The sequence below is a fragment of the Amblyomma mixtum genome, chromosome 6 (assembly GCF_055824585.1).
Source record: "Amblyomma mixtum isolate Tamu chromosome 6, ASM5582458v1, whole genome shotgun sequence".
Lineage (NCBI taxonomy): Eukaryota > Metazoa > Arthropoda > Arachnida > Ixodida > Ixodidae > Amblyomma > Amblyomma mixtum.
The window spans coordinates 93,619,477-93,744,840 of NC_143017.1; the positions used below are offsets into that span (position 1 = coordinate 93,619,477).

The following is a 125,364-nucleotide window of genomic DNA, read 5'->3' on the forward strand; positions in this document are numbered from 1 at the left end:
GCGCCGATGCGCTCATTGACCTCTTTATGTAAGAATCACAGTAAGAACCTATTTTTTCTGTAGTCGTTTTTTGGATACAAATGATTGGCATGAATTGAGTTAATGCACGCAAAAAAGCAAATACTTCACTGTGCAATGCAATGAAAGAGATCTTGCGTTTTTCTGGGCAATATTTATTGCGTATGCTATTACTTGTCTTAAATGTCTTAAACAACATAAACAACAAACACCGTGCGCCTTAAGATGAAAAAATATGTAATTGGCAAGGTGAATAAGTTTGAGTTCAGGACATTAAAACGTGAAATCAACACTATGGCCACTAAATCACGCCTGAATGGACTGGTCCGGATTAATTTATACTAACCAGGAAGTTGTAAAACAGTATCCTCCCACTTGTATTTCTGCATTTCGTCTTCATTGAACTGCGGCTGCTGCGGTCGGGATCGAACACACGAAAGTGTGCTAGGGTTCCCACGGTGACTGCTGATTCGTGAAAAGCTAGAACTGATCTTAGCGTTCAAAAGATTAGTGAAACATACCGCTTCATTATTGGACGAAGATGCTCCGCAAGTGACGGCGAGGCACAGGGCCATGATGCCCAGCACAACTGCCAAAGTTGCGGTTGCTGCTTCACGTGCCATGGTTTCCTAGAGTCACGAAGCTTCCCGCTCTGGTGCTGGTGGCCATGTGAAGCAAGAAGCACGCCTAATCACTTTCATGTTGCATTCTTTATTAATTTCCGTTCGCAGTAAAAGCACAATGAACTTTTATTTTTGTGGTGAAATAAACAGAGGTAGTATGTAGGTGGGCAAACACAATTGTCACCCGGTTTAAAGTCATCGCACTCACTCAAATGCATGCAGCTTAATTTCTATCCGAAGCAAATAAATCGTCGTTGCGAGTGCAAACCAAAGCAGAAAGAGTAGAGATAGCAGGGCTGGGCTTTTCACAAAACGAAGTAACGTTCTAGAAGTACACATTCCATGGCTACACCAATGCAAAAAGAGAACTAACATTATGGTAATCAGTAATACACTCTAAACTAGCTGATACGTGTATAGTGCACTCCGCCTGGAACATCGAGAATGAAAATTTCTGCGAAGACAAATTGAATCTCCCTCCCACATAATGTAGACGTTCATTTAGATGGGCAGCACGCAAGCACAGGTCTTCAGGATCCATGCTGTAATTTTTGAAATGGCTGAGTGATGACATAAATCGTACAACGTAGAGTACTTGCACGAATTACTACACTTTGCTTTGCAGCTTGGAAAGCCGCGGATACGAGGGAAAGAACTAAAGCGGCTCACTTGCTGCGTCCAGCTGTTCTGAATCCTGGCTGCTTCGTTCGCCTCTTCTTTGCTCGCCGTCCTCAATTCTGCCCGCCAATATAAGGCCTCGACTTCTTCCTGGTGTCGCCAATCCTCCTCGTGAGTTATTGTTGGCTTCATAAAATGGCACAACAACAAGTACTGCTCGAGGCATTTTTCGCACAAAATTCTCGCACCATGCCACAACAGACGCCTGGGAAACAAGCGATTTGAGAACGTTGTAATTAAATTGGTTGATATTGACCATTCAACGCCCATTTAGAAACTTTGACGAATTATTTGCTTCTCGAGATTCAAATTTATGAATCGAGCGATTCTAAGATTCTGCATGCAACGGCTGCCGGGAATTCTTTGATATCGTTCCAGCGGCATACATGCCACTTCCGTTCACGCTCAGTGTTTCGCTTCTAGCACTCATTATAACAGCCTTCTTATGCAGCGATGGGGCGTCTTTCAGTGAGTTCACTAGTCCATTTTATTCATCGGTGTGCTATAGGCCAACGCCGTGGTTACAACCATAGGTGGGGCCCGCAGACGTTGGTGATCACTAAGGGTATCGGCGCTGCAGTCTCCTGCTAAAATTTGGGACTTTCGTGCCATGTTTAGGAGATTAGTACTGTTCACGCATCATAATATACTCCAGGAAAGGGCAGCCTACTTCAGTTTCGAAATCTGAATGTTTCCAACTTGTCTGGGTGTTTGGGCTCCTGCTGCTACGGAATTTAATGAGGACAAAACAAAAAAAGCAGCTATGCGGACACAGCCGCTCTCGCCAGACAAGCTCGAACCCTTCTGATAAAGCTCAATCTTGGCTGCTGACAGTACAGAGAAATTACTACTGAGTCGTACTCGACAACTCTGGACAAAAGTAATATGGACGGGAAAGAGTTCAAGAGCGCAATGTTTTCATATATCGTAAGATTCCACTATAACAATCAATATATCAGCGGAACTCTCGCCGGCTTTCTTACAGATTTTTTTTTTCCATTAATGTTTTTGCTATCGTCAAATACGTTCCCCATTTGTTTTCTATGGAAGTTTAACTGCTCGAGGCGGGCGAACGAAACACTATGAAAGAAAGATTTCGCTGCATATCACAACAATGTACCACTGTCTTGAATACTCCTACGAGTATCTTACACTATTCCAATGCTGAAAATGTTGGTCCAGGATTGTTGGACATAGTGAGCGTCTACTTTTTGCAGTAGGACAAGCGCTCACAGCACCAGCAATTCTAGAGTAATTCAGAGTAATTACTCATTGGCATCCACCCAAGCGCAGCTACACGACTACAATGGAAAGCTGTGCAGTTTCTATAGAAACCTCGCGCTTAATCAAAAACTACAGAGAATGTTTACTACATTCGAATCGGAGCGAAAGCACGGATTTTTGTGCTACGTATGAAGGCGACGGTGAGCAGGCAGTGCCGCGGGACGGAGCAGACGGAAGTTGATGAAGACGACGCTCTCCAGTGCACAGCGCGAGAGTGTGGTGCGGTTTAACACAAGGCGCGTTAAGGCGCCAAAAACCACACACACACACACACACACAAGACAAGACAGCGGGACAAAGCGCCACCCAGTGTTCGCCCATTGTTACCTTCATGGGGACACGTGAAACGAATTAGCAAGATTCTGAGGTCTCAGTTATCGCGCCAAATTCGCCTGCTTAATGATCTTCTACGCACTGCTTCTCTCGCGCAATATCCGGCTTGGCTTGCGGAAAAGAACATCCGGTCTGTCAAATTGGCCTCCCAGAGGCGCTTTGTCCCGTATTCGTGTCGTGTCGTGTCGCGCGCGCGCGCGCGTGTGTGTGTGTGCGTGTGTGTGCGTGTGTGGGCGTATGCGTGCGTGCGTGTGTGTGTGTGTGTGTGTGTGTGTGTGTGTGTGTGTGTGTGTGTGCGTGCGTGCGTGCGTGCGTGCGTGCGTGTTTGTGTGCGTGTGTGTGTGCGCGTGCGTGCGTGCGTGCGTGCGTGCGTGCGCGCGCGGTTTTTTCGCGCCTTCACTTTACAATCTTTGTGTAGTTCATTTTTTCCATCTTTAAGCCCCACCCTGATCTATTTGGCGCAACCCGTGAATTTCTTTGTTCTTGCTTAATTTCATATTTAAATAACCTCATTTCCTGCCCTAAAGCTCATATATTTCTGTTTCAACTTCTGTGAATTTATTCCATTCAATGCCCTGCCCTGACCTGTTTTCATTTTTTTTTTCTCGCAGCTGGATACTATCAACCGCGCATGCTGTTGTCTAGTTTTTTGATGTTGTGAGGCTGAACGTTCCAAAACGACTCACCCTATGAGGGCCGCTGTTGTGGAGGACTCCGGATAATTTCGACCAGCTGGGCTTCTTTATCGCACTGTACACGGGCCTCTAGAATTTCACCTCCATCAAAATGCGGCTGCCGCGGTCGGGATCGAAGCCGCGTCTTTCGGTTCAGCAGCCGAATTTCGCTGCATTTTATTCTTTCTTAGCAGAACTATCTTCTGCCGAATGTGCTTCGCGCGCCTCCCGAATCTTAGCTGATGCCAAACAATTGGCATCTGTCGCTGGACAAATGGAAGAGCCGAGGGGCGCATAAGACCAATGAATTTCGCACCTTTCAGCAATTTCGGCCCATTTCATGTGCGTTTGTGTTCTTTGAATGCAGAACGCTTCTCCTTTTTTTTTAATTATCCCTGTTACGTAACGACGCTGGCCATGTTTGGCTTAATTTCACTGCTGTTCGCTGTGTTGTGCACACTCATGAGTGCGCCGTTGCGTAAAAGAGGAGCAGATAGCTATTTAACTGCACACCTAAAATGTGGTGTTTAATGTCCCAAAGTGAAATGTGGGGTTTAATGACCCAAAGTGACACATGGGCTATGACTGATGCCGTAGTGTAGGGCTCCAGATAATTTTATACAAATAAGGAGATTTTTAACGCATGGACAGCACATGAACGGTCCATCATTTCACTGCCATCCAAATGCTGCCGCCACAGCCGGAATCAAACCCGCGCTCTTGAGATCAGCAACCGAATGTCAAGGCGAATGAGCCACCTTGACTCGTGAGGTAAAGTTTATTTAGAAATGTCCCGAGAGAACCCTGTAAAATTATCATCCATACCTAAGCATAGAAAGCTTATATATTTGTCCGGAACAAAGCTGCGTTAGGCTTAAAATCATAAACAGAGATTACAGAAGTGAATAAAATGCTTTGGCGAAATAAACAATCTGGAAGAACGAATTTGCAGTCAGTTTGGTCTCTATTCAAGGCAAGCATTTATTGCATCATCAGGCATTATGGCAGAGCAGACGACTGGTTACATTAGAATTTCAGGCCCATAGAGCATATTCAGACCCCGAACCAGCGCAAAATCGTAAGTTCCCAACGCGATAAATGCCTGAAATAATTACCGTCATAGGAAACTCTAGTATGCAAATAAATAGATAAATTTTGTCACCTATTGCTTCAACTAATGACCGTGCTTGACAAGTGTAGTAATGTTGGGATTTTTGATATCTGCTGCCGATTGATGGATGTTTTTGTGACAATATTTTTGGTTTTACAATTTTCTCAGCTTGAGTGGGAAACATATACCTCCATGAAGCTTACGGCTCGTTGCCCCGAGTGTCCTCGCAACACCTAGTTGCGGAAATAAACCTTCAAACCTTCAAACCTTATTTGCGCTTTTTCGGAGCTACCAGGTAAAAAAAAAAAACACAAAAAAAACAAGCGCTACAATTTGCACGGGTACTACGACGTGCTTCGTGGCTCTTAGCTGTTTGGAAAGTTCGAATATTTCGAATTTCGAATGATCAGTTCATTCCAATGTTTTCCTAGGCCGCTGAGGTTGACTCATATAGACTTTCAGGACATTCAGGTTTTCTCAAAATTGCAAGTTGAAAATATCCTCATTGAGTAGCGCGGTGTTGGCTATGCTCGCAGTCTACAGAGACAGATATATAAATTAATGAATACAGGAGAGATAAGCCTGCAGGCTCAATGGTGTGCCCCACCACACGGCAATCTTTAGTAAAAGGCGAAAGATTGGTACTAAAGGGGGGAGAGATTGCTCTGGTTGCTGAATGTTCCGTGAAGCGGGTCGTGTAGCATTCGAGGTTCGGAGGATAAAAATACAACAGCTTTAACGAACATGAGCAAGCAAGGTGTTTGAAATAACCGCGTGACAGAAGCCTGTGAGTATTCGAAATTTTCAGATAGCGAACATCCATTTATTCAATGAGTTGAACGAATGGATAGTGATTGTTAAAATTATTCAGAACGAATCGAATATATACTTAAGTTTTCGGACACTTTTTAAATAATCGGCACGAAGTTCGTATAAGGCTCGCCGCAGTTTTCTTCGGCAAATGCCAGAAGAACAGGGCAACGCGGCACAGCTTGCTGCCCGATCGGTCTACACGGGATGGAGGGTCCAGCGCCTCTGCGTTGGGCCATTGAAGCCTTGACGTTTATTGTGATCATACATGGAGGACACGGCAGTGCTTTGACAGCCTCAACAAACCCAGCTTTATGCCTAATCTTTCTTCTCTACTGAGATGTGGCGCAACAAATTTGGCTATCGATAGCCGTAGCAAAACGTACTTTTACCACACATATAACATAACGGGCATGAAGTTAATATGCTGACTTCGCGTAGTGTACCTCTGACGAAGATGAGTGTTAAGCTGTACCCAAATGTCTAGAAGTCTTAGCGACGCAGCTAGCGCTTCTCCGTTTCGTACGATTTCTCGAATGGATGGATGGTTTTGTTATGCGACTATTTGTGATTTGGTTTAGTTTGGTTTATTGAGTTTTAACGTCCCAAAGCGACTCAGACTATGAGGGATGCCGTAGTGAAGGGGTCCGGAAATTTCGACCACCTGGGGTTCTTTAACGTGCACTGATTTGTGGGAAATTCACAATCCGGCATTACTTGCGACGTCTTCAGGCGAAATGAGTTCGAACGTTTGCACACAGCTAGCGGCTTTGGCGGTGACTTGTGTTTTTATGCCCCGCACTGTGTTCATTTAAGTCTTAATCGCACTGACATCACATTGCTAGGTATTCCTCTCGACAAAAAATATTGCTTGCGATAAAGTTCATCTCGGAGTTTTCATACATCTGTTCAATCAGAATGCTTTTTTACATCTAATACTTTCCGGGAGAAAGACTCAATTGATGCCGTGAGTTTCTTGAAACTTTTCGCGCTCAGAGAATGCACTCGAGAGTACGTTTGACGGTTATCTTCAATTACTCTGCTCTGTATTCGTCTCTCAAATAGCCCTAACACTTTTTATGTTTTTTTTTTGTTGGAAGCCTATGTAGTGTAATTATTGTTTCTACTCTTTTCCAGAATTTAATATGTACGTGGTATTTACAGACTTATGCATAATATTCTTGCACTTTTTAATTCGACCACTGAGCTCATTTTGACTTAATTTGTTTTGCTGCACCAATTGTTTTTGTACTATTTACGCACTTACCAACCGGACGTCTCCTTGACGGTTGATATCTTGCGCCCTCTTCCTGTAAAAAATAATTCGCACGCTCTATATGTGTTAAATCTAGAAAATGAAAAAAAAAAACAAATCAAGGCTTTGCCCTCGACATACAGTTAATATATTCGTTATTTCTGCTTGCTGGCATTAGTACAGCTGAGACCGAAAATTCGTCAGGAGAATTCTTGAAAAGGCCTTATAATTTTGCCGAGAAGACTTTGAAATCGTGTTGTGTTTGGGAGCAAAGGTGTGAAAAGTTATGAGCTAAATCAGTACTATGTTCTGTGCTGCTCAGTGCAATGCCCTCATTTTTGGTAAAAAAATCGAAATATGGATCACAATGATATATTCTGTACACGAATTCAAATTTGCATTTATTATACAACGTTGTCAGTCCGTACTCTATAGTGTTTTCACTTTTTCGCGGAAATCGACCCAAGTGAGTTTCTGCGAAGTGCCACTGGTTTAAAAATTCGCTTCAGAAATGCGAGGCACATGTAGTATTAACGGCTCTAATTCAAAGTTTTTCTTTTCGTGCTTAATACAATTATGTAAATGGCGTGAGCTTAACTTTTTCTCTAGAATATTTTGCACGCGTTATAAGGTGAAAACTTGTTCCGAACGCATATGTTATCCTCACTTTGTTAGGAAATTAGCGCGTCAGAAGCAAATGCATGCCGGATTGAAGACATCATTTCCCGTTCATTCCAGTCTTCTCGTGATCTGATGCAAGTCGGCAGCGACAGCGTGACAAGTATAAGCGTAGTGGGCATATTTCTTTTGATGAAAGCTAATATTTCTTCAAGCTGTATTTGCGTTCTCGAAAGGTTACCATTCTGGTATTAGTTGTTTCCGCACAGTGACAAAACACTACATGCGACAGTGGTGTGTCTTGAAAAGAGCGAAATCTTCGCTCACTGCATTCTCGTCGTTACGTGATGACGGCGTTGTCGAAGTATAAGGTGGCTAGTGTCCTTTATGTTTGCGCTAACGCCAAGCTATGCTTAACGATCTGACTATTCTGCTACTGTCGCTTATAAATATGAAGAGAGAGGGCGCCTGGTCGACAAAGTGAATAAGTCGTCCTGGCAATGCTCCGTACAGGCCGCATTTCTAGAGAGGCAAAGTGCAAGAACTCCTGTGCACTTTCTTTCTTGTTGCGTTTCGTTGTGTTTCTTTGTTTCTTTGTGCTTTTTTTGACAGCTGCTTTCTTCGCGTGAAAAAAACACTAAGGCTCCTGGTGTTCGAGGGTAATGTCACTCTATTAGCGGGATGCCTTCTCTTACTACGCTGCCGTAGACGTTCCTTATCTCACTGATTGCACTAAAGTGTCGGTTATACGCCATGGAGGAGCTGGTAGAACAATATCACTTCCTTGCCATTCGATTCTAATTAGCATTTCCTATTCTGTGTTCCCACTACCTGCTTTTCCTGCCGAGAAAGCTAGCCCTTACTATGCACATTGTACAAGCCCGAAACAGTTATCAATCATTATTTTAAGCAGGAACTAGGAACGCACTTTACCGTCTGCACACAGTGCACAAGTACTTAGGTTATTCGTGCCCAATTGTGTTGAAGAATTTATGCATTAAATACATTGATGTGCATATTCTTGAAAGTTACAATTTTCCCTACATGAGCCGTCGACTCTTACCAAGCGCCGTCAGGCCCCTGTTTTTTGTACTCACAAAACGCCGCGTCAAAATCAGATTTAGTGAATCGGCCTGGCACACCACTGCTACTCACCTATGACTTCGTACTCTAGACAAACTGACGAACGATATCTGGCATGGTTAACCTTTTCCCTGTCTTTCCTTCTCTCTCATAATCAACACCGCAATCATAAATGGCCGCTTTATTCTCACTCAAATGAGCTTTCAGTTTATCATACCTTTGGTTGGTTGGTTGGTTTATGGGGTTTAACGTCCCAAAGCGGCTAAGGCTATGAGAGACGCCGTAGTGGAGGGCTCCGGAAATTTCGACCACCTGGGGTTCTTTAACGTGCACTGACATCGCACAGTACACGGGCCTCGAATTTCTCCTCCAAAGAAATTCAGCCGCCGCGACCGGGATCGAACCCGCGTCTTTCGGGCCAGCAGCCGAGCACCATAGCCACTGAGCCACCGCGGCGGCTTCATACCTTACCGTTTGTGAAGCAAGTACAACAAAATGATAAACGAATTCTGAAGAAGGCTTGAAAATGGGTTTATTTTTTTCTGCGTAGGAATTCCATAGAATTCTGTAGGAACTAAATAGAACATTGGTTAAAGATAACTAGGATCACCTCTGCTTCCGTGCCCAACGAAAGGCCAACAGCCTGGTCTTAAAGATATTACAACAGGGGACATAAAACAGAGTCGGTAAGAGAGCCACCAACTGAAAATCAACAAGTGCCTCCATCAAAGGAAGCCAGCAAAGCCTTTCATTCCTTCATATTTATATATCCCGGACGCATCTAGTAGCCTTCTCGTTTCTCTTACAGTGGAGGCTGAACATTTCTATTAGCTAGATGCATTGTTCCTTTAAATGAACGGCTTTTATCCCACCTTCTATTTACAGCATGGATACACCCCAGGAGTTCGCGGAATACCTGTTGCTCTCACGGCTCTCTACAAACCACGCTCATTGCCAGAAGTGCGCTTCCCCGAAGCAGCCATCTTCTGCGAGTCCCGAGTATGGTCAAGACTAGGCGTCTGGGTCCCGCGGGGCGGTGGGTCTTTCCCTATCTCGCGCCAGCGCAGGAGATTATCCGCCGGAGCTGCCACTAATTCTGCTCCTGTATGCGTGAACACAGCGGTTGCGGGCCGCCATTAGTAAGATGAACGAGCCCGATTCGTGCGGTGGGCAGCTTGCGCGGCTTCATCGACCTCGTAGACGTGGCAGGCACGCGTATTCTGGGAAGATGTACTTACCCCAGGCGGGGTTCGCGGGCATTGCACGGGCATGACGGAGGCGGAAACAGGCCTGCCGGTGGTTCATGCGGACGTATACTAAGCAGCCTCTGGAACGCTAATCCAGCGGGAAAACACGCGGGCCCCGATTCTAAATTGAAGTACGCGCGAAAGCAGAAAATGAGTTCCGGCAAGCGAGCGCTTCCATTTCCGGCACTGTCGTATAGCCTGCGCTCACGTTGAGTGCATGGAGTCAGCGGTTGGTTCTAATACACTGTTTCAGCAATACTGTTCCTCATGTGCCGTGCCTTTAGGAGCGGCGTGCGGTAAGATTCCCACCGCATCAGGCCAAATGTTTCGTGGGCAGTTATGGAGAGAGTACGAAGCACAACCTGAATGGAACATCGCGCACTGCTGCGTTTGGCAATACACCCAGGCATACAGGATAAGAACCGCGAGATTAGAAATATCCATTGCGTTTACACAAGCGTCTATGTGCATATCTTTCCCAAAGAGTGTTTGTGTTTATCTCAAGGATTTCTTTTTTTCTTGTTTCTCAATGACTCGGAGATAGGACACCGCAAAGCATGTTCAAGCCTCAGCTGCATTGTACAACGTGCTTATTTTAGACTTTTCAGAGCCTTTTCACTAAAAGTGCGTCCCTTCGCCAGCGTGCACCAGCGCTTGTGATATTAGATTAGTATAGATCACAATCCACTGCTAATGCATCGCTATGCTAAAGTGTCTGTAAGAAAAAAACGTTCGGGATAATTCGCTGCTAAAGTTTTTTCCAGCAAAATGTTATAACGGCCTAAAGGCAACTCACAGAGCTTCAGTATTTTTTTTTTAATTCGTAAGCATTTCCTGGCTCATGAGTGGCGTCCACAGAAAGTGCACATGTGCACAGAGAGTGTGTACAGCAAGTGTTAACAGAAGGTTAACACTTACCCGAGCTTACCGGAGCTGCTCGGTAACTCTACCATTTGGCAGTAACTCAGGCAAGCTCGGAGGAGCGCTGCGCAAGATGCATCTTGTGGGACGAAGCTCGGGTAAGTTCGCAGGTGCATCGTGCCCCTTGCGCGAGAGGCTGCTCGGGAAGAGCAACATGGTAACAGTGGTAACAGTGGTAACAGTCGGAAGAGCAACAGTGGTAAGGACAAAGGGCACCCACTGTAGAGAGCCCCTCGAGTTAGCTTCCTGAACGGTTCTTCTGGACAAGCAGTTGCTATATGCAGCTTCAGTGCGAAAGCATACTGCTGACATACCAACCCTGCACGAGAATCTTGTCATCTTGTCTTGCCGGGTAAGCTCGGGTAGTAACTCGGGTAAGCTCGAGTAAGTTCGGAGGAGCGTCGCAACAGCTACGGGAGTGGCTGCTCGGGAAGAGCAACATGGGTTGCACAATCCCTACGGGTGGATGTGACAGGAACAGCCAGCTGCCAGTGCAGTGGCGCATCGCTTGACCACTGCGCTGCTGGTGGTTGAGGACTCGCTGCGATCTATGAATATTAAGCAGAGAATAATCAATTCTGCATACATAAAGATATCGCGTTAGTCCCTTAAGGCGAACTTAAGTGTACCCTACAATTGAAGAATGAACACTTGCTTTCGTTCGTTTACTAGGTTTAAATACGTTAAACTTGCAACATTTCTTTTCTTTCACTGGTTGCGACTATGAAATTACGCATTTTTCACATTCAGGGTCCTCACTTTTGTCAGGGTAGTATATACCTTGACTGAGTAGGTATTAAGAAATCGCTATTTTTTGATAACGCCTTTTCAGATCCTGTTCTCGGAGTTCAGCACACACATGCCAGTCTATGGCTCTTAAAGGGGCTCCGAAAGTGGCCAGCACATCAACTCGCTCAGTCACTGCATTGTGTTGCCATGAACACCTGGGCCAAGTAGTACACCGCCACGCGCAGCAGGGAACCCATAACCATGTGCGCAAGTTGGCGAGCCCTTCCCGGCGACTTTTTTCATGCTCGCTCCCCACTTCGTCGCTCATACTTGCGTATACAAGTTGAGAGGAGGCTGTTCTTTCTGACGTCAGGCAGCTACCATGGCCGCTGACAATAAGTCGCGCAGTACGGGGGTCAGGCAGCTCCGTCCCCGGAGGTAGGGCCGTCGGAGGAGCGCCGACCTTCCAGCTTGCAAAAAGTTACGACAGGAGAGGGAATGATGCTAATACGCTGAAATTCAAATTTTTACTGCAGATAATTCAGCTTCTTCAAAGCGCATTGAAGAAATTTCTTGCTGGACAATATTCCTTAAGCGGCGTGCTTTAACATCCCAGGCATACCGCGAAGTTATTACAGCCTTTCAGAGCCCCTGTAATGCGCAGTGGGCTTTCTCAGCGTCTACGACGATTGAAAGAGAAGAGGTGAATGCCCTAACCACAGCGCGCCGCCTGGAATAGAACAGAAGACAGCAACGACAAAATTAATGCAGATGCAGTACAATGACGACTTCGACTTGCTCCTCACACGACCTCGTTTTTTTTCATCAGTGTCTGTCAACTTGTACAGGTGCCCTTTTGCCTTACGGTTGAAGTTCTCTTCATCTCCGATTTTCATAACGCAATAAACTCACGGAGACCCGAAGAATGTTTTCAGTGCACTTATTCCAGGCTCAGTTCATGTGCTCGCTGGCAAGTTTCACCAAAGTAGAGCAGGAAAAAAGGTCTTAATTCGAGGCCATCTCTAAATGGCTCCGTGAAAAAGGACGCTTTCTATGCTTGTGCCTGCTGGCCCGTCACTGATTCTCTGAGTAGGAGTAAAGGAGTAAGAGGAAGGTGGAGGTTAAAGGAAATGTCAAGAGAAAATGGCAGCGTTGCATGTATGTAAAATGGGTTCTGTGTCTGCCCGTATCTCTGGACAGCTCGTACAGTGAGCTGTTTCATGCCATTTAAATGTTTAGTACGGAGAGGGAGAACAGTGTGACTGTGAATTTGGCGGAGATACGTGCTTGTTCAGTGTTGAGTGAGAAGTACTGGTGAGGAAAGGTAGCTTGCCTGCTTCTAACGCTCTTGTTGTGCTCGCCTATTTCGCAGTATTGTGTGACGGCGTTTTCGTTGAGGCTAAATTTGTGAAGCGCTCGGCCGGAACTCGGACAATTATTTTTTCAGTCATCTGATTACCAGACTCATTTTTCTCAATGCAATCTGGGCATGGTATCCAGCGCATGATGATTGTGCGGTTGCAACTGTGGTTGCCGTGTAGCTGGGGTTATAGGGGTCCGAGTTGGAGATTGGGTGTTGTTTTTCTTGCGGTGGCGTAGGTGTTGGTTTTTTGGGTTGTGTGTGTGGCGAGGCCCGTTTCTTTGCGTACATTATCACGCGGGTTTCCAGCGCTGTTATGTTGGGAAGTTGAACAATGAACCTGCCGCGATCATACGTTACTTATGTGGATACATTGGCTGATCACGTTGAGCATTGAAAGGAAAATGTCACTTTTATTTAAAATTCCTATCACGCCAGCTGTGGTAACACAAGCCTGGTTGTGGTGCACATAAATTGAGAATAATATGTCTGGGAATAAATTTATGCAATATTTTTCTTACAGTGGTAATAAGAACGCAGAAGTAAACATCAGCTCTTGTACTGCCAAGTTGCGGCATCAAATATTAGTGGTTCACTTCGTTCTAGGGCAGTGACTGTTATCCTGTTTTGATTAGTGCTCAGAGAACGCGCGAATATTGTGTCTAGCGCAGAAAATGAAGCGACACTTGGCCTTGACCGTTGTGCTCAAACGGCAATGCTTTCGCGCGAGTGCAGCCAAATATGCCATATGAACCAGGAAACACAATCACCTTGTCTCTAACTCAGCAGCTACTGACAAATGACTCTTCCTCTGAATCACGACGTGCTGTCGAGCGGTATGGAGAAGACTTGGGAGCACTGTAACAATTTCACAAAGTACTTCATCCTGGCATTAAATGGAAGCTGAGGTAGTAGAAAAAGCATAAATTACATTCATTCGGCTTCGAGCAGTACTTAGCCTCACATGTGGATCAATGAATATATGTCTACCGAAAGCAAAAACAAAGCATTTCACAAAGTTTGACGAAAGTTTACTGGCGTTCTTTTTTGTTGAAGCACGGCAGCATGTTCAGCTACCTACACATGACATTGTCAGCCTTGATTGGCTGCTTTAAAACAGCTCACGAACTATACACGAAGAGTACTCGTCCTCATAAGGCGAAAATAAGATATCAACTGTGCTTTTGAGGTTAGGACATCAATGAACAAAAAAAACATTTGTGCTTCTACCGGGATTTCAACTTGATTTTTATTCGAAGAGTTTTTTTTTTTACCAGCATTTCATGCGCGGTCGGTCCTTCGAGCACGTTTTAGGTGCAGTCGGCCGTCGCTGTGAGTAGGAGATTTATTGCGAGGCGAGTGGTCTGTCCAGCTGGGTTCTGGAGGCGTCGGCCCCAGCATCACCGGCGCCGTTGATGAAAAGCGGCAGCGACAGAGCACGCTTGCCGCGCGCACCCACGAAGCCTGGCGGCTGCTCCAGGAACACGTCTTGACGCCGACCTCGAGCACCGACAAATCCCGGTGGCACCGTGTCCTATTGGCATGCACAGTAGTCGAGAGGAAGGAGTAAGAAAGGATGAACAACCTTGTGTTAACTGCGTCACACACTTACTGCGTACATTCCTCAAGAGTAGTATCTGCATTTCCTTTCCACTGTTTTCACTAACAAGACATCACAGTTCACGACCTTTGCCTTTGTATGCCATCCTTCGAAGGCTGCTCGCCCTAAGTGCCTGCATTTAAATCAAGGATTTAAAACTACTGCATGAAAGTTCTTTAAGTTTCATCCCATGTTTTAATACGCACCACACTGAGACTTTCGCCCAAGAACTCAGGTTTGTGATCACATAAGTAAACTTGTGTGCGGTGGTTTTCCTCTGTTAGGGACGATATTAGAAGCATTCTACTGAATTCTTCTTGCTGCTGCAGTGTGAAAACCAGCGGAGATTTAGGATGCCTCACAGGAGTTGCAGCGCCCGTACCTGTGATAACGGCCAGGTGCATCGTTAATACGAAGCATGACACAGCCGATAGTTGTAATGTTAGGCTGCCGTTTCACATTTGCTTCAGAATTCTATTGCTCAGCCCCGACCCGGGGACACAGATCAAACTCCTCCAGCTGGCTGAAGACGCCGCCGCTGGCCAAGGGATAGCGGCCGCCGTTTAAGCGGGGGGGGGCGACTTCGGGTCGCTCCTCTATATCCGCTGGAAATAAAGTTCCACCACCAAGAAATATACTGCATGATAGCAGATTAGTTCTCGTCATTTATGCTAAAAGTTGCACAATTCATGAAGAGTTAACATATTTAGGATCAACGGAACTAACAGGAACAAATCGTAGGGGGCACTTAAACTCCGCTTTAATAGTATCAAGCGATAGCGTTAATGCGTTCATATATGCGGCATTGTGCATTCTAGACATTAGATTCATAGATCCCTCGGAGTCCTAACATCATTCCTGGCGCAGTGGTGCTGGGGTTAAGCGATGCGCCACTGCCCGGCGATGGCAGTTGCTGCCACAGGTACGGCTTGCGCGAAGTCGGTTGCTCTTCCCGAACAACCTCACACTACCAGTGATTAACTGCCACGGTGGTGAGTTTGATCACAATCCGGTGAGCAGGTTGTGATGACGTCACAGGGTCACGTGGCCTAGGTGGCCCATCTAGGTTGCCTCTTCAGGGATTCGTCGCTCACAAATCCGACCACGTCGCCGACGACGAAAACAAATGTCTTATTTTCAGCAGAACGGAAGCCCTAACGCTATCCCATTAAAATATAAGAACAGAGCGGCGTACCCTGTTTGCCGTATTTGTCGGAGCTTATTCCGACCAAATCCGTAAGCTGGCATCGTGATAAAACCGCGAAAAAGGCATCAACAGTATTACTGCAGTATTGTAGAAAGAACGTTTGAAACAAATCTGGATGCTATACAGCGAATTTAAGTCGATAACCAAATGAGGCCGCCTACATCGGTGGCCTGAACTACCGTTGTTTCTAAACAGAAGTAGGATCAACGAATTATTGGACACCATACGCGCTTAGCGGCCTGGTCGACTGACATGGCTGTACAACTAAGCAATTGAAAGTGCAAATATCTGACCTGGACGTCTCCGCCGTCTTGAGAGCGCTTCCGAAGTAAGGCTGCGTCTCGGAGCAACCGTTGCAGTAGGTTGGCCAGCTCGGCTCCGCTCTGTACACGACGGACATGTGACGGATATGTAACGAAGTATGCGGCACGAAAGCAGACAAAATCGTCTGTTAAGCACCGGGATTCTGGGAAGCAATAAACGGCTCTAGAAATATCCAACAAGGGTAGCATGCGTAATTTTTTGAGACTACACTCAGTGCACCAACAAGATAACTGGCCTAAATAGTCTCGAGACTGCAACTAGCCTAGATGGCCACCTTTATTGCGTTGACAAAAATTGTGACTAGCAAAGCCGAAACATTGCAACATCTTTTCACGACCGAACGCGGGTGTTCCTTAAACGTTTAGCGAGGTTTATCTTCTTTAATGAAGTGTATAGAAAAAGTGCGTTTGCTCCTGCATAAAGAATTGGGCGGATGGATTAGTATTCCTAATGGAGAGCATTCATTCTTATGCTGATTGAGCTGCATATTTTTCTGATTAGACATAATAAATAAGCGTTTGTTGCCTTCGTTCAAGCCACCCAAGAGGTAATTTTGCCTATTTAAAACATGCAAGCCTTCCTTAATATCAATTTTACTTTGCCAAATCTTGATCAATATGCCATATTCTAATAAGCACAGTTCTTGCCACACGGGGCTAGGTCTTTCTGCAACAGCATAGTTTTCAGGATGTCACTGTCAAACACACCTTATCCACGGGTGTAAGAAATTACCTAAATCCTTTTAGCAACAGCTGTATAGGAGACAATATTAATACCCAGTGACCGAGGCCCTACAAAACACAGTGTTCTGAGTTACTGGCATGAACGATCATTTTGCGTCGCTGCTGAGCGCTGACTCCCTTCAGTGTCCGGGAGCCCTGTGAACGTGATGTTAAAAGTGTTCACCGCACCATGGTGGAAATGCTGCGCTGCAGGTTCCTGGAGTACATATCGGGGCCAGCCCCGTACAGCTGCACGTACTGAGCATGGACGGCGGGCAGCGACAGCAGTGCTGTCAGCAGGGCCAGCGTTGGTCCGCACCACGTGATCTCTTTCATGATGGCTGACCTGCAAGCATCGCAGGTACAGTCACTGAGCGCTAACGCTGCGAAAGCCATCCATACGTTGCCGACAGGGAAGAACAAAAGAGACGGTGCTGAAAATCTATTACAACGTCTGTTTTCTCTCGTACAAACAGAACCGAAAACACTGGGTTTCAACCTTAGTTGGCTGTTCTAAATATTGGTTTATACCGGACCCATCAGGTTACTCACATAAGAGAACAACCGTTGCACGCTGGGCAGCGAATACGAAAGAAACGTCTTGACTAACGTTTTGTTAAAATTCAATCAGCTATCCTTCATGGCTATTGCTCTGAATCGCGCTTCATTATGAAGTTTCTTCTCGAACGCCCAGAGTCTCTCCCCCCTCTTTAGAACGCAAGAAGCTACATAGAAAGAAGAGACCATGAAAGTGCGAAAAGTTTTATCATGAAAGAGCGTGAAATGTTCACGCTCCCCAAAACACAATCCACAGATTTGTTAAACACTAGCAAAAGTGTCATAGTAATTCCAAGGTGGGAAATTGAAATTGTTAGGCGAGCACACAGGAAGAATGACACGGGGCCAACTCTTAACTATCGCACTTCTGTGGTCGTTAGTGAAATGCGTTTTAGTGCTTTCAAATTTTGAACCATCTATACACCCTGCAAGATCTGTCGTATCATGGTTGTCCTGTACTTATTCTAGCGTTCCTGCGCTGTTGTGCTGCTCTGCTCTATTTCATACAGCATGCGGCGAATGCAGTGAGGTGCTCATTACGTCACCGAGTCCACTTCGAAAAAACTTCTACCCTGGAATTGAATAGTTCTTCTGCTGGATTCCTAAATATTGGCTGCATTCTAAGACACCACGGACTAGATGCTGTAGCTAAAGTTGAACCGCCGCGCTTTGCCTTATCCAAATCTTCGCTCTCAAATTTACTGAAGGGCCGCAATGAAGCAGTTGTGCATGATTGGTTGGAATCGGCACACTGGCCAATCGCGACCACTGCTGCTAAAGTAGCTTAGATGCCGGCTGATTGCAAACCATTCTTGATACTAGCATCCCTATGTTCTCGAAGCCGCAGTACACTCTCTTGTGTTGCCGCCATACTGCAGAATTCCATGAACAGATCACGCCATCACAGCATCAAGAAAAGCTTTCTTTCGTAAGTGGAGCGCCTGGATCGAGCTGGGCCCCCTAACAGTATTTTTAGTAGCTTGGCGCAGAATCTCGTTAGTGGCGGCATGCATTCTGTACGAGAGCCTGTGAAGATGAAAAAAGAGGCAAGGACCAGGACTGACCTAGGGGAAGTTTTCATAGGCCGCAATAAGCCTAGTACAATTTGCCGCTCGGTCAGCAGTCTAGCCGGTGCCATAAAAACACGCTGGATGAATTTAAACTCACTGTGCTGGCGCACCGTTGACGATAAATCTCCGCTGTTGCACGCTGATCGCCACGCCCGGGAAACTAGTCGGTTCGCCAGTGACCACCAGTGCGTACGCGCAAACTCTGTGCGTCTTTGGAAAGCGTAAATTGAGCATTACGAAGCAGTTCATGCCGATACTCTCCGAATTCAATAAAAGTTAGTGTAGAAAGAACCATGCAGCTGCGCGTACAAGTGATATTATTGAAGATTTCTGTGTCGTAAAGATGAACCCAATTAGCCTCCGCAAATTAACGCTTAGGCATGATTGCGTAGAAGCACGTTATCTTCAAGGTAGCGCACCTCTTCCATACGCAGTTACAGTTTCATCGCTTTTCTGACTCCAATGGTTTTCTGCAGTTCATTCAGCTGTTCTTTTTTTAGTTTTGAGTTCAGATGATTATATATTTCTTTTTTGTGACTAACGAAACTCGTTCCGTACTAGCAAGCGCTCGCGTCACCTTTTCTTCCACGCTAAACGGGCTGTTGGGTGGAAACAGAGATATGAGTTCGCATTTTCTAGAACCCAGAATAGCCAACCATGTTAGTTCACAGTACGCCGTAAGTGTGCCGCGTTTTCGTAAAATGGAGGTCATATTTTTTCGAAAGGCCTCAATAACAGCATTCCCTAAGGTAGCCTGTGCGCCATTCTCGCTGTTTTAGAGAAAAGATGAAAGAAGAGAAACCTCATCTAAATTAAAAAGTAGAAAAACAAGAGACTGCTTGAGCTATTTATCGCCTTGATAGTAGGAGTGGTAAGAAAAAAGTAGACAGCGTTATTTGGAACAATATCCCAGCTTAACCACAGTCAGCGTTGCAGCAGAAAAAGCCCTTTGCAGGACATGGTCGCTCACCTGTGCTGTACGCAAGCCGTGGAGATCTCGCAGAAGCCAACCCCATCTGGTCTCTTATATACCTGCCGATAATGGGCTTGGCACGTGGGGGTTCGCTGCCTGCTAACCTGTCGCCGCGTCGGCGTGACAGGTGGCGAACGGCTCTCGTAATAGGAGCTGCCCGGTAATCCCACCCCCTGATCGACGCCGAGTGGTTTTAAATCTGCTTAGCGTGGCCCGAGTGCTCGGATAGGGCGCAATCAGCACGCATTCCAGACTCGCTCATTGCCGCCTTCCCGCGTCGGTTTCGCTACCGTGCCCCTGGCGCACGGCGCAGTTCCATGCAGCGGTTGAACCAGCAGTGAACATCAGCGCGCGTCATTGAGACTACAGAATGCGCACAAGAGGTCTGTATCAGGATGAACGGTAGCGACTGGAATGCGTTTTCAGCTGTATCGACTTTCTTGGTCTTGAGGCGTATCCTCACCCTAGCAACAGGCTTTCCTGAGTAGACTGCTATGTACGCCTAAGATCGATGAGTGTTCCTTAAGCTTAGGATAAGAAATTTTGACCCCAGAGTTTTCAAGTGTCTCGCTACGAAAAGACACATGCCTGTGCCTGAAGTGTCGTAGGCTCGGCAGCGGTGCACACAAGTAGGTGGAGCGTGGGGGTTTTCCCGGAGTGATTCGAGCATCTGACGCTCCCCATGTCAGCACTGATCGGCATTCGTATAGCTGGCACCAAAAAATACAACAAGCAGGCACCAGGTCTCTTTTCGTGTGACATTTCCTGCCTGCTACTACTTTGACCCTCGAAATTATCACCGACTGCTATGTACAACTACTCGCTGGAACGTGGCGTGGTAGCGACAATTCTTTTTTGGATGTAGTGAAACACTCATTCTAACCGACTGGGAAGGGTTTGTATATGCTTTTTTGTGTTCGCAACTCGAGAACTGGCATAGGGTGACATAAAATGTGTCCCATTGTCCTGAAGAGTAGGTAGGAAAGGCGCGCACAAAGACAAGTTTAAGTTTCTTCTCGCCCTTGCATAATACCTCTTGGAGGCCCCGCCTTTTTATCATCGCATTTATCCTCTCAGGTTAAATAAAAACCAGTTAGCGATTATAATATTCAAAATCGGTGCCATGCCTGATTAAGGGCCTAATATGAGCTGTGCACTCGGCGCACTTAGCGGCACAGGTTACTGTGAGAAAAGTAGGGCCTGGAAGGAAAATAAAGTCGTGGCTAGGAAATATCAGGCAAACATTTGTTCAAACAAATAAAAAGCTTTTTGGAAAAAAAACTAAGTGTACAACATTATTAAGGGTAGGTATACGAGCAAAATGCGTTGCAATAAAGTGGAAGCACATTTTACGGGGGTTCAAAGATGCTGGTAACTATGTTCGGGTATCGGTGAGGTCATTTAGCTGTTAGCCGTGCCGCCGACATCGTCTTCTGTTCAAACTGGGCACAGCACTGGTCATCCCAGGCAGCTTTCGCGACTTTTCGAGTCGTGGCCATCAGCCACTTCTCTTCCAACAGGGCAGCTCGTTCGTAGTTCCGTTATCTTAGCTTTGGTTGATTTGCGTTGGGTCGCGTCTTGCAGCTTATCTTTTTCGTGTTGCGCAGCGTGTGCTCAGCATCCCTCGCTGATTTCACTGTTCAGCGTGTTGTGGAATCTATGTAGAGCCTGTTGCAAATCTAACGCGCACCGTAAAAGGCTTCCCTCGGTGAAACCGATGTCTCATTCGGGCTGAAACTCGAAGCACAGATGGCATACGACAGTCTTTCTGCTTTAGTACCACGTTTGCCTGATTCGATCAAAATTAGCTTGGAATTCCCCAGGGGTTTCCCCAGAAAATGAAATTAGGGAGATATGCCTATATATGTAGGGCACGTAGAGGGGAAGCGGCACTTATATTTAATTTTCTTATTTGTGCGATGTGTCGCGTAAGACTGCTAACGTTTATTGCTCCAACACTCATGACAAACATTCAAAAAAATTACTTCACTTTAGGCATGGAATACGCTTCTGTTTGAGAAGACAAAACTAAATAATACGGGCTACAAAAACTGAGTCGAGAAACTGTGTGCCAGTTAAGACTACTAGAGTAAAGGAGACGCGGAAAATGCTGTAAAACGCGCGTACAGGTGCAGTCAAAAGTAAATGGAAGGCGCGACAGCGTGGCAAATCATGTCTCAGCGCTTTCTAACGCCGGCCCTGGAAACTGCTTAGCTCTGTCGCCGGGAAGCCGCGCGCGCTATCAGCAGCCCCTTGTCTCGATCGTACGGCCGTCACTTTCGGCGGCTCGAACGGATGCTTGTTGCTTTTCAAATGTGACACCACGGATTTCACGGGCGCTGCCTGCCGCTAAATGCGTCATCATCACTAAGCAATCAAAACACGCCGATGATAGCGGCGTCCGCTCGTCGCCACAAGGAGCACGGGCCAGCTGCTGACTATTTTCAAACGGCGCAAATCGCTCTTCAAACTAATCGCAGGCAGCGCCCGTGAAATCCGTGGTGTCACATTTGAAAAGCAACAAGCATCCGTTCGAGCCGCCGAAAGTGATGGCCGTACGCTCAATACAAGGGTCTGCTGATAGCGCGCGCGGCTTCCTGGCGACCGAGCTAAGCAGTTTCCAGAGCCGGCGTTAGAAAGCGCTGCGACATGGTTTGCCACGCTGTCGCGCCTTCCATTTACTTTTGACTGCACCTGTACCTGTGCGCTAGGCATAAGAGGATAACTCAATAATGAAACACCGACACCAGGAAGCCGAATCCATGCTGCACACTGTACACACGCGGAAGGTGGACATCAGAGGTTTATCATCCACGACGATTGGCAAGACAATCACACATCTAGATATGAATTTACGGCTGCCGCACACATAATTTAGTTTATTATATACAATAGAGGCTCTTTACACATCCAAATTGATCAATAAGATAGTAAAATAAATTTAAGCCAGGACATGAGAGTCCCTACACTTGCTACTATAGAAAACCTAAAACCACCGCGAATATGCAAATTCTCAACCACATTCCGAACAGTTGCATCCGCCGGAGTTTCTTTCTATAACATCTGGTGACTTCCAGGACGAAACTGATTTAAACACGTCAGTTATTGTTAGTCGCAACTCGGGCGTCTGGCAGTTCCGGATCTTCAATGGTGATGCCCCGCGCGCTGGTCTATGCTCTCACCAGATAGCCCGCCACAGGCTTCTGTTGGCTGTCACCACGCGGCGCCACAGTCTCGCTGCACGCTACCCGTGCTTGCGCCCTGGCCCTGGCGCTTTAAAGCCCGGGCGGTCGTCATATTCGCGTTACTTCATTTCGTCTGGAAGTTGTGGTTCCTTCCACCACAAGTTAGCTATAGACAATATGTTCCTATGAGTGCATGTCCTTCTTCTACCGCTATTGTAAAGAACTCCCCATCATGTGTCAAAAAATCCTTACGCAATAAGGGGGTATGTAGGGACATGGCTGAAATCCACGTCATCGGCAGCATCGGCGACCGAAAACAAGCAGCTTTTGCATGGGTAATACACGTGGCACCGTCGGGTGCCTATCCGAGGAACGATTGTTTCACTAGAAGCTGTGATGAGGGGGTGGGGAGTGGAATGAGTGGCTCATTTAAAGATCAGCAGAATGGAAAGTTGGGCTAGTTGGAAGCTGTTCATGATGAGAATGGGGGTGCAAACAAAACGGAGACAAAGAAAGAAGACAACAGGACGAGCGCGTTTTTCTCAACTGGTTTATTTGGAAGGAAACGACTTTTTAAATACAAAACGATACCAAAGGCATCATTTGAAGATGCTTTAGCCACTATTGCAAAAGTAGTCGAAAAAGCGACGTCTAATGATCCGCTCGCCGCCGCGGATGCCCGCGGCGTTGGCTCAGTGGTTAAGGCGCTCGTTTAACGAGCCGGAGCACCCGGGTGCGAACCCGACCGCGGCGGCCGCGTTTCGATGGAGGCAGAACGCAAAAGGCGCCCTTGTGCTGTGCGACATTAGTGGACGTTAAAGATCCCCAGGTGGTCTAAATTATTCCGGAGACCTCCTGCCGACCTCTTTCTCTCTCTCTCAGATTCACGAGACCGGCCAGCCATGCGGATGTGCGTCGCTTGCGCTCCCGCCAAGGAGTTGTTTTTCGGCGTTCCACTTTTGCCTGCGGGCCGGAAACCACCGCGAACATATCCGGATTGTCACACCGTGCAAGAGGACACCAGATTTCAGGCAAAATTAACGGTGGTTATTTCGCATTTAATGGAACTTTTCACCTTTCTCATGCGTGAGAGCTAGCTAGGCCTAACGCCCTAAACTACTAACATAACTTAGCCACCCCTGCATCGACGGGAGCCGACCCATGGGGCGGCCCTGTGACCACCACGGTGATCAACGCAGTCGACGGAGACGAACAGGCCCACTCGGAATTCGAGAGCGGTGAGTGGGAGACCGCTCTCGGCATGCATGACCGCATGATGAAAAAAAGGCAGGAAGCCCGCGAACGCCAGCGGAAACGCTGGCACGAACGCCACCGGGAACTTCGGCAGGAACGCTGGCGAGCACGGCGCCGGGGTGAAAAAATCGACTGCCACTCAGAAAAAGAGGCAAGATCCGAACATCCGAAAAAGGGCATTGATGTCGAAGCTCCCGGAGATTGACTGTACGATAATCTTCAGGCCCAGAGGCTGGAATTTGAACGATTACGTGCCACGTCACTGACTGCAGGCCACGTGCGCGGCCGCTCAACTACCACATGGAGACGTCCTGGACGAAGACGCTGCAAGAATCAACCCCGTGAACAAACGTACACGATTAGCACACTGAATCGTCAACGCGCGAGCACCTAGGCGGGGATCAAGACGATAGCTATCGGGGAGAAGACCGTCGCTATAGCACCCTACGTCGCGGCTCCCGACGACGCCATTAGGGGCGTGGTATACAACGCCTATGATATCGGAACACCGGGAGAAGTCCGTCAAGGATTCATTAAACGTAACCCGGACGTCGTAGTACTCAACGACAGAAGACGCTCGGCTGCTGGCCCGAAAGACGCGGGTTCGATCCCGGCCGCGGCGGCTGAATTTCCTTGCAGGAGAAATTCTAGAGGCCCGTGTACTGTGCGATGTCAGTGCACGTTAAAGAATTCCAGGTGGTCGAAATTTCCGGAGCCCTCCACTACGGCGTCCCTCATAGCCTTAGTCGCTTTGGGACGTTAAACCCCATAAACCATAAACCAATCAACGCCAGAAGAATCGGCAAGTCGAGATCTATTTCGATCACCTTTGGAGAGAAAAAGATCCCCAGACAAGTCTTCTACTGGGAATCAGTGTTCATCGTCTAGCCGTGCCGAGAGCGGGTAGAAACCTGCTACAACTGCAGAAAGACGGGACACGGGGCGGATGTGTGCTATAAGCCACAGGTAAAGCGTTGCCGCAGATTAGGTGAAGACCACCCTCAGAGAAGAAGACCACCTACACCCGCCGGAGGGAGAACTGCCAACGTGCAATCCCGAATGCATCGTATGCGGGGGGACACACAACACCTTAACCGGGACTGCAAGTATCGGCTGGCCAAGAAAGAACCTTATAAAGCCAAGAACGAGCAAGGGCAACATGACTCCGGACACCAACCAAGATCGAGGACCAGGAACCAGAGCGACACCCGCCAAGGCTACCGGGGGAGAAGCAGTTCGAGCTCCTTTCCACCATTACCGGGGACCGGAGGCACCAGCTCGCGTCCTGACAGAGGCAGCAGCTCGAGCAAAGGAAGAGGCTCAAGCAAGAACGGAGACACGGGCAAAAAGGTGAGCTGGGCAGGTAGGGCCTACCCTTGGGAAACAGCTCGGGGGAAGGAGCTGGTAGAGCAGCTCGCTAAGAGAGACAGAGAGCTAGACACCATAAAGAAGGAAATGGCGAAGATGAGGATACTCATTAGGGGAAACACAAAACAGCCGAAGGTGGTCAAAAAACCACCTTTGCAACAATCACAAAGCGTGAGTGAGGCGCCCCTGCACGACACAAACGAAAGGGGGAGAGATCCAAAACCCAATAGATACGGACACCAGAATCGCAGATACGGACACCCCGCGACAAGACCTCTATCCCGAGAGGGAAACACAGAAGACAGTTCGCCCAAAAAGGTGGCAGAAAGTCCAAACGAGGACACATTGACTAGAACCCACAGCAAGCTGAGGTCGGACATGAACACACTCTTGAAGCGGGTTGACGCTCAAGACGCTAGAATTGATGCCCTTACCGCTAGGTTAGACAAAATATATGAACATGCTGATAATATCACTGTGGAATTCCTCATGTTCAGGGAACGAACTATGGCTTGCTTCCAGCAAATTCTGGAACGACTAGCAAACATTCGTTTCGTGCGTTTCACTGTGCAAGCCAGTGTCTTCCGGTCAATGCGCAGTATACCAGCGTGAAATACACATTTGAAGTTTTTTTTTTTGTATATGCATGTCTATTGCGTTGGTGCTTTGTCCTAAAATACACGTTTATTCGGTGAACAACACCGTTGACTTTCTTGTACCCCAAATTCTGTACATAGATGCGCATTGCGACAATGTTGTTATTCTTTGCTTACTTTGTGAATGCTTGGGCTGCTGTTTCTCTCTTTTTTTTTGTATTTACCTGCATCCATGCGCTGTGTTACTGTATCAACCCCCCCCCCCCCCACACACACACACACACAGTAATGCCAAATGGCGCTGTGGGAAAAAGATAAATAAATAAATAAATAGAAGCCAGGCTTCCCCCAGTTGCCGTCAACACCCTCCCCTCGCTGCAACCGCAGCAACAGCCTCTATAGGACGTCGTGGCCCCTCGCCAACTAATTAGAATCTGGCATTGGAACTGCAGAGGCTTCTAATCAAAAAGAGGGAACCTGCAGGCATACATTCAAAAAAGCATAAACGCACCGCACATAATCACGCTACAAGAGGAAAGCGGCGCTGTCAAAATAAATGGCTACGCCGCGTACACCCCGGTAGAAGTACAAAAGGAGCACGAATCCAAGTCGTTCACGGCCACGCTGGTGCAAGGAAATCTGACGGCAACACAACACGCACTCGAAAACACACTCGAGGACTATGGGATGCTACAAATAATCCCAAACACAAAAGGGGACAGGTCTCTTTATTCTGAACACATACAGCTTACTGAGAAACCGGGGGACAGGGCTGGCGGACCTATTACGGAAAGCCATTAGACTAGCTTATAAGAAAGGACTAGTAATCACGAGGGGCTTCAACGCCCCGCATCCGGCATGGGGATATCGGATGGTCTCCCCTAAAGAAACAAACTATGGACAGAAATCCAAAACTTAAGGCTCACGCTGCTAAACAACCCGCAAGACCCCACGAGATGGGGTAAGCGACAAAATGCTAAAGAACCTAGATGTAGTCTCGGTCACGGTAGTTACAGACCACCTAAATGAAATATAGAAACGCGGTAGTCTACCATCAGAATGGAAACATGCAAAGGTGACCTTTATTCCAAAGCCAGGGAAGAGACTTGAAGTGGGCAATCTTAGGCCGATATCACTAACGTCGTGCCTGGGGAAGATGACGGAGGATGTAATTTTAAACAGACTCCAGGAATACGCAGAGGAAATGGAGGTATTTTCTGAAACGATCCAAGGATTTAGGAACAAGCTGTCCACGCAGGACGTCATGCTCCAGTTCAAAGCAAACATCATAGATGCGCCCAAAGAAAAGGGGGCGCGAAAAATTTACTGAGACTCGACCTACAGAAAGCCTTTGATAACGTCAAACACGAGGTCATACTAAGGAGATTGCCCCTGGAAAGCGGACCTAAGATTGCGTTAGAGACTTTCTAACTGAAAGAACAGCAGAAATAAATCTAGGAGTCTTCAAGTCCGAAACTCTTAAGCTGGGAGACAAGGGCACCCTGCAGGGCTCAGTGCTCTCTCCTTTCTCATTCAACCGGCCGTTGAAGAACCTACCGCCACTATTGAAGACTGTCGAAGGGATAAAAAAAACATACGCTACAGGCGGACGACATAACAATAGCGACGCACAAAGGCAACGATGGGGAAATAGAACAAAATCTCCAACAGGCGATCGATATTGTCCAGGAATATGCGGAATGGGCAGGGTTAAAATGCTTGCCAAGCAAATCCGAACTTCTGGTGATCCGGGGGGCGAGCAAACGCGATACCAACGCAGGAGACATTCTCGTACAGGTTAATGAGACACCGGTAGCCAGAGTTGACAAAATCAGTCCTAGGCCTTATAATACAGTACAATAGTTAGAGCACAGGTACAATAAACATATTAAGTCGACAATTGACATGAAAACCAGGCTAATAAGGAGAATAGCTAGCAAAAGACGGGGAGTCAAAGAGAAAGATCTCTGCCGAATGGTTCAGGCTTTTGTGATTAGCCGAACAGTATACGCAATCTTCTACCTCAAGCCAGGGCTGGCGGAACAGAACAAAATAGACGGGATCATAAGGCAGGCATATAAAGCATCCTTGGGGCTGCCCCACTGCACTCCCACGGAAATACTTCCTAAGCTAGGGTTCTACAACACCACCACGGAACTATGCGAGGCACATATATTTGCGCAATCAAGGAGGCTCGCAACCTCACCCCCGAGGAGGATGAACCTGAGCAACCTAGAACTACTTGGTAAAATCCCGGAAAGAAACGCGCAGCCAAAATTACCTACCGCAGTTGCAAAATTACTCACTCTTAAACCAATTACAAAAGCATGCACCCTGCTTTTCACGAAGTCAGGAGGAGAGTAAGAGGAAATGCCCTTGAAGCCAAGCTAGAAGGCTCGGAATACACAGCCTATGTAGACGCGGCGGAATGCGAAGGAGCCGACTCCTTTGTGGTCGTGGGCGTGAATGACTAGAGTGAAACATTAACGGCCGGTTCGGCAAAACAAAGAACTCAGGGACAGCGGAGGAGGCGGCTATCGCCATGGCAATGACCAGCACCAAAGCAGTCACCATAATTAGCGACTCCAAGGTGGCTATAAACATTTTCGCGCGGGGTATGATCTCCCTGGAGGCATAACGAATCTATAAGACAAGACTGGGACTAAAGAGAGATGGAACTAATATGGGTGCCGGCACACTCGGGGAACAGGGGAAGCGAGTTGGCTCACAGTATATCTCAAGGTTACGTCAGCCGAGCAGTGAGCCGGGTTGAGTCCCCAAATTTCACGAGGGATGCATTCATATCATTTCACGAATACAACAATCAGATTAAACTGGAAAGGACGATCTATCCGCCACCAGACAAAAAGCTCGACAAAAGCCAGGAGGTAACGTGGCGTCGGCTCCAGACGCGAGCCTTCTTTAGCCCGTAAAGTCTAAGAGCCTCTGACATTACCCGCCATGCTGAGCAGTGCCGCCAGTTGGCTCGCTCCTTCACCGCCGAACGTCAAGGGCTCCGGAAACATGAGTCGGACCAATGCACGCCCGCTACACACTTCTCCACTGGATCATTGGTCTGGCTCTCTGTTCCGGCTGCGTCCAAATTTTCGGCCAAGCACATTGGTCCTTACCGCATCTTAGAGCGTACGTCACCAGTGAACTATATCATCGAACCGGTGACACCTTCTTTGGACCATCGGCGCCGTGGCCGCGACGTCGTTCATGTCAGCCGATTGAAGCCTTATTACAGCCCTCTCGTCGTCTCCTCGCCTTGAGCCGCCAGGATGGCTCCCTCTTTCCGCCGGGGCAGTTGGAATGAAGAAGATGGTTCAGCACCGCCACCAACGACGACGAAGCGCTAGCGCCGCCCCTAAAAGGCTCGTGCTGGAGAACTGCCGCTGGTGTGCTGGGCTCTCGCCTCTAGAGAAGAGGTTGGTAGTAACGGGAAGACACCTACTGGAGAAATTACGGCTACCTCTAGGTACACAAAGAGACAAGGAACAGATTAATAATGAAGACAGAAACAACATCCGGGTAAGACCAATACCACGACACATGGATCCGAATTTACATCATGAAATACGACAAGCCAGGGTCCGAGCACTCGCCAGGGAACTCAGCGACAATCCCAACGTAGTCTACACGGACGCAGCAAAGTACCGATACCAACGCAAAACAATCGCCGTTGTAACAGACGAAGGAGGGCAAGAAATAACCAGCGCAACGATAAACAACGCAAACATAGAAGCAGCTGAAGAAGCCGCCATTGCTCTGGCAATATCGCACGGCAACGCAACAGGACACAACCTCACTATAGTGACGGACTCCAAACAAGCATGTAGAAACTACACAAGAGGCAGGATCGACAGCATCGCCAATCATATTTTACACACGACGAGAAGACACAAAAACACTAAACATAGTATAGTGTGGGTTCCGGGACATGAGGGGATGAGGGGCAACGTGGCAGCAGACGAGTTAGCTCGAGGATACGTCAACCGAGCAGACTCAGCACTTTGCACCACAGGCACCTTTGACCCAGTTACCCCCACGTACTCAGATATACTCGATCATTACAGGGGTCAGCGGAAACGCTACCCAGCCCCACACAAAAGGCTCACCAAAGAGGAGGCGGTAGACTGGCGCAGACTACAAACCGGTACCTACCCACACCTTCACAAACTACACAAGATTTTCCCTACACAATATGCAGACGAATGTCCGTGGTGTCAGGGTAAACCTACACTAGAACATATCACATGGACCTGCCCTAAGGCAGTCTTAGAGCCAAGAATAAACCCGAGTGTGATGCAGTGGGAGCACTTGCTGGCCAGCGAGGACGAGGAAGCGCAACGATTCCTTGTGCGCCGAGCCACGATGGCAGCAGTCAAGTGCGGCATCCTGGACCAAGGATCGACCACGGCGCCCAGTGACCCGTAAGGGTCAAGAACACCTTAAATTTATCAGCAATAAAGTTTTTTCCATCCATCCATCCATCGCCTCGCTGGTTCCTAGACGACTTGCGCCCGGGTCTTCGTTGCCAGCGCTGCAACGTGCCAATAAACCACTTTACAAGACATATATATCCAACACAACACAATCCGACTTGCAAACAATGCGGCGAGATAGCCGGATATGACCACATTCTGTGGAGCTGCAAAAAGGCGCCGCCACCACCGGCGGACTTACTACCAACCTCTTCTCTAGAGCGGTGGGAGGCTATACTGGCCAGCTCAGACTCGTTCACGCAAGTCCGGGCCACTGAGTAGGCTCACAAGGTCGCCGAGATCCATGGGCTACAAACCATCTAGTATAGTGACCACTAGTGCTCAGCGCTGGCAATAAGTGTTTTCCAATCCAAATTCTCTCTTTCTTTTTTCACTCCCACCTTCCTCCCTTTCCTTACGACGCGGTTCAGGTGTCCACCGAGATATGTAGACAGATACTGCACCATTTCCTTTCCTCAAAAACGAATTTTTACGAACTGACCGCCTTCGATTAGGTTGGTTGGTTTATGGGGTTTAACATCCCAAAGCAACCTAGCCTATGAGAGACGCCGTAGTGAAGGGCTCCGGAAATTTCGACCACCTAGGATTCTTTAACGTGCACTGACATCGCACGGACGCGCGTCACAAGACGTCGTAAACCGGCTTGAAACCCCTCTTAGATGGTATGGTACACGTGATCGGCCAGTGAGCGTCAACGGACATGCAGTGGCCTTGCACGCAGAGAGCACGTGGTACGGACCAGAAATTTCCCTTGACACCCCTAGGGGGGCTGTGCGCACCATTTACTTCTTCATATATTCTTTTTATGCACGGCGGACAATTTTTTTGTCATCTTCGTCATGAGTGTCGCTGTCATAAATATCGCTACTCCTACGCAGTCCCCACCGTGCCCCACCTGGCTCGCCTCCCTAGATCTGAAACTGCAGCTCGCCCTCGTCACTTTGGCCCAGGACCTATTGAACGCCTAACATAAAGGCTGTTTTAATAAAAGTGTCACAGTACCACCACCTACGCCGCACACCAATCACGCACACAAACACTCAAGTATGACTACCAGGGGCCGAATCCACAAGAGTTCGCTTTGGAACGCGTTTCCTTTGCCGTGACATCAATTTTACACAAAGCCGCCGCGGTGGCTCAGTGGTTATGGTGCTCGGCTGCTGACCCAAAAGACGCGGGTTCGATCCCGGCCGCGGCGGCTGGAATTTCTTTGGAGGAGAAATTCTAGAGGCCCGTGTACTGTGCGATGTCAGTGCACGTTAAAGATCCCCAGGTGGTCGAAATTTCTGGAGCCCTCCACTACGGCGTCTCTCATAGCCTTAGTCGCTTTGGGACGTTAAACCCCATAAACCAAACCATCAATTTTACACAGGCATCCGGGGGAGAACGGTGGGACGAACACTGCGGGACGACGAGGGGCAGGCAACAGCCAATCGGCTTCGTTGGGCGATCCCACCTCGGTTGCTTGTATGTTTAAGGGGCCATATGCTAACTTCTATGCGTTTCTAACCTCTGAATGAATGCGTTTGGCTACAATACTCCGAATTTATTGCTCAGAGCTTATAAAATAACCATAGAATTTATTTTGAGAAGGTTTCAATGTTTCTTGATTGGTTTGTTTTCTTTTGTGTTCCCGAGAGGGCGCTAACCATTTTGAACTTGCGCGGAAGACTTTTTACTAGGCAGCACTTTGTCAGCTTGACATTTTCACTAGTCGTTATAGTCATGTCAGCACACAAAGATTGTCGCCTCGGCACGCACGTCTCGACGCGCCAGCGTGAACGGCTCATTGAGTTCACGGAGGAACATCCCTACATGGTGAAGCCTTCCTCTGAGCTCAATCAGCAGATCACGAAGGCGCGAAAGGCGGAGGTGTGGCAGGAGATCGCTTAAAAGGTTAAAAAAAAAGGCCCTGCCATCAAGACTGTCGAACAAGGCCAGAAGTTATGGAGAAAAGGGGAATAGAACGCTCGCACGACGCGGCGTTAGTCAACTGCCAAAACAAGTAAGTCCTGCGGTCGCACTTTAATGTTTGTTCTATGTCAACAAGCGCACGTTGTCACTCGTAGGGGCACCGGGGGCGGCCGTCTGATGGGACTCGGGGACCGCTCAAGCGCCTTCGGCGAGCCTTGCCTCACTGCCGACTGCCGCCTGGAAGCCCCCTGTAACAAAGAACCGTAGCGCGCAGAGTACTTTGCGCTCTGTTGTGAGCGCACTATTCCTTGTTGGTCCAAGGTGGGGTTTTAGCTCTTCGCATATCCGGCGTACAAGTTCCTTTGGCAGCCGGAAGTTCCTTCGGAAGGCATCGTCAGGCATGTCGAAAGGATTGTCATGCACGCGCGACCGCCGATTACATTCGCTGAACATCGCGAACAACAGCGCGGCGACGGGAGGTACCGGCATGTTTCTTCTCGCGCTGAAGCGAACGCCACTTTCCGAGTTCCAGACACAGCAACCGAACGCGTTCGATTTCACTTGATTGACATGTCTCGTGACGTAAACAAAATCCATGATCCCGCCTCCGTGAAGTGGCGTCGCCGCCAGCGGTGACGACACACGGCCAATGAAGCGAGGTGGCGAGAGAGAGAAAGCGAACGCGTTCCAAAGCAAACTCTTTCGAGGATTCGGCCCCAGTTCTCTACTTCGAACACCCCATCTAAAAATTTTATTCCCCCTAATTTCATCTCCCTGGTATAACTCAGGCCGCAAACGCGCTACCTCAATTCAAAAGATTAGCAAAACTCGCAGGACACACGAATTAGCGTCGGCCGCGTTTCGGTGGAGGAGAAAAGTTAATGCACCCGTGTGCTGTGTGATATCAGTCAAAGCCACCTAGACACTTATCAGTCCACGTTAAAGATCATTCCGGAGCCCTCCACTATGGCACCTCTTTCTCCCTTTCTTCTGTCACTCCCTCCTTTATCCATTCCCTTAACGGTGCGGCTGAGGTGTCCGCCGAGATGCGAGGCAATTACTGCGCCATTTCCTGTCCCCAAAAACCACTTTTCCTTTTCCATATTTCGGCGTTGGCATCTTGTGTGAAACCCAATAATTTTTCTAACACATGTTTATGTATGCCGGCTTTTTGTTAAGCTTCAAAGCTCATTCGACAATGTATGCTGAACATTCCTACGAGCAACATGGTTCACGACCCCCAAGAAGAAATGTGGCGCCGTGCGCAGTGTACATAAAGCCACTACATGTACAGTACAGTTCCGTGGCGCCCTTTGTACGCAGCGACGCGAACTAGCGCTGCCCGGCGCAAATGTGGCACGGTTTTGTGGCGCCCTCAGGCCGCAGCGACCCAAACTCACTGGCACGGTGAGCCGCGGGACGGCGCTGTAGCGTGGCGCGCTTTTTGCGCAGGCTGAGAAAGTGCGAACGAGCGTTTGCGGACGCCGATGACGACGGCTTAATTCTGCGTGATTGCAGGCGCAAGAGTACTTGTTCTGAAAAACAGGTATAAAAGTGACCGCCCTCGTTCTGTCGAAGCTACAGAGGGCTCTCGTCTGCAGAGGCGTCATAAGCGGTTATGAACCCCCCGCGATGGCGCAGTGGTTAAAGGTCTCGGCTACTGGGACGGAGTACCTGTGTTCGAACTCGACCGCGGTGGCCGAGTTTCGATGGAGGTGAAACGCAAAAGACGCCAGTGTGCTGTGCGCGTTCAGTGCGCGTTAAAGATCCCAGGTGGTCAAAATTATTTCGGGCACCTCCATTACGGCACCTGTTTCTTCCTTTCTTCTTTCACTCCCTCCTTCCTCCCTTCCCTTACGGTGCGGTTCGGGTGTTCACCGAGGTATGAGGCGGTTACTGCGTAACTTGCTTTCCTGAAAAGAATTTTTTTTTTCCCATGGCAAGTGCGATGTCAGTGCACGTTAAAGATCCTCAGATATTCGCAGATATTCCGGAGTCTTTCACTACGGCACCTCTATCTCTCTTTCCCTCTTTAGCTCCCACCTTCTTGTCTCTCGCGTAGTGGTTGAGGTTTCCACCGACAAGTGAGTCAGTTACTCCACCGTTTCCTTTCCTCAAAAACCACTCATTTATATTTTGAGACGTTCACCAAAGAATGAGTACAGTAATCTCCCCCTTTCCTTTCCTCGAAAGCAATGTTCATTTTGTTTCTTTCTGTTAGTGATTTTTTGAGGAAAGGGAAACGCTCTGACTTCACAATGGAGGAGAAGCCCCCCCTCCACCACCCGAACACTTCTCTATATATATATTAAACGTTTTTTCATCAACATCGCCAACCGCGCCGAAAAGAAGGAATAAAGGAGGAAGTGAAAGAAGAAAGGAAGAAATTTTTGTCGTAGTGGAGGGCTCCGGAATAATTTCGGCCACCTGGAGATGTTTAACGTGCGCTCACATCGCACAGCACACGGGAATACGGCCGTCTCGGTGGTAGTCGGACCCCGGTACTCCGGCTAAGTGGCTGAGCTGTCTAACCACGCAGCCTCTAGGTTGGGGTTGAAGTTCCCGGATAGTGGGAAGTTACTGCACCATCCAAATTTCGCAGCGGTGGCCTCCTCGGTCATGTCCAGGCGGTGCTTCTAAGTAGTGAAGGCGGTCACTTAGCAGTATATATTTGATTACAGTATTTAATGCGCTATGCAATTTTTCCTTATTTCCGGCAGCCACTTCTGCAGGTTTGTAGTGTGAAAGCGCTTATAGCCGCACACCCCAGGAGTCAGCGGTGTGTGTCTCTGCATGTGTGTGAAACCTCTCAGTAGCACGTGGGACTGACTCACGGGATCAGTGGACACCTCGATCGCTCTTTGAGGTTGTACGTGGTGGTGATGTACACTGGAAGAAGCCGTGCTTTAGCACAATATTTCGGGTCTAGCAATGCTAACCCTCCAAACATTTCTTGTTTCGTGCGGATTGAAATGAAATTAAAAAAATGTGGTAATGCCGATGACTGTAAACCACTTATTCTTGAGCCGCCAAGCGGTTTTGTGAAGAGTGAAACAGGATTTTTGGATTGCGGTGTTTTCTCCAGATGGCTTTTCCTCTCATAGTAGATCATCTGTTCTATAGGCCTTGCAAAGTGTCTCAAAATAATGATGATACATGTGGCAAAATGCACTGCAATGTTCTTTTCAGTTTAGTTTGTTTAAGATGTCTTTCTAGTTTCGTTAAGGCTAAATTCTTAAAACAGACTCGGACTCTTTGACATGTAACTGGCCAAAGCTCTTAAAGTGAAGCAGTTGTCGTTTTCCCTCTCGCATGAGCATCTGCCACGTTCCTTAAAGCATAAAATAAGAGAACTGGTAAAGACGACACGTGGGCATCAACGGCCGCACGCTCTCTCCGAACGTCTTCGTCTTCGGCGCCCAATTATTCGTTCTACGCCCTGCTCGAGGAGCGCGAGCATCGCGAGAGCACCAGCGCTGTCCACGCGCAGCTGTCGACTGGCGCACCGCGCCCGATCGGCTCTGTTCCTTCGTGGCTGCGGCTAGACGCAAAAAGGTGAGCCCATCGTTCCCTTCCTTTGTCTTTCGGAGCACTTTGCTGCCTGCTCTGAGGGAGAACCAGTTCGATTCTTTGTGGCAGGTTGGCGCTGCTCACTCGCCGCGGGAGGTGCTCTATACGTTTAGTAGGCAGGACAGCGGTCCCCGTGCACTCAGCGCGATGAAGTGGGGTGCAGTTACGAGGAGCTTGCTTTTTTGACGCCCGAAAACACAAAGTTGCTCGGCACTGGACGATTTACATGTAGTGAAGGTGCAAGCTCGTGTCAGCCGCTAGTTAGCAAGCGAAGGTGGTTCGCGTCACGGGAACGCGTCCACGACTGGTAATCGTATTTTTGCACCAGCGTTATGACACCACTCTGGTTCAAGCTTGCCTCAGAATTCAGTGAGGCTTCTCGATCGCAGCAGCGATGCGGTTCGAATTTAATTTGTCGCTGGCAGGGCAAATTTACTGCAGCTAGTCTCAGGAGCGCATGTGTGTTTGACACGAGATATTGTTGAAGAACCGGATGTACCTTGCCGTAAGCGAAAATTCTCTCTGTTGGATCGGTTTTGGTTTTTGAGGAAAGGAAATTGCTCAGTGTCTGTCACACATCTCAGCGGACACCTGAACCGCGCCGTAAGGGAAGGCAGGAAGGTGGGAGTGAAAGAAGAACTTTCCCATTTCAGACCTTCGTTCCCTACGCCAGATTGAAAACTCCGTCAGTTTGGAAAATTGAGACAGTTTTAAGTTCTTAAAATTAACTGACCCTGCGCAAAAAAACCTTTTTAGCCCAAATTGGCCCTCCAATTCCGAGAAGGTAAAATTCCTCAAATGGAACATGACTGTTCAGAACACGCGTTGTTCGTTGCTCCACTCCTAAAGCGCCTATTGCGCTGGAGCCATTGGTCAATTTCACGACGCTCCGTCTCGCCAAAGCGCACAGCTATATCACGCACAGTACACAATAGGGTGTATTAACCTTTAAACCTCCCCCAGAGCCATCGATCCAGACCTTTGTGTTCTCCGCCCTAATACCCCCGGATCTTCTGTGGCGTATCAGTGAATCGTCCGGCAGCGCGCTATTCCGTGACTTAGAGCCACGACGGCACCCACTACAATGCCCCTGTTTTCCCACGTCATAACCCCCGTCTGCTAGGGCAGATGCTTAACCGCTTCATATGTGCGGTCAAGTGACTAACTCGTGCTTGAACTCTCAGCTTCTTTGGTGGTCGTCGGGAATTTTCGGCGCTTGGCTAGTAGTAGTAGTAGTACAAGACCTTCATTCGGCCATAATTTACAGGCCGAGCATGTCGACCGCCTGGGTGACCAGAAGTCGCTGTTCTCCCTCCCCTTCAGCGCCAAGCCAGTCGAGCCAGGTGGTGATGGATAAAGAAGGTGGGGGGTAGGAACCCGACTGCTGAGCAGCCGGGCAATAGAAGAGGCAATGGGCCAGGTCCACATAGATACAGGGGCAGTTGGGACAGGAAGGGTCTGATCGATAGCGATAGAGAAAGAGGCGAGACGGGGTGATAACTGCATTCATTTGGATGTGCCGAAGAAGGCGAGCCTCCGGCACCGTGAGCGATGGATGAGGGGGAGGGTAATACTATAGATTGAGTTGAATGTGGACAAAGTTAGTGACCATTTAGTGTATTAAGTCACTTTGTGCTCTTTACAGCGTATCACCGAACTCCCCCGCCCCGGTGGCTCAGTGGTTACGGCGGTCGGCTGCTGACCCGAAAGACGCCGGTCCTATCCCGGCCGCGGTGACTGAATTTTGATGAAGGCGAAATTCTAGAGGCCAGTGTATTGTGCGATGCCAGTGCACGTTAAACAACCCCACGTCGTCGAAATTTCCGGAGCCCATCACTACGGCGGCCCTCATAGTCTTAATTCCTCTGGGACGTTAAACCCCAATAAACCATTAAACCAAACGTATCACCGAACAGGTTTTCAACGTGACTTTTAGCCAGTCAGCAAGGACGCCATTCATTTTCCGTATTTGATTAATTGGGGCTGATACCCTAATTTCCTAGCGTGCGGGTGTTGGGATACAAAGTGGCTATTAGCAATGTTTTTTTTGTCAGAACTAATTTTTTTTTATCGGATGCTGCAGTTGTCAAGCCTCAGAGCACGGCTGGTCCTCGGAGCAAGCTAATATCTTGCAGAGTAAACATCGCCGCCGAGGGTCACCCGTAGGCACGCAAGCGAACCCGTGGGAGCCACACTGCTATGAGCCGGCTTCCGAAAGCCCCTGCTGGCCCCAGCCAGCTGAGGGAGGAGCTGAGGCAGCAGTTGCTGACCACGCTTGCGGCCAACAAAAAGGAACCGACACCGGCTGAGGTCCCCCAGACTGCGGAGGATCCCTGCCCAGGCGCTTCAGGCGAGCCCCCGAAAAAGCAGTCCCTCTCAGTCGTGTCCGTCACCACCTGCGGCTGCCATAAGTTCGATGACATACACGTGCACGTCACTGTGCTCTGCCCGTGCTCGCGGCCGACAACTGCCGAGAGAGCGATGCAGGTATTTCGAAGCGTCCCACTGAGATGTTATTAATCAGTCGTTCTGAAATTTTTATGCATTTCGACAGCAGTTGCAGAGGTTTCGCCTATGCATCTGAATTTTTTACTGGCTTTGCAATAGTGTTTAGGGGAGCCCGGCGCTCATAATCATCAACCTGACTGCACCCACTTTACGGCAAAGGCCTCTCCCACGTCTCTAAAATTAACCCTGCCCTTTGCCAGCTCTAGCCACCATGTCTCCGCAAATTTCTTAATCTCACCCGCCCACCTCAATTTCTGGCGCCCCTGCTACGGTGGATTTCTCTTGGAATTCACTCCGTTACCCCTAAGGACCAGCGGTTATCTTGTCTTCGCATTACGTGCCTTGCCCAAGCCCATTTCTTCCTCTTGAATTACCAGGGTTTCATTAATCCGCGTTTGTTCCCTCACCCACTCCACCCCCTTCCGATCTCTTAACGTTGCATTGATCATTTTCCTTTCCATTGCTCGCTGCGTTCTCCTAAAATTAGCTGAATCCTTTCCGTTAGCCTCCACGTTTCTGCCCCATAGGTGATTACGGGTAAGGTACAGGTGTTATGTATTTTTCTCTTGAGGGATATTGGTAAACTCATTAATGACCTGAGATAGCCTGCCATAAGTGCTCCACCTCATTCTTATTCTTCTAGTTATTTCACTCTCATGAATCGGATCAGCAGCCACTAGCTGCCCTAAGTACACGTATTTCCTTAAAACATCCAACACTTCGTTACCAATTGCGAACTGCTGTTCCATTGCGAGACTTGAATTTTTAGACCCACCAATCTCCTCTGCCTGTCGAACTCACTTATCATGCTTTGCAGTACATTTTCTGAGTGACTCATCAAGCCAATGTCACCAGTGAATCGGAGATTATTTAAAGTAATCTCTCTGAGAAATCTGGCTGCGTTTTGCGGCATAGTAATGTCAGTTTTGGCGGACATAAGGAACAAGGCGAATAATGTTACTTATTAGGCTGCTTAACTGTTTCTAACAGTTAACTTTTTGACCTACATTATTCGCCTGCTTGCAATTAGAAATTTGTAGCCAGCCGCTTGTACTACTGATATAAGCTTTTATAACTTGTATACCTTTATTCCCCTCGGTGCTGGGGCTCATTTTGTGCCAAAAGGTTCGTACTTTTAAAATGCGCGCATCTTTGGCAAGCTCGGAGCAAGGCCTCCCAGCGCACTTTACTCCATGTATACCTGTATCAGACCTGCTCTCTCCCGTGTGGGATGGAGCAGCTAGCACCACGGCGCTGGCGAGACAAAACGTCACGTGACATGTGCGACACATGTGCGTAGAGTCGGAACATCAAAGTGATCATCGAGGGTAATTGCAACTGCTTTCGCAAAATTCTTACATCAGATGCCTGATCGCCCTGTCAAGATTTCTCATGGCAGCTTATTGCGCCTCATGTGCCTTTCCGACTCTGTGCAGACTGACATGGTGCACGTAGACGAGCAGCAGAGGTGCTCTTCGAAAGGAGTTGGGATCAGCGCAGTAGAGCTCCAGACGTCGACCGAAAGGGTATTTTCCCACACTTGTCCAAACGAGCTTGCCGCCAGCGTTCCTAGCGGCACTTCCGTGACTCCCCGCCTCCAAGTCGGGACTCCCAACAGCTCAATCCTTTCTGGTGAGAAGCAAAATAACCTGCATGGTACTAGTTGTGACCTAGCATGTGTCGTATACGCACATTAAGCTGATGCTGCAAAAAGGGACAGTCTATAGGTGTATCGGCGTGCATGAATTGCCGGCACGCTGGCACATGTTAACAAGGACGCATGGAATGACATGGATTTTCTGTACCAGCCACTGTCTCCTACTCGCGACCTCTGTAAGGGTTCCTTGCTTTGGCATTAAAGAAATGTTGTGGCTCAGTGGCTCAGTGGTTATAGCACTCGGCTGCTAGCCCGAAACACGCGGGTTCGATTCCGGCCGCAGCAGCTGAATTTCGATGGAGGCCAAACTCTAGAGGCCCTTGTATTGTGCGATGGCAGTGCACGTTAAAGAACCCCAGGTGGTCGAAATTTCCGGAGCCCTTCGCTACGGCGTCCCTCAAAGCCCGAGTCGCTTTGGGGCGTTAAACCCCATTAAATCAAACCGTTTCTTTCACCGAGCGGCTCCAACATCATTTATTTCGAATCCCGGATGCTGTGAGCGAAACCAATGTCTCTGTCATATCACAAAGTCGTGGTAATCTATAGTTAATTTTAGTTATGGGGGTTTAACTTCCTAAAGCGAACCGGGCTATGAGGGACGCCGTAGTGGAGGGCTCTGGAAATATCGACCACCTGGGGTTCTTTAACGGGCACTGACATCGCACAGTACTCGGGCCCCTAGAATTTCGCCTCCATCGAAATTCGGCCGCCGCAACCGGGATCGAACTCCCTTCTTTCGGGTCAGCACCTGAGCGCCATAACCACTGAGCCACCCGTCGGCTCGCAGTCGTCTACAACAGTACCACTTCTGCCGTTCTGGTGCTGCTTAATGGTAGCCCCGACCTAACTTTTGGGAGCCGAATTCAATGGTGAGCAGCATGTTTGAATTGGTATTATTTGGACGTTGCGCGCTGTAAAGCGAAATAATGCGGCGCGCAGCATGAGGAACCTTTGAATTATTTCGGTGGTGAGAAATGAAGAGCACTGCATTGTTTCTTGTACATATGCCCCCCATCTCTATCACTAGTTTTGTGTGATGAAAAGAAACAACTTGCAACATTGTTTTCCGTCATGTCACGGCACTAAAAACTGTCTGCTGCTACAACGCTGTAAGGCGACGGCGACTAACATTTTGCCTGGACACACTTCCTCATGCATCTGTCGTTCTAAGATGTGCATTTGAAGCTCGAACTATGTAGAAATTGGAGTTTTTTGAGTGACTGACTCATTCAATTGTGTTTTCATTGCTTCAGTGTTTAATTCATATTCGTATGTTCATTCATTGTCCCCACAGCTAAAGCTTACGAAGCTGAAGGAAATGCCACCATGGAGGACAGCAACAAGTAAGTTGCAAAAGGTTAATCTTTGCACGACATTTTAGATATTCAAAAGGCAGAAAAGCAAGCTGTTATTTTTGACATAAAAGAAGTTGCCAATGTTATCCCTTTTGAATGCGCTTTTAAAACTTGCTTAAGTTCGAACAGTGTGTGCACAATAATAATTGTGAAAAGAGAATTGTGCATTCTGGGATAGCTCTGACAAGCCGTTATTATAAGGTAAGGAAAAACGCCGTCAAAAACTATGCACGTTACAGTTATTTAACGTTCTGTTTCTTGAAGAGAAGTTTATTGGACTCATTATTCATACAAAGGGACCATAGTCCCTCACAAAGTTTCTGCGCTTGTTCTCCCAGTTTTCGTCGTAATTACACTCACTTATAGCGCGACCGGGCGAAGATGTAGCTTCCGGAATTGCTTCCTGAGCCGGTTCATACATGTCGGTGACTGCAGACGTGACGAGAAAAATATACCACAGTGTGCTGATTAGGACGGACGCAGACTCAACTGCGGGAAAAAGGAAAAAGCTTGAACTGAGTGACATTCGAGGGCATACACTGGACTGCACGTGATGACAAGAACTCACTCAGAGGCGCAAGTTGAACTGAACATTGTGCCTCTTGCCCATATGCACTTACAAGCAGAACGAGCGATAAGAAAAAGCGAGTTGAAACCGCATGTACCAGTGACTATATAAACGGGGCCTTCGTGACATACATGTGTTTTCATCACGTCATGCGTCCTTTGTATGGAGTAAGGTGTCAGTCAGTGCATATTCAACTCGTCCAAACTCGTGTTTCCAGACCTTTATGCCACAGCAACCGCATTAGCCGAAAATGCCAGTAGGTTATCGGGCGAGCCCTTACGCACTTCAAGTTTTGTAAAACCAGTGCGGCCTCTCTACTTTAGTCTCCCCACCATCAGCGAGAAATATATCATGAGAAAAACAGCGGGAAAACTTTTCCACAAAAAATGACATTCATCGCACAAATGGAACCGTCCGCCTCAACAACCCTTCGATTGTTGCCCTTAAAGCTGACCCTGGCTCTTGTGTTACTCTTTCATATATTTGTGTATATAATGTGAATGTGTGTGTGTGTGCGCGTGTGTGTGCGTGCGTGCGTGCGTATGTTGTAAACAACAAACGAATCACATGGTCATTAATTCTTTTGCTTATTTTTTTAATGATATTATTTCCTGCACTGTTCTCCTTACCTGTTTTCTCTAATCTCAGTCTCCTGCGCGGAGGTACCACGACGCAGGTTAAGCACGCTTCAATCACTGGATTTTAATTAAAGGGGTCTGTCTGTCTGTCTGTCTGTCTGTCTGTCTGTCTGTCCTGTCTGTCTGTCTGTCTGTCTGTCTGTCTGTGTCTGTCTGTCTGTCTGTCTGTCTGTGTCTGTCTGTCTGTCTGTCTGTCTGTCTGTCTGTCTGTCTGTCTGTCTGTCTGTCTGTCTGTCTGTCTGTCTGTCCTGTCTGTCCTGTCTGTCTGTCTGTCTGTCTGTCTGTCTGTCTGTCTGTCTGTGTCTGTCTGTCTGTCTGTGTCTGTCTGTCTGTCTGTCTGTGTCTGTCTGTCTGTCTGTCTGTCTGTCTGTCTGTCTGTCTGTCTGTCTGTCTGTCTGTCTGTCTGTCTGTCTGTCTGTCTGTCTGTCTGTCTGTCTGTGTTTTTGCGTGTGTGTGTGTCATAAGAGAGCTTTGGACGCAGGGACGAGTGGAGCACACCGCCCCACCTGACCAACGCCAGTGAAAGCCCGCGGATGTCGCCCGCCGACAGGAGGCGCAGCGTTCACGAAGCGCTGGCCCGCGTGCGGGACACTCTGTTCGAGGCGCTCCGGGACACGCCTCGCGCCATGGCTGCCACTTCGAAAGCTGGAATCTTCGAGAGCGTTTTTCCTGCCGCGCCTACCTCACCTTCTCCGTCACCACCCGCGACGCAGCCGCTTTCCTCGATGCTTCGGGTAAGTGATCTTCACTGGCACAGTTGAGCTGCTGCGTCGGACGCGTCTCATGCTTCATTTATGATCGCACATACGCCGACGCTGGTTTGGTTTATGGTTTGGTTTAATGGGGTTTAACGTCCCAAAGCGACTGAGGCTATGAGAGGCGCCGTAGTGGAGGGCTCCGGAAATTTCGACCACCTGGGGTTCTTTAACGTTCACTGACATCGCACAGTACACGGGCCTCTAGAATTTCTCCTCCGTCCCGCGGCCGGGATCGAACCCGCGTCTTTCTGGTCAGCAGCCGAGCACCATAACCACTGAGCCACCGCGGCGGCACATACGCCGACGCACTTGTCTAGTAGAGTTACTGTATAAGTAATGCGAGTTGCGTGTAGGTCCGCCGAGTTGACGCAAAAAAGCATCCAAGCTGGGCCGCAAAGCGGAACTTTGCATTTCTAGGAGACACTGTACGCAACTCGGACGGGTAAATCCTCGAGCGAAGACCTTCGGCAATTCAATCCCTATATTTTACCGTGGGCACTGCTTATTTCATTGCTGATTTATGTCATTACATCAAGTACAAGATGGAAAGCTTTTCTCGCGCCCTGCGGCTTTGCCGCATAACTTTGATGCATCCTTTTGGTACCTCGCCGCGCAACCATATAGGTACTTACGCAGCAACTCAAGTCCAGAGACTTCGAGCGACATTTGCCGTTGGCCTGGTTCTAGTGCAGTGTTTTCAATTACCTTTTGTCGCCTTTGAGAATTTTGAGCATGTCTGCCGAAGAGAACAGAACGTCTATCGCCTTTCTGAACGCGAGCGCATTTTTGTCCACATTGTTTCCTCTGTCAGTTTCTGCGGAAATCTGAGCTTGAGCTTTTCGGCGCAAGTTGCGCCCATGTTTCATAGCAGAAAATGGGGACCCTTCTTTCCTTTTGGCTGAGCATACTGCATAACGCCAGTATAGAGGGAAGCAGCCTATGCTTTTGCCGAGTACGACGAAGACCATGAACTTCGAATTCAAGGAGTTTTCATTAAAATCGACCTCTTAGTCCGCAGACCCTCGCGATTTTAGTATAACGCCTGAAATACGACGAAAACTTTGGTCGTTTTTCCGCAGCGACTGATTTTCGGTAGGACTGTAGATTTGTGTCTGTTTCAGTCGCTATCCCAAACGAACAGCGCAATACTAAAGAAAATTTTCTTCTCACTACAAGTTCTTGCCTAAAAAATCCTACAAAAATGTGTTGTGACGACGGAAAATTATGCGTTGTGTGTTTCGTTAAGGAAATTTTTACAAAGTGATAGAACTAAGACCGCAACCTTCTTAAAACAGTTTTCAATGCACTCAGTGCCTACAGTAGGCCACTTCATTGAATAGTCAATAGTGGTGATGCACTGGGCCATCTGTGGGCTACCATAGCCGTGTTGACTCGGCAGAAGAACGAGTCGTTTCCCAATTACAGCATGGGCCTTGTGCCCTCCGACTGGTGACGGTTTTCCAAGACGAATGACTATTTAAAGCGTACACGCTGTACGCCGCCTAAACATGGGGCATATCTACTGTACGCAACTTAATGCTTAAAAAAAACAAAAATTCTATATGCTATTGCTGCGAAGATGTGCCGAATAAAGCGCACGTTAATTGTAGCCAATGATGTCTAAAAACGCTAAAAGTATTTCTCACTTTTTTATAAATAAAATATTCAATTCCATTCCTCCTTGCTCATCGTGAACAAACACTTGTAAATGCGTTACCTGATATGAGGTCTTCATGAGGCGAATGGCTCTAAAACTTGAATTTGCAAAGGTAGACAAGAAGTACAATAGTCTTGTAGTTCTAGCGTGACATGCTCATTTGCTTACGCACCAGGGAACCCCCCCAAAAAATTTCACCAGCATCTTACTTGGCGTCCTACGGAAGGGTCACTTGTACGGCCCGCAGTTGGTGCCGTGAGTAGCCAGCCTGATTTTTCTACGACATGTAACGACTACTGGTCCTATTCGTGAAAGTGCAACAGCGCTGACGGGGACTCAGCGCTTCCCTCAGAGGACGGGTTGTTTCAAACGTAAGTTTGAGTCTTTTGGATCTGGTATCCAGTGTAGCAACAATTACCTAACCACAACAGCGTCATTATCAGTGCATTTCACCTAGGGGTTTCCGATTAGTGCTAACAGATGAATAATAAATTTCAATGAATGGTTGTTATTAGATACGGAGCACAGGAGCAGACCGCATTAGTACAATGTATTGACATCGGTTCTTATAAGCGGTGTTCCAGCTGAATTTCAGAAACACTACATATAGGAATTTCAAAATTATAGAAAGGAAATATATTGTTTTAGAGGCGTGCAGCCCAACGTAAGAAATATTGATATCAGTTACCTTCAGCGCTGCGGCCCAACAAATTTCGTCAACATCGCGGCAAAATACATAAGGTTTCGAGAGGCCTGCAGGCAAAGCAACCTGTTCAGTGCACATGACTCGTAGACGTAGCCGAAATTTGCTGGGCCACAGCGTCGAGGGTAACCGCGTTTTGAGAATTATAAAAACTACTATGAATATTACTTACGGTGGGCTACAAGCCTCTCAATAGGGATCCTACCAGCCATAGTTAAAAATTTAACTATTCAATATTAGCAATCTAGCGGCTGTATTCTGATGCACTGCACCGCTAACAATGCTATACCGGGAAAGGCGGTCTTCTAACGGAAAAAGTCTATTTAAAAATTGTGTAGTCTTAGGTGACACACCCTGTATATTTCGCGTATTCATATATTTCACGCATTCGTTCAATTTCTGGCCCCAAGGCCAAGTAGGCAAACCATCCAGGCTTCATGATGCCGCTTAGCTATACGACTCGGCAACATATATATTCTCACAAGCGACCTTAACGATTTATAACTGGTGTCGTTTGCATCTTGATTTAACATTACGATAATTATCGCAGAAAAGGGCGCCAGAATGAAAAGCCGAGTGACAATCCAGTAAGCGCTCTGTTGATGCACAGACACCTGCAGGAAAAGCGCAGAACAGAAGCGTTAAAGGAGTATAGAGGCCTAAATTTTGGGTGCGTGTTTTCCTCCTTGTAATGATGCGTAAGGCATTATACACGGATTACCACGTGGTGTTCTCCTACGACTGCTAAATAATTTATCATCGAATTTTTTTCTCGTGTTGTTTTGGTTTCGATTTCAACAGCCGAGCGATGCTTATGAGGTCAAAGTGTGGTTATAGGTCACGTGGGACACGAAAAAAAAACTGCAATATAATCATTGCTTCTACATTCCTCGACATTACGGCTCTTGACGAAGGCTGCCTTCAACACTGTAGTAAATTAATGCGATGAAGTGGCGGCAGGAAATACCACATCGGGATTCATGCTTAGTAGTGTCTTCCTGATGATTATAGAGGAAAAAACATTACACCAAAATTAGTTGTGCCCCGCCGCGGTGGCTCAGTGGTTACGGCGCTCGGCTGCTGACCTTGAAAGACGCGGGTTCGATCCATGCCGCGGCGGCTGAATTTCGATGAAGGCGAAATTCCAGAGGCCCGTGTGCTGTGCGATGTCAGTGCACATTAAAGAACCCCAGGTGATTGAAATTTGCGGAACCCTTCACTACGGCGTCCCTCATAGCCTGAGTTGCTTCGGGACGTTAAACCCCAATAAATTAAACCAAAATTAGTTGTTTATATTCGTTAATTACCCAAAAGTTGCAATTTCCTTACACATTTTCGTCAATGCGCTGCAGGCACATGCCGGAGGTGATTCCCGTGCCATCGTGAACACCATCCTGGACCCTATCGCCGAAGAAGATGAAGGCACAGATCCGCGCTCAGAGGGTCGGCGTATGATCATCAGCGAGGAGATGGCTGCCATCTTCGAGCACATCGAGTCGCGGTGGACAAAGGTGTGCGATCAGCTCCGCATGGATCTGAACGGCAGGTCAGTACGCTTTAAGAGTAAATGAGCCTTAGGGATGCCCTTTGTCAGAGTCGACGCTTGTCCCATATTTCATTTGTAGGAGGGGGTTGTGCGGCTGCTACACTGCACATTCAATTTTCATCAATAATACAAATTTAGGAGAATGCCCACGCTTTGTGGGATCCGCACTGTGAAAATTTTAGTGCTTAGTTTGAACGGGTGCAGAATAGGGATGCCCAATTGGTAGTGCCCGGTTGGTAAGCGGGAAGCTAGGATACAAGTAGAGCACTGCAGCTGTTTAGGCTTTATTGGCCCAGGATTTATTAGGCACATGGCGGCTTCCAATTAATTATAAATGTTGGATCATGTGTACTATCACAAAATCGAAATACAGGGAGGTCTTTATTTATTTATTGGCTCCGCAGTTCGTCTTAGGAGAGTGTGATGACGCATAAAATATTTGTGAAATCATGTGCCACACTAATGTGTTAAAAAAAAATCTTCGTATCAATCCGCCTCAGTGGTTCGCTGGTTACGGCGCTCGGCTGGTGGCCCATAAGACACGGGTTCGATCCCGGCCGTGGCGGTCGCGTTTCGATGTGGGCGAAATGCTAGAGGCACGTGTGCCATGCGGTGTCAGTGCACGTTAAGGAACCCCAGGTGGTCGAAATTATCCGGGGTCCTCCACTACGGCGTTCGTCATAGCTTGAGTCGCTTTATGATGTTAAACGCGATAAAATCAAACCAACCTTCTTTCTTTCAAAGCACTATGTTTCCGCGAAATAAATTAGCACGAGTCATTATCAATTGGCAAACTTGAGTACAGCTATGCTTTGCTCCATCTTATGCCATCGGACTACTGTCATTGATTTTTTCTTGCCGGATTTCAGTTTATTTTGTAGTTTTGACACTACTTTTCAGCTAACCCGTCTATTTTCGGTCTATTTTCGTGCATAGTCTGTGTACATTTTCCTTTTTCGCTGTTTTCTTTTCGGCTTATTTCGTCATGTGCAAACTGCGTAGGTCTATATAATATCTATTTCTTTTTATCAGCCCAACTAACCAATGTATTTACTGCCTGTGTTACCCGCTGTGTAAACTTTGTGATACATTTTTTTTAGGCATTTTTGTTTTTACTGCTTCTAATCTGGCCTACTTACGCGTTACAAAAACTATAATCTCCCTACAATATTATCTTCTGGGCGTAGCAGGAAATACTCCTCTTTTTTTTTCTCATAGTCATCGATCGCAAAGATTTCTAGACTCATCCGAAGGAGGCATTTCATTCTTTAGGCAATTTAAGCGTCGTAAATAGCTTCTAAATATAGTGCAACAGCCGGTTTCTCCTTTGAGAGCGGGCCACTTCTCCGAGTGCACGGTTGGAAGGGTATACGCCCTGAAGCTGCATGGGGTAATCAAAACCTCCGTAGTGGAGGCCGCGATATTTCTATATTGGCATCGCACAGTACACGTGCGTTTTTACTTTGCCTCGCACTGAAATGAGGCCGCTAATGAGGTAGCACTACGAGTGCATTGGGAAATCGATCGTTGGCTTATGTTTATTCGATACTGTCGCCTTTTCTAGTTTCGGATCCATTACAAACATGTTACAAATCTATGCAGTTGAACAAGGCTGAACATACAAAACATATAACTAATATAAGGCAATAAAAATAATCAACTCAAAAATAAGGGGAGGTGTATTGTTCTGATAGCATGTACTTTTTTAGAGCAGGTGCAATGTTCGAGATGGACTTAATGCTGAATGGGATGATATTCCAAACTTTAGCGCTGACAAATGCTATGCTTCTACGTCCGTATACATTGTGTGTTGTGGGTAAATTGAGGTTATTGTTGTCAGCGTGTCTAGTGTGACTTGAAGGAAGCTTCAGAATGGAAGAATTGTACGGTATATTTGCTTTAATAATAGTGCTCACCAAGAACGCTGTTTTAGAACAGCCACGAAAGGGTGCGCAAAATTCGATGTACGCAAAGGCATCGTTTAGTGAGCCCAGCAAGTGCGCACTCTCCGCCCTCTCCCCGCCGCGTGGCTGCAGGTACAACCAGTTCCTCGCGGACTGCCGCTCCTGCCTGAAGAGCGAACAGGGCGGCTGCGAGCGCGACCAGCTGCGCCACGAAATGGCCGAGGCTCGGCGGGAGGTGCTCGCAGAGATGAAGGAGAACTTCCGTACGGCCTGCGAGGCGTACGATGACTGGCGCGAGCGGTACCTGCAGCGCGAGCTGAAGGCGTCCTGCACGGCGCTGCACCAGGGAGAGAAGTTTCGGGTTGTGGCCGCAGTGCTCCGCCTGGAGATACTGGACATGCTGCCGGAAATGGCGACGCGCACCCGAGAGAACGCCGCCGCGCTGTGGAAGGAGCTGGTCGAGCTCTGGGGGCCCGACGTTGATGCCCTGTTCAACGAAGAGCGGTAGCGTACGTCGAGAAAGAGCGCTTTCTTCCCCAGACTTGTCTCGAGTGTTTCTTCTTTAGGTCGCTGCACTTATGTGCAATGCCAGCCAGAGTATTCACCGGCTATGTCGCGCGCCGTTGTGGTTGATCACAACCTGATCAACAGATTACGGGCGAAGTGACCACCGTGGTCGGCGGCAGTTAAATCAGTGACTGGTTGCCAGTGGTTGCTCTGGAAGAGCAAACTTTACCGCACAAGCCTCACCGGTGGCTGCACCTGCCATCAAAGGGCAGGGGCGCATCGCTTACCCACTGCACCATTACCCCAGGAGCGGTATGAGCACTATCAGTGATCTATGAATGCAAAGTAGAGGATGACCAATTCTTAAACGTGTTTAACCCTTTAGGCCCTGGATTTTTTGTTTCGGACACGGATTTTTTCTTGTTTTTATGATGTCTAAGGCCGCATAACCACACAGTAAGAATTTCACGCTGATGGCGCAAATATTGATTTATAGTTATGGTGTCAAAATCGATCATCAGGGCTCGGAGGGTGTAAAACTCGTTACCGCAATTCAAAAGAAAAACGCTAACGAAAAAAATTTTGCAGTGCTGAGAACTCTGCCGAGCTTTTTTTTTACTTTCTAATGTATAGATGGATCTTACAGTTGCCACAGCAGGCGCCGCTCATTGCGGTTCACCATGTATAGATGGATCTTACAGTTGCCACAGCAGGCGCCGCTCATTGCGGTTCACCATGTGTTTAGTACCATTTATCCTCGACATTGTCGCTTAAATGCGCGTGTTCCAGCTGATATTATGTCAAGTCATCAACACACATGTTCAGAATTTGCACAGCCTTACTGGAAGGCGACTGTGAACAAGATGAAGGCTGTCCCTAAATCTGTACATCTGTATCGAGCTTCATCATGGGCTTCAGTAACGCTCAGCGCAGAAACCAGCATTCTAAGTTGTCAGCTCGCGCAAGGCAATGCATCTAGCTTGAACGTGTTTTAAAACCAGCTGTCTACCTTAAAATAATTCATAATGAGGAAGGTAATCTCTCGTGCCTACAATATTTAGCAAAGGCTGTTCTGTACAGGCGACAAAAATTTCTTCTCAACCAGACTAATGCGGCGCTGATATCTTCCGGTCGGTGAGAAACCGGAAGGTACTTACGAGCATACCGAATACGCGTTCTCATGAAAAAGTAGGCATACATGCTGCACTGCTCCCAGCGCAGGGGGGGGGGGGGGGGGGGGGGGGGCACCACACGTGTTGCACGAGCGGCGGTGCGCAAGTTGTAGTGTGAATGCCTCGGTCGCTTCTAGTGGCTCACTTTCGATGCCATTTCCAGGCACGATCCCAATATTCACTTTCTATGACAGCGTAAATTTCCGTTTTCCAGTTCATCAAAATGCTAATTTTAACAATTAGTCAATTTTCCCAGTGGAACAGTCTAACAATCTCCTCAGTACAGGAACATCAGCAGAAAGACTAGCAGAACTTTCTCAAGAAAGATTGCCTATCTTCACTCCATGGTATAGTGAACTAGAATACTCATAGTATTCTAGTTCACTATACTCAATGGCCACCGCTCGCAACCTTTGAGCCCTGGTGGTGTCAAAATCGTACTTGTAACAAACGTGTTGCAGCGCGCCCCGACGCATTCAATAACAGTTGTAAAGCGAATGTGAGCTTGGATAGGCGTTTTACAAAACATCTAGGAATCTGAGCGGAAAAGAAGGAATGGTTAGTGAGATATCAGCCTACAAATTTGTGATTCCTTGACTTCTTCACCCCATGCCTACAATGCTGCTACTTCTTTCTTACACCGTACAGCTCAGTGGAAATGCAAGAACAGCGATGTCGATAGCAATAGGAATCCCGGGGGAACTATCTATTAAAAATTAATAGCATTTTCGAAAGGTACTGAGGCTCGTGCGGAAAATTTGTGTTGTGGTGTCAGGATGGATGGATGGAAACAACTTTATTACACGCAAAAAAAAAAAACTTCCAGGGTGGTCCCCTAATGGTCCAGGAGCCCACGGGCATGTGCTTCACGTAAAGCCCGATCCACCAGCCATTTCTGGACGGCGGGCTGAACGGTCCTTAAAGCAGCCTCCCAGGAAGAATGAGTGGGATGGGGGGCACTGCCTTTGGGGAAGGACATTTCCAAAGGTAGTCAGTTGATGCCTCGAGGGCCGAAAAGGGTAACATCATTGGTCTGTCTATAAAACTGTAATCCAGTGGTTTTCCAGTTTGTTTGTTTTTTTTTTGCAAAAATGACCCAAGGCCGAAAAAACTACTTTGGAAAAAAACTGGTTTGGAGGAAAACAAATGAAGCAGTAACTGTCTCGCATATCTCGGTGGACACCTGAACCTCGTTGTAACGGAAGGGATAAAGGAGGGAGTGAAAGAAGAAAGAGGTGCCGTAGTGGATGTCTCCGGAGTAATTTCGACCGCCTGAGGATAAGCGCTGTAGACAGGCTGAGGATCTTCAACGTGCACTGACATCGTACAAAATTGGTTAATTAATTGGTTTTTGAGGAAAGGAAATGGCGCAATATCTGTCTCACATATCTCGGCGGACACCTGAACCGCGCCGTAAGGGAAAAGAGGGAGGTAGGAGTGAAAGAAGAACACACTGGCTCCTTTTGCGTCTCGCCTCCATCGAAACGCTGGCGCCGCGGTCGGGTTGGAAACCGGGTACGGTGGCACCCACTGAGCCACCGCGGCGGGGCAATACTGTGGAGCCGATTTTATTGTTGCGAAAGCGACACTACGCTAGTCGCCTAGCCATTTCGCGGAGCAGCTTTGGAAAGGCCAAGCTGCGCATGCGCAAAGAGCGGGTGACGTCACACGGCGCACAGCAGGCGCGCCGGGGCAACACCCTCTCAATATAGAGAAGGTGTTGACCGGGGCCGCCGCCGGAGCCGGTGGTGGTGTAAACTTTATTGGCCACGACAAATTACAGGTGGTGGGCAGAGCCCCCCTCATGGCCTGCGGGAGTGGCCCACACAGTGGGTTCCTCCCTTACAAATGGTGTGCCAGACCCTGGAGGGCCAGCCTGTTAGAGGCACTGGTGATGGCGAGTCGTTGGTCTTGGAGTGCTGAACTGGACATCAGCTGTTCCCAGTAAGTGAGTGCCACCTCTGGGTGAGGGGGGTGCGGGTAAGTGGAACAGGTGAGCAGAACATGCAGAAAGTCGCCTGGTTTGCCACATAGTCGACAGGAGGAGGAGAATAGGTCAGGGAAGCGTCCGTGCATGTCTATCGGGTATGGGACCCGGCCGCGCGCTCACCGTCGCCTCGCCGACAGTCTCCTTTTCTCCTTTTCTCTCTCTCTCCCTCTCTGATGCGCAGTAGCGACTGCGCATCACCATCTGCATGGTTTGTGGTGTATACAAAATTGGCAGCGTCTTACCTAAGCTATGCCAGGATATACGTAGCCTGAAGTGAGGGCGAGGTGTCCACATCTCGGTGGACACCTGAACCAGAGGGAAGACTCATAACTGCCTCTTGGAACAGTGGACACCTCAACCGTGCTTTAATCTACGTGGCAGTAATGACGGGTGTGCGCGGCATGGGTTGGCATTGACAACGTTGTACCAGAAACCGCGGATGCTGAAGCCATAGGCCGTCGGCGTTCGTTGTGTTCATTGGCGTTAGCATTGACCACGTTTTACACCCCGATCATTTTAAAGAAAGGAAGTGCGCATAATGGCTCCGTGGGTCAGTGGGCGCCTGAATCGTGATGAGAGAGAGAGAGAGATGTGAGCTGTGAGCTGCAGGCATTGATAAGGTTGGGCCAGAAATGCGGCGCTGAAGCCATAGGCCATCGGCGTCCATTGTGTTCATTGGCGTTGTCAACGTTTTGATCCTTTTAAGGAAAGATAGGCCATACTCAACAACTACAAAGGCAGCAGGATGCGGTACCCACCACCGCACAAATATTTAAACAAAGAAGAGGCTGTCACATAGAGACAACTTCAAACGGGGTCATATCCAAATCTAAACACACTAAGTAAAATTCACCCCACACTTTACGCACACAATTGTCCGTGGTGCCATGAAAAACCTACACTGTATCACATCACATGGGCATGTCAAAAAGTCAACATCGTCCCAGTTATACAAAACCCAAGTGTGGAGCAATGGGAGGGTCTGCTCTCCAGCGACTGCCGCGATGACCAGATCGGTTTGATACGGCGAGCTCAGCTGACGGCAGCATCCAGCGGAGCCCTGGAATAGGGGCAACCGACCGTTGCGGATGGACTCATCTGACCACATAAAAAAACCTTGTGCTAGAGCCGAATAAAGTTATCCTATCTATCTATCTATCTAGGCGAGCGCGCGCGGCGAGGCACGCCAGCTGTGCGTAGTGACGTCACTTGCTCCTCGCGCATGCGCAATATGGTCGTGCAAGAGCACTCGAAACGGCGACACTCGATGAAGGCTTGGTTTGGTTGGTTTTATGGTGTTTAACGTCCCAAAGCGACTAAGGCTGTGAGAGACGCCGTAGTGGAGGGCTCCGGAAATTTCGACCACCTGGGGTTCTTTAACGTGCACTGACGTCGCACAGTACACGGGCCTCTAGAATTTCTCCTCCAAAGAAATTCCACCGCCGCGGCCGGGATCGAACCCGTGTCTTTCGGGTCAGCAGCCGAGCACCATAACCACTGAGCCACCGCGGCGACTCGATGAAGGCGAAATTCTAGACGCCCCTGTAACTGTGCGACGTCAGTGCACGTTAAAGAACCCCAGGGGGTCGAAATTTCCGGAGCCCTTCACTACGGCGTTCCTGATAGCCTGAGTTGCTTCGGGACGTTAAACTCCATTAAACCAAACCATTCTAGAGCGCTGTCTTTCGTCCTGCCGCTATTTAATTCCCTATTTCTGAGACCCTCTCCTTACCTCCCAGTGTGCCTGGCTGCAATCCTCTGCACCGGAGGCCCTGGCTGTTAAGCCGCCGACCTGCTGGGGGAGTGTTGAGACTCACAGGTAACGTAGTCAGCGTTTAGAGCAGGGACGAAGAGGCGTGGATGGGATTTAGAGCAGAAAACACGAAAAAAGTCTTTATTCATGGTATTTATATTTTGATAACATTGCTTGCCTTTCCAGAGACCCAGGTGGTGACACAATGGCACTGCGCAAACAGAGCTTTGATGCCAGGGGCGTCCTCATTGAAGCTGGGGCCCCGCCCTCGCAGTCACTCGCCACAGTCACGCAGAAGGCGCTTTGAACCTCAGTTGTTGTTGAGACTGAGAGAAGGATGAAAAAAAAAATTGCACGGGCCTGCCAACTGGCTCCAGCCGAGCCACCACCGCTGCCACGTGCAGATGAGAGGAGTTAAAAGATCAGAGGAAAGAGAAAAAGGAAAGAAAAGACGCGCGTCGCCGCAACAACCGCGTCCGCCGAAGCGGACGCTGGCTGAAAAAACAGATAAGCGGCCGTAGCCGCGCTTCGTCACCACCTCATCCCCAACCTCAGTTGCCGGTCCTCCCGGCAACTAATACCCGGAAAGGAGGCCTGCCGTCGGCCGCGTCCGTCGGTCGCCCTGGCTAATTGACCACGAGCGTTCGAACCAGCACGCTCCGTCCTTGTCTTCCGCACGTCGAGGTCGCCTTTTAATACGAGAGCATTAAAGGGCCCGTTGCCCATAAAATCTCAAAGAAGCTTAATTTGCTGTTTAAATAAACCCCTTTACTTGTACTGCTCTATACTCATTGCCGCTCCTTTGCTTAAGTATGCATGCTGGACTGCCACTGCCCCAAAGAACAACATAATCAGGATCGGCTGCGGTTTCCCGCTCGCTTTGCACATTTCACAGCGGACTAACTGGATGGAGCTGAAAACACACAAGCTCAGGTTCCTCTGTCTGCCCGTAGTGGCCTCTTGAAGAACGTATTTGCACACTTTACTTCCACAGCAATGTTTGCAGCTTCATGAGACGACATTATGTAAAACGTCATGAAATTGTGGAACGCCAGATAAAAATTCTGCAGAGACACTTAAGACTGTTTGCTCGCGGGAATGCTGTCTCACAACTCGGTGGACACCTGAACCGCGCCTTAAGAGAAGAGGCAAAGAGTTAGGAGGGTTCAGAGTTGGGTTAATGACATCCTAGTCAAAATAAAGCAGAAGAAGGGGGCCTGGGCAAGGCATGTAATGCGAAGGCAAGATAACCGCTGTTCCTTAAGGGTAACGCAGTGGATTGCAAGAGAAGGCAAGCGCAGCAGCGGGCGGCAGAATGAAAGTTGGGCGGCCTTGGCCCTGCAGTGGGCTTAGTCAGGCTGAAGATGATTATGACTATTGACCGTGCATATGTCGTTGGTTCGAATCCCTGTCTCAAGCTAGCCTCCATCTTGGCTATCACATATAAGCTATATGCAACGAGAAACAACAAAACATCGCCCGGAACGCAGTACGACAAACGGTTGCGTCATAATTTTGGTACGAATGTTCTCGGCAAAACTGGCGCCACCGGCCAGTGGCGAGTATACTATATAGAAGAACGACATTATAGGATTGCCTAAAGTGGCGGATCCCGGCTTGCTGTATGCGTCATACGTCTACTTGATGCCGTCACCCTTTTTTGCTTGTCATCTCTGGTAGTTTCAATATCACCTGCGAGTACAGACAGACACACACGCACACATTCTGCCGGCTTTGGCCGTAATGGGACTAGTAACGCTTTCGCATAAAAACAGGGATAGTCTTTCTTCAATTTTGCAGTACTTTCCAAGAGCAGCTGTTGCGACGACTTCTGACATTCATGCGATGAACTCGAGAAGGTATTGTCCGTTGCGCTACTCTCGTTTTCTGACTCCCACTTTGATTCCTTTGGCCGAGAGCATTCCGTAGCCGTTGCGGAATTCCAGAGGAACCTGAAACAAGCGCAGCACATCAAAGAACAGCAACACCTCCACTCTACAGTGGGGCTTCTAGATGGCCAGAGCAAACACGATATGCCAATACCTCGCAGCCCGGTGCATTGTTTTCATGGGGCTCGTTTTGGTGGTGTTTTGTTTTAAGTTAAAATGAAGTAGCGTAAGCCTCTCTATCGTCCTACCCTATATTCACGGCAGTCGACAATTTTGTTGGCGCATCAGAAGTTCATTTTTTAATCGCGCCACTGAGAAATTCAGACCACAAGATATCTAATTAGCAGACTTTAGTTGTTTGGATGAGTCTCTCTTCTTAGACATCGCATTAGAGCGGCTGCTACATACCTGAGCATGTAAATCTCGAAACGAACTCTAGGTACCCACTTATGACCATTTATGGTCATGTGTTCAGTGTGTGCCTGTGCAGGCTCTAAGCATGCATAAACATACGCCATGACGGAACAGTTTATGTGGTTAAAACATATATATAAAATCGATGAACTGTGACATTCTTTCCAAATTTTTTACTGAGCCTGATTCTACAAGGCTCGGAATTCTTGAAATGCCTCTCTTCAACGCTTACTGTTTTTTCTCGAACAACCAACGTGGAAAAGGGGAAGAAATCAGTACGACAGGTGTGCCTACACTCACTTTTGTCTGTTCAGTGCGGACCAGCTGAACATTCCGGATAGTGTGGAGCACAGAAATCTTCACTGTCTGCAACGCGAAGCGCATGGCAATGCAGTTGCGCGGACCAGCTCCAAATGGCAGGTACGTGTACGGCTGAATGGAGCCGATGTTTTGCTCACTGAACCTGGAACGGTCATTGACAGACTCACTGAGGCCCAAAGCGTGGCGGAAAAATTGAACATCACTGCAGAACCGAATGGACCACAAATAGAATGGAAACTACAAATCTGCAAGAGACAGCGGAGTGCTTCTTTCTAACCTTCCAGGGTTAAACGTCAGCGGGTCCGGAAAGAATAGCGGGTCATGGTGCAAGGCATAGACGGGAACTGTGATGATGTCGTCCTTCTTTACTTTGATGCCGGTGTCTCCAAAAATGTAGTCTTGGCAGGGTGCTCTCTCGAGTCTGAAAAGAGATGAAAAGTTTGATGTGCGACTCTACGATTTGCCTTTTCTTAACTAATTAACTATCGTACAGGCTTAATTGGCGATAATGGCGCTAGGTCTTACCGTGTTACTGGCAGTTACTGTTTGTTTTCTCCTACCACATAACATTACAGGCCGTTTGAGATGTCTGAGGCGAAAAATCTCGAATGGAGAGGAACTGACTCCAGAAAAGCGTCCCGATAGGACTCGTATTTTCAGCCGAAAAGGAGTTGATTTGTGCACTATGTCAGCTTTTCTGAATTAGAAGTAATTAAGACGTCCTTGCCTTTCGTTCTAATATTTTATAAGTGCAGTCTCAATACAGTGTTTTAATGCTACTCGCATCGCGGACGCGCGCAGACCTATTCGAAATACTTCGCCCAAACGTTCATAAACACTTTAGTGAGAAATGTGCCCACTACTCTGGCAATGGCGGCCCTTTTTCAACACCACGCAAGTATCGATACGGATGACAGCCGTTAACCCGCAGGTATCTTCAATTAAATGCGTACAAAATTGCTCACTTTGGCAGAAACGAATCGCCGTAGATATGCCCTCAGATACCAGAAACTTTTGGCTGCATTCAGAGGGAAATTTTCCTTTGATTATATTAGAGAGTTTTAGTATAGCGGGCTTTGCGTAATTGCGTGCATAGCGGAATAGCGGGTCCAGAGTGCGCATGCGCAGAACGCTAACGGGGAAATAGCGTTAGCGTACGCACGCAATTTTCAGAATTTAGCGTTGCGGCATTTGCGCCCTTAGCGTGGAAACATGGCGGCGTCCTTTCAAGCGACAGCCGCCCGCTTCAGCCGATTCAGCAGCTCTTGCGATTCCGGTCGGCATGTTTACCGGCAACTACTGGTGTTTTTGCTTTTCGCTATGGCTTACCTTGCTTCGACGATAAAGTTTAAGCTGCAATTCAGCCCTGTTTTTAAGATACGCTCTCGATTCTGGAGCGCGCAAGCCTAATAGCACCTCCAGCTGCACTGCTACCGTCTGCAACGGCCCGAAACGCAGCAAAAACCAGCAAAAACGTCTGGAACGAGACAAAAATAGATTTGGAGGCTTTTCGCGGTGTTTTATGGACATAAATTTTGTAAAGAGAGTTTATATTAAATTTACAAAAGTTTTTTAAACATTAGACGTCATGTGATAACAAATATTCTTGCTCCAACGGCTTGTAGTTAACATTGCCTTTACTAGATGGCGCCACTATTTTACGTTTCTATTTTATTTTTTTTTTTCAATTTCGGGGTAATTTTGCAGACGAAAATGAACGCTGCACTAATAATTCGTTTAACAAACTCGGAAATATTATACTTTGGCAAGTTAGCGGCAATGCCAACCATTTTAGAAGGACCGTTGGCATCCATGTCAAGCAGATGGCGTCTAGCGTTTCCAAAGCGCTATACTAAAACTCTCTGAGGGGATAAGTTGCTTGCGGCACGCTAACGTAATTTCCCTTAGGTCCGCTATCACGCTAACGCTATACTAAAACTCTCTATTGTCACCTGTTACTATCCCGAAGCGATAATTAGCAAGACCCCAAGAAGGAAAAAAAACTACGTAATGGCTTGCTGGCTAGGCGTTAGCGAGAGTAGTATGTCGGGTTTGAAAGGTACAAATCATATTCGAACTGCACTCAATGAGACTGGAATCGGTCGAACAAGGGCAGCTTTCAAATAAGCGTTCACTTGCACTGAAACCTCACTCAAGGTTTACAGAGCATATGCTACAAAAAACTGGTGACCTTACAATCGCTTTTTTCAAATAGGCTGCCTCAAGCGTTTCCTCCTCGACAACCTTCACGTCACTCAACGAATCATTACGAACGATAACAGGTCGCAATGGCTCAGTGACTTTGGTGTTCGACTGCTGATTCCAAAGTAGGGTTTGCAATCGGAACCGCGACAACAGTATTTCAATGAAGGCGAATGACAAGAGCATAAGTGTGCTGTGTGTGTAGGCGCGCGGCTGAAAACCTCACGTGGTCTAACTTAACCCGGAGCCCTCCACTACGGCGTCCCTAGCCCATGTGGCGCTTTGTAAATTTAAACCCCACAATTTACAATTTACAACTCGTTACGAGCCATAAATTAACTGAATGTGGTGGCAACACAAATTCCGAAAGAAGATTGGCTTGATGGCATATTTGTTAGAGTGCGATGTTAGCTCAATAATTTCATGAATGTAAATGAGCCAAGCACAACAGTGAGGAGAAAATGAGTAACAATAAATATTCATTACGCGCCTGTCTTTTTCCTAAAAGCGATTCGCCTTTTCGTGAGACTAATGCTGCTTTGCTCCTGTTGGTACCATGCCCAGATATTAATTCTTTATGGCAGTTTTCGGGCGAAATTCATGTTGACATAGAAGCCATACCATAACCATCATTATCAGAAGTGGTATATTACCGGGGCACAGGCGGGTACATGCGCAGCGACTCGGAGACAACGCAGTGCAGATACTCCAGCTTGTTGACCTCATCGAAGCCCGGGCGATCACCCTGAAATACAGAATAAATATATATTTTCTAAATGCAAAGGCTTAAGCACCGGGAATCACAACTTCACTGACAGCCATATATGCGTAGCACTTGCACCCTAACGCTTTCATTACAATGTGTCTCAGAGGCCCTGCTTAGCATCTGGTACGACCTAGCAACTTGTTACCAAAGGACGTGTACTTACTAGTCGCGCATAGGTCTAAGGTAGACCTTCGGGGTAGTGTCTGACCACCTCCCTCTCAAGCTTATTGAAATTATCACCTGGCCATGAGGGAGGGAGCGGAAGCTTTATTATCAAGGAAGTGTGGAAAAGTCTGATAGAGGAGATTGTCTCTGGAATGTGGCTCCACAGTAAAATGACATTAAAATGAAAGGAGAAAAATGCTAGGGTTTAAACGCAGTCAAACCGAGTAGACGTGCGAAAGCGTGTGTTCAGCCTGATCGGCTCATGGTTCTGCTTTGCTGCGTCGTCAGCCCGTCTGGCGATGATATTAGACTCGAGTTAAGCTCTCATCAAGGTTAAGTTGGTCTGCTTTGATCGCGCCGCAGATGGAAGTTGATGAAGACGATGTGCAATGCACGGCGCGAGAGTGTGGTGCAGTTTAACTCGAGACGTAACCGGCTGCCGCGATAGCGTAGTGCTCTCGTACAGTTGCTAACGAAGCTGATCTGTTCCCACTGCCGCAAATTCAAATGCTAATTGCGGAAAAATTTATTTTATTTGTTTATTGTTGCGAAAGCAACGCTACGCTGGGTGTGAGCGATTTGGCGGAGCCCCGGAGAGCCCCAACTGCGCATGCGCGAGGAGTTAGTGTGAGACAGTTACTGCGTAATTTCGTTTCCTCGAATACAATTTTAATTTTCATAAGCTGCACGAGCACTGAAAACACGGCCATAACGCACGCCAGCTAAAGATTTCGCCAGCTGTACAGCAGCAGCCTTTCAGCGGCAGCCTTTCGCCCTGCAGTAGTAGCTAGGCTAATGATCTTGATGACAAGCTCCTGCAGCTGCTCTTGCAGCAACTGCCATGTATTGCACATTTGCAGCTATTAATGCCAGTATACAAAGAGCAGATAGTGCAAGCAGCTAGGCACCATGGTGCAGTTTTTGCCAAAAGTAACCAGGCTGCATGGTTTGCTTCTGATTTGCATAGCAGAGGCCTCACGGCTTCCCTTAAGATCATAACGTTCTTTGAAGATGAGGACAGGAATTCTCATTACCATACAGAGATCTGTGCTTGAGGGCTGGCATAATAGCTTCAACATACGACTGAGAAGCAAACCGTACAGCCTGGTTACTTATGGCAAGGATTGTACGTACATGAGCTGCGAAACACTCGTCCACTTCCTTTCTGAGCTTGTCCTGCACTTCGGGATGAATGGCCAGCAGGTACAAGGTGAAGGCTATGGCACTTCCAGCCTTCTCTTGACCGCCGAGGAAGAAGAGTATGCATTGCGCCATGGCCTCCTCTTCAGTCAGCTCTAAAAAGGAGAAACAACTAGTTTTCCATTATGCAACGTTTGCAGGAACATGAATTGACTTTAGGCAGGATTTATGAGGTGAAGGCTGCACGTGTTTTTTACATTCATGGGTGAAAACATTAGTAATGAGTAGAAACTACTGTTTCCGTCCCATGCCTGGCTCCTTTGGTCGGTTGTTAGCACCATTAGTTTTGGATTTAAAGAGTTGTATTTTTGCTTTTCTTCCAAGCTCATGGCATAACAAGGATAGCAGACATCGCAGTATAAACTGCAAGTGCACTATAAGTAGTTTTACACTGTCAATACCTCAGTTCCACCATGATGCATGTAGTACTCGTGGTCTAGTAGGACTTCTCATGTCGTCCATCACTGTGGAAAACAATGGCACTGTCAACACACGTCAGCGCCACTCACGCCAAAAAGTGCACCTGAAACTAAAAATGAGGACACTCGTCGGCGTACGTAGCACAATTAATAAAACGCCACAAGTGAGATCAGGGAGCCGTGCATTCATTCTGAAGTAGTAGGAAACAAGACACGGGAGAGGCATTTGCCCTGCAGTGGGTTTAGTCCGGCTTATGATGATGTATTCACTCTTAAAGGTGGTGTGCTGCCTTTTTCTGTCTTGTCCTACCTAACCCACGACCGAAATGTTTAAAAATGTCATTGTTTTCATACTTTTTGTTGTCCCTGAAGAGTCCTCTTCCTCAATCTCTGAGTTCAGATCGAAGAGTCGACTGTCTCTATCATGGCTGCTTTCCAGTGAATTCCCGGCTCTTTCTTCATGTGCATTCATTAGGAGTCGGAAAAAGCTTTCGTCTTGCTAAGGGATTGACAAAACAAACGATATGACACGACCTACACGTTCGGGAAACGGGTGAAACTTTCTCACCTCTTCTGCTTTGTTTTTTATTATGCTCTGCAATACGTTCCTGAAGAACTGAAGCACACCAGGCGGGAGAAGTGAAAGGCCTATCATCTTCGCGAACTTCGGAAAAATAACTGCAAATAAGAAAAAAAAAACAATAGGGAACAGGTGTCACAAGTGATTTATTATTATCATATCATGGAAGACATTAGCATTCATACTGGATAACTAGCGATGCAACTCAGAGATGTACAGAAGACAAAAAGTTCTAACCCATAAAAGCTCACAGCGCGCAGTACTTCTAAGCGTATGTTTAACTATCGCTAAATACGCATACCGGCCGTGCGACTTGCGATGACTGCGGTCGCTGCCTGAGACGCTAACTCGCCGCATTTCTCAATTAGTAACTTTCATGTAGGCGGCCGTGGTCTGAAATTGTTTAGCCCACTTGGCTTATGAGCAGATGCGCGAGCCGTATCAGAAATCTACACAACCTCGCTTTCCATTCGTAATTTGAATAATGCTACGCAGTAGTGTGCAACTTGCCTTATTGCCACTGGCAATTTTTTCTTGGCCCTTCGCTGCAGCGCCATATAACGAACATTTTGTCTCCATACCTGTATGATACTGGCGTTCCTGGCAATCATCAGAAACCTTTCTATTACCGCTTGAAATATCAACACTCTGATCAAGACAGTTTTTTTGCTGACTGTTTGCTCCTTTCTTCTACCATGTTCAGTGTCTTTACGTACCGCCTTTACGGAAACTGATCCGCTGCGTAGGATATCATGTTCAAGAAACAAGGTGGCAAAAAGAGCCTTCTTTCGTTCTTGCAGCAGCGTAAGCACCAAATCTTAAACCGACATAGGTATTTCTTGTTCTCAGTATCGTCCGTCATCGCTCTCAACTCAGTCTCACACCTTTCATATGCACTGCAGAGTATTAGCCTCGAGCAGGCTGGCTGATACGAAACTTTCTGCATTTTATTTACTTCCATTAAATGAATTCTTCCTCTGTTCGGTTAAACGCAGTCAAATGGCCTCCGTTATATAGTGCAGAACTGGCCGCGGCATGTGAACTCTCTGTATATGTGAAGACTAATGAGCTAGTGGATTAAGGAAACCAAGAGTTGAAAACTACACAGAAGAAATAACGGCACTGCTATTGTCGTTTTTTTTTTTTAACTCTAAGTGCACCTGCAGCCACAGACAAATAAGTGAGAGGTGATACTCACTAATCAGCAGTATGCGAAGTGTGACGCCTTTGGGGAGGATCTGCTTCGACCGAGTGACAAACTCGTTCTCGTTGTCTGTATGAGAGTCCAGCTTCGTGGCGAAGACACATCTGGCAGTCACGTCCATTGTGTAATCCCAGAAGAACCTGTAACCCATACGCAGGGAAGAGATGCGGCAAAAGTCGCACGAACTAATATGCAACCTTAAATGCGAATGGCGGTGTTTATTAGTGTGCTTTCAACACGGGTCTCTACTCGCGGTTGTAATATAATCGCATTCCTAACAAGGACTTTTTTTCACATTTCTCTTCTTTCCCTGCCAGCACCTGTCAAGAAACTCTTTCACATCTTCCCTTCTCGCAGTGCAGGGTTGCACGAGAGATAATTTTCGCTAAGCCCAATCTGTCTAACTTTTATTGTAAAGAAGCCTCTAGCTCCCTCACTCAAATCTTGAGTACTTTATACAGAGTGGCCCAAAGTGTCTTTACTGCACAGTTATGTTTCAGATAGCGTTTCTAACGTACTTTTGTTTTCAGTGCGATAGCATCGCAAGCCTCAATGGGAAAAAAATAAATTGTTGTTGATAAAGGTTGCCCATTGGTTGGAGGAAAGTGACGTCATCAGACCGCAGAAATCTCATAGGCTGTAGGCAAATGACGCCAGCAGACTGGATAATTCCCATTTGCTGGAAAGAAGTGACGTCACCAGATCGGAAGTGATGTTACTTCCGGTAGAGGCATCACCAGTCTCTAATGCTACTCATTGCCAGCGCATAATGTAATTAGGTGTCCCTGTGAATTTTCTCCTATTTATTATCATTGTTTGCCATTATTCTGCGAGCTTTGCGGATTATGTGTCATGCTGCTGCCGTTTTGTGCCCATAATAAAGGAGGAATGAATTGACCAGCTACATTTACACATTTCTATGATCGCATATATTTGTCTGTCCGTCCTTACTACGAGAAAACTCGAGTAACTAAACCACTCTAGGAAAGGTATATATATATATATATATATATATATATATATATATATATATATATATATATATATATATATATATATATATATATATATATATATATATATATATATATATATATATATATGGTTCAGTGAGATTTGAACTCACGCTTTCAAGTACCAGTGCGGGTAGCGAATGCAAGAGAAGGGAAGGGGCAGCAGGAAGTCAGGTGGGCGGATGAAGTTAGGAAGTTTGCGGGGATATGTTCGCAGCATTTGTTGTAGGACGAGGTTAACTGGAGGGATATGGAAGAGGCCTCTGTCCTAGAGTAGACGCCGTTAGGCTGATGATGATGATAGCTAGAAAAATTTACCGACGATTACGTTACTTCCTAATGCGAAATTTGAGCGCAGCAAATAAGCTGTTTCACCTTTTCGATAGATTGAGGCAAAGAAATCGAGCAACAGATGTATGCGCTATCACAGAATTTTTTTTTATTTTTCACACGTATTCCTTTAACAAAGACTCCACTAACAGTTCTTGACAGTCATGAAGGAAGCTTTGTGGTCGGAGAAATAGACTGATATATGTTCGACTTGGTACACCAATGCTTGATTCTCAAAGACGAGATCTATACAAGTGCCTCGCGAGGTTGTCACAGCCGTGGGACGCGTTACGAGCGAGAGGAACGGGATGTTCTCCCGCATAAGTGTTAGGAAATTGCTGTTTGTCTTTATGTCAACATTAAAGTCCCCCACTACAAACATCGGTGTGGATCGATGGACGGTTAATGCGAGTTGCAGGAAGTGCACGACGTCTTTCGTGAGTGCGGTAGGGGCGAAGTAGGCAGCTACTACCAGCAAGCCGTTGGGCAACTTTGCGGCGCACAGTTCGCCAACTTCATGTGACGTGCCAAACATTTCGACTGGTATTGCAGAGAGACCTGTGCGCAAGTAGATAGCGACTCCCGCCGCTCTGTAGTGGTCTCTGCGAGCACCACAGCAGTATAGGAAATCTATGATTTCGAGAGGCTCTTCGGGATCCATCCAGGTTTCAGCAAAGCAAAGTACAGAGGAATGGCGCAGAATGTGATCGTGGTGTACGTCCTTGGCATGTGCGGCAAGGGAGCGTACGTTAAGAATGTGGTTGTGAATGATGAATCAAGTGCTGCCAGCGAATGACGCGTCCATTGGCTGTCTGCGTGTGTTACTGATGTGTGGTTAACATGTTAAGCTTCGCCTGTAAGAGTGGAACGCGACAGCGTCTTGCAACGCTGCCAGGGAGTCCACAGAACGCCATCGCCAATTCGGCTGTACGCCTTGCTGGACGGTAAATTTATTTTTTGAGGAAAGGAAATGTATCTCTCTCGCATATCTGGGTGGACACCTGCACCTCGCCGTAATGGAAAGGGGGAAGATGGGAGTGAACGAAGACGCCGTATTAGCTAGACGCGCCTTTGTTCATTCCAAACCATTCAGCTGGCATTACGGAGTGGCTAGCGTGCTCGTATCGCACTCCGGAGACCCTGGTTCGATTCCCCAACTCGACCAATTTCGTTCTCGGTTTTATTGATTTATGCGGTCTAACTAGAAAGGTGAATTAGGCTATTTCATATTTATATTATTGCATTTCTATCCATCGTGTTCTGTCATTAACCTGTCAATTGTTGGAACTGTCTAGGATGTTCGACACAACGTATATGAAACGAGCAACGTCTTACTGAGTGGGGAAGTGCGTGGTGGTGGAGGGAACGCGGCTTCGTACTTTTTTTCAGCAGCGTCTCCTTCCGCGGACGCTGTTGTCGCTGCGGCGCGCGTCTTTCTTTTCTTTTCTTCTGACCTCTTCATTCTCCTCTATATTAATTAGGCTAATTGATTAATTAAGCAATTAACTAAACTCAGTCCAACTTAGTTGCAGCATCACTATACGATCCCTTTGATTGGTTGCATGGTTACTAGCCAAAGTACAATTGGCCCCATTTGAAATTCGCGCACTGTGACGTCACGAGCATTTCGACCAATTGAAAAGCGTGACATTGGGGGCGGAGCTGGTTACGAGGCCGACGCCGACGCCGACGCCGACGACGACGCGAAACCCAGGAACGGACGCCAAAGAGCTGCGCTCTAAAATTACGTCGAGAGGAGGCTGTATGCGCTGCCGTGAGCCGAGGGCGCTGCTGCTGTTACATGGAAGCTGCTGCTGCTGAGATCAAAGTGAGAAAAAGGACGGAAGTGCACGGGCCTGTCGACTGTCACCAACTGGGCTGCTGTCAATGCAGCGTGAGGACAGAAGGTTTCGTTTGGTTTATTGGGGTTTAACGTCCCAAAGCGACTCAGGCTATGAGGGACGCCGTAGTGAAGGGCACCGGAAATTTTGACCACGTGGGTTTCTTTAACGTGCACTGACATCGCACAGTACACGGACCTCTAGAATTTCGCCTCCATGGAAATTCAGCCGCCGGGGCCGGGATCGAACCCGCGTCTTTCGGGTCAGCAGCCGAACGCCGTAACCACTGAGCCAACGCGGAGGGGCGTGAGGACAGAAGGGAGTTGATAGAAATAGATGCACAAAATTAAATGAGGACAGAAGGGAGTTGATAGAAATAGATGCATAAGAATAAATAAATGAATGAAATCTTTATTAAAAAGGGGGGGGGGGGTAACCAGCCATTGTGGAATTAGGGGAGGTGTGGGTGTGGGTGCAGAAGCAACTTCTACTGCGTCCTTTTCGTAACATCAGAGCTGCGCGTCGCATGACAGTCGACCTCTCCGGCACTACTAGAAGCAGGCCGCTCTCACTACTGTACGTCGCGATTGCATGTTAAGGCGGAAGCCTTTAATGTCTCGTCGTTGTAAGCAGCAGTTGTCGACAGAAAATGTCACGCTTTTCAATTGGTGGAAACGGTCGTGACGTCACAGTGCGCGAATTTCAAACGGGGCCAATTGCACTTTGGCTAGTAACCATGCAACCAATTAAAGGGATCGTATTTGTGATGCTCCAAGTAAGTGGGACTGAGCTTAGTTAATTGCTTAATTACCCAATTAGCCTAATTAGCTTTACTAGTCAGGCCACATAAATAAATAAAACCGATTAAGAAATTGGTCGAGCTCAGGAATCGAACCCCGGTCTTCGGCGTGAGAGACGAGCATGCTATCCACTCCCAATCTCCGCCATGCCAGCTCGATGGTTTGGAAAGAACAAAGGCGCGTCTAGTGAATACGGTGTCTTCACTCACTCTCATACTCCTCCATTCCCTTCCCGCGAGGTTTAGGTGTCCACCGAAAAATGAGACACAGATACATTTCCTTTCCTCAAAAACCAATTTACCGACGAGCGAGGCGTAGAACCGAATGGGCGATGGCGTTCTATGGACTCCTTGGCAGCGTTGCAAGACACTCTCGCGTTCCACTCTTAGGGGCGAAGCTTAACATCTTAACCACACATCAGTGACCATACTTTAGGTCAAAAAAGTGCCCTCCTGAATATTGACGGGTGTCCACCGAGACATGTGAGACAGTTACTGCGTAATTTCCTTTCCTCAAATACAATTTTCATTTTCTTCATTACGGCTCCTCTTTATCTATCTTCTTTCACTCCCACATCCTCCCTTTCTCTACCGTGCGGTTCAGGTGTCCACCGAGATGACAGAGAATTACTGCGCCATTTCCTTTCCTCAAAAAGCGTTGCGTTCAAAGGGCAAGGCATCGCGCCGAACGGGTGGTGGCGTTCCGTGGGCTCCCTGGCAGCGCTACAACGCGCTGTCGCGTTCCACTCCTAAAGGCGGAGCTTAAGCGTCATTAATTAGCAGTTAATTAGTATTCAGGCATTAATCAGTAATTAACAATTAATTAGTGATTTGCCATCACTTAGTAATTAGTACTCAATTATATGTGACGCCACCAGTGCCACAGAAACAGCGAAGGTGGTGCGGAAAACGCTTCCGCCTCTACCCACTTTAGACAAAGTGCCCCCTGAATTTTGTGCTGCGTTACCTGATCGTATCTCGTGTTCTAAGGTGGTGATGTCGTCACGTGGTATGTGCTGAATTTTGCATCCCCCTAGCAACAAAGATGGGCAGGTCGGTATGAGATGGTTTAGGTATCCTCTACAGAAAAGAACAGGTGCGCCTCAGCAACCACGTTCGCCCGAGCAATTGCTGCAGTAACAGATGCCCCCTCTACGCGCCAGTCATCTGGCATGCAGGTTTAAAAAGCTTAGGCAAAGGGCACTCTCTCATATAATAGCTTGCAATTAGGGCGGTACTAACAAAAGCAGCGTTGCTAAACACTGGCGCTAATTTCGTATGCAGTAAAGGAAGGGACGAAAGCAACGATTTCTATAAATTATATCGTAGAAGAGAGAACTTTTTTTCCGCTTATGAATGCACATTATCTTCACGAGATACCCGTGAAGAGGATCTTTGGAAACATTGCTGGTTTTTATTGTTTTGGAAAGCGCAAAGTGGCGTAACTTGTGATCTGTGCTGACAAACATGTCTATACTAACGCTAGCGTTCTCGTTCTTTGCACCTTGACCGACATCACCTGGAACGAGTGATAACATTGCAAAGTAAATTCAAAGAAAAACAAATGCTAACATCGAGGCATTGAGGAAATGCGAGTATTGTAAGAGACATGTCACACACGCTACGTCATCGCTGCTGCCATGCCGGCGCTTACAAGGGGCGTAACGGAAACAGCATATAAAGATTTCTTAATTTGCCACCTTCCTTGTGCTTTTACTTGTTTGTCGATAAAATGATAATACTGATCAGTACGCAAGCATTCCTGCGGTGGGGTAATGTAGGCGTAGCACGGATAATACCCCAAATTGTCATACGTTTTACGCATTCTGTCAGTCAGTGCTGTTGTGCATGTTATGCCGTATTCCTCACTGCTTTTTATTTTCTTCTGTATCTAAACTTTTCACTGGCCATCGTGGTGTGAAGAAAAGGCATACACAATTTCCTAATAGAGATCACCAAATACGTTATGCATATCATGCGAAGCATAACTCGTTCGTAACGAAAACATTCCATGATACTTCACAATAATGATAACCCAGATAGCAAATAAAGTGCGAGGCACTAACTCTTCTCTCGTGTTTCAGGTGCCTGCATTGTCGCTCAAACTGTTGTCCTACGCCGCGAACCTGTGAACAGATCATTCCTCTTGACATACGTCTCCCCTTTAGTCCGCTATTCCTATTCGTGAGATCAGCATGTACAGGTCCACCGCATGGACCAGTAGGTGCATGCGGTAGGTAGTCAGAATGTATCTTCTTCCTGTGGCGCCGAATGTAGCTTCGTTTTCATACGTTTCAGGAATACTGTCGGATGCAGCCATCACTGTAGTGGCTAGGATAACGGGATGTGGAAAGGTCGTTGTTGTCATTTTTTGCTTTGTTCATAGAGTAGTAGATAACTATCAAGAGAGCTTACCGAAATGTCTGCTACCGTGGTTAGCAAAAATGTGGAGAGGGTGGAGTGGGAGAGGGGCCATTGCTGTTGCTGTAAAGCACGAAAAACGTATTCTGGTATATGGTTTATGGGATTTAATGTCCCAAACCGACTCAAGCTATGAGGGACGCAGTAGTGAAGGACTCTGGAAATTGCAACCACCTGTGGTTCTTTAACGTGCCCTGACATCTCACAGTACATGGGCCTCGAGAATTTTTCCTCCATCCAAACTCGACCACCGCGGCCGGGATCGAACCCGCGTCCTTCGAGTTAGCAGCCGAACGGGATAACCACTGAGCCACCGCGGCAGCACAAACTAAGTATTCGTTACGCCTCGCCGTGCGGCAGCCCGGATGGCAACTGTGCGCGCAGGTCAACTGACATTTTATTACTCTAGCCATCGCAATCTTCCTCTAATTCGTCTTCAGTACACGTAACAACGAAGGTTGTACCCGCGATGGTGGAAACATTTTCTGACTGAAAATAAGCATTCAGAAGCCTATTTATCCAACCACGAAAACGGAACCGAAACTTAAATCAAAAGTAGAAATGATATCCTGGAGGCCGAACTCACGGAGTGACAGATCTCCGGCTGATGCGCCCCCGTGCATTCGCCTTCACCGCAATGTTGTTTTCGACCGCACTACTTCGCCGCAGTGTGTCAGGGAGCAGCCTGATGGCAGCGCCCAATCCACAGTCATTAAGCATTAACTGCAGTTGGGAGAGAACTAATTAGGGATAGTTGGAGAAGTCATTGTTATTGAGGAGAGAGAAAGGAGCAAGATGTTTTCTTTACTGGTGCTTGCTTCTTCGGCGAGTGTATTTATGAAGGTACATTCTGGTTTCATGCAGGCATGCATTCAATGGCTACATGTTCGCCTCTACGGCAGTAAGTTTTACTCGGAATCTAGCCTTTGCTTTATAGGCCCGCGGTGCCTCTAATCACTAGGCTATGTCCACTTTGTTTTTTCTTTAGCCAGGCGCAATCAGTTTTATCGAGTTGATTTTTCCCAACGCTCGCGAAATGAGATCGAGTGAGATTCCTCCCAAAAATGAAGCTAATAGGCTATCTCTCCGAACGTACCTGAGCGAGAGGGTATGCGTCACGCGGAGGAGCTAACGCTTCGTGCATCGGCGGACGCTTCTACTGCCACGGCCGGTCAGACGAAGCGCGATCGCCTTTACATGCGATTGACGAAAGCTTCGAATAGCCTTGGCGCAGCAAAACAGCAGCTTCGGAAGCTGCAGAAAAAAAAGCAGCATTGTATGCATTTGTTCCTAATGCAAAACAGTACATTGGTTAAAAGTAAACCTGCAAATTTTTCTTCGCACCACTTGGCCACCAGAAAACCTTAAAGCAACCCTTGCGTTTCACAGAAAAATTATAAATACCCTATCGCAATAGACGTTCGTAATAATAGTGCATATATGAAGCCATAAGAACCCACAGTTACTTGTATTATTTTCACAAGTTTGGTTTATTGGTTTATTTTTTTTATTTTTTTATTTTTTTTTTTATTTAGCAATACTGTAAGCCTTTGACAGGCCTGTACAGGCATTGGGGTTTTTAACGTCCAGAAGGAACTCAGGCTATGAGGGACGCAATGAAGGGCTCCGGAAATTTCGACCACCTGGGGTTCTTTAACGTGCACTGACATCGCACAGCACACAGGCCTCCAGAATTTCGCCTTCACCGAAATTCGGCCGCCACGGCCGGGACCAAACCCGCGTCTTTTGGGTCTGCAGCAGAGCGCCGTGACTACTGGGCCACCGCGGCGGGGCCGTCACAATAAGTATCCAGTACTCAATATGATAAAGCAGCCATTTTTTGCTATTGGCAGAGTGTTTCTTATTGTCCAACCCATGTTGTCTTTATAGTACTCTTTGCTGTGATTTTTGGCAATTTGCACACTTGACCGCAATTCTTGAAGAAAAATAGTTATTGCACAGTTTTCTATACTAAATTTTCTGAGCCACTGGTATAAACTTCAAGTATGACCGAGAAAAAAATTTTTTTTTGTTCGTTTAAGAGAATAAAGGCGTTTCTCAGGCGCGAAAAACGCCGGTAGCTTGGTCTCCCTCGGCTTTAAAAAGAATGAAAATTAAAAACTACAGAGAATGCTTACTACATTCGAATCGGACCAAAAGCACGGATTTGTGCTGCGTAGAAAGCGACGGTGAGCAGGCAGTGCCGCGGAACGGAGGAGACGGAAGTTGATTAAGACGACGCTCTGCAATGCAAAGCGCGAGAGTGTGGTGCAGTTTAACACGAGGCTTGTTGGCTGCGACAATATCCCAGAGATCTCGCTGAGCGGCCCAAAAAGGAGATCTGTTCGCGCAGCTTCGGGTTCGACTGCCAGTCTTGGATATTGGTTCAATTTCTCTTTCTCTTTTTCGTGGCGTGACCTCTAACACAGCTGAAGGCCAAAACTAGGCACACGGCGATCGAAGCACGGGATCCTGTAGTGAAGCTTTCGCTTCAGAAGAGACCCAAACAGAATGGCACCCCTCAAGTGAAAGCTTTCATTACTTAGGGCGTAAATGTATATAAGCTTTCAGCATGAACAGGTCCTCAGTAATGACGCGAAGGACTAGACAGTTCAGAGGCCAATGCGCGGTTTGGAGATAAAACTGTTCAAACAAATATTTAGTTAGATGATCCTTTCACCAACCTTTAATCACACATACGAGCACTTCCGCCTTCTTACGCGAGCTGCTGTCGTCCCCAAGCAGCTATAAGTATACCAACGATACTGTTTTCTTTTCGATATCAATGGGCGCTTCTAATCTACCAGATAATGATCAAGAATGTGCAACCTTCCACAGTCACTGATTAAAACTGCTCTGCTCGCAGGTAGGCAAAGTGAGACCAAGAGGTGAAATCTCACAATCCGCCTCAGGTTCAGCTGCGTCAATAAATATTTCGCCTACATGTGCGCTCATGTGCATGGACATTTCGTCCTAATATTTTCTATGTGAGCAAGACTTAGTATTACTAATGTCAGTTTTTGTTCACGGCGTCTAACTGAATTAAAAAAAGCACCTTCTTACAGTTTCAAATCGATGTCTTCTTCTCTCGACGCGGCACCTTTTAAGTGCTCCGTTGTCACTAAGGCGCAATCTTCAATCAAGGAAATCATCTGCGTATAATCAAACAAAAATGAGAGCCAGAGCGCAGATTATTGAAACTAAATACGGGAAAACTGCGCATCAATTCATCGAAACACAGCTAAATCAGTAGCAATTTTATTTTGTACTGCGAAGACTCCCTAGAACCTGCACAGCTTTCTGTTGTAGCCGTGTGAATGCGCTTTGGTGGAGGGTAATGTGTAATTAATTCCTTAATTCTAGTCTACTTTATCTCATAGGACTCCCCTGTAAATACTCTAACACACTGAAATTTTAGCAAATGTCACGTAGGACTGTGAACTAGCTTCAGTGTTAATATGAATTTGTTCGATGGCAGCCAAGTGCATGTGACCTGACAATTGTTAATCCTAACCCTAAAATACGCACTGCTGTGACGAATTAGTTCAGGCACGGCCGCTCGATCCCTCCTTGGGAGCGGCCTGCCGAAAGCGCCTCCCGGCCTGTGATGGCGGAAGTACCAGCTTGCGCCGCTGCGGCAGCCGTGGCGCTGGCTATCGGTGAAGGAGTAGAAGCGCTGGCGGCGCGGTGTGCGCATTTCTAACGGAATCGTTGCCTGAAGTTTTGTGGTGTATGCACTGCCCCTCGCGGTATGCACTGGGCCTCGGAGCCCTGTGAGTTAGGGCTCCGAAATCTAATAAAAATTACATTTCGATCTACTGGTTCTTTATCCTGTAGTATTCATAATGGTATAATTAGGGAACGGGGTGGCCGGGTATAATTTCACACCTTTGGAAACGCAAATAAAATGATCACGGTTGCATACGCGGATGTTTGTCGATATCCGCGTGGTCGGTAAATTTCGCAGCACACAAAGCTATGCAGAACACGCAACTGAGATTGCCATAACGACTAATGACATTATTTTGTCCACGCATGCTCAACTCATGGCCTTTGTTCACGGCAAAGACGCAGTTATTACTTTTTTCGAAGAAAGTGCGCCCTCAGATAACTAGAATTTTTTTTTTACTCAGTATTGTTGATGTATATAAAAGACGGCGAGCAGTAACGATTTTTCGTACATTTCCGCTTATGCAGGACATAAAGACATGTTGTAACGTGACGGCGAGCCGAAGACTGGACTACACGGCGAGTGGCCATGGCATGATTTAATGGTGCTGGGCCTTGCGCGAGCGCTCCTGTACTCACCACTGCTCGCTCTGTAGTCTTGTAGTTTGCGACAATATTGTGAATCATGTCAAGGAGGAGGGGCTAAAGGCGAACCATGTGTCTCCTCACGAGACTTTCAGCACATCTGACAACAGCACAAGGATACTTCGTGTACCTTTGATACAGTAACAAATATACGCAGCATACAAAAATGAAAGCTAGAAACACTTTAATAAGACCACTCGTCCAACATGTGCTCTCTATAGACGCAAGACTTTTCGGGACAGAGGCTTCCGCGAAAGTTTCAGGATACTTTCCAGCGAGCTATTCACGTCTCCTGCCCAGTTGGCTAGGAGTGGCCTCAACAGCTTCTTAACAAAGATCTCACAAAGTTCTTCACAGTGTTGTGGGTATATGCAGTCTTTGCACCACATCACAGGGCAGTCCTTCAAGCGAGGAAGCACGGCATTGGAAAGAAGTTTGGAAATACGTGCACAGCGACGAAGCTTTGCTGACATAAGGGCCCTCTCGACGAACGTGCAGATGAGCTTGCACAGCCACACAGCTTCAGGGCGCGCATAACTCAGACCTCCTTGGTCAAGGCCGGACACGAACTTGTATGCTCCGTCACGTGAAGGCTTTCCTTTAAGCAGCAGCTTACACTCAGGGCATGTGACCTGAAAAAGTAATCACGCGCGTAATTTACCGCCGCTTGGTTTCAAAATAAATATGCTTACCTTTCTTTCACAAACAAAGACAAGGTAGCCAGCCAAGTACGTGAGTGGCGCGAACTCAATTTCCGAAGGTACTTCGTCGTACTTCATGACGTGCTGAATTTTCCAAAGCACAGCCAGGGCATCTTCTGGAATTGCTGGATTTTTCACTTCGCAGGTGACGTTCGCACATCTCAGTGCCGCTTGGCACTCTGAGCTGGAAGGTGCATTTCCATGCCTGGCAGCCTCCAAGATGCCTACCTGCAAAATAACGTTTTCACCCGTTCGTGAAAAAAGTATTCAGTCTGATTACAATATCTGACTTGCCTTAAGCAACTTTTCCGCCGTGAAGACAGCTGTTCTGGCGTCTACTCGGTCGTTGCCACCGTTGAACTGGCGGAAGCAACTGAACAGGGACTCAACTGGGTCACTGTTAAAGGGCCGGGTGAGCACGTACTTGAAGCTAAAAAAAACGACAATTAAATGAGAACATCAAAGGCTAGTACTGAGCCCGTTTTTTTTTTCTTGAGCCATGGACTAAACGGCTACAATTAAATAAGCAAGTTTAGTGAAATTTATACTTGCCCGAGATCCGTCAGCAGATACTCGACCACAGCGACTGTTGATCTCGTCGTCATGACAGTGGCTTCATAAGTCTCCTTAGTGAGGAACTTCGCACGAGACTCCCCACTTCGGACTTTGATGTTTTCAAGGAAGCTGATAAAGTCGACCTCAAGCCAGGTTAGCCGATCGTCATCTGCTTCGACGAATGGTGTTTGCCTTGACTTCCAAGTGGAGATGTCGTGAAGGTCGTACCACATACTTATTGCCTTCATAAATGCGATGGTCGATCCGCAGTCGCGGAATTCTGATGCTTTTTCGTGTGAGTGAGGATGCTCCTGAAGGTACTCCAAGGTGTTGATTACGACAGGTGAAAATATTAATGTTGCGCGGCATACCTTCATTTTTTCTAGATTGTTTGGCTGCACGTGAGCTCGGCTTAATAATCGCACCGGCTTGACCAACAACTGTTCCTGAATCTCATATAAAGTGTGGAGGAAAAAACCACCTCTAATGGGCTCTGCACCATCAAACATCTCTCTTTCCAGCAGGTTGGTTCTCAGGTTCTTGATGAGATGATTGGGATCAAATGAGAGGAACAGAGGGTCACCTTCGCGTACTGGATGACGAACAACAGGTTGGAGTGTATTGTCCTCGGACATGTCGCGGAACATTGCGGTGTTGGTCTGGTGGTTGTCGGTGACAACACGAACAATGCGGATTCCTGCCTCTGCAACCGCCTTGATGACACTTAGCGTCATAGTGAGGAGCTGGTCATGCTTGAGGTTTCTTGTAAAAAAGTAACCGACCGGAATAACATAGGGTGTGGACAGCCCTCTTACAACAAAACAAAGGAGTCTAGTGGCCACTTCACTAGCACCTTTTCTAGCCTCGCATACAGTGTCAACCAGCCCAAATATTTTGTCTACCTGACGATCATAAATTACTTTCTGCTGGATCGACATTTCGTCAATGATGAGGCTGCAGTATGTTTCTTTTTCCGATTTCATACCTTCCCTCTCTACCTGCAGTCGTTCCTTGATGAGGCTCGTGACTCCGGTCTCTCCCGTAGACGACCCAACAAACTTCTGCAGCGTGCTTCGGCACGGCAGTTTCAGAAGCTTTCTTCCGCGCACCAAGTCGTATCCTTTGGAGGACGTCGCTTTCCATAATATACACTCTCTCAATGTTGGCTCGTCCCAAGCTGGTCTTGCTTTGTCAAAGTTCATGACCTGTTCCAAGACAAATTTAGCAGTCTTGTCACCGTCTGCTGCAGCCTTGGACATGTTCACTGCGGCCTGCACAGCTCGGTCATCTTCATAACGTTTCAATCGTTGGCGGACTTCGTCATAACTTTCTTGCAGCTTTTGCAGTCGCTCATTAAGTCTTCGGGTTTGCATTTCAAAGCGATGAGCTTTTCTTTTAGTCTCGTCGAAAAATCCTGTCAAATTGAATGACGTCTGACATTCTCCGTCTTTACACTCCTTTATCCGACATACCTCTACACCAATGCAATCGTCCGAAGAATGGCTTTCTGCTACATCTGACTGGACTCTGAAACTTTCGCTTCCGCCGTGTTCAGTGCTGAAATCTGAGTGTGCAGATTTCTCTTCCGCATTCATTCCTCTCGATTTACCTTCTAAAGTGCCGGTCGTCTGAGATATGAGAACGTCAGGCTGCGCACGACAAAGCGTTCTCCGCTTCTTTGAAGTCACCGGCTGTTTGTATGTGGGATAGAAGGGAAAATTCGTCGGAACCGCCGTCGGCCTGAGCAACTTGCGCTTCGTTCCTTGTCGATAATCCTCCTGATTGAAATGCAGTGAGCATACAACTGCTCTGGAACTCGGTTGCCACTGGCTGCCCTTGTCACCACCTTGCCGCGAGATGTTGCGTAACCACTCCTCACGAAGGTTTGCATTGGACGGTAGTTCATGGTAACAAAGTTCCGGGTTTCTTGCAGCATTTGATAGGCAGCGCGGCACACAACAGTTTTTAGGCATTATCGAAAACCCCTTAGAGGATCTGGCAAAAAACGTAGCTTACGCAATCGTCGTAGGAGCACGTGCGACAGAGCTTGCCGAGGAGCATTCTTTCGCTCGACGAAAGCGTACGACAAGGCACCGCGTTTACGGTTATTCGCCAGTGTTGTGCGCAGCTACACTCAGAAAAAGAGTTCACATTGCTTGTTTTCGACGCACGCACCTGAGCGCAGTGAAGTTCGAACAGGAACACCACGTAAACTCAAGAGAAAACACACAAAGCCTCAGCTTCCGAGCCTCCGACCGCGCCGGCCTGCCGGGAGCGTTTCACCGATGCTTGGCGCCCCTAGCGGCCGAAATGGCAATTAGCCGCATCACACACTCCTCTTTGTCTGCTCCGCGACTCGGCAGGCCGCTCCCAAGGAGGGAGATCGAGCGGCCGTGGTTCAGGCGTCTTGAAGTCGTTTTTCGGAATTTCGGTCATGAACTACTGATGAGTTTAATATAAAAGATAGCTATATTTGCCCGTTGTGCTAGAGGTGAAAGTTTCAGAATTCCGGTCACCTTCTTTAGCGCCCCAGTAGAATAAGCCGGAATCGAAGCAGGGCGAACCTTCTGCCATATTTTCACGTCAGCCATACTCATCACGTTGTCCAGGAGGGGCTCATTGAAGTCGGCTGTCTGTCAAGATGAAAAGCGAGAGAGCGACAAGATCAGGGGTAAGCACTAAGCCACTACTCATTACTAATGAGCGAAATATACCTGGGGGCTTGCAAATTGTACTTTCCCCGAACTAAATCGAATACGAATAGCCTACCTTTGCTACCAAATCGAATACGAATTGTTAAGCTAAAAACCGAATCGAATACGAACAGAATAGTGAGAGACCAAAATGGAATGCGAATCGAATATTTTTGCGAATATTTGCTACTTGAGCTAGTATTCAATGAGAAATTGTGAGAAACAGCGAAGCGCTGCTTTCGCAGTTATAGCTGCATCTGTTGAAGATGCAACACTGATCACCATTTGCGCGGTCGCAACATGACGTCTGTGTATTATGTTTATAATTGTCATGTCGAGATCATAGTAAACGTATTTTTTGCTGGTGATAACTCAACATAATAAACTAGCGGCACACTTCTCTGCATGAGACGGACGAGAGTTATGTATGAGGCATGGCCTCCGAAGTCGGGCATAAAGGCTGGGTTTGCTTATTCGAACTTCGAGCGAATTAATCGTTAAGCGTTCGAAAGTTCGTGGACATATTCGATTCATTCCAGTAATTCATTCGAATAATCGAATAGAAGGATATTTTTTCTGGTATCCTTCAGTTTCAAATATTCGCACACCCCTAAATATATCTTGATCCGCAAGGCCTCAGCGACTTCTGCCGCAAGGCTGAAGCCTATTTAAGGCAATAGATAATTCGCATTTAAGAAGACAGACTCTCCCAACTTTGAAAGGACTCTTGTGCAGCTTCATTTCAGCGGGCAGCCGAAGTGCTGTGAGCAGACTTTTGCGGTGCGGCTGATGGCTTCAGTTTCATTTTCATGGAGACTCTACGGGCCCCAGTGCGTATCGAGTACCTGGTCCCGTATCCCAATTTGCACTCGTTTCGAAAACCTCCCTTCCGGCGACACATGACTGGCCGAAAGGCAGGCTTGCGATAGGGACGCAAGTTGGGATACGGGGACTTATTTAGCACTTCTTCACGAAGAGAGGCACTTCAGAGCATCCTGCATATTGCGCACGCTACTTGAATATCTGGCACATCAACGCGTGCACGGCGCTGATATATGAATGGACGAGCTTCAGAATATGCAAGGCAGAGATTGTTGGGTGGAAAGGGATAGTGGGTCTAACGTGCATACCTTGCTGACGTGTGGAGTCATATTGGCAGCGGGAAGAATGTGACAGAAGAGGGAAAGGAGCTGAGGCGCTGTCCTCAAAGTTCGCTGAGTGCAGCAGCACATTTTAAAGCGTTAGCTTTACTTGCCCCATTCAACCTGGCAGGTGCCAGTTCAATTAATGATTGGTCGCGCGAGGTTTCTCAGGGCAACCTGGATGACACAAGTCCTACCGGTGGCAGCACCTACCATCCAAGAGCAGGGGCGCACCGCTTAAGCGCTGCATCACTGGGACAGGAGTGGTATGAGGACTCCCATGGAGCTATGAATGTTAAGCACAGAAGGACCAATTGTGCATATATGGGCGGCAACTTATTAGCTATCGCGTCATACCATTAAGGTGGAGCGCAGGCCGCGGTGCGGCGGCGACTGCCTTGACTAAGTTATCCCGCTGATCAGAAGAGGAGCGGCGGCTACGTAGAGCCATGCAGAGGCAGAATTGTCAGGGTTACATGACGCCGCAGCGCGCGGCGACTGCGTTCTTAAAGCAAGTGGGTGTCTTTTCATACGTATGCAGTCTTAAGTGTGTCTGTAGATACTTTTTTGCTTTGTTTTTCGCGTCAGTGCTGCGTTCAGCGAAGATTCGTCATCTTTGTGACAGCGTATGCCAGTTAGACGGCCTAGAAAGACGCATAGATGGGGACGGGTGGTCACTCCGGACGTATGGCCGTGCTAGACATATTGGTACATGTAAGCGTTGTACGGAAGTCTAAGTGATTTCCTTTATAATAAACTCTGACAGAAATTCGATCAGTTTAGCTCGACTATTTTAGAAATGGCCACTGTAGCAAACTTCACTGTGAGAGGCTATGTCCGACGATAAATACGACTGTTCTTTGGGACCAGTTCTAGCGGCGATAAAGATGTCGTCACAGCACGCTGGTGGGATGCGACAAGTATTATGGGGTGGTGTAAGAACACTGAAGATTTTGGCCTGACGTCTTTTGCGGCCCATTAAAGGACAAAAGCTGGACAAGTAACGATAAAAGTACAGCCAGTAGAACACTACGCAAAACACGCTACCTGTGCACCAGCGTAAGAACAAAAATAAGCACCATTAATACAACGACGGCAGGAAGAATTCTACCGCTAAGAATCAAAAAGTTTTGATCCAGGACTAATCATCAAAACTCGAGGTAGGCACGTCTAATCATCAAAGAGGTGGCTAAACTTGAGCCCAATACACCTTCAAATCATATATGGGGAAGTAAATTGTTTTCCAGCAAAGCTTAGCCACGTTGGATATTTCGGAAACACTGAGGTGTCACTTCTTAAATGCAAGTTCAATTTCTCCTTGAGAATATTCTCACTTTCAAGAAAGTATACGAGGCCAGAACAGAAGCAATCGCCATTTTTCAGGTCGTACCCACCCTTCGGTTCGGAAGAGACTTGAAATCCTTGACTAAGACATCCTTTACGAGTTTAGGATCTACGACAAACAGGACAGCCTTGCCCATCTCGAAAACACTGCGAGCAAAAAGAAGGTATCATAGACAACGGGAAGAAATTTTGTAATATGACAACTTTCTCTCGGACCACAAATCCATGGTCGTACATTGATTCACTGTTAATATCATTTTATCGGCGTAACTTTCAGCCGTTTATTCCTGAACATTCTCTTTCCATTTCGTTTCTGTTTCGTCACAACATATATCCCTTCTGTGGCGTTCGACTGGTCAAAAAGAGATGTGTTGGCGCTTTCAAAGCTCAACGACAAAATCTACAAGGATAAGTTTCTTTGTCAGTGCCACTGCAAAAGAATTTATCCTGCATTGAGGAAACATTCTGAGAAAGCAATAGAATTAGGGTGTATAAGCGACAAACTCACCCGAAAAGCTGCCCATATTTCTTATATCTTGCAGCATCCATCTCGTGCAGTGGCTAGAAGTAAAATGTTGAAATACACAACTGCACTAGTGATATAAACAATGTAGAGGCGCGGCCATAAATAAACGGAGCACGTTATTGCGCTCGAAGTGCAATCACGCTTCCTCCATTTGGTAATGAAGAAGCGTTATTTGTCTACAAGAAAGCCCACCAACTTCCTCTGCCCGCATGCGCGTACCACAGCTGGAAATTTCAGTTAGGTGACGTGTGAAAAATATTCGAAGACAGTTGCGTGCTCCGTTTACTTTTGTCCGCGCCTGTGCTTCCTTATCGCTTCGGAAACCCTAAGCCTAATCTGTGGAAGAACAACAAAGGAAGTTTTCTTTCTGAGCACACTAACTTTCCCCCCATTTACTATTGCTGATATATGCCCTCTTCAGAGAATTGCATTCCACTCAACTCACCGTGAACAATAGTTTGAAAGTGGAGCCAAAGAAAACGCTGAATGGCTCGGACACAACGTTCTGGTTTTTCCAGTAGTTGCGTTTCCGTGATGCGTACCTTGAACAAAAAAAAAGGAGGAAAACAGGCAAGCTTAGTGACGGCTGGTCTTAGTGACGCCTGTTCATCGTCTTCCTTATTTATCAGTGATGAATAAACTTTTCGCGTGTGGCAATTACGTGTATCAACATGTTTTCAGGTACTGTTCGGATATGCCGCCATAGAGATCCAACTGTACTGACTGCATTCCGCTGGTCATATTCCCGGTCTGCTGATCGTACCTTGAGTACGATGCATCCATTAATTTAAACAGGCGTGGCTTGTAATAAGTTAGCATGTAGCTCGGCACAAATTTTTCGTAAAAATGGAATAAAATTCCAGAACTGAGCGAATGCTGCTTTTTTCCCATCTGCTAGAGCTATGCGTTATTCCCAAACATCACAGCGTTAAAAAAAGAAAACATTACCTGCCTTTCCTCCCTGATGCCTTCGTGAGGCAAACGCGAGCACCGCAGAAATTCTCGTCAAGGTGACAGAAATGCGTCCCGAACAGAACAATGCGTTTGCAATCAGTATTGATGGTAAGTAGAGCAAGCTTGATTGAAGCCGTCGGGAGTACAGGCTAGGGTGCGGTCGTACAACATTGTGATGAACTGCGTGAACAAGACAGGACACTATGAAGAAGAATATGGACCCTCGCCAATGCCTTTCCTTCTAATTTATTGTCCTGTTCTGTTCTCGCCGTTACAATAACAAGTAATGATGACGTTACAGCTGGATGTACGAAAGGCGCAGGATAGGCTATAGCAACCGAAGTTTTCGACTACCAGTTCCAGTCGGCGCCACGGACCCCGCACACCTCTGTACTGTTTGCTACTTAATATGGTTAGCTCCTGGTTGATTTTAATTAATGTTCCAACTTTCGGGTAGTGATTTATGGCTTGTGCATGTACAGAGCGCGCTGCAGTGACAACACCAGCTACGAGAGCTACCTCATTTATAGCCGCATATCCTCATCCCTACTGGAACAAGAAATCCGGTGGGTATCCTGTTCGGCCTTATTACGGCTACTCATACAGCATATTCAGCCCGCGGTCTTCCTGCCAACGTTGTCAATTCCGTTGCTTCATGTGTTACCTGTCAACGCTGTAAACGGTCGACGTCACCTCTTGCATGCTCCAACCTCTTCCTTGCCCCTTCACCCTTTCCCAAGTCATCGCCATTGACTTTTATGGACGTCTGCAGTTGACACAAGCGGGCAATCGTCGGATTGTCACTGGCGTGGAGCACCCCACCAGATACGCTGAAACTACTGCACCTCCTTCCGGCTACGCTACAGATCGCTCACCTTTTCTTACATGCCATTCTTCTGCACCACGGAGCCCCTCGCATCCTTTTCAGCCACCATAGCAAGCCTTTTCTCGCCGCCTTCCTGGAGCAAGTTCTCCCATGCTTCGAAAACCGCCCACAAAACAACATCCACCTATCACATCCAAACCAATTGCCGCTTTCATTAGGCCCTTTTGGACATGCTTTCCACTTACATTCAATCTGACCACACCGAGTGGGACTAACCCATTCCATCCTTGACTTTGCCTGCAATATCCCCGCGGAACGAGCAACCAGATACGGTCCTTATTTCTTTGTGCATGACCGTCTGCCTGCTTTAGTCATGGAAGTATGCTTCTTTTCTGCCCCCGTGCCCTAATTAGCATCTTCTCACGAACTATTTACATCCCGCATTGCCCCCTACCGTGAACCTGCCCTATTGAACATGGAATCCAACCAGGTCTCTCGGAAACAATTGTGTCTCGATCCACCCTGCACTTTCTTTCTCCCCTGGTGGCGTGGTTTTTCTGTGGACACCAGCGCGCACACCATGGTTGCGTGAAATGTTTCTTAGCACTTTATTAGTTCCTACACAATGCTCGAACAGACAACTCCTGTGAACTGACTTGTTGCTCCCGCCACTCCTGTTAGACCACCGCTGTTGTGGTCTTTGTCCGTCGGCGGCATCACTACAACTGGCGACCAGGATGGTCGCTTTCGTCTGGGGGAAAATTTGTGGTACCGTTGTACATCGACTTCATCTTGAACTGCCACTATTCATCATCATCCTCTTCCATCTTCGTCTTCGAGGATAACACTATACCTGTGGGTGGTTATAAAGCCTGCTCTGGGGATTTTTGGCCTCAGAATATACACTTTCCTTTATCTCTGGACATATATGCTCGATATTTGCTCGGAAAACCTTGACTAGTTAAAAATGTTAAAATTTACAAGCCCCATGGCCGCTCTTGTCGAGGGGAAAATTAGTGGGAGCGCTGTGCGCCAACCTCCTCTTCAACTGCCAACATTCATCATCATCCTCTCCCATCTTCGCCTTCGAGGATAACACTCTTCCTGCGGGTGGATATAAAGCCTGCTCCGGGATTTCTCCGTCTAAGAATATACCTTTCTTTTACCTCTGGACATATATGCTCATCGACCGGTGCTTATCGACGCATGTACAGTGCGGCCCGGTCGCGTGTTCGCCAAATGCAGCCGGTACAGCCAGCGATGACAGCGCCGCCCACCGGCAGGTAGCAGCCACATTAAGGCTGGTTATAAATATTCATTCAGAACGACGGCTTGACATCGCCGCTATGGCGCAGTGGATTAGAGGCACGTGTTGCGTATGGAAGGTCGGCTGTTCGACTCCGCTCTCTGTACTGTATTTTTATTGTTTTTTTTTAATTTCATTTTTTTTCCATTTTTCCCTTTTAGGTCGCAAATCGTGATGCTTAGTGGCATATAACGCGTTTAAGAGGATTTATTATCCCTTTTAGGTAAGCCGTTGTGACAATCTTCAGTCACCGTGATCAATTCACCGTAGTTTCAAGCCTTGTGGCTGTACAGCCTGCAGTTGGCGAATACGCGGCCCGGTCAATGACGTATGTGCTTACGTTCTTGCGCAGACAACAAAGACTGACGAGAAAGCGCTGGGCGCACGCCGTCATGTGCTAGTCCTCGTTGTTTGCGCTGGAACATGCTTGATGATAGATTATTAAATATTACAGATGTGCACCAACATTTGTGCGGTCTTTACATGCTTTTAAACGATTTTATCGTACTACACGTGGTTGCCTGCAAGAGTGATTCCACAGATGGGCAATAAAGTTTTCCTCGCATGAGGATGTTGTCTCTTTTGGACCTGATTTCTGCTCTTCTAGCGTATAGATATAACTGCCCACGAGCAAAATGAACCTTGTCCTTTGTCAGTCCTCTCTGCGCTATGGGACCAGATAGAGACCGATCTCCAAGGAAATACCACAGACCTCCGTGGGAGACGGAAAACCCATCCAGAGTAGCGTGTATAGGACGTCCCAAAAAGATTGCAAGATCTCCTAGGGACATCTAATGTCTTCCATGACAACGCACGAATGTGCGGTGGACGTCAGTGACGTCACCTGAAGTTTTTTTCGGCTCGCCTACCTCGCATGCGGCATAAAAATTCTCTGTGAAACCTGCAGAACGCGCGTATCATGTGTAGCAATACTGAACTTGCTATAAGTTGTGCGCGGATGAAATTAAGAAGTCTGTGGGAATACGGTAGCTGCAGCTGGCAAAGGACAGGGTTAATTGGAGAGACACGGGAGAGGCATAGCCCCGCAGTGGGCGTAGTCAGGCTGCTGCGGCTGATGATGATAAGTGCGTGCTTCCTTAACTAGTCAGAACGGCACTCCATGAGCACGAAAAAAAAGCACTTTGACGGGGCGGGCTTTAGGGGGACCACTGTGGCTCACTCCATCTATAAATGGGAAAGCTCAGCAAGCGATGGCGACAGGTGATATGCGAGATACGCACCAATGGAGATGGGCTTCCGTTCGGTGCCTGCGCACTCCGGCTCAGTAAACACTTCCGTACTATGCCACCCTGTTCAGCTTGTAAAGGAGCAAACTATGCAAGCTAACATTTCTTCTGCAAGTTTTTGAGCACCCACCGCTGAAGTGCAGTGGAACTGGAGATCAGGCTGCCCGCATACGGCTGGACACGCATTTTACCCTGCAGTTCGCACGCCCGTAGATCGCTATAGATGCTGTGATCCCTCTGGTACCGACAGGGAGGTTGTTCTCTTTTTAATCGCGAAAGCAATATCCCAAGGGTAAACCCCGAGCCAGATCATAGGGTGTTTCTGGGTTTGGGATGTTTAAGGGCGTGTGCTGATTGAAAGAAGGAAATAAAAATAAAACAAATATCTGTTACGGGGATTCCAACCCGTGCCGGCACGAACAGATGAGCTTCGCTGGCTACTGCGTGAGAGCACCAGACTATCGCCGCAGCCGAACACGCGTCCTGTTAAACTGCGACACGCTCTCGCGCTGTGTATTGCAAGTCGTCGTCTTTATCAACTTCCATTTGTTGCGCGAAGACATAGAGAATTCTCTGTCTTCATCGTCGTGCTTATTGTTCATGCAAATCTGCTTTCGGACGTTTATATATGGAGGCAAAAATTCTGTCATTTTTTTTTTTTAGTCTTGGCACTGTAAAAGCGATGTCTTCACTATGGCGGTGCAGCGCCAACGCGGATGACCTAGTAGCCACGCTTCCCGAGGCGAAGGCAGATCGTGGGGGAGCAGCGATGTCACAAACCGGAAGCGTGTACCGCCAGCCGTGTCTGATTGGCTAATTACTGGAGGCACTTCAGGGTGATGGACAATTATATTTTCGAAAGGAAGAACCGAGGGATGAGGCAAGAGACACGGGCAAAAAATCCGCCCGACTGTGCCATTCCTCGCTTCCGGCCTTCGCTTGGTGCTATGCGGGAAATTTCGCGTACATATACCTCAGCCTTAAAAACACTTGGTGTGCAGCGTCACCGAATAGGAGCCGCATGGCTGTAGCAGAGCCCTGCGCTAACGATGGCCGTCTAGTAATTCGCAAAATTCAGTTCACAACATCTTAAAGATCAACGTCAGAGCAGCCCCGGTACAACCCAAGCCTTTCGAGCAGATTAGTTAGCAGTGCTCATGGTGCTCCAACATTACGTGCCAAAAACGAAAAACAAAAAAACACTTAATTTTAATATTATAACTGTACAGAGAGAGAAACGTGGCAGACCGAGATTCCTCTACTACCTTAATACCCTCTTAGTGATCGCAAGTTTAGAGAATACCTTTACGTTCTTAACTGGATCTCGTAGAGTTTCGGGTCTTTATGAACCTGCGCCCTGCATATAGTAGCACTTTCTATTTGACTAATGCTAATGTATTTTACACAATACATCAGGTCTCTGCAGATCTGGGAAATTTTGAAGGTTCAGTAAGACAGAATCAACGAGCGGTACTCACGTACTTTATCTTGGGGAAGAGAAAAAAGTGGTAGGGTTTTAACGTAGTTAAACCGAGTAGACGTGCAAAAGCAGGTATTTCGCCGTTGGCTCATGGTTTCGCTTTACTAGGTCGTCAGCACGTCTGGCGACGATAATGAACTCAGGTTAAGCTCTGATCCAGGTTCATCTGATATCTTCGCGCCGCAAACGGAAATTAATGAAAACGACGATGTGCAATGCACAGCCCGGGAGTGTGCTGGGGTTTAACACGAGGCGTTATCGGCTGCGGTGTTAGCTTAGTTCTTGCGTGCAGTGGTCAGCGAAGCTGATCTGTCGCGCCGCACTGCTTCAAAACCGAACTGCGGCAATATTTACTCTATTTCTGCATGGGCTGTTGCTATGCTAAGTTCAGAGAAGGTCACCCTCAAGGCACCCTCGCATTACCTACAGCTGGTGTGACGCTCCTCCGAACTAACCCGAGCTTAGCCGAGTTGCTCCGAGGCTTGACAGAAGATTCTTCGTTGGGACCGCGGTACATACGCAACAATTGTGGGCAAAAGCATTTTTCAGCGGGAAACCTTTTCTGAACGCATAATGTGAGATTTCACTGTAACAGTCACTCTCCGCTTATCATCCGACGGCAGTCTTGAATTTTTTTTTTCTATTAACATGTTTGTAATCGTCAAAAGCTTTCCTTATTGGATTTCTATGGGAGTCCTAATTGTTCGATGCGCCATCGATGGAAACACTATAAAAGAAAGTTTTTGCCGCATATCCCAGGAATGGATATTTCTCTAAGAGGATATTACAATTTTCCAATTTTGAAAATTTTTGCCCGAAATCGCTGGACATGTGCTCTCGCACTAAAAGGATATATAAATATGTCGCCATGCCGTGAAGTGGTACTCACAGATAGATCAGGACGAAAAGGATGCCTGCCACCAAGGCTGTGATGGTCCACGCCTGCCAACCGAAGTGCACCGCCATCAGGAGTCCGACAATGGGTCACGCTTCGTGCAGTACTGATGGGCGTTGACGCTGCGCGCGAAACGCTTGGTTGTTCAGCAAACCACGGACGCCAACGTGGACATAGCAACAGTCGAATCGATACGAAAAGAGCAACTTGCAAACCGCCGACGGAGAAGCGCCAATATGCGTGCACGTGCACCGAAATAATCAATGAAATCTCACACGACGGATCAGCTGGAGGCTGAGCATACGATATTTGTTTACGGGCGAACCCTCTCGGACTGAGGGGCGGAAAGCGCGGGCGCTGAATGGGAGAGTGCGAGTCGGAAGCCTCGTCCTCAGCTTTCTAAGTGGGTCAACGCGGCCCGGTCTTATCCGTCCTGATGGAGTGGACATACGCCGATTGTCACTTTGATGTTGTTCGCCGAAAAACTTCACTGCCGGAATTGAAAGAAAACTTGCATCCTACCTTTTCTGTACGGGCTCGAGAGTAGAGTTGTGGGCCAGTTCCCGCATAAATTAACCGGAAGGACGGAGAGAAACGCGCACAAGAGGAGCAAATGATACGTTTCGGGCAGTAGTGGCTAAAAGTGTCAGAGAAAAGGGTAGAGAGTGGACTGATAATGTCAGCATGATCACCTGAGGCTCAGGCGGCTAGTCCTTTACCAAAACCAATGAGCGGACTTTCCTAACTGGTGTTTCCCTGTAGACCAGGGACACAGAACAGTACCAGCCCGATGATGTGGGTAGGCAGGGGACAGGGAGATGGGTTGCGGTAAGGGTACGGGATGGGACGCAGGAAATGGCGACAGACTGCCATACCGTCAGTAAGGATGTACCGTAAGTAAGGACGTACACGAGGCTGGAGGGAGTGTTAAGACATAGTTTTGTGTCTGTGCAAAGCGATATTTTCTCGGAAGGGGGGGGGGGGGGGGGGGTACAATAAACGGCGCTCTAAAAATAAGGCGTTTACGAGAAATTTCGCGGGCACTTGAAGCATTCGATTAGCATTCGTCGCTCGCTTTGTGAACTTTTGTTCCATGCAATCCACTCGTCAGCAGTCTGCGGTATATTCTCTACTTTTCTTGTATCCTTGTGAGGACCAAATACAGCTTAAGCCCTAACCAGCATGCTCGGAAATTATGATGAAGTGTTGCCTGCTTTAATCACACAGATCAGTTTCCACGGCATGGATTTCTGCCACGCAGCTACACGTTTATTCTGACATTAAAATAGGAGTGCCCGTCAATAATGAAATTAGAAAACAAAGAGGGGCCAACGCACTGCCTTCGAATACAGGACATTTAGGGAATATCTTGTAAATTCGTCGAGTTGATGCAGACATCCGGTGATTTAGGGCAGCTGGCCTGGTCATGGTCAATGAAAATGTGTCTGTGGTGTCGGACGTTAGTTAATTCGCACGCCGCTGAGTTCACACTGGTTAATTAGGATTGGTGACCAAGATATCAAGGCATCATCCAAATAGGGGCCCTCAGGCAAGGGCTACAGGGTGCAGTATTGCCCGTGAACATCTGACGTGCAACGAATGGCAGGTGTGACGACATTCGGAGAGCATCGCCGCCGAAGGACAGTATGGTCGCATAGTTTCGGTTTTGCTTTTCTGTGCTATGCGCCTGCACGCGGCGACGGCGGCTCTCGGCCGTCCCCACGGTTCTTCCGTTCTTCCTTCGGAAGAGCGCCGCGCAGTTCGCAATTTGTGGAGTGGAGCCTGTTCGCATGCGACGCCGCCGCTTGTGAAGAGGCTCCATGAAGTAAGTCTACGAGGTCTTTACTATTTCGAAGCACTTCTTCGTTAAACATCCCGGACAATGTGCATGCAGTCCAGCCTTTGACGTAACTGCAAAAAATCATTGCTGCTGCCCAGTTTCTGACGACTAACGCCCAAGTTTTCAGCAAATAAGTTTACCGTGATGAGGGATATTTTTGTATATTTCAGGGGGCCATTCGTAAGCTCGGAAATTGCTTTTATTACTTGAAGTCTGAGTAACAAGTCTTTGCTCTTCATTCCTAGCAGATTACTCTCGAGATGTTGAGCCTCGTTAGTCAGATCGGCGGGGCGTCAGTCGGTAGCTGCGCTTGGTTGTGTCCATGCGTCCATGGCGGAATGTGTTTCTGCAGGTCGGAGCTGTTCGCCGCAGACATGGAGCTACATTTTTGCGTACCTCGGAGTGCATCGACGAAGATGGCTGTACAATGAAGCTCAATGCTCTTGCATTCCCACAACTGATCATGGATTAAGTGTCCTAGACTGCTTTTTTTTAATCTTTGCAATGAATGGGAAAACACTGCGTGATCATTGAGAAACACGCAACAAAAAAAAATGACAGGATGGTTACCACTGCGTAAGGCGAGGTTCAGCGACGACTGTTAAGTTATTTATATTTCATAATGTAACGAGACAGAGAAGGTGCGAGCGACTTCATATCTCTATAGTTCTAGAATGCTCTTTAGTTTTCCACCCATACTCGTTTCTAGTCTAGCTCACCGCCCCAGTCCGCCGCTCTGGGCGCTGTTATATTTTGCCGTGACAGTAGCGTGTCCCACCAGGCAACGCGTCCAAGAGCACCGCCGCTGTGCCGAAGGAGGAAGGAACGTGGGCCGGAGACGGGGAGTAGGGGAAGTGAAGGAAAAACTGTATTCACATATTTACATTATTATATACATTATTTACATAGAGCGGGACTGAGAATGGCTCTCAGTGGAAGGGGAACGTCTTCGTCAACCGTAGTCGACTGGAGCTAGCAGGCTTCTCTCGGCCACACTCACGGCCGAGTTAAATATCGTTCGGTTTCCCCAGGTCCCTGGCTGGGGAATAATGGTCGACGAGCACTGTCCAATCGGATGGACCGAAGGGGACGTTCTTGTTACCACCCACGGCTGGGCAGGTGCGGGTTTTTCCACTCTCTCGCAGCTGGGTCGATGAGAGGGGAAGATGCTGACTCATCCAGCCCTGCGGGAAAGGAATCTCCCGAAGTCTTCCAGCAGGTGAATGAACTTGCTTCCCCGCCGATTGCCCAGAACGCGAGTCGGGGACACAGAATTCTTCAATTATCCGCCAGCGTGACCGGCGCCGGCACGTCGCCTCCTCTGTGGTCGCTCGGACAATACCTCCGGCGCGTCCCCGGCTTTCGCCGCTATAGTGGTCATCTCCGCTGTGGTCGCTCGGACAATACCTCCGGTATTCCTGCTACACTAATCCGCTCAAGGAATTTCGCTGGGGTTACTGCTGACAATGGCCCTTGAAATTCCTGCTACACTAATCCGCTGAGGCTCGGAGGGGCATTCCAAGCATCCCACCGCCGTCGCGGGGTTGTCGGCCTCGATGAATGTTCACGGTAGCTGCTTGATCGGGCCCACGTGGTCCGAAGTACAGTCACAACAGCACGTCCGCCGCCCGAAGAGGTCTCGTAGTGGTTGCAGCCAACGCTGCTGCGCGCAGAGACCTGGAGTTGTGTCCGTTCGGCTTTTGGTCACAGCTGGGCCCAAAGGTTCTTCTTGCTTCGTTGACAACTGTAACGGTCTCAACCAGCAAGGTACACAGCCCAACAAGCAGAAAGCGCCAAACCGACTTTAAGAACTGCCAAGCTGTTTTCGGTCGACAAAGTCTGTTAGAGAAAATGAGCTGTCGCGTGAAATTTACGTCCTCCTCCGAAAGTTTCCAAGTTTGACCAAACCAGAATACAGAGAGCTTGTTTAGCCAAAAGGGAAAAATTTCCTAAAATTTTGGGGGGGTGCCGTAGCACGGTTTATGTCACAGAAAGCCACCGCCCGTGAGAGCACAAAGGGAAGGTGGAGCTGCTGAACACACATACAAAACAGACAAAAATGATTCCCGCTAAAGCAAAAAACAAAATACAAATTTGCATAGCGGATTAACGTCCGGGGAGTCAGGAAAAGGCATTACCCGGGAAAGCTTCGGCTGAGGCCATCAGCGTTGCCATTACCCGCACCTTTCGGCAACGCATGTGAACTGAGTCCCGCAATGCCAAGCTCCGAAATTTCGCTCTCATTTCGCATAGGAGAGTGTAATGAACAAAAGACAAAAAACAAGCATTAAACTCAATATGAGATTATGCGTCATATCCGCCCCTTGCGCGGCCGCGGTCCGACAGCTGCTTTAGCAGATGAGACATTGCATAATGCTAGGAATTCCAGCTTGCATTTCTGTACAGGAGAGTTAAATGAACAAAAGAAACAAGCATTCAACTCAAGACGGGATTATTCCTCGAATCCGTCTACAAACAGCGTTGCGACTCAAGGAATTTACTGGTTCCTATTTTTCAGCCGCCCCCTTCGCGGCCGCGGTCCGATAGCTGCTCTAGCAGGTGCAACAGGACACAAGGCTAGGAATTTCAGCTTAGGACCCTTAACTGTTCCTCGTCCAAGTCTCGTGGTTCTGAAGTTTGGCTGATGCTCAGAAAGCAGAACGCGAGAAGGGAACGGACGAGTGCGAATGCCGTGCCAGCGTATCCGTCTCTCTCGGATCGGGTTCGCGCGTTGCGTTCTCTTGGCTTGTGTTCCCACGGGGCGGGTGCGAACTCTTGAGCACCGAGGTGCCAAATTGGGGCGGCCACGCGGTTCGGATTTCAGTCGAGCAGTCAACAAGAGCCGCACTTTCCCCTTAATTAACTCTTCCCGTTTGACCACCTCTGTGCGCTGCCGCTCCGCGGAAACCCTCGCAGTTGGTTTGCGTGGCGCGTCACTAGCAATCGCTGAACCGTCACAGGTAAAGTCGCTGGCGTTCGCCTCATCATCAGTTTGTAAAATTGCCTGTTCTAGCTCACCACCGTGAGAATTTATAAGGGTTACAGGGCCACGTTTGCCCTCTTCACTCGCGTGCTCTGCTGGTGCTGCGAATTCTGGAGCCTTCGAACTGGTGAGGACCTGCGCAGCGTTATCTTCAAAACTAAGGCCCTTTTCTTTGGGCAGCATATCCAAGCGATTTGAGAAAATCGAGGGTTACTGCATAGGCAGGTTTTGGGAGACGACTGCCTTGGTCAGACGCAGCCCGAGCGGGCTCTCGATCGCGACACGGGCAGTAAGTTGGTCGTGCTCGATACCTTTCCTATCCTTATACTGGCGGTACAGCAGGCCAGAACGGAGTTGGAAAGGTATGTTCTTCCGTGACACACCTATGTCACTTTGGTGACTCAAGTTGCGTAGATTTTGGTCTTTCTCTTGCTCAGCGGTGAACGTTTCTCTGTCCACACGAAGGAGCTCGAGAAAGCCATCCGAGTGGGGCAACACAAGATCGGTATTCAATTCCTCACCTAGCCCCAGCTCATCACTTGCGCCTGATTCGGAAGACTCACTATCGCCTGCACTACTATCGGTACTCTTTACCCCTGTGCTAGTAGTGAGTAAGTCCTGGGCTGGCTCGTCATTAGGTAGCGCGGAGCCGTCACGGCTTAAGTCGCCGGCGTTCGTCTCATCGTCTGTTTGTGACAAAGCCTGCTCTAGCTCATCACCGTGAGAATTTACAGGCTTCGGGCTTACAGGTTGAGGTTTGCCCTCTTCAACCACGTGCTCTGCTGGCGCCGCGACCTCACGAGCCTTCGAAATGGTAAGGACCTGCGCAGCGTTATCTCCAAAACAAAGGCCTTTTTCTTTGGGCAGCATATCCAAGCGATTTGAGCAAATCGAGGGATGCTGCTTTGGCAGGTTTTGGGAGACGGCTGCCTCGGTCAGACGCACCCCGAGCGGGCTCTCGATCGCGACGCGGGCAATAGGCAAAGACACACTGGTTTCATTGGAGCATAACTCAATTTCGGGTGTTTGGTCGCGAGCGGCTGTCGTTCCCTGATCATTGAACTGATCATTGTTTCGAGGCAGCGCTGAGGCGCATTCCTCGCTTACAATAGAACTTTCATCTGTCGCTTTCAGAGCGCGACTGCTTTCTGGAGGACGACATTTTTGCGCTGCGCCTAAGTCTTTCTGGGTTGAAAGGGAAATCTGCGGGGCATCGCGCTTTTCAGCTAACGCCGCGCTCTGGCTTGGAGCTCCACAGTCGCTATCAGGTTTGCCCTCTTCAACTACGTGCTCTGCTGGCGCTGCGAATTCACGAGCCTTCGAAGTGGTAAGGACCTGCGCAGCGTTATCTCCAAAACAAAGGCATTTTTCTTTGGGCAGCATATCCAAGCGATTTGAGCAAATCGAGGGTTGCTGCTTAGGCAGGTTTTGGGAGATGGCTGCCTCGGTCAGAAGCACCTCGAGCGGGCTCTCGATCGCGACGCCGGCAATTGGCAAAGACACGCAGTTTTCATTGCCGACTTTAATTTCTTTTCGCGCCGAAACCTCCTGATTTAATGTCGAATTCCTGTCGGCGCGCTTCGCCTCTAAAATTTGTTGCAACTCCAAACGCATTAAAGCAAGTTGCCTTTCATCGGCTTCTTTGAGACGAAGGCGTTCTTTTTCTACCCTGTCAGCCTCCTCCTTAGCGGCTTCCTTGCGGTAAAGGCGTTCTTTTTCTATCCTGTCAGCCTCCTCCTTAGCGGCTTCCTTGCGGTAAAGGCGTTCTCTTTCAATCCTGTCAGCCTCCTTCTTAGCGGCTTCCTTGCGGCAAAGGCGTTCTTTTTCAATCCTGTCAGTCTCCTTCTTAGCGGCTTCCTTGCGGTAAAGGCGTTCTTTTTCAACCCTGTCGGCCTTCTCCTTGCGTTCCTTTTCAACCCTGTCGGCCTTCTCCTTGCGTTCCTTTTCAACCCTGTCGGCCTCCTCCTTAGCGTTCCTGATTCCCTCCTGAATGACCTCCCAGGTCTCCAAAATTTTGTCTCCCTCCTCCTTAGCACCACATTCCTTAATAGCCTCAATCAGCTGCGGCTTTCTGTGACTCTTCCTGGCCTCAATACCCAGCTTTTCACACAGCAACATCAACTCTGGCTTCTTTAGTTTGCCCAAATCCATGGCAACTTCCGAACGAGGACTTTCATAAAATAAGCTGCTACGTGAAATGCTTAAGCGAGCACGTGCAGAAAAACAATCTACAGGTAGTGATAAATTTCCAGAGTTATCAAGCCTGGCAGATTCTTAAAGAAAGTCAAGCGCTCACCACTGCTGAAGCCAGGACCAAGCGTGGAAGATCCCGCCGCTGCCAACCAGTTGTTATATTTTGCCGTGACAGTAGCGTGTCCCACCAGGCAACGGGTCCAAGAGCACCGCCGCTGTGCCGAAGGAGGAAGGAACGTGGGCCGGAGACGGGGAGTAGGGGAAGTGAAGGAAAAACTGTATTCACATATTTACATTATTATATACATTATTTACATAGAGCGGGACTGAGAATGGCTCTCAGTGGAAGGGGAACGTCTTCGTCAACCGTAGTTGACTGGAGCTAGCAGGCTTCTCTCGGCCACACTCACGGCCGAGTTAAATATCGTTCGGTTTCCCCAGATCCCTGGCTGGGGAATAATGGTCGACGAGCACTGTCCAATCGGATGGACCGAAGGGGACGTTCTTGTTACCACCCACGGCTGGGCAGGTGCGGGTTTTTCCACTCTCTCGCAGCTGGGTCGATGAGAGGGGAAGATGCTGACTCATCCAGCCCTGCGGGAAAGGAATCTCCCGAAGTCTTCCAGCAGGTGAATGAACTTGCTTCCCCGCCGATTGCCCAGAACGCGAGTCGGGGACACAGAATTCTTCAATTATCCGCCAGCGTGACCGGCGCCGGCACGTCGCCTCCTCTGTGGTCGCTCGGACAATACCTCCGGCGCGTCCCCGGCTTTCGCCGCTATAGTGGTCATCTCCGCTGTGGTCGCTCGGACAATACCTCCGGCATTCCTGCTACACTAATCCGCTCAAGGAATTTCGCTGGGGTTACTGCTGACAATGGCCCTTGAAATTCCTGCTACACTAATCCGCTGAGGCTCGGAGGGGCATTCCAAGCATCCCACTTCCCACCGCCGTCGCGGGGTTGTCGGCCTCGATGAATGTTCACGGTAGCTGCTTGATCGGGCCCACGTGGTCCGAAGTACAGTCACAACAGCGCGCAGTGCCACGAATAAACCTCGCTCTCCCCGGCAGGCGCGGTTCACAGCAACTGCCGTAGATGAAGCGTGCTATATTCCTCCACTCTCGCAATACCCTTCCACCTCTTTGCAGGGTAACTACTTTCGAGGTTGTTCGTGCGGAAACCACCTCCCGCGTGCACCTTACGCTCTGTCCATACCTGCCTACATCTACTGCAAGCCTTTTTGTGCGCCTACCATGCCCTCCTCCTCCATTGGTAACCATCCTTCAGCTGGCGATTCCTCCGAACTCGCCACATCCTACTCTTTTTCGCGGTAACCACCTCCTGGACGGTGCCCTTGGTAAACACTCTCCGGTTACGCCTTCTTACGCGATCGACTTACTTTTCTCCTTTCGCGGTAACCGTTTTCCTCCTTGCAGGGTAACTACCCCCTGAGTAGTTTCCGCTGCAACTTCTCACGATCTCGTCATACCGTCATCCTTCCACGGTAACCATCCTCTGGATGGTTCAGGTGGTAACGACCCATCGGTTACGCATTCTTCCGCTCCCGTCATACCTCCTGCATCCACTCTATCACCCTCCTTGTGCTTCCAATGGCAATGCACCCATCCGTTACGCCTGCTACTACTGCCACTAATACTGATACGGCTGTAGCAGCAGCACCGGTCGCATGCAGCACAGGCTGCATCGGACGCCGCCGACAACGACGACACCGAGGAGTGTCCGAGTTGGACTCCCAACCTCGCACTTGGTGAGACGACACTATTATTTCTACTACTTCTACTACGACGCGAGACCCAGGAACGGTTGTTTAACAGCTATCGTTGTAAAATTATGCAACATCTTCCTCTGCTTACAATTCCGAGGAGTGTTTGTGTTTAAGCTACCGCTCGCGCCTACCTGTCATGTCATAAACAGACTGGTAAAATCGCGCGAAAGACTCAATCAGTTTAAGCCTGTTCGTGACAGGGTACTTGGGGCCAGTTAGTATGACCTGTTTTAGTTAGATTCAGATGACTGGAACTCCCTTCATCATTTGGCGTCGTGCGTCGTCAGGTGATAAATTGGGTATCCCTGCTTACGAGGACTGCCGCTCCGCAGTCGTCAAGGGCATATATAACCCTTTCCGCGCAAATGGTTCTCTCGTGCGAGGTCGCGGAGTACGCGGGGGAGGGCAACCGCGTAGAGCTCAGGGGAAACTGGGAGAGAGATGGCAGGAACGAAAATAAAATATGGACGAAAATGAAAAAGCGGGTGCGACAGGCCTGCGAGATTCCTTACACAGCGTCCATGCGCGTTGTACGTTATTTATGTAAATGGATGCGGCCTCTGTCCATGTGGCCGCACCGTTAACGGCTCCGCAGCGGCGTTGGTGCGGAGTCACGCAAGTTGCGTTTATAAGCAGTATCGGCGCGGCTGTGTCTAGTGAGACTCCGGCGTACGCATTGTGATCCTTCCTTACCGACGGTTCGCGTGGCTCGTCACACTGAAAGAAAAGTTGTCACACTGAAAGAAAAAGAGTGGCTTAAACAAAAATGCGCGTTGCATCTGCGAAAGCAGTAGTCGTCAGCACAGCTGTCTAGTGCTCCGCAGTGCCACTGCCGGCGAGCGCTATAGGCAAAGTTTTTCATTAAGCAAGTTTGAAACGCTGCATTAAGTTTTTTAAGAGGGTTCAGCTTAAGTTAAGGACAATGCAGCGAGCTATGGAAAGAAAAATTATAGGTGTAACGTTAAGAGATCGGAAGCAGGCAGAGTGGGTGAGGGAACAAACGCGGGTTAATGATATCCTAGTCGAAATCAAGAGGAAGAAATGGGCTTGGGTATGGCATGTAATGCAAAGGCAAGATAACCGCTGGACCTTAAGGGTAACGGAGTGGATTCCAAGAGAAGGCGAACGTAGCAGGGGGCGGCAGAAAGTTAAATGGGCGTATGAGATTAAGAAGTTTGCATGGATACGGTGGCCGCAACTGGCAAAGGACAGGGTTAATTGGTGAGACATGGGAGAGGCCTTTGCCCTGCAGAGGGAGTAGTCAGGCTGATGATGATGATGATTAAGTTTTTTATATTTCTGTGTGCGCCGCGCGCTTCAGTTCGGCGCAGAGATTTGTAACTTGTCATCGCTTGCTGTGTCACGAATCCAGATCATTGAATAAGCTGCACAGCGTGTGAAATAGGCTAAGCATGATAGCCGCGACGATTTTCGTGCTGGGAGACGAGCTCACAGAACATGTGAATATGTTGTTTTTCTAACAATCTGATATAAATGCCAGAAGCAAACACATGGTGCACGCAGAACGATAATAATAAGTTGGCAGGTCAGCGACGAAAGTGAATGCTGCACTTCAGTGTCGCTTCGGGAAGGATTTCAGGGCAGCGGATACCTATTCAATATTTTATATAGTATTTGTTCGCCGCCTTGCGGCGCGTTCACCGGCTATGACTGGGGATCCCAACTGGGAGTCGGCTGTGGATTTGCCCAGCTACAGCTTCCGTGAGACGACGCTTCCTAAGAAAGGTTGGCCTGCGGTGGGACGTTGCAGACGACTATAGCAAGTGGACTCAAGATAAACGCTTTATCGCGAACTTTTGCCGCTTTTTAAGCGAGGCTTGTTTGCACTCCTTTTTATAACTTCCTTTTTCTTTTTATTATGCCTAATGGCAAACAGCTCGAATAAAGAAAAAAAGAAAATGGTGAGGGTAGTTTGTCCCTCCAGTGTGTTGGCGCATGCTTCAGTGCAGGCTTTCTGAAACCGGTGGTTTCCTGTAGATGTCACCCGTGCTGTCGACAGTACACCTTTGGAGTGCTCTAGACAGCCGTGCTGACGCCTGCGCATGGAAGCAACAGCTATGGGACATCACGTGACGGATTACGGGATTGCTGTGAATTGTCATATTGTCAAGATGGCTGAATATCGTCAGAACCTGTTCCTACAACAGCTGGGCCGCCACGTCTTGTCTTGTGGGCTTCGTTCAGCGCGTCTAAGTGTTCTTTAAGTGGGTGTTCAAGTAGATGATGCGATGTAAACATTTACTTGCCTTTGTTATTTTGTTCCATTCGGTTGGAGCAATTGTGGGCAGACTTTGGAAGCCTGACGCTCTCGATGACTAACCAACTTGCCGTACTACTAACCTTTCTAATTCAACTAATGTAGTTACTAATACTACTATTTCTACAAATACTGCTACTAATATTAAAACTAGCACTGCAATTGCTCACACTGCTACTACTAGCATTGCAACTAGTACTAGTACCATCATGATAATGATATGAGGCCATGCATGACCTCGGCAGCCGTATTGCATCGATAGAGTCAAGAATAGCGAGCCTTGATGAAATGAACTGTTCAGTTGGTGAATGGAAAAAACGATTTGAAGATCAGCAGCGGATGTTGAGTTCAGTAATGGCAAAGGTTGAGCATCTGGAGAACCAGAGGAGGCGTTGCAATTTGCTTTTCTTTGGTGTCGAGGATACAAAACCAAACGAGTCAAATGAGGACTCAGTAGAATGCGTAATTGACGTGTGTAATTCGAAATTAGGAGTTCAATCCGTAAAACTAGAAATTGCTCACAGGTTAGGCAGATTCAAGTCTGGTAGCAACCGTCCTTTAAAAGCGATTTTCGCCTCATACGCTGACAAGCAGAAGGTTTTAAAGAGGGCTTATAAATTAAAAGGAAGTGATGTCAGTATTTCAGAGGACTTTTCTGAGGAAGTACGTAGAAAGAGAAAGTTTCTATGGCAGTTCGCAAAATCACGTGAACAAAGTGGCGACAAGATCAGCCTCAGGTATGACACTCTTATTATAAACGGCGAGAAGTACTTGTTTGATGATAATACAAATGAGGTCGTACCGATAGTAGGTGATAAGGCCAGTGCTACAAGGGAGGTAGGAGCGGTTGAGTGACGGTGTCGGCGTAATGCAACGCTTATTTCCTTTCTCGTAATTAACTGCCGTAGCATTAAAAACAAGGTTGATGAATTTGCAGCTCTAATTGATATGGTGAAGCCGTCCGTTATTCTCGGCACTGAATCATGGTTAGCAAATGAAATTGCAGATGGTGAAGTATTCCCAGATCGTTTTAAATGTTATAGAAAGGACAGACACTTGCATGGAGGAGGTGTATTTATTCTTGTGGATGCTTCAATTTCTTCTTACCAAATAAATGTTGCCGATGAATGTGAAGCTGTATGGTGTAAACTGGTGCTTAATAACAACAAAGTTATAACTGTGTGTTCGTTCTACCGCCCGCCTGATTCATCAGTTGATGTGTTTGCGCAGCTGGCGGGGACAGTTGACGCAATTCAAACAGATTTTATGGTGATCGGAGGTGATTTCAATCTGCCTAGCATTAACTGGACTCATCAACCTCACTTCCTGTCCTTTACGAGTCGCTCCTGCCAAGAACTGATCAACTTGGTTGAACTTTATGCATTGCGTCAAACGGTTCTGGAACCGACACGTGGGGATCACATCCTAGATTTGTTGTTCACAAATCAACCTGAATTCGTCAATTCCACTCAGGTGCTACCTGGAATAAGCGATCACAGTGCTGTGCTTTGTGAAATGAAAGTTGAACATGTAAGGAGCGCTGGTACAGTACATAGGCGAGTATATAACTATGAAAAAGCAAACGTAAGGGAGATAAACGAAGAGTTGAATAAGTACCGATCGATCTTTGAAACGCATGCCGATAACTCTGGAGTGGTTGAACTATGGTCTAGATTTAAGGATAAGATGTTTGAACTGAGGCAGTGCTTTGTTCCGGCATGGATATTAACGAAGAGGAGGAGTAAAAGCAAACCATGGTTTACTCGGGAGCTACGCAGTATTACGCGCAAAAGGCAACGTGTTTACGTTAAATTTAAAGGAAATCCGACGCGTGAAAATTGGTTCAAGCTTCAGGAAATTGCCGGAAGAATGAAAGTTGCTGTTGCAGCTGCAAAGAATTCGTTTGGCATTTCAATGGAGACGAAATTAAAAGAAAATCCAAAGGAATTTTGGAAACATGTAAAGAGAAATGGAAAAGACTCTGTAACTATACCACCTCTTGTTTCTGGTGACACCTTTGTTGAGGATGATGCACAAAAAGCTGAGTTCTTTAATAAATATTTCAGCTCTGTTTTCAGCTCTGAAATCGAACATGCTGATATGAATACCCCGAGTATCCAGCCAGCGGCGAGTGTTATGGATGATGTTGTGATCAGCATCAACGGTATACAGTCTCTGTTGCAGAATCTGAAGATTGCTAAGGCTGGTTGTCCTGATGACTTGCCAAACAAATTCTACAAACTGTGTGCTGAGTCGGTTGCACCCTACTTAAAGATAATTTTTGAAAAATCGCTTGAAGAATCCTGCCTTCCAGATGACTGGAAAATTGCAAGTGTTGTGCCAATCTACAAATCTGGCCCTCGCAACACTGTATCAAATTATAGACCGGTATCTCTAACTTCAGTTGCGTGCAAGACACTCGAACATATTTTGTTCACCAGTATAGCAGCACATATGGACGCACATTCATTGTTTAATCCTCGTCAGCATGGTTTTCGGAGGGGCCTGTCGTGTACTACGCAGCTGACTGAATTTGCGCACGATTTGGCTGAGGCACTGGACAGGCGACTTAGCGAGGACTGCGTGTTTTTGGACTTTAAAAAGGCCTTTGATACCGTGACGCACTCTTTACTAATTCAAAAAATGTCTTTTTACAATATTAGCCCTCAAGTGGTATCATGGGTAAAAGATTACCTATGTTTACGGCAGCAGTTTGTGGTTATGAATGGCGCCGAGTCTCAAAGAGTGCAGGTTGTGTCTGGTGTTCCCCAGGGCTCCGTGTTAGGACCACTATTGTTCCTGCTCTACGTGAATGACATTGGTGACGGAATAGTATCTCAAATGCGGTTATTTGCGGATGACTGCGTTCTTTATAGTGTTGTCACTAGTGATCGAGATGCGGAAATGTTCCAAGAAGATCTGAACAGAATCTCAGAGTGGTGCGTTAAATGGAATATGAATTTGAATTTGTCCAAGACTGTCCATATGAAGTTTACAAGAAAGAAAAACCCTGATGTGTATTCATATGTTATTAGGAACACAATGTTAGAACAGGTATTCGAATTTAAATACCTAGGCGTTTATTTTACTCCTGATTTGAGCTGGCGCCGTCACGTCGATTATATCTCTGCTAAAGCATGCAGAAACTTGGGATTTCTTCGCCGAAATGCAAGCACTTTTCCACTGTCATGTCGTGACATTTTATTCAAGACTTATGTCAGGTCGGTTCTGGACTACGCGTGCACTGTCTGGGACCCGCCTACTGCTAGAGATAAAGATAAGTTGGAGAGGGTGCAGAACATTGCCTCTCGTTTCGTGTCTGGCACACGCGGGGCTCGTTACAGTGCATCGCGTACGAAGGATGCACTCAACTGGGAATTGCTTGACACGCGCCGAAAGAAGTTGCGTCTGAAGCTGTTTCATGCTGTTTATTATTCAACTGTTCGGGTTGAACGCGAAAGGTATGTGCAGGAGCCTTTTTATAGATCCAACCGTGTTGACCATGTTTTTAAAGTCCGCGAATTTGCGGCAAAAACTGAATTGTTTAAAATGTCTTTCTTTCCGAAAACCATTAGAGAATGGAACAGACTACCGAGCGATGTTGTGAGAGTGACATCCAATGATGCGTTCTTTCGTTCTTTAATGATGTGATGCGATTGTGATGTGTTCTTTTGAAGTGAGATGTACATGGTGAAAGTTTTGTGCTTGTAACTCTGCCTGCGAGCGGAGGTGTCATGTGTGCTTCTTTGTTGTACATTCCCCCCCCCCCCCCCCCCCACTGTAATGCCACGGCGCTGTGGGTTCCTTACTAAATAAATAAATAAATATACTATTACGCACATTACAATCTCCACTAAAGTTGCTGTTAATACCACTACTACTACAACTACTACTGATAACAAAAATAACATTAATAACACTGCAACTACATCTGCTACTACTACCGCTTCTAATATTAGTACTTTTACTAGTACTAGTTCCGTCATGATACGCTGTTACGCACATTAAGGTCTCCAGAAATGGCCGGTGGCTTTATATTATCGCGCGCTCACTAAGAAAACAAAATACGCGACTTTTGCCTATACGCAACTCAAGTAACTGTAATTCGCTCTGCTAAAATGTTTCCGCACGGTCTTTTCATTACTCGCTAAGTAGTTAGCCCAGAAGCGCAGGCCATCCCTGTACCAAAAGCGTCATCATGCCACCGATAATCTGACCACACAGCTGGGGCGGATACGTTCAGGAAAGACGGCTTTCGGCTGAAATATATTAGTGCGACTTCAACAGGCAGTTTGCTCACTGTTCATTTTATACAGAAGCCTCAGAACCGAGATAGTTTGCTGTGAAACGTTCCTAAAATGAAGGCTCGAATGTAAGAAAACAGAAGAAAGTAGTACCGGTGCTGTTAATGCTTTCCGCTATTGCAATTTGCTGCTGTTATATAAAATATTAGCCGCATGTCGACACAATATATTCCATTGTTAGCCATTATTATGCGCCTTCTTTTTATCACATATTTCGTTCTCAAATTCCAGAAGCAGTATGAAATCTAATACTGCTTGAGTTCAGGCTAATAGAGTTACCTACCTGTGCATAAGCGTGCTCCCCGTAGTACAACCTTTTTACGCGGATTAGTAATGGGAAAAAGATGGCCAACACGGCTAGGCGCGCACTACGAACTCAAGGTTTATTCTTCACTTGAAGGAAAAGAAAACAAAAGTACGAAAAATACACGAGAAGATATGCACTTGATAGCACATTGAAAATATGTTGTTTCGCCTGGCCTATCTAATGAATCTGAATAGAATTCAACTTGGGTAATAAGTAGGCGGTACGTCGCCAAAAAGCCATGAGGAAGTAATGTAAACGCAGGTATGAAGTACACTTTGCTTTTTGCTGTTGCTGTCCCTAGAGCCTACACTGCTCAACTCCTTTGAAATGTGTCTTTGTAACACTCATTCTTTCGTTACGTCACTTCCGCCACAAAAGACAGGATCCAGCTATGCTATGGCTTTTACCTACACTTTGGTCATTTTGCTGCGGACTAGCTGAGCACCGTGAATGGTACACACAAGCTGCGTTTGTCTTTCTGTCCACCGGCAAATCTCTTGACGACCTCACTTACACACTTTATTTCGGCAGCAATGTATACAGCTTCATGATACAGCACTGCGTATCACGCAGTGAAAGTATGATAGAACAGAACCAAAGAGAGGGCCTTCCATTCTTCAGCCATGCAAGGCTGTCAAGGAGTGGCTGTCTCAGTGACTTCCGGCATTGATCTGATGAATCGAAGTTGAAATGGTCCGTTTCGCTAATCTCGTTTTCTCACTCCCACTTTGATTCCCTTGACAGCAAGCATTCCGTACCCGCTGCGGAATTCCAATGGAATCTGAAATCATGGGCAACACATAACTTATTTAATAATCAGGAGTGAAGCCCAGTGAAGTGGTAACACCACCATTCCACAGCGCTCCCTGTAGATGGCCGCCATAAAGAGAACTTCTCAATACCTCGTAGCCCGGCGCATGTTTTCAAGGGGCCCGTTTGATGTTAGTCTTCCTTAATGAAAATTGAGTAGATTAAATGCTTCTAATGTTGCACCATTTTATCCACGATACTAGACAACGTTGCGGTGCATCATAACTGCGTTGTCTAATGGCGCCGCAGCGGAGGCCTGTGCACTGGACCTCTAGCACACTAGGAAAAAGATATCTCAAAAACGAACGCATGACCATTTATGGTCAGTGTTCTCCTAGTGAGGCAGTAAGCATGTCTAACACATACGTCGCTGCTAAACGTAAGGAAGATGTCATATTGCCAGTACGTATGACTTGATGGCATGGAACAAAAATTTTGCGAATTATAAGCTCCATTTATCACAAATTTGCGGTTTCACCTGATCCTACAGCAATCGACGCTGTCTCGAACAATCGTGGCGTAAAAAGAGATCAGTACGAGAGGTCAGCCCGAACTCACTTTTGTCTGTTCAGTGCGGGCCAGCTGTACATTCTTAATGGTGTGGAGCACAGAAAGCTTCACTGTCTGCAGCGCGAAGCGCATGGCGATGCAGTTGCGCGGACCAGCTCCGAATGGCAGGTACGTGTACGGCTGAATGGAGGCCATGTTTTGCTCACTGAACCTGGAACAGGTATTGACAGACTTCTTAAGACCCAAAGCTTGTTGAAAAAGTTGAAACATCGCAGCAAAGTTACTGCCAACAAGATGGAAAATACAACCCTCACCTTTCAGGGTTAAACGTCAGCGGGTCTGGGAAGTACTGCGGGTCATGGTGCAAGGCGTACACAGGAACTGCGACCATGTCGTCCTTCTTTACTTTGATGCCGGTGTCTCCGAAAATGTAGTCTTGGCAGGGGGATCGCTCAAGCCTAGAAAGTGAATACCAATATGAATGTATGACTCTGTGACTGCAGTATTCTTGACACGTCTAACTGGTGACTTCGCTGAATTTTTTATTATAGTGCTGGCTCGCCTTGATGGAAATTTATGTTGTGTGCTATAGCTTCGCCTATGACATATGTTCCTACAAACATTTCTTTATAGCAAAATTATTGGCAATGCAAGATGTCTTGGGTTGAAAATCCCAACTAGTGAAGAACTTACTGCAGAAAAGCGTCACGTTTGGTCACGTATTTTAAATCTGTAAGGGGTGCATATACCTATTGTTCCAGCGAACGTGACTGCGTCACAAACAAAATATTCTTGAACTCTAAAACATCATTTTCTTAATGTTATAAACGTAACCTCAAGATAATACATGAAAGGTTTTCGCATTACCACTATGCGCCCTCATACGTTAATTACTTCGTTCAAAACTTTCACAGGCAATTTCATGAGCAGTCGCTGCCGTACTGTGGCAATAGTCACGCTTTACTGAACCTCCGTAAGGATCCTTACTGATAATAGTTGTCAACAAGAAAGTATCTTCAATGAAGCGCGTACAAAACTCCCTACTTTGCAAGACACAAATTCCAGTGCATATGGCCTCAAATATCTCAAAATTTTGGCTGCCTTTAAAACGAAAATTTTGTATTGATACAACACATCCAGATGAAGACATTACATACGTTCACATAGTGTAATTATTAACAGCCCAGCAATAAAAGGTACTGTGGAATGGACCGTTGGGAATGTATTGATCTTGCTAAAAAGTCATATGCGAAAGACATCACAAATAGAACTGTGCCCGACGATGCCTCGAATGGCTATAACTAGGCCAGGTTTCGAGTGAGAGCGTGCTTACATTATAAAATAAATAAAGATTTATAGAACTTGCGCTACTCACAGCGATGACCTTACTATTGAATTTTGAAATACGGCACTGCAACCTGTCTTTCGGTGACAATGTTCGCCTTACTCAGCAAATTCCAGTAAATTCTTGACAGAGGTGCCATAATCGTATATGGAGCAATTGAAAATATCAGACGAAGATCTGTTTATATAGCAAATTTATCAGAATGCAATGTGAGCCCCAGAATTTTACGAAACAAAACGAACCAAGCGTTGTAGACAGTAGTCAATGCGAACATAAACTAGAATCAGTACTTCTAACGTGTCTGTCCTCTGCGTAACAACGTTTGTTCTTCCTGTAGAACTAATGTGACTTTGCTACATTAGCTACTATACACACAAATTAGTTGCTTATCACAGATCGCGTGAAACATTACATTCACACCTGCAGAGAAGCTATACCACCATCAACAGCAGCAGCATACATTACCGGGGAACAGGCGGGTACATTCGCAGGGCCTCCGAGACAACACAGTGCAGATACTTAAGCTTGTTGACCTCATCAAAGCCCGGGCGATCCCCCTGAAATATCAAATTAATAGTTTCTAATGAAACATGAAAAGGCGTTAACCGCGCGACACACGATGCTTTTACAGCCATATATCTATTGCGCTGGAACCCTCAGTGCACCTTGTTTCGGTGGTCGTGATTAGAAACTTATGAGAGCAACTTATGAGCCACTTATTAAAATTGCTGCATGCGAGGCCCAAGGTCGAAGGTCGAGTTTCCAGTTAGTGCAGTCAGTGCCAGGCCACCACTCTCTCACGCTTATCGAATGTGTGACCCAGCCGTAGATGGAGGGAGGGAGGGAGGGAGGGAGGGAGGGAGGGAGGGAGGGAGGGAGGGAGGTGAAGAGTACCAGGGAAGGATGAAAAGGTAAGAATGAGGAGCGCGCCTAAAATTAAAATGAAATAAAAGAAAACGAGTGAGCATGAAAGCGGTAGGTGATGGCCTCACAACAAATGAGCTTGACATAATAGGTCCAGAGCAGAGCATTATACGCGCATCAAGAAGTGGACTTCAGCCATTTCTGAGCAGGAAAAATAGCTGCCGTTCCAACTTAGCGTTGAGTGTCTTGGCCAAAAAGATTTGACCAGCTCTTGCTTGTTCCTCCCCCTCATTAGCGCTCTGAAATTACAAGTCCCGCTCCAGATAAAAATAGATTAACAGAGTGAATATTCGGATAAATTTTCTCAGAAGAGAAGTCATGCACTGCTGTATGCCAGCGCTCACTAGTGAAATGGCATATGGTTGCCGAAGCTTTCAGGACAATGTTCTCGACAGAACATCGAGGGAAGCGCATACCAAACTATCAACCAGAGGAAAATTTTTGTCCTTTTTGTCCTTTTAAAGGTGACGTGCTCCTTTACTCGTTTTTTCTGCGAACAGTTCGCGAATAGAATGCTTTGCTGCCACTTATTGATTTCTTGTTTTTTGAATGTGAAAGTGCCCCCCTACTGTAATGCCGAAAGGCGATGCAGGTACCAAATAAATAAATAAATATATAGAATGGTCTGCAGCACAGATCAGAGACAAAGCAAGAGTTGGTATCCAACATGAGATCAAATGGAAGAGCTGGACGTTGCGCAATATTAGCATGCAGAACAGGTAACCAATGGTCAGTGGTTTATGGAAGTGCAACACTAAACACAGAGTGATGGAAGCCGCCAGCAAGAGTAGCCAATAAGTAGCAAATAATGAAGGGGGGGGGGGGGGGGGCTGTAGATGCCCAGGGAAAGGGAAGATACTTTCGTCCAGCAGTGGTCTTGACTGTCTAGCTCCGGTCGATGCTCTTACAACTGCTGTGTATTACGCATTTGCAGCTGTTGATGCGAACCAACAAACAGCTGCCGCTGCAGTCAGCGAGGACTCGTGGTACGTACATGAGCCGCGAAACACTCGTCCACTTCTTTTCTGAGCTTCTCCTGCACGTCGGGATGAATGGCCAGCAGGTACAAGGTGAAGGCTATGGCACTCGCAGCCTTCTCTTGACCGGCGAGGAAGAAGAGCATGCATTGCGCCATGGCCTCCTCTTCAGTTAGTTCTACGAGACAGGTTGGAAGTGGTTAACCTTGCATTCATCACTGCTATACCGTATATCAATGCGGTATGATTAAACCGCAAAAATGGGGGCGTGTGTCACAAAGTTCGCTGATTAGTCGAGAGAGGTCACGCGGCCTTGTGACGTCGTCACAAACTGCCTACCGTGGAAGATTGAAACTGGACCACCAAACTGAGAGGTTCCGTGTTCTTGCGACGTCGTCACAACCTGCGCCATCAGGGCAGGTGGCAACAGATCTACCGGATTGTGAGCAACTTGTGGGAATTAAGTTAATGATTGGCTAAACTGGCATCAAATTAAACATGACGACACTCCTCGCCCTACTTAGCTCCACTAATAAAACTCCATGCGTCACCTATGGGGCCGGCTTGGATTTGGCCTCATAGGTGGAGGGTAGTCATTTTCTGCTTTCTTTTGCCCTACCCACGAAATAAACGGTTAAAAAAAACAACTTTTTCATACATACTGTGTTTTACAGATGAAGCCTCTCCCTCAATATTCGAGTTTAGGTTGAAGAGTCGGTTATCTCTGTCAATGCTGCTTTCCCGTGATTTTCCGCTTGTTTCTTTGTGTGCATTCATTAGGAGCCGAAAGAAGCTTTCTTCTTCCTAAGGGATTGGAAAAATAAAAATGTGAGTCAGCTCGGCTTAGGTGTCCAGAAAACAGGTGAGACGTCTTTACCTTTTCTTTCCTGTTTTTTATTATGCTCTGCAAAAGATTCCTGAAGAACTGGAGTGCGCCAGGCGGAATAAGAGAAAGTCCTATCGCCTTCGCGAACTTCGGAAAAATAACTGTAAATAACAAACAGAAGAAAACACTGCGTCACAGGTGACACAAATCATTTGCTATTACACTATAAGGAAAGACAATAGTCTTCACTGAAGGAATAGTGCATGCAACTTTGAGGCGTACTGAAGTAAAAAATGTCTGACCACGCCAAACTACTGAATAAAGCTCACAGCATGAAATTCCTATCGGTATCGCGTTTACCCACCGCTAAACACAGCTACCAGTGGTGCGACCTGCGAAGACAGCAAAAGCTGTGAAAGAACCTGACCCATTTCGCACTTTACTTAGATGCCGCAGGTCGTGAAAGGTACTGGTTACTCGCAGACAGACACGTCCTCTATTCGAAATTTTTAGCCCGCTTGGCCTACGAGCAGATGCGCAGAACTTTACGCGACCTCTGTTTCCACTCCTTTCTTGAATAATGCTACACAGTAGAGCTCGAATTGCCCTTATACTGCTGAGAAGAAAATATACGACACCAATTCTCCTGTCTTTTGCACTAGCGGCATTGATTGAACTTCTTATATTGCTACCCGTAAAACAATGGACTTCCTGAAAAACATATTGCCGCTGGAAATTTCACATCATTCTATAAAGATAGCTTATTTCGTAGCTAACTGCGCTTTTCTTCGGCCATGTGTATACCCCTGGCCTGCCGCTTTTACGAAACCCCATCTGCTGCCTAGGGAATCATGTTGGCGAAGCACACTAGCGAAAATAGCTTTCTGTTCCTGTCGCCGTACTCAACGCCCACATTGTTAGACGAGCATCTATTTATCTCTTTCTGAGTTTTTTTTTTTCGTCGTCGATCCATAACTACATCTCACATCTTCCTTATGCACTAGGCAGTATCAAGGCAGAACACTCTCCCTCATGCCAGACTTTCTACGCTTTCTTTCCTCCGAATAAATTATCTCTTCTCTTAAGGTCCAAACAGTCGAACGGCACCTGTCACATCCTCCGAAGCATCTTAAGTCTCGTATAAGTAGGAACAAACGAGCCCGTATATTAAATAAATGAACTGAACAGAAGTAGTACCGACGCTGGTACAATTTCTTTTTTTTTTTACGCTAAGTGCAGCGGCACAACAAGACAGAGATTCATGGCGGTCACTCACTAATCAGCAGCATACGAGGCGTGACGCCTTTGGCGAGGATCTGCTTCGACCGAGTGACAAACTCATTCTCTTTGTCTGAGTGAGAGTCCAGCCTCGTGGCAAAGACACATCTGGCAGTCACGTCCATTGTGTAATCCCAGAAGAACCTGTAACGCATTAGCGGGAAGAAATGCGGCGAAAGTTTGTTAAAGTACCACATTAATTAGTTTGGGTTTCTTTTGTTTAAACAAAAAAACACCCATAAAACTACACCGAATGCATTTCCTTAAATTGCTTTTTAACCGCGTAAGGTGTTGGTGTCTATAAGTATGAGCTACGCTCGGTCACAGAAGTAAATTAAGAGCAGAAACCGGGAGTACGGCGCGACAGTGAAGTAATTAAAAACTACGGTTGTGCATTTTGGAGTATTGGTCCATGAACTCGCATACGAAGGTGGAGGCCAGGCAGCTTCATCTCCTTGAAAAGCGCCGTCTACTGGCGTAGCCTAGCCCTGCCTTCTCACCAATCGCCAGCACTCACTCAGGGCCGTTGTTTTTTCGGTGCATGTCTGTACACTTACGACATTTGGAGACATCATCAGAGCAAAGTCACGTATAAGCGGCCTAGGTTAACGGCTGCCCATGACGGTTTGTCTCCAGAGGAAGCATATAAACCCTATGCGCCGATACGGCTTGCCACTCGGTAGCCGAGATGGTACATCTGTGTGCCGATCAACTCGCATTTTCTTAATCTCGACAGCAGTTTTCTTTCAACTCTCCATCATTGTGGTAGACAATTAAGCGTGTTCTAGTGTTATGAAAACATCCTTTGTTTGAAGAAATCACCTGTAAGTGTCACATTGTCGAACCGGAAAAACAGAGGTGAAACTGAAATCAAAATTATACTGATGCTGTGAAAGCTGAACTGGTGGAGTGACAAATCAACGGCTGGTGCGTCCCCGTGCATTTGCCTTCAATACATCGTTTTTAGTCCTCTACTTTCACTTCCATCTTCACCGCTTCACGCACGGCGCGGTTGAGGTGCCTACCGAGTAGTGAGACAGTTACAGCTGCTTGCTTTCCGGAAGAACAATTTTCACTGACATCTAAGAGTACAGGTGTGCCTCTCGCTTGTCAAAAGTATGACGGCTGCTTCAAGGGCCACGTGAGAACCCCGGTGTGGGCGTCATCATCAACGGACGGAGCATCCACCGCGCTGTCCGCTTGGCAAGGGCACAAAACCACTATTTTGTGTAGCTCTGGGAGGAAAAAGGTTTTTTTTTTAGCTTTCCTTATCCTGCGCTCTAAAAGGAGAGGCCGAGTGATACTCGTCCAGAAAATGACCCTAGCTGGCTGTCTCTTTGAACGTACCTGAGTGAGCTGAAGCAAGGGTGTACGTCAAGCGAGAGATCTAATTAATGCCTTCCAAATCGCGGGCTGCTTCCACTAACATGGTTGATCAGCTTGAGCACTATCTCCTTCACATGTGACCGGCGAGAGCTGCTGAGCTGCTGCTGCTGATCTGCTGAGCTGCTGCGAGAGCTGAGAGCTCCAACCTGCAACAGGTTGGAGCTCTTTAGCTTGCCATCGCAAGCCAAAAAAAAAAAGGAATTTGCGCTTTGCGCATGCATTCCTGCAGCAGGGTAGTACGGTCATTGCACTGATTAGCCCTCACGCTGCTCTTCCGACCACCTGACCAGCACAAAACGTGCTAACTTCCGTTGTGTTTCAAAAAAAAAGTTAAATAAATACTCCATCGCAATACATGAGCTTAAAATAGAGCCCACATTAAGCTCCTATCTAGAGATACTCGTATTAAAACTAAAAAGGTGTGCTCGATATGACAAAGCGCCCTTTTTTTAACGATTGGCAGAGTGACTTTTTTTGCCTACCCAATGGTGTCTTTCATGGTACTCCTTCCTGTAATTTTCTTAACAGTGTGGACGCTTCGTCCCAATATCTACTATAGTTATTGTACAGTTCTTTATATTAGTCTTTCTGAGCCAGCCAAATCGTTTTTTATGGTGGCCCATGCGTTCCTGAAGTGTTTCTTTTTAATTTCTTGCTTTAAGGGGGATAAAAGGCTTTATAACACGTGAGAAAGGCCTGTAGACTAGTCTGCCAGTGTTTGCATCAGCGATAAAATAGTAATAAAAAGAAAACAAAAAACTCATACGACGTCCACTACTGCGTAACCCGAGTTTCAGCGACAGCTGTTGGGGTATTTTTATAGCATGATATATTGAGGTAAAGAACATGACAACGACGCACATATAAGTATAATTATAGAGCGCTATTTTTAGTTCTGCACGCTTACTCATTCTTGAATTAGCGCTCCGGACGCTCCTTTTCTCGGGCGGCGCGTTTTGCCCCAGCCGCTGCAAATGGACCGTGCTGCATTACTCCCCGTCCCTCCGCACTCTCCCTCCTACCATGGCAACCACAGTTCGGATTCCCGTGGCAGCCACCCTCTGGTTGCTCATTCCTCACATTCGTCATAACATCCTAGTTCCACGGTAAGGAGGAAGGCGCAACCACTCCTCGGTTTCGCCTTGCTCTCGCCATACCGTCCTCCTCCGACGGTAACCAGCCTCCGGATGGTCCCGGTGGTAAGCACCCCCCCCCCTCCGCTCGTCATACCCTCCTCCTTCAACCGTAAACACGTTCCCAGTGGTTCCCATGGCAAGCGTCCACCGGTTACGCACACTACTACTACCACTACTACAAATACACCGACGCGAAACAAAGGAGCGAGCGCTAATTAACAGCTGTCGCTGTAAAACACAAAGACGGCCATCAAGTTAGTGTCCATTCGTTAGCGCGTAAATGACTTTGAGGACTCCTTATGATATCGTTCTCAGTAATGACGCATTGGAGTGTAAAGAGACAAATGTGCCGGTCGGAGACCGGAATGTTACACAGAATTATCTAGTTACATTCTCCTCGCGCTGCCTCTTAAGCGCCTCTAACCAGGGTTGCCGCACTTCATCGAGGGAACAGCTGACCGAGATAGTCACTGTTGTTCATGACAACTAGCTATGGTTGTAATAAGGATACCTCTAAGAATGTTTCTTTGGGTATTAACTCATTTTTCCCATGTCCTAGACAATGATCAAAACCTTGCAACTTCAACAATCACTAAATGAAACTGCTTTTCTCACAGTTGAACTACTAAGAAAAGACATACTAAGACATACTAAGAAAAGACAAACACTACGTCATGTTTGTCTTGCCTAATTTTTTGTCTTCGTTTTTCGAGCTGTTACAGTATGAATCAGAGAGGTGAAATCTCGGAAGCTGCTTTGGACATAACTGCGTCAGTAATATTTCCCAAGCGTGTGCCGTTAATGGAAGTGACCGTTTCGACCTGCTGTTTTCTATATGCGCAACTCTTAGTATTAAAAATGAAAGTTTAATGACGCGTCAATGAAGAAACGAAAGCCTTTCTTACTGTTTCAAGTCAATGTCTTCTTCTCTGGACGCGACGCCTTTCAAGTGTTCCGTTGTCACCAAGGCACAATCTTCGATCAAGGATATCATCTGCGTATAATGAAACACAAATCAGACAGAAGGATAAGAAGATTGAAGCAAAATAAGGGAGTAAATGGTGATTAATATCACCCACCCCCAAGGCCATCCAGGCCACGACCAATTTTTTTTCCTCATGCCCGCGATACTTCGCTCACAACGCCGACACCGAATTTTCTTTTGAACGGGACCTTTAACACTATATCGCTTTAATAGCGAATAATGCAATCGGTTTGATCGTATGCCATGCAACATGCCAGCCGTTCGCACGCGACAGCATGGAGCAGGACAGGGCGAAAACAAGCAGGACAGAGACTCACCCCGCTTAGTATTGTTTTTATTGCGAGAGCGTTAAGGCCGCCGCTCAGCGGAGAACCCAGCGATGCCGGCGCCGTCCGTGCGAGAAAATGCGGATTGGTCGAAAATGTAGTCACCTCAGATGTGAGCGGCGGATTTTAAAAGTGATTAAAACATCAGATAAATTGTGAATATAAGGCCGCGACATATCCGAAATGTCATTGTGACATGTAGGAATGTGAAGTAAATTCATTGCACTGACATGAAAACTGGAGTAAGCTAGCTGGGCACTTAGACTTGCATTTTTTCGCGCATATTGCACTGAGCAAAATATGCACAGCTGATCGCAATTTCCTGGCCTATTTTGTCATATGCTGGAAATTTCATTTTTTACATAGATTAATAAACTACGCCTGTTAAGACCTTTATGCTGTTCTTAGTATAATCCTCGCACCTTCCTTCATGGCAGTAGCCTAATATGCACGCATTCCTTGAAGCCAACTAAAACCGGGCTTCCTTTACAAGAAAAAAAAACGTGCTGACGCGCCCATCGTAAAGAAACGTAAGCAAGAAAAGTGTCGCGTTATGTCAATCGATTCATCGCGCATGGAAGCGCTGTATATTCCGCTCACGGTACGCAGCCTCCAGCAAGCTACAAATACCAGGAGGAAACAGGAAGCCTGGGGGACAACAACAACGACTGAACACAAGCACTGGCTTTGTAACTGGCGAATTAAAAATGCACACTGGGAGGACAATTGATAAGACAATATTTGAACGAAGGACTCAGGCACAAAGCAATATGCAGTAAGCGCGAGAACAGGACTGGAGCTGCTCCTGTTGTCACCTTTCCTACGTAATTTTTTTGCGCTCTTCTTCTTTGAAATATTATGTAAAATAACTTCTGCCTGCGTCTCATGGAGAGGATTGTCAATGCCTCCAACTGTGGCAAACACGATCAGTGATTAACCGCTTATGCACGTTTACACCTAAGCAGTGTGTTTTGAGGCACGAAAAAGGGGAGCGCACCGGATTAACGGGCCTCTTTCACGTGCAGTGATGTTCTGCGAGGAAACCGAAAAGTACCTCAACTGGACCCAAAAATCCCTATTTCATACCATCTGCCCCGCAGGAGCTTGAAAACTCGGGCAATGTGGAAATGTTAGACATTTTTGGTTCTTAAAACCGCCTGAAGTCTTCAAAAAAAATTCTTTAGGCTAATGTTACTCCTCAACTTTAACAAAAAAATTCCACGTATTAACTTGCCCCGATGTCTGGCCTATCAAATCTAACGAAACGCGGCTGCCACGGCCAGGATTTCACCCGCAACCTAGAAGTCAGCAGCCGACCTTCACAGCCAAAGCTCAGCACCGAGGCTTTCTAGGCTTTTTGGTGCATAGTCAATAAACACTTCGTAGCGCAGCAGAAGTCGACAGCACTCAGAAGACGACGACAGGCCTCGTCTTCAGCTGAGTGTCCTCGTCTTCCGCTGCACAACTCTGTGTTTATCGGCAGCGGTAGGGCTACTGTCAGATGTGACCACCATATATTTGCCCAATGCTCTAAAGATAAAAATTTCAAAAGAATTCCGCTCACCTTTCTTAGATTTTCAGTGGAGAACGCCGGGATCGAAGCAGGGCGAACCTTCTGCCATATCTCCACATCAGCCATACTCATCACATTGTCCAGGAGGGGCTCATTGAAGTTGACTGTCTGTCGACAAAGCGGAAAGTTGGGCAAGTTGAATAACGTTCATGATGTAAAAAATAGCGCACAGGGAACACACGGGACACGGGCGCTTGTCTGCGTCGTTTACTTTCCGTCCCGTGTGTTCCCTGTGCGCTATTTTTTACATCATGTCTGTCGACACCAAAAGAGAGAGAGAGATAGAGAAGATATAGGGCAAGCACATAATCACTAGTCAGTAATAATTTACGAATTATATCTTAAGCCACGAGACCAGGGCCAATTCTTCGCTCTTAAGGCTTAGGACTAGTTAAGGAAGTGAATAAAGTCCTACTGAAGAAGAGATACTGTGCTAGCATTCGCTCTTGGGCAGCTTCATTCCAGCGGTCGAGCCTAGGTGCCGAAAACGGTCTTTTGTAGTGCACGCAGCTGATGCAGTGCTGTTCCACAAGCGTGGCGCACCTTGTCCAGCACTTGGTCATGGCGACAGGAACTTCAGAGAAAGCACTATTTGCTGCTTACAATAGCGGTATTTTTTCCGCCTAAACGTCTGCACCACGCTATGTGAAGGAACCACTTTAGAATAAGCAAGTCGGGCGATTGCTGGGTGGAAGGTAAAAGCGGGCATAATGTGTGTACCTTGGTAGCGTGTTGGTTCAGAAGCAGGCAGATGTACTAATATGTCAGTAGACGGAAAAGGGCTGAGTGGCCGTCGATGTTTACGGCGTGCAGCAGGCTTCTTTTTTAGCGTCAATTATCCGTTTTCAGGGCTGGTAATTGCTTAGAGTTTGAGTTAGTCAGCGAATAATTTATTGTTCGACAGATATGTAGACGTGATTAGGCGGTATAGAACGACGTAAACTTGGGGGCGGGCGGTCATTCCAGACGTAATGGTCGCGTTGGGCATGTTGGGACTTGTAGGTACAGCGGCGAAGTGAACGTGGCTCCCTCAATTACCTGCTCGCACTGAAATGCGGTGGGTTGAGTGAGATTGCATTAAAAATGGCTAATGTAACATTTCCAGTCTCCGCGGCTATGCACGAAGATAAAAAATGCGAATGCATTTGCTGCCCGCTGTGGCAGTTGTAGAGATGCCGTCAGAGCATGGCACGCAGGGGGAGGACAAGTGTCAGAGGGTGGTATCAGAAAATGGAAGACTCTGGCATATCGTCTCTCAAGTTTCGTAATTGGACAAGAGTCGGGCAAATAACGAGAAATTCGCCGCCAACAGAACTCTCTACAAAGCAAGCAGACAGTACACCAGCGTAAAAAGTAAAACAAGCACTCCGAATACTACGGTTACAGGGGAAATATTGCTGCTAAGAATGAATAAATTTGAACTCAACGTTGCCGAGTACAACCTAGAGCGGGCACTTTACATAACCGGAGAGGCAGCTAAAACTGAGTTCGATTCAGCTTTCGGTGGAATTGGGTGACAAATGACTTACCAGCAATCCTTAGTCACGTTGGATATCTCGTAAATAATTAGGCGTCCTGCTATACTCTCTTTTTGTGTTCCTTTTAGTTTCTTTTAAACTCCAAGTTTCTCAGTTTTTAGAATTCATTCTGATCTTGTACTATAATGTTTTCGTGCAAACTTTCATTCTATTTCTAATATTGGCATTTAAGTATACCGTGGTGTTTTTACTATTTGCTGCATTTTTTCTCAGAAATTTTAATTATTGTGTTTTGTGTGCCCCCCCCCCCCCCCTCGCCTTTATGTAATCCATGCCATCATTAAAAATGTACCCGGCCAGATAGATAGCAATAGCTATCTCTCTGGTATCACCCACCCTTCGATTCGGCAGAGACTTGAAATCCTTGACCAAGACTTCTTTCACCAGTTTTGGGTCGGCAACAAACAGGACAGCCTTGCCCAACTCGAAAACACTGTAGGCGGAAAGGAAGACATTACAGGCAACGGGAAGAAATTTTTGCATGTAGTATTTTCAAGGACCATACAGGTATGGTCGCACAGTGGTCCCTGCTTAATATTACTTTATGCGTATGATTTTGAGGCGTTTATTCTAGTCACGATCTTTCAATTCCATGCTAGTTTGGTCATTCATATATATCTATATATATATATATATCATTAAAAATGTACCCGGCCAGATAGATAGCAATATATATATATATATACACACAGAGAATTCTCTTTTACCTTGGGGATTTTCAAACAATTCTTATGAGCAGACTACTGGCCTAATCGAGAGCTAACTTCACTCACGGGGTAGCATATTACGGTCTACCATATTTGAGACGTAATTAAGCGTTTGCACTTGCCTGTCTTTTTGAAATTACGAAAAAACTGCTGTGAACTGCAAGCAAAGCTGTCGCAGACGCGAGCCAAGCAGCTGGTTTGACAGGGCTCGCCATCTGCCGGAAGGCGAGGCAAACGACGTCCCGGCTCAGTGGGTGGGAGGGTAGCGCGCGGGCTTCGGCGACGCGGCTCGTCTGCTCGTAGAAATAAATGCGACAAGAAGGAGTCATCGCTAATACTCGCCTTCCGGCAGATGGCGCGCCCTGTCAAACCGGCTGCTTGGCTCGCGTCTGCGACAGCTTTACTCGCAGTTGACAGCAGTTTTTTCTCAATTTCAAAAATGCAGGCAAGTGCAAACGTTTAATTACGTCTCAAATGACGTAGACCATAATGTGCTACCCCGTGAGCGAAGTTTGCTCTCGATTAGACCAGTAGTTTGCTGAAAGGAATTTTTTAAAATCCTCCAGATAAAAACGGATTCTCCACACACACACACACACACACACACACACACACACACACACACACACACACACACACACACACACACACACACACACACACACACACACACGCACGCACGCACGCACGCACACACACACGCACGCACGCACGCACGCACACGCACACGCACTGTGTGTTCAATATTTATCTCCGGGATGTAAAAAATTCTCCTGTGCAAACTACTCGCCTCTTAGTGATCAGCTATTCGCCACAAGGTAGCTTCGGATTGTGTTTATTTATCAGTAATTTAAAATTGTAACTTCAGTGGATTGTCCGGAATTGGCGAATAACTATAGTCGTCTGCGCGCAGAATTTGGTGGGGACGAGCAGAGCGCAGCAGATTTCACAGGCTGCGCCATCTGGGGTACTACGAGGCCTGACCCAGCTCCAAAAAGGCAAATTGGTTGCCTCGTAGTTCGCCAGATGGCGCAGCATCTCAACGAGGCTAGTCCGCTCGCCTCGACGAAAATTTGGCGCGCAGACAACTGCAGTTTTTCGCCTACATGCTCATACACACCATTTGTGCTCATACACACCATCATACACTACATGCTCATACACACCATTCGTTTCATTACAATGCAGCATCATAACACCGCCTTTTTATGTCGCGCGATTTCCGACGCCTAATTAGCATATTTATGTTTGATTTTATTTTTTATTACTTAAACATCAGTGCACATCCCAAAACACGTTACCAAGTGATACACACCACAACGCGTTCAGTAGGTATCGCTCTAACACGCTTGAAACAACATCCCTTCGTGGTCTACAAACTGCGTGGCCGCCTGACACGCAGGACTGTGTTTGAAACCTGATCCCGGCTAATTTGGTATTGAATTACTTATTTATTTTGAAATACCCATATTAGAAGAACCTCGACGCCAATTTTGGCTTCATTTGGAGCTCCCCCGTATTCGTTTAGCTTCAGTTAAATGTTATGTAATTTTTCCCGACTGACGCAGTGTCACGGCTGAGTGCAAGACGCCCCGCCAAGAAAGGAAACGAAGATAGAAACTGTGGCACGCAGCGGACGAAACCGACGTATGGAAAGAGCGAAGCAGACGGTGCAAAGTGCGCGCGTTTGCGCGGAAGCAATAATCGTTTACACGGAGACCGAAGAAAACCAGACGGCGTGGGCGCTCGGCTTTGGGGACCGCAAGTGCGTGTGAAACCACGGCCGCGAAGATACATGGGCGCAACGCACCCGCGGGGCGAGGAGGTCGGTATGCCACGGCGTCCCCTCCGTGCGGCCGCCCCGAGGGTAGACAAAGGGACTCGAGTTTTGACGCCGGTGAAGGAAACACGCTCTGAGGTTGCCCTCCCAGGCCGACGCATCCCGGCAACGATCCGGACCGTCGTGACGCTCCTTCGGCTACGCACCGCAGGCCCCGGCGAGGTCTCCTCTAGCGACATTCCTCATCCACCTTAAGTACCGATTGGACTGTTTTCATTATCATTCATTCGATTGCTACATGGACTCAAAAGACTCTAATTAGAACTATTTGATGTTGTTCTTAAAACCACCTGCGTGTGGGAATTCTGCCTGATTTTTGCATGTTCATCTATGTTATGTAACCTCTGCTTTTTAGTTTTGTAGTTGTTGTTGATTGTTGTAGTAAACATTGTTTTGGGAGACGTACACCTCTCTGGTTTTTTGACTCACGTCCTAGACAGAGAGTGACACGCAGGACGACGGACGACGCGCCTGGTTTTCAGCAGAACGAGCTCCTTACGCTGTCGCGTGTATATATATATATATATATATATATATATATATATATATATATATATATATATATATATATATATATATATATCTACATACATAGTAACTTCAGCAGGAACTCAAGAGATCAAAGAGATCAAGGTGATGCGTCTGTGTTCTCAAAGCTTCAAGGATAATATCGACTCGGTTAATAAGCCTTCGTTGTCATTGTCTGTGAAAGTAACTAACTATTCTACGTTACGAAGAAAGCATCTGAGAAAGCAAAACAACTGTAATGTATAAGTGATGAACTCACCCGAAAATCTTCCCATATTTCTTATACCTTGCTGTATCCATCTCGTGCATTGGCTGTAAGTAAAAGATCATACACATAACGGCATTAGAGATATAAACAATGGACTTCCCTCTTCTTTCATAAACCCGAAGCCGAGCCTGCGCAAAGACTGCGTCTGCTAGTTTGCGAATAATTCGCTACCTAACAACCAATAATTCGCTAATAATTCGCTACCTAATAATTCGCTACGAGCACACCAGGTTGCTCAACTCACCTTGAAGAAAAGTTTGAAAGTGGAGCCAAAGAAAACGCTGAAAGGCTCCGACGCAACATTCTGGTTCTTCCAGTAGTTGCGCTTCCGTGATGCGCACCTTCAAACAGAAAAGCAAGAAAACACAGAGCCTTAGCGATGTACAGACTTAGTAATGCCTGGTCGTCGTCTCCCTCATTGATTTGTGATCGATAAACCAACAATCAGGATGACGAATTTCTCCCGTCTGCGCTTGTTTTCGGGCACTGTTTGGCAATAAGTCAGCGCCATCGTCTTGAAAGACTATGACTGCATTGCTCCTGTCAATTTTCAGGCCTCATCATGTTCGCCTCCAGAGTATAATGGGTCCTTTGGGCTGAAGTGGCTTGGCTGGTTATCCCTTACGAATGTACCTCACCCCTCTTTACTACATTTCTTCGGAGATTTAGAGTTCCCACATTTCTTTAAGCGAAATGACTGAGACACTTCATATAGTAAGTTAGGTGCCCCACAAATGGGAAGTTTGGAACTCAAACTAAAATAACAAAAAGAAACCTCGCGTACTCACAGATACAACAGGACGAATGCCGTCGCGGCTGTGATGGTCCATTCCGGCCAGCCGAGGTGCATAGCCATTACGGGTCCGACAATGGCTGACGCTTCGTGCAGGAATTATGGGCGTAGACCATGCGCGCGACAGAGCCTGGTTGTTCAACAAACCTGCTACGCCAAAGTTGAGATTGTAACAGCGCAATCGTTTTGAGAAGAACGACCTCTAACGACTTGAAACCGTTGGCCGGAGAGCTCTCGGTGTAGTACATGCACGTGCACCAAAGTAATCAATGACGTCGCTGACGTCCTATCAGCTGGAGCCTGCGCATACGCTTGTGTTTACGGGCGAGCCCTCCCTGACGGGCAGACGGAACGCGAGGGCGCGGAAGGAGAGAGGGCGCGTCGGAAGCCTCGTCCTCAGCTCCCGAGTCGGTCGACACGGATGTGTTGTATCCGTTCTTATGGAGCGGACGTACGTCAATCGCTGCTTTGAGGTTATTCGTCGAAAACCTTCACTGCCCTGGTTGAAACTACACTTGTTTTCTTCTTTAAACGCTCTGTACAGGTCGAAATGTTCACAGAGTGATCCTAGGTCTCGGCAGGCAGCGCAAAAATATGTGAATACAGATGTGGGCAAGTGCGTGAAGAACTGAAAGGGAACACTAGCCGAGAGAAATGCTGAGGAAGTAAGGTGGTGGTGGTGGTGGTGTGACAGTTTTTATTCACAGCCTTTATGTTAGGCGTTCAATAGGTCCTGGGCCAAGGTGACGAGGGCGCGTTGCAGGTTCAGGTCCCACGAGGTAAGCTAGATGGGTCACGGTGAGCGTGGCGGGAAAGGATAGGCGGGGGACTGGAAGGCTGCGTGGCATTGTGTAAGGCAGTGTTCTATGTCTGCATACGTGTGTGGACAGTTTGGGCACTGAGGTGTAGAAGTGTGCCGGTACAGATAAAGTTTGGCTGGTGTACGTAGGAGATTAAATTGTATTCGGCGAAGAATGCGAGCTTCACGGATCGATAAGGATGGGTGTGGTGGTGGTAAAGCAGCTAAGTCTAATTTTTGCTGCGTGTAGTATTCGTCGACAGTGTGTCTGTAAGCCCTGACCGCCTGCTCCGTCGGTGGGCTCGTCCATGGGATCCTCGGCGCCCGGTGTACAGTTTCGCAGGCAAGCTGGTGAGCCAGCTCATTGCCGGGGATGCCCATGTTACCAGGGATCCACCGAAGGGTCACCTCACCGGTCGTGGGCATAATGCTAAGAGGGCGGCATCTAAGGCCGATCGGGTAGGGAAAGGGACGGCTCTTTCATGGAAGGCACGCAGAGCTGCCTGCGAGTCTGTATAGACAACGTAAGGAGAACATGCAGAGGACGAATGTCTTTGTGCTGTCGCCTCCTTCCTGTCTTCGCACTTTATGAGGTGGGCGTTTTGTTGAAAGAACATTTGCAATCATTATGAATGCATTAGCATTAGAAGGGAGTACGCAAGTGGAAATGGCGATCACCGTCTGTCGGTAGCCAGTGGTAGGTGGTGGCCTTCGAGGCTACGAAAGAATTTAGTATACTACCTACACAATCGTATTTTACAACTTAGGATATAACAAACCTTATTATGCCAATGTAACAACAAGCTTTCGTGTGTTAGCTGCGGGTATAAAGAATCTTAGTATGCCAACTGAGATGTAATGAACTCTAGTGTGTTAATCTCGGGTGTACCAAACCTAAGTATGCTATCTACAATATAACGACCTTTCGATTGTTTACCTTGGATACGACGTACCTAAGTGTACCATCACACTCTCTCTCTCTCATCTCTACACATACATTCCCCACGGACACCTCCCCCGAAGCTGCAGAGGAAGCCAACATTGCTCTCGCCATTGTCAACATATGTCTGGTATGTCTTATCCGATTCAAAAACGGCAATCCGAAATTTCGCACAGGGCCGAGTTCTCGTCCCTGCTTTTTACACATTGGACCCGCCTGGTGCATCCCCGCCCCGTCATGTAGAGCTAATTTGAGTGCCCGCACACTGCGGTATTCCATGATACGAGGCCGCCAACCTCTTAGCCCGAGGTTCTTTACGCCGGGATCTGGTGGCATCCCCTCCGGGATTCACGAAACAGCGCACGCACACTTTCAGCGTGCTGACGCAGGCCTCCAAGGCCTAGCGTCATCTATGGCCCCCACCGTACAAGTCCCTCAGCAATTGACAGGCAACCCTCTGACGTATATTATAAACACACATACTCCCCTTTCGTCTCACTATTTCCATTACTCCCTTTTCCTAACTTCATCCCGTGCACTCTGCCCCGAACCTCTCGCTTCTGTTCTCCATCTATTTTTTCGTTCCACAGCGAGTCCTGCCCCGCGGGCCTAGAGCACCTCAAGACCTGGCAGGACTGGGAAACTTTACTGCGTTCCCGGGCCCTGTCGTGCAGACCATCGCTACCGGCCGGGCTGCCAGTGATATGGACCGCAGGAACATAAACGCTTGAGTGCAGTGGGACCGTGCGGAGGCCCGGAAGCCTGCATGTGCGTTCCAAACTCCTCAGTTCTTGGTTAGTTTTTTATGGTGGTGATGATGATGATGATGATGATGATGATAAGTGTAGCACGTCGCATATCACGAATTTTTATATGTGAACTTCAGATATAACGAACATGTAAGTACAGTCGCAACCATTTATAAGAAACCTGACGGTGACGCGGGTTGCGTGTGTTGTATCCGAAGTTCGTAGTACGTGGGTTTGCGCTTTTGCAGCTAATACATAGTCAGACAAAAGTGGCGCTTATTTGTTTAAAAATTCTGTTGTGCACGTCTGTTTCTTCAAAGCAGGTCCTATCAAGCCTCTTGATAAGCTCACCGGCGTCCTCAAGTGCTTCCGGCCGAGGTCCTTGCTGCTGAAGAATCGCTTGAGGGACGCGATAATGACGACAGTGATTGAGGTGTTAGCGGCAACTGGTGGCAGGTCGGCATCGTTGTCCTCGATTTTTCGACCAAGTTATAAGGATTCAGTGGCGAAGCGACTGCAGAGTATGTGCGCAGCGCAGTACTTTCCTCCTACAGTATGCACACCCTGGTGTGGTGGCATAACTAACACTATATAAAGATAAGCCCAGGAGACGCTTTTAGGTCAGAGTTTATAGAGCTTGCAAAACAAAAATTGTTGCGAGGTCAAGAAATGGCGCACTTTTACGAGCAAGATTGGCGAGCATTTGGAAAAATTCGAGTGATAGAGACTGGTTTCTATGAGCCTTAGTCGCTTGTCATGTGACTATATAGTTTATAAAATCCGGCGGTTAATAGGCTGTAAGAAATTCCTATTTAGTTTATGCTTGGGGTCAGCAAATACAGATTAAACGCTTTAACTTAGACGAGCGCAGTTTGAAGTCATGAGACAGCTTTACGCGTTTAAACCAGACGGAACGGTTTCCATACTAAAGCTTTCTTGCTACCAGCTATACGTTTCTTCTGATATCGAATTCCAAGTGCGTGTAAAATGGCAATAATTAGCGCAGAACACGCGAGACAACGCTTTCTAGGATCGAATGAAGAATTATATATTTCTCGCAAAGTGCTCTTATAATATTACACAAGCAGGATGCCAGAAAAAAAACGAAAGGAGAAAATTTTAGCAATGTATTAAACGCCTGTAAAATAAACAGTATGGGAAAAAAATGGTGACAGACAAATGTTCTATATTAATATTCCGGACACTGTTTATAAATAAGTAATATCTTCATCTTATTTACGAAGTCTAACTACCCGCGAACAAAAGGCGCGAAAGCCCCAGCCAGCGCAAGCCTGTCTGTAGCACGGTGCTTGGTCTCCAATAACATGGCGCGTATTGGTTTGAGTACCACTCTCTTAGCTCGCTGTTAGCAGCCTGCCGACAAATTGTCTTTACCTGCTTTCAACTACTGCCGCTCCGCTGCCGTCAAGGTGAAATATAACTCTCTCCGCTGAAATGCACCTGTCCTGCGAGGTCGATGAGTACGCGAGGGAACGCAACCGCATATAGTCGGGAAGAAAGTGTGCGAGAGAGAGAGAGAGCGCGAGCTAGAACGAAAATACAACCTGGACAAAAATA

General features: G+C 47.4%; 5 protein-coding genes and 1 pseudogene across 6 annotated transcripts; 1 reads left to right on the forward strand and 5 right to left on the reverse strand.

Moving 5' to 3' along the window:
• Positions 1-5,270: 5,270 nt before the first annotated feature.
• LOC149339716 (U5 spliceosomal RNA) lies at positions 5,271-5,386 on the reverse strand (annotated as a pseudogene).
• An 8,639-nt stretch (positions 5,387-14,025) lies between these two features.
• On the reverse strand, positions 14,026-54,390 carry LOC149339717 (uncharacterized). Its single transcript, XM_089550553.1, has 4 exons — positions 54,289-54,390; positions 16,787-16,943; positions 15,845-15,934; positions 14,026-14,278 (listed from the first exon to the last, which is right to left on the reverse strand). Exons 2-4 carry the CDS (start codon positions 16,931-16,933, stop codon positions 14,090-14,092), a joined length of 426 nt encoding a protein of 141 aa, XP_089406679.1. The 5' UTR covers positions 16,934-16,943; positions 54,289-54,390; the 3' UTR covers positions 14,026-14,089.
• Positions 37,581-49,395, forward strand: LOC149339718 (uncharacterized). Its single transcript, XM_089550977.1, has 6 exons — positions 37,581-38,080; positions 39,538-39,733; positions 41,053-41,101; positions 42,801-43,053; positions 46,790-46,983; positions 49,020-49,395. Exons 1-6 carry the CDS (start codon positions 37,793-37,795, stop codon positions 49,393-49,395), a joined length of 1,356 nt encoding a protein of 451 aa, XP_089407103.1. The 5' UTR covers positions 37,581-37,792.
• Positions 54,391-54,505: 115 nt separating the features above from the next.
• Positions 54,506-88,148, reverse strand: LOC149339719 (cytochrome P450 3A24-like). Its single transcript, XM_089548400.1, has 14 exons — positions 87,851-88,148; positions 81,594-81,690; positions 81,131-81,183; positions 80,673-80,769; positions 77,960-78,076; positions 72,937-73,025; positions 63,464-63,609; positions 62,254-62,363; positions 62,040-62,184; positions 61,201-61,361; positions 59,789-59,880; positions 57,211-57,354; positions 56,913-57,075; positions 54,506-56,261 (listed from the first exon to the last, which is right to left on the reverse strand). The coding sequence occupies exons 1-14, from the start codon at positions 87,925-87,927 to the stop codon at positions 56,184-56,186; spliced, it is 1,569 nt and encodes a 522-aa protein (XP_089404526.1). The 5' UTR covers positions 87,928-88,148; the 3' UTR covers positions 54,506-56,183.
• Positions 74,355-77,306, reverse strand: LOC149339720 (uncharacterized). Its single transcript, XM_089548396.1, has 4 exons — positions 75,441-77,306; positions 75,183-75,318; positions 74,880-75,116; positions 74,355-74,819 (listed from the first exon to the last, which is right to left on the reverse strand). Exons 1-4 carry the CDS (start codon positions 77,036-77,038, stop codon positions 74,403-74,405), a joined length of 2,388 nt encoding a protein of 795 aa, XP_089404522.1. The 5' UTR covers positions 77,039-77,306; the 3' UTR covers positions 74,355-74,402.
• A 15,528-nt stretch (positions 88,149-103,676) lies between the features above and the next one.
• LOC149339721 (cytochrome P450 3A24-like) lies at positions 103,677-121,638 on the reverse strand. 2 transcript variants are annotated; one of them, XR_016283553.1, is made up of 14 exons: positions 121,294-121,638; positions 120,750-120,846; positions 120,497-120,549; positions 117,499-117,595; positions 115,616-115,732; positions 113,646-113,734; positions 110,217-110,362; positions 108,992-109,101; positions 108,777-108,918; positions 108,132-108,292; positions 106,679-106,770; positions 105,183-105,326; positions 104,917-105,099; positions 103,677-104,329 (listed from the first exon to the last, which is right to left on the reverse strand). XR_016283553.1 is itself a non-coding variant. In XM_089548399.1 (14 exons), the coding sequence occupies exons 1-14, from the start codon at positions 121,359-121,361 to the stop codon at positions 104,252-104,254; spliced, it is 1,557 nt and encodes a 518-aa protein (XP_089404525.1). In that variant the 5' UTR covers positions 121,362-121,638; the 3' UTR covers positions 103,677-104,251. The 2 variants fall into 2 exon arrangements, 1 of the variants encoding a protein (XP_089404525.1); XM_089548399.1 differs by having other exon boundaries at positions 104,917-105,079.
• Between the last annotated feature and the right edge of the window lie 3,726 nt (positions 121,639-125,364).

What these genes read in the sequence shown, in the direction of transcription:
- LOC149339717 (XM_089550553.1), bottom strand. Translation starts at nt 16,933, where the DNA reads ATGAAAGAGATCACGTGGTGCGGACCAACGCTGGCCCTGCTGACAGCA. An exon ending in AGCGCAGCATTTCCACCATG is followed by an intron (nt 15,935 to 16,786) that starts GTGCGGTGAACA and finishes CGTCGTGTACAG; the next exon opens with AGCGGAGCCGAGCTGGCCAA. An exon ending in AAGACGGCGGAGACGTCCAG is followed by an intron (nt 14,279 to 15,844) that starts GTCAGATATTTG and finishes GCATGCCAATAG; the next exon opens with GACACGGTGCCACCGGGATT.
- LOC149339718 (XM_089550977.1), top strand. Translation starts at nt 37,793, where the DNA reads ATGAGCCGGCTTCCGAAAGCCCCTGCTGGCCCCAGCCAGCTGAGGGAG. An exon ending in ACCATGGAGGACAGCAACAA is followed by an intron (nt 41,102 to 42,800) that starts GTAAGTTGCAAA and finishes CTTTGGACGCAG; the next exon opens with GGACGAGTGGAGCACACCGC. An exon ending in CGCATGGATCTGAACGGCAG is followed by an intron (nt 46,984 to 49,019) that starts GTCAGTACGCTT and finishes GCGTGGCTGCAG; the next exon opens with GTACAACCAGTTCCTCGCGG.
- LOC149339720 (XM_089548396.1), bottom strand. Translation starts at nt 77,038, where the DNA reads ATGAATGCGGAAGAGAAATCTGCACACTCAGATTTCAGCACTGAACAC. An exon ending in CGGCGGAAAAGTTGCTTAAG is followed by an intron (nt 75,117 to 75,182) that starts GCAAGTCAGATA and finishes GTTATTTTGCAG; the next exon opens with GTAGGCATCTTGGAGGCTGC. An exon ending in TCTTTGTTTGTGAAAGAAAG is followed by an intron (nt 74,820 to 74,879) that starts GTAAGCATATTT and finishes TTACTTTTTCAG; the next exon opens with GTCACATGCCCTGAGTGTAA.
- LOC149339719 (XM_089548400.1), bottom strand. Translation starts at nt 87,927, where the DNA reads ATGGCGGTGCACTTCGGTTGGCAGGCGTGGACCATCACAGCCTTGGTG. An exon ending in ACTTCGCATACTGCTGATTA is followed by an intron (nt 62,364 to 63,463) that starts GTGAGTATCACC and finishes TCTTATTTGCAG; the next exon opens with TTATTTTTCCGAAGTTCGCG. An exon ending in TAAAAAACAAAGCAGAAGAG is followed by an intron (nt 62,185 to 62,253) that starts GTGAGAAAGTTT and finishes TCAATCCCTTAG; the next exon opens with CAAGACGAAAGCTTTTTCCG.
- LOC149339721 (XM_089548399.1), bottom strand. Translation starts at nt 121,361, where the DNA reads ATGGCTATGCACCTCGGCTGGCCGGAATGGACCATCACAGCCGCGACG. An exon ending in GAAGACATTGACTTGAAACA is followed by an intron (nt 110,363 to 113,645) that starts GTAAGAAAGGCT and finishes AATGCGTTACAG; the next exon opens with GTTCTTCTGGGATTACACAA. An exon ending in ATGTACCCGCCTGTTCCCCG is followed by an intron (nt 105,327 to 106,678) that starts GTAATGTATGCT and finishes TTCACTTTCTAG; the next exon opens with GCTTGAGCGATCCCCCTGCC.